Here is a 140,650-nt window from a genome sequence, read left to right as displayed (position 1 = left end):
CTGTCTTAATAAGCTTAGGCAACCCCATGGTATTAAAGGCTTGTAGGCAATGATCAATTACGTTTTTTGAAGCCTCCCCTGTATGCAGGGAAGCAAAGAGAAATCCTGAACAGGTATCAATGCAAACATGTATATATCTTAGTTTTCCAAATTCTGCATAATGGGTTATATCCATTTGCCAAATATGATTAGGCATAAGGCCTCTAGGATTGACTCCTAGATGTGGCACTGGGGATAATGTAATACATTTAGGACATTGTTTTACAATCATTCTTGCTTGCTCCTTAGTGATTTTATGTCGGAGCCTTAGGGTGTGGCTAGAGAGGTGAAACCTTTCATGATCACGTTGGGCCAGAGCCACAGGATTTGAAACTAAGGCTTCTCCTATTAGAGCCTTGTCAATGCGATCATTACCCTCGGCCAGAGGCCCAGGAAGACCAGAGTGAGACCGTATGTGGCCAATATAAAACGGATTTTTCCGGGCAAGAATGATGTTTTGCAATTCTGAAAATAAGGATCCTGATGGCGTATTGAAGTTAAACGTGCCACAGGTTTCTAATAAGGGTACTGATTGAGCAACATATAAACTGTCAGTAAAAATATTAAAAGCCTCATGTACAGACTGAAAGACCTTTAGCACTGCTGTTAATTCGGCTAGCTGAGCCGAGAGACCAGGAGTCTCTACAATAACCTGTTGATCATTAATAAGATATCCAGCTCGCCCTTTAGAGGAGCCATCAGTAAAAATCAATAGGGCATTATTTAAAGGCTGTAAAGAAGTCATCTTAGGAAATACCATATCATGTACATTTAAAAATTTTATTAACCTATCTTGAGGGTAGTGGTTGTCTATAATTCCACTAAACCCTATTTGTGCAAGCAACCAATCTGTACTATGCTGTTTCAGCCAAGTGTCTTGACTTACGCTGTAAGGCTGAACAATGATATCTGGCTCTTTTCCGAAATAAGTCAATGCCTGCCTTCTTCCAGTGATAATCATCTGAGCCACTGCTTCGTGATATGGCAAGATATTACGTTTGGGAGAAATCCTTGAATGTATCCACATTATAGGAAATTTTTGCCATAGCAGTCCCGTAGGCACATGAGTTGTATTAAAAATTAACAGGTGCAGCGGCAGGGAGTAATCTATATAGGTAACGAATTGCTCTTCAATAGACTTTTCCACTAGTTGTAAGGCCAGCAATCCTTCTGAGGTTAGGGATCTAGGGGAAGTGGGATCAGAACTCCCTTTAAGAATATCAAATAAAGGTTTTAACTCCCCTGTAGTAAGCTTTAAATAGGGGCGAAGCCAATTAATATCACCCAACAATTTTTGAAAATCATTTAAGGTCTTTAAGTTATCTCTACGAATAACGATCTTTTGGGGAAAAACAGCTTGATCAGTGAGTCTAAAACCCAAATAATTATAAGGATCCTGAGTTTGTACCTTTTCAGAAGCAATTTGCAATCCCTTATCAGCTAGGGCTTTTTGTAAACCTTTATAACACAAAAGCAATTCTTGGGGGTCCTTTCCCGCCATCAAGACATCGTCTGTGAAATGAACGATGTAAATATTTGGCCATTGTTGTCTAACAGGCTGAATTGCTTTCGCCACAAACCTTTGACATAATGTGGGACTATTAGCCATCCCCTGCGGAAGGACTGTCCATTGATATCTTTTCATGGGTTCCTTGAAATTTACAGAAGGAACACTAAAAGCAAACCTCTCACAATCCTTTGGATGCAAAGGGATGGTAAAGAAACAATCTTTCAAATCTATAACAATCTTATAATATCCCTTAGGAATGGCCACTGGGGAGGGGAGCCCTGGTTGTAAGGTTCCCATAAGTACCATGGTCTCATTAACTTTTCTTAAATCTTGTAACAGTCTCCATTTTCCAGATTTCTTTCTGATAATGAAAATGGGTGTATTCCAGGGAGAGTGAGACTCTACCAAATGTCCTGCTTCTAACTGCTCCTGCACTAGCAAAGAAGCGGCCTCTATTTTCTCTTTGGGTAAAGACCACTGATCTACCCACACCGGAATATCATTACGCCATTGAATTTTTTCCGCGTGGGATGCAGGCAAGATAGTGGTCGCTATTGAAAATACTTTAAACCTCTCATGTTAGAGTGGGGTTTAAGATCCTTAAAGGTCTCAATTCCCTGTCCTTTTTTTACTAGTTCACGAGCAGGCAGGTGTCCCTGCCTGAATGTCTGTCCAGTCACCATCTCCTTAGAACTGCACAGAACAACACCCATCTGTGACAACAGATCTCTTCCCCACAGGGTCACAGGCAAATTTGACATAACATACGGCTGAATCTTTCCTGATTTCCCTTCCTCATCTCTCCAGGTTAGCAATTTGGAACTACGTTTTGGGTTACTGGCGTACCCAATTCCTTGAAGATGAGTCAAGGAAGCAGTCAAGGGCCAGTTTGAGGGCCAGTCCTGCCCTCTAATAATTGTTACGTCGGCCCCGGTATCTATTAATCCTTCAAAGCCTTTTCCATCAAGAGTCAATTTAAGGTTAGGTCTCTGATTTGTGATGGATTTCACCCAATTTACGCCCGAGGAGTCAAAATTATTTTGTCCTTCCTCACTTTTAAGGAATCTATACAGTGACTGGCGTAAAGGGATCAAAGTAAGTTGAGCAATTTTTTGATTAGCAGGTATAGTTATAACACCACGAGAGCAAGCGGCTATGATTTTAAGTTCTCCCTCATAATCATTATTTATAACACCTGGAAAAATCTGCAGGCCTTCTACAATAGAACTGCTTCGTCCCAAGAGAAAGCCACAGGTTTCTGTGGGCAGTGGTCCAAAGACTCCGGTAGGCAGAGTTTGGACTCCCATTTCTGGGGTTAATACTGCGTGGACAGTGGAACAGAGGTCCAGTCTTGCATTTCCTGGGTTTGACCTGACAAGTTCAAGAACTGATCTTGTTGGCTGGGCAGCAGATTTATTGCCCCATAAGCTGTCCTCTTTGAGTAACTCGGGGCCTGGGGCTGACCCCTTTCCTCGTTTCCCGGCACCGGGCGGCTCAAAACCCTTGGTTTATGCTTACAATCTTTTGCCCAGTGGCGGCCCTTCCCACACTTGGGACAAATTCCTGGGGTACGGCCTGTTTGTCTACCCTTGGCGCCCTTGTTCTTAGGACAATTACTTCTAAAATGATCCAAACTTCCACAATTAAAGCATGCATTATTTTCTCGCTTCCTCGAGAACATTGCTTGCACGTGGGTTCCCTGCGAGAACTCGCAGGAAGGCCCGATGTCTGCGCAAAGACGGACATATCCCGCCAAATCTGTCTGTCCCTTATGCGGTTGAATTGCAGCTCGGCAAGCTGCGTTAGCATTCTCATAAGCCAGCTGCATAACAAAGGGACTACCTGTGTCTGGATTTCCAAGGATTCTACTAGCGGAAATCAACAGCCTGTCCACAAAGTCCTGATATGGTTCATCAGAACCCTGCCGAATGCTAGCTAAACTTCCACTAGCATCTCCTTTAACTGGCAACTTTCCCCAAGCACGGCGTGCGGCTGTCGCAACTTGCACGTACACTGCAACGGGAAAATCAATCTGATTTGTCTGTCCCTCATATGGACCCTCTCCTAAAAGCATGTTGGTATCCCAGTCTGGGTTACCAGCGTGAGCATTAGAAGCAGCAGTTTTCTTACTGGCGTCTCGCCATTCAGAATCCCAAAGCAAGAAATCTCCTCCTGACAGGGTAGCCTTGGACAGAGTCTTCCAATCTGAGGGGGTTAAGTTTGACTCCGCCACTGTGTCCAGTAATGCTTGAGTGAATGGGGCTGAAGGACCATATTGCACAACAGCTGCCTTTAACTCTTTTAACAACTTGAAATCCAAGATCTGGTAATGTCTGGTCCTAGCATCTTGCTGATCAACTGCCTCGACCACAGGAAAGGCCAGCATATTAGACGAATTCTGTCCTTTCCCACGAGTCTGACTAACAACTCTTTCTAGCGGCACCTGGTGAAGTACAGAAGAGTTACTCTTCTCCGCTTCTGAGATCTTTTTTAGTTCCCGAAGCTCATTAGTCAGCCTCTGAAGCTTAATTTCAAATTCTAACTCAATTAGCCGTGTGTCCCTATGCGTAGCACCTCCCGAAGTGGTGACTGTGGGTGGAGCGGGAGATTCGCAAGAGGACCAATTCTCATTAGGGTAATGGGCCATTCCTCTATCTGAGTGATTTTTGTTAAAATTCAGTCCATCATCAGAGTTTCCACAATTATCAATTTTTGAGTTAAGAAGATCTTTTCCTGAGGAGGCCTTCTCTGATAGGCACTCCTCCTGAGATACCACAAGCTCCGCCTGAGGGCAATTTAGCCCTGGGGAAGTTGCATTTTTCATAGCATCATTTACAAGCGCCCAGAGACCTAGGGTAAAATTATCTGTCTGAGCGATATTCAGGGCCTCACCAACTTTTTCCCAGGTTCCACAATCTATTGTTTCTTCTTCTTTGAACCATGGACAACAGCTATCTATCTTATCTAAAAAATTTCTTACTAATTGTACTTCAAGCCTTACTCCTTTTTCCTTAAGCAACTCCTGAAAACTAAACACAATTGCCTGATCCATGTTTTAGAACCCTTCTTTCTACCACCTAAGCAGTTTTCTAAAAAAAACTGCGGCACACCGCCTGTCTCCGTATCTAGTTCCGATTTACGAACTGCTGACCCCAAGTAGAACCAGTGTTGGGTTAGCACTGCTTCAAACTTGCTTCATATCCTACTGCATCCCCGCAACACTTTCAAAACTGAAATTTTTTTGGGCTAGCGCTAGCATGTGTACCTGTTCGTTGCTCCGATGCTCCTCCTCCGATACGAAGATTCTTTCCTTTCTTGTGGAGCTCCACACAGCAATCGTTTCTCTTAGCATCTCTCTGCCATTCTTCAGGTCCCAGTTCTGGCGCCAACTGTTGCGGCCCGCCCGCGGTCCACAACACGAACGGTTCAACTGAGAATGGCAGTTCCCTGCAAAGAGAGGTAACTAGATAGGGCGGAAGAAAAGAATGAAGCCAGGACAACAAGTTCTGATCGAGGCTCAATTTAATATTTCCAAACACTCAGTTTATAAAGGAAGGGGGAGGGAACCCAATTTCCCGCCAAGTAACTCAGGGTCCAGTAGCAGGACGAACACGTGTGTGCCTCCAGGCAGCAAGGTCAGGTTCCAGCAGTGGGCGTGGCAGGACGAATGAGCCGGTAGCTCCACCCTAGAGCAGGCAGGTTCCAAGCTGGGGGGAAGGGAGACCACATTAGACAAGAACACAGATGGGGATATGAAGCAGACATGGCTTGCATATGGGAATGAGGACTCTATTATAGACTGGAGTAGAGACCATGTATGCTAAACTTGGTGAGAAACTTGGTTATTTTTCTATGTGCTTCATACCTTACAGGTGGTCATATTTGCCCTTTGAGAGTGGGTCTCATCTAGCCAAGGTTGGCCTTGGACTCACAATGTATCCAAGGCTGGATTAAAAGTGTGTGCTACCATACCTTGCTTCTCTCCTACCAAGTCCATAATTCTGGCTGGCGAATATTTATTACTTAAGCTTTCCTATGGAAACTATTCTAGTAACCATTCTACTACATTCTGTTACACGCCGTATGTGTGTGTGTGTGTGTGTGAGTGTGTGTATGTGTGAGTGTGTGTGTATGTGTGTGTGAGTGTGTGTGTCTGTGTGTGTGAGTGTGTGTGTGTCTGTGTAAGTGTGTGAGTGTGTGTGTGCTTCTGGAGTAGATATAGTAAAGTTATCAGTCACAGACTATAGTGAGAATTTTGGTTTCTTTTAAAAGCACAGAACTATTATAAGGATAGAATTTTGTTGTAATCCCAGGTGTGGAATATGGGGCTGCTTCAGATTGTCTGCTGCAGCTATGATTTGCCTCGTGCTCTAACAGAGCTGCAGATATTTGCCAGCTGCAGATAGTTTCTGTGGTTATGGATGTCTGGAATTCTGGGAACGTCTCAGAGTGTATATAAACCCTAGGGCCCCGAGAGGTGGCATTGGTCATTGCTGGTCGTTTGGGTGGGGTTGTTTGCTGTTTGATAGTAGTCATGGTCAAAGAAGAAACAAAAAGAAAGAAACTAGATTCATGGCTCTCTTTCTCTCCTATCTAGTGTTAGGGAGTTGAAGGGGTAGAAAACGGGTGGAGAGGATGGAAGAAAGAGTAGCCACAAAGCACCCAAAGAGCGTTATAACAGACGGCAAGAGTCTATCCTGGCTATTTTAAGAGAAAGAGGTTTATTAAAACAGACTAGTTAGCAGTATCATTGTGAGGGCTGGATAAGGGTTCCAGGTTAGACCAATGTCTAGTAGCAACCAACTTCCTATTGAAAGGACTTAAGCTGACTCCTCTGCTGACCCCATGGACCACTACGCACTATGGAGAAGCCAACTAGATGTGGCCATCTTGGCCAATTCTGTGTATCAGAACCAAAGTCCCATGCAGACTGTTTCCTCATGTTGCTTACTTCTAGGCTGAAGTCTTGAGTAGACTGTATTAGCAGATTGATCATTTGCCTTTATGTTAGCTAAGATTAATTTTATTTTGTTAAAAATAAGATTCCACCAATGTCTTCCTTTTCATTGCTCTGTCCAAATCAATGGCTGCCAGGACAACCTGAAAGAGGAAAGCCGTGCCAGAGGGTTCAGTACATGGTCGCTGGGCCCTCATGCATGGGAACAGAACATCATGGTGGAAGAAGGCTATTCATATCATGATGGAGAGAAAGCAGAAGGCCAGACAGGAACCAAAGCCTGGATATAGCCTTGAGAAGCACTCCACAGTTATCTACTTTGTCCACTGAGGTTCTGCCTCCTTAAGAATTTCACAACTCCTAAAATAGAGTCATTTAAACGCATGAGCAGACACATCATAGCAAACCATAAGAACCAGGAAGGTGGCCCTTTCAGTGTGGAAGTGACAAGAAATGGAGTTGTTTGCTCAGAAGAGATTTCTATCTAACATTTTGACGTGCTGTCATACCAACTTTTAAAAATGTGGACCAGTTTCCATTGCTGCTTACACTGTGTGATTTCCTCTCTCTACATCTTCTCCTATGATAAACAAAACTTCAAGTATTCTGATAATGCAATAGGGGGAAAAGACATTTTGGTTTATTAGACTCCTTTTCCCCCCAAAATGAAGTAAGTTAAAATTATTACAATTAACAAGGCCTGGTGGTGATACAGGCCTGAAACATTAGTTGTTCCAGAGGCTGAGGAAGGAAAATCACAAGTTAAGACAAGCTCTATAGAAAGAGTGCAAGGTCAATCTGGACTAGTTAGTGAAAGCCTAACCAAAAGATAAAATAAAATAAAGTGCTGGGGGTTAGAGTAGGTTAGGGAGAGATGGCTTAGTGGCTTAAAACTTATTCTGTTCCTACAGAAGATCCAAGTTCATCTCTCAGCACCTGTGTACACTGTGGGTATCTGCACTCATGTGTACATAGCCTCATACAGACTTATACACATACACATTCCTAAAATGAACTATAGAAAAATGTGGTTGACACTCTGGAAATCAGTCTGGCGGTTCCTTAGAAAATTGGACATAGTACTACTGGAGGATCCAGCAATACCTCTCCTGGGCATATATCCAGAAGATGTCCCAACCGGTAAGAAGGACACATGCTCCACTATGTTCATAGCAGCCTTATTTATAATAGCCAGAAGCTGGAAAGAACCCAGATGCCCCTCAACAGAGGAATGGATACAGAAAATGTGGTACATTTACACAATGGAGTACTACTCAGCTATTAAAAAGAATGAATTTATGAAATTCATAGCCAAATGGATGGACCTGGAGGGCATCATCCTGAGTGAGGTAACACAATCACAAAGGAACTCACACAATATGTACTCACTGATAAGTGGATATTAGCCCAAAACTTAGGATACCCAAGATATAAGATACAGTTTGCTAAACACATGAAACTCAAGAAGAATGAAGACTGAAGTGTGGACACTATGCCCCTCCTTAGAATTGGGAACAGAACACCCATGGAAGGAGTTACAGAGACAAAGTTTGGAGCTGTGACGAAAGGATGGACCATCTAGAGACTGCCATATCCAGAGATCCATCCCATGATCAGCATCCAAACGCTGACACCATTGCATTCACTAGCAAGATTTTGCTGAAAGGACCCAGATATAGCTGTCTCTTGTGAGACTATGCCGGGGCCTGGCAAGCACAGTAGTGGATGCTCACAGTCAGCTAGTGAATGGATCACAGGGCCCCCAATGGAGGAGCTGGAGAAAGTACCCAAGGAGCTGAAGGGATCCACAACCCTATGGGTGGAACAACATTATGAACTAACCAGTACCCCGGAGCTCTTGACTCTAGCTGCATATGTATCGAAAGATGGCCTAGTCGGCCATCACTGGAAAGAGAGGCCCATTGGACATGCAAACTTTATATGCCCCAGTACAGGGGAACGCCAGGGCCAAAAAATTGGGAATGGGTGGGTAGGGAAGTAGGGGGGAGGGTATGGGGGACTTTTGGGATAGCATTGGAAATGTAATTGAGGAAAAGATGTAATAAAAAATATTAAAAAAAAGAAAAGAAAAGAAAAATGTGGTTGAAAGAACTGGGGATGGCCCTCCGTGGATGGAGTGCTGGCCTAGCCTAACCTGCACAACGTCTTGGCTTGATTCCTCCCATCGCTATGACAAATGGAAGGATCACCGGAGATTAGTGTTCTTTCGCTCTATCTGCTTTTGTCTTTTTATCTTTCTTGGGTTACCTTTCTTATCCTTAATATTTGAATCTATGTATCCGAAAAAAAAATTTTTGCCTGCTGTGTATGGTAAAAATCATTTCTTCACAGTGTCCCTGTTATCTTCATGTATATATATATATAGTTTCATATACATTTATCAAAACTCATGCAATTTATTTTTTAAATATATTTTTCTTTGACAGTGTTATATACACATTTATAACGCATTTTGATTATAATCACACATCCTGATTCCCTCCTCTTATCCCCCTGCCTCAGGAACCCTTCTTTCCAATGCATCCCTTCCTACTTTCAGTATATTGTGGAGTAACCCACTGAGTGTAATTTAGGTTGCTTGCATAGACGTGAGTATGGGGTTAGTGACTGGATCGTGAGGATAGAAGCTATTAACAATCAATAGCTAGCCCCTCAGCTTTGGATGAACCCTCGTGTGTGTCCCTTCCCCATCCATTCTGGAATGTGGAAGGGCTCCAACTTGGGTGGGGCCTTCTGCAGGTAACCACAGCTGCTACAAGTTCATGAGAAAATGTGGAATCTTTCGTATCGCTCAAGAAAACTTTTCATGCCTTCTATTATAACATAAGCACTTTCCAAAATGTATTTAGAGCCTGATTACTCGTTCTTAACCTTTGACCCATCTGTTATTTTCTTCGTGAATTTTATGAGACAGGCAGGACAGAAATATGGACAAATTGTGGGGACCTGAGGGAGAGAGAGGAGCCATTCAGCCTAGAGTCTGACTAAAGCCTCTTGCTAGCCAACAAGCAAGAATTCCAGATCAATCCAGAACATTTGTGTATATGTGTGTATGTATATGTGTATATATATGTATGTATATAATGTATATAAATTTAACATTTCTTTTAGATACAGGTATTGTATGTTAAAATAACAATGACATAGGCCTAGTTGTATTAACATATGAACTTGGGTAGAGGCCTTATTCTTCTTCCCAGATGTGCCTGGGAATCTCAAACAAAATATCTTTTGTGTATAGCAAAGACACTAACTTCTTGAATCTTTGGTTTTCAAACTTTTACCTCATTTGTAGTCCTGTCATATACCCTTTGGGAACCACTCAGAAATAAGACAGAAACTGCAAACCCCACCAAAATCCTGTGTATGACTATTGGAAAAACACTGAGAAGCCCAAACCCTCTCTTGAGTTGGTCTTACTTTGTGAGCCCCATCTCTGAGAAGGCCACACACATGCTCTTCAGAGGTTTGTTGTTGTTGTTTTTTTTTTTCTTTTTTCTCCTAAACCTTCTGTGTATGCCTATATTAAAACACCTTTAGTAAGATCTGTGACTGTGCTCCATAAACAGTCTAGACCTCAGATTCACCTTAGCACTAAAACCACAAATCACGGTTTGGTCAGAATTGACGTCTCTAATCTCTAGGATATTTCCCAGGCTTCAGGCGGGGGAACATCACACACTCTTTAGGACAGTGCATCTCAAGTTTCCTAATGCTAGAACCCTTCAATACAGTTCCTCAACCTTTGACACCCTCCCCCCCGCAACCATAGAATTATTTTTGTTGCTACTTTATGACTGTAACTTTGCTACTGTTGTGAATGGTAATAAAATGTGTTCTCCAATGGTCTTAGGCAACCCGGGTGAAAGGGTATTTTGACCCCCACCAGGGTCGTGACCCACAGGTTGAGTTCCACTGCCTTTAGGAGGTCCTAGAATAATTGCACCATCTGCAAACTAAGGTGTCTTTGCCACCTGCTTTCTATCCATTCTGTTCTGTAAATCAGTCGCATCTCCCTTCTCAGCAAACAAGCCCCTGGGGCCAGACAACAGAAGTGTTTCAACCACATCCCTGTCACAGCCCTGACCATAAGTCATTGTGCAAATTCACCTGTTGGAGTCTTTGACGTTGTCATATGGAGGAACGACACTTCTGGAGAGTCATCCTGGCACACCTTAGAGAGCTGTGACAAACGATGGTAGAGAGAAGAATACCCAAAGCAAATCAGCAGAGTTAATTTTACACACAAGCAAGGAAGCCCATGGTTTATTTATATTGTTAGAGTTCACAGAGCAGTCAGACATTACATTTAGAAGGGAAAGAAAAGGGGGCCCCGGAAGTAAACCTTATTGAGCATAAGCTATACAATAAATGTGCTTTTAAACTAGTTATTTAGTTGGCGTAGAAATAACGCTTACAGTATAAAGTTTCATATAGAAATGTCATTGTACCTTGCTTATACCCCTCACTATGCCCCCAACTCTTCTCCTACCTCTCTCTTGCTCCTTATTCCACCCAAATTGTTCTCCTAGCTGGTAATATGGTATGACTCTGAGACATGCAAAAGAAATTAGGTAACAATAAATTACACTATGTTATTAACTTGTAAGGGGTTACATTTTAGGTGAGGAAACAAAACCTTCCCAAGAGAAAGACAAGGAAGGATGTGTCTGCCACATGTGACATGGACATAGGAGAGGTGGACCCAGATCAAGGGAGTATGAGAACTTGGAGGAAGCGTCCATTGTGATCATAACAGTATAGGAGAAATTGATGCTAGTATAGAATAGTATACTATTCTATGTAGGACACTATAGAATAATGTAGTAAAAATGTGGCTGACAACAGGTTTGGTTGCTGGGAAAAGACACATATGTAAGGTATAGTGAATTGTATATATAGTGAAATATATATCACCACTACGCACTTCGCTTTAGTCTGATTAGAGGTCAGGAATAAGAAGTATATAGGGGTTCATGAAATTTTGGTTCATGGAAACTTAAAATGAGATCGGAAAGTATTAATTACTTATTCATTTTTGAAGCAATGCTAATCCACCCACATTAGTTTATACACATGTGGGATTCTTGTAATTCCATCCAAATGGAGTAGTGAATTGTACTATATGTCAAGCTGTCTCTGCAGAGCACCTCCACTTTAGTTGGTCAACCCACCACTGTCACATTCCTTGGCTAACTCAGAGCCGCATCAGCATCAGTGCTGGAATCCCTGCAGAACTCTGCCCCTCTTTTCAGAGGTTCCCTGCCATTATCTTTCCATGGTGAGTAGTTCTTGTAGGCCCACTCTTCTCAATACTCCTTGTCCTCTCTCACTCTTCCTGACTAGCATAACCTAGGCTATGACACTTTTCCAGGTCATCCTTTTATGCCCTCAACAGTTATAGGGTCAATGACAGGCATAATGGTTGGGACTAACTGTCATCCTCCAGGGTTGTTACTTTCAGCAAGGAACAAAGGGTATATTACAAGTGCCCAAAGGATCCCACAGGAGGAAGATGGAGGAATGTATATACCCAGGTTTCTAGGCCCTGTCACAGGGAGAGATCTTTGAAAGGAGAGGAGCCTAGTCATCTTTGTCTTGCAGCTCTGCCTCCTGCAGCAGCTTGTAGAAGGTTCCTGAAGAGCTCTCCTGATACAGCGCTTCCTTGGACCCCATCAGTCAGCCTCAAGCTGGGACTGTAACAACGGTGCCAAAAGGAAGAGACTCCATAGATTCCCAACATGCATAAGGCATTGATCATCACATGCCAGCAGAAGAAGGTGGTGACAAACATGATGTCACTGATGTCACCATCCTCCCACAGGAAGCCAGAGACTGGTCTAAAGAGAATGAAGGCTGCCTGAATCAGCCACGAGCCCATCATCAGGAACAGGAAGGTCTCTATCATCTTGAGGTGAAACATCTCAGGAGCCCACAGCTCTGCCGTCAACACCAGCATCAGCAGGAACACCACCAAGATGAGGAGAGAGTGAACCTGCAGCTCCACCCCAGATGATTCTTTAACGTGAGACACCAGCAGCAGGAGCAGCGCGTAGAAGCTCAGCACGGTAGCCCCTCTTTCTAGGAGCACGCACCTCTGCCGTAGCACGTTCTTGCTCATGACGTCTGCACAACCATCGAGGGCGAGGAGGATGAACATGGTGAGGTGCTGCCACTCCTGAGGGTACATAAACCTTGGAGGCATCCCTTTGTTAATCAACACCATCCCACCATCAAGGCAGAAGACCACATAAAATGCTAAGAGGGAGCCAGTCACTATCTTCAGCCAGCCTCCATATGATATTTTCAGCTTGGCACATCTCTTTTTATTCTTAGGAGAGTAGGAAACATACTCAGGAGAGTCACTGACTATCACGGCCTTGGAGACCAGTGTTGCCTGATACAGTCCATAAAAGAAAATGTATAAGCCTGGGTAGAAATGGCCGCCAAACTTTCCATTCCCCATGAAGTTATAGATCTATTTGTATAAAAAGCAAAGAACAAAACGCAAGATTTCTCAGCCCTCCTCTCATGGGCCCATCAAGTTTGTGTGCGCAGAGATAATGCCTACCTATTTTTATCATCTCCTTCTGCCCACCTCTGTCTCCCACAGAACGGAAAGTTCCAGACAGGAGCCCTACACCTTGAGTGAGGGGTGCCTCTTCATTGCGTTCCCTTCTAGTCCATGGTGAATTGACTGCTGCCAAAGGAGGGGGCGTGAATATTTCTGAGAGTGCGCCTGTGGGATTGTGTGCTCTCATTAGCTCTGCCGGAGTCTCTGCTCAGCTCTGACTCTCGTGGCTTGGTTTATCTCGAGCCTGGTTAGTTCTTGGAGCGGGATAGAGGTGCCTGAACATGGAGAGCATCTGGGAAGGACTGGCTAACTCAGTCTGTGTGCATCCCTAAAGACTTCTCATTTATTAGCCCATATACTGAAGGCAAATATTTATAGTTCTTGTTTGACGTGGGCCTTGCTGTGTAGCCAAGACTAGCCTTTAACTCGTGGTCTCCCTGTCTTCATCTCTCCACCTCACACCACCACAGCCAGAAAAGAGTTGGCTTTGTGGTCACATAGGGAAAGCTTCTCCTGCGCTCCTACTTGGTATCTTCCTTCTTTTGCAACAGGAAGCTTGAGGGCCAGCAGCAAAGCTGCTCACCTGCCCTTCAATGTTGCTTAGCTAGAAAACAGATGAACTTACAAAGGCATGCTCCAAGATGAGTTTTGGAGCACTGTGACAGAATGTAAAATGCAGATGCAGATATCTTGAGACGTGTACATCTGGTCAACTCACCTGCTGCCATTCTAATTGAATTAGCACCTCAGCTTTATTCTCTCTTCAGTTATAATTGTTATGCCTCTAATACACACAGCCCTCGGCACTACATGTCAGCCAGCTGCATGTGTGAGATTTCAGCCAAGCCAAGAGTCTTCATACTTTTTGTTTTGCTCTTGAGATAGCCTCAGCCTGGACTCAAACTTTGGATCCCAATGCCTCTACCTCCTAAGTGCTAAGGCAGCAGGTATGCACCACCATGCATATGCATGTGTTTAGATGATAGATAGATAGATAGATAGATAGACAGATGTAGAGTAACCATGCTGTAAAGCAGATCATATAGATATATGTATGTGTGTGTATATATATATATATATATATATATATATATATATGTTACTGTAGTCAAAATAATTAACCTGTTCATCATCTCACATAGCCACATTTGTTCAAAGCTAGACACATTTACACTCAGCAAATTTCAAATGCATGATATAATATTATGTATGTGCTGTGTTGTCCATGCGCTGCTAAAACTTACCCATCCCTCATTTTCGAAAGTCCGAAACTTGACCAACATATCCCTGCTTCTGAACCCTTCCCATTGCCCCTGGTAACTGTCATTTGTTCTCTGCTCTGTAAATCCAATGTTTTAACAGATTCTCCCTGTAAGAGAGATAATGCAGTATTTGCCTTTGTCTCACCTATTTGACTTAACCCAGGCCATTGTGGCTTCATCTACAGTGTTAAAGATGACAGGCTCTCCTTTTTTAGGGCTGAATAAGGTAGCGTTCCATACAGCATCTCTATAAACGAAGCCTTAGCTGCCTAAGGTTTGACTCTATCCGCTCAGATCCAGGAGCACTAGAGCAGACTCCCATAGGGAAGGTGAATCTATTGTATCAGGGATTTCTTTATATCAAGATTTCTTCCCATAGGGAAGGTGAATCTATTGTATCAGGGATTTCTTTATATCAAGATTTCTTTTCTTTCTTAAGAAATGCATTTTTATTGTTTTAAATTGTATGTAGGTATGTGTGTCTTCTGAATGTATGTGCATGTGAGTGGAGGTGTCCACGGAACCCAGAGACATTGGGTCTCCTGGATGGTTGGGAGCCACCTGACATGGATGCTGGGAACCATGGGTGAGTCCTCTAGAAGGGACTGAGCCATCTCTCCAGCCCTTTACTTAAATGTGTTGTGCTGGGAGATGTTCCCACACGCTATGATGCATGTGTGAGACTCAGAGGCTAACTTGCAATCTCCTTCCACCACATCAGATAGGGATGACTGACCTCAGATAGGGTTGGCAGCAAGTGCCTTTAGCTAGTACACTGGTTTGCAACCAGCAGCTCTTGACGCCTTTGGCAAGCCTCCATCTCCAAACATCGACATCGCGGTTTCTAACAGTACCAAAATTACAGTTGGAAGTAGCAACAAAAAATAATTTTATGGATGGGGGTCACCACAGCGGGCATTAAAGGGTCACAGCACTGGGAAGGCCGAGAACCACTGAATTCTAGTAGATCATCTTACAGGCCCCCAGAATTTCTTTTCCTTCACATGCCTTCTGACTACATCTGGCAGTTACATGTATTTTCTCAATGGAGTTCCCTCCAATAGAATGTGAACGCATGTGATCATATCACTGACTGGTCTCACCATGAAGTCCTCCCTCACATTTCATGACACTTTCTTTTTGCTGTATATGGAGTGTCTCATCTTACTTAAATGTTAACTTAAGAGTTAAATGTTGAGCTCAGCAGCATGGTGCATACCCGTACTCCCAGCATCTGGGAGGCATAAGCAGTGGATCTCTATGAGTTCAAGGCCAGCCTGGTGAACAAAGTAAGTTCAAGCTAAACCAGGACTACATAGTCAAGCCCTGTCTATAATACTAATACGACTACTAACAACAGCAACAGCATTACTAGAGTTCTATGCTGTTGAGGATGGGAACACCCTCAGTGGGAATATTTTGGGCTATCAATGATGTGACGGTTAATCTTGATTGTCAATTAAATTGAACTGAGAGATGCCTGGGAAACCAGTGAAGTATATCTGTGGGTTTGTGTGTGGTAAGATTTCTAAGATAGTTTGTGTGTATGCATGTGTGCCTATGTGTGGGTACTCAAGTGTCATGACATACATGTGGAGGTCAGAGGACAATTTACTGGATTCAGTTCTCTCCTCCCACCATGTGGACCCCAGGGATTAAACTCAGATTGTCCGGCTTAGTACATATACTCTTATCTGCTGAGCTATCTCACCACAAATGTGATGACATTTCCAGTGACAATTAGGTCATGAGCACTCTCACTTAATCAATGATTTAGTTCACTGATAGATTTAAAATAGAGGTAGACTTGGGGCTGGAGAGATGGCTCAGCAGTTAAGAGCACTGGCTGCTCTACCAGAGGTCCTGAGTTCAATTCCCAGCAACCACACAGTGGCTCACAACCATCTGTAATGAGATCTGACACCCTCTTCTGGTGTGTCTGAAGACAGCTACAGTGTACTCATATGCATAAATAAATAAATAAATCTTTAAAAAGGAAAAAATAAGCTATAGATAGATGGTTGATAGGAGATAGAACTGGATAGGGTGGGGCCAAGTTGAAGGATGTGGGTCCCTGGGTCTGACCTTTCAGCGGCTGTCTGATCTCTGGTCCCTTACTGTTGTTCCCATTTCCTTCTTGAGGTAGAAAGTGAGCAGCTTTTTTCTACCACCATTCCCATGGAAACATACTCTGCCTTGCCTCTGTCTGGCCAAACTTAAGCAGAAACCTGGGAAAACGTGATCCACAGGAAGTATTTTCTGCTTTAAATGTTTTATCTCATGTTTGTCACAGCAGTGGGGCGTCTGGCAAACACACGGGAATGAAAGGTTTTGTTGGCATCGTTGCACAGTGGAAATTATCACTTTGCTAGAGCAGTTAGCTCACCGAGGCTAGTGCAAAACTGATGCACAATCTTCTAGAAAAATCTGACAAGTGCACAAGCAGAAATGTGATGGAAAGAAAAGCAGCTGCCGTCTTAGCCTTTTGTTGAAGGAATCCCGCTTTAGGAAGGTGGGGCTCTGAAATAAAAAAATAAACAAATGACTAGAAATTAAAAGATTGGGCTCCAATTTCTCCTAAATATCAAATTGCATCTTTTTTCTTATCGTTTTAAAGATTCTGTTTCTTTACCATAGAAGGGTAAGCGTTTTGGTACCTGTGTTCTCTAATGAGAAAGAGTGATTGTGTTTTGTTTTATTTTGTTTTATAACAGGATCTCACTGTTCTGGCTAACCTAGAATTCACTGGGTAGACCAGGCTGCCACCACCTTCCAACTCACACACATTTACCTGCCTTTTCTTCTGAGTGCTGGGGTTAAAGGTGTATACCGCTCGCCTAGCTAAGTCAGTATTAAGTATCTTTAAGAAAAACAATATGGGGGGTGGGAGTAGGGGTGGGGGTGGGAGGGACATCCTCTTGGAGACAGGGGAGAGGAGGAATGGGATGAAGAACTGTGGGAGGGGAGACCAGGAGGGGGATAACGACTGAACTATAAAAAAAATAAAAGTAATAAAAATTTTTAAAAAAGAAAAACACTATGGAGAGAGAATGAAACAGAGTGTTTATCACTACTTGCAAGTTTTCTTTTTTTAGCCAATGAAAAGATGGTTAGAAAACCTCATGATTGTAATAGCCAAAAAAAAGTGTGTATGTGTGTGTGTGTGTGTGTGTGTGCACCTCCAGACAGAAGTACAAGGCGTATGATGACAAAGCACCAGAGAGGAGAGTTCCCTGGTAGTCAGTCTTGTTGGTTGCTGCCTTTGCTCTGGGAAATCCTGAGCTGCCCCGGGTAAAAGTGGCCACCTCTGCAGCTCCACTGTTTCCCATGAGCAGACATGCTTCAGAGCATCCCAGCTCTACCCGGTTCCCACTGTAACACCAGGAATTGTAGTGTTTTCCTGTTAGCAACGGCACTTCTTGTGCCTCAGGGCTGTAGGTCTGGGGAGAGGGTAAATGTGAGCGAACATGTAGATAATCATCCATCTCTTGACCACCACTTTCATCTCTCAACTTCCTGGAACCTGGGGTGGGGTGTCAGCAGCTGGAGGAGGAGAACAAAACATTCAGCAGGGCACCAGAAGTTCAAGGTTGAGAGCGGCACGTCTGCAGGACAAGTAACCCCACAGAACGTTCCCTTGGTGAAACTTAGTTCTGCACGTTGGCTTCACATCAAGGCTGTGTGCTGTTCATTCAAACATGAGCATCCTGGTCTTAGGACTTTGAAGATAGGAATCGCTCATCCCAAACCAGACACTACCCACGGAACCCGAGCAGGAAGCCAGACATGGTGAATCATTAGCAGACTGGCCAGACACCACAGAAGTCCACGAGGTTCTCCACTCCAGTCAGACCTGCCTCCCTCATCTGAGATCCCCTGTATTTCTGAATACCCCGGGCATAGTCAGTGCCACTCGTCTGATTCCATTAGGTGATAAAATGGGGAGGGAGGTCCTCAGAATTCATTTCAAATGAGTTTATTAACTGCAATGACACACTCCTGTCCTCCCAGAGCCTAAAGAGTGTTTCACTAGCCTGAGTTATTAACGAGAGAAGACACAGGTTAGGGTCGTTGCCAGCAGCAGCCGGGCTATGGTGGCGCACACCTTTAATCACAGCACTCGGGAGGTAGAGGCAGGCAGATCTGAGAGTTTGAGGCCAGTCTGGAATACAGACATACAGAGTGAATTCAGGGACAGCCAGGACTACATAGAGAAACCCTATCTAAGGGGCGGGGTGGGGTGGGGTGGGGTGGGGTGGGGTGGGGTGGGGTAGGGGAGTGAGAATGGTTGCTAGAAGTGCATACAAAACCTGGGAGAGGTTGTGATGTTGCAATGTCATTTCAGAATCATCTTTTAGTCTGGCTGTCTTTGGTGGCTTGGGTTGCCATCATTAGCACCAACATCTCCATCAGTGTTTGGAAGTCATTTCATTTCATTGGGAAATTGTTGCACTGAGAAGAAAACTGGCTGTGTGACCAAGGTGTACTTAGGGACCCACAGGTGTTGGTTATCTTACTTACCATTCTAGAACCCTCTCCATCCTGCCTACTTCTGTACCTCAAGAGTCACTGTTTATGGGCAGCTGTGACAACCTTCACTCTATGTTTCTGCTTGGGTTTGCTAATGAAGACCAATGGGCAGAACTCTGATGAAATACAGTCTTTCCCTGGAGCCCCTCCTTACTGGTTCATGGTAGTCTGTCTGTCTCATGGACAGAAGGCTATAGCTCCAGCAGGAGGCCAGCTCCCATAGCTCAGGCTACCCACTTTCCTGACATCAGATAGATGTGGTTAATTGATGGACCACAATGGTGACCCTCATCACCATTGCTAACCCTTGAGTGCTTTGAGCATCCAGGCCAGCATGCCTTAAATGGTTCTCTACTTAACATATTTAATACTATTGCCTCATCGATGCATGGAATTCTGGACCAGTGGATGATAATACACATCAAGAGTGGCTTCAGGAGTGATCCTCAAGATGAAATTTCTAGAACAAGGTTCCTTGTCTTAGTCAGACTTACTAGTGCTGTGATGAAACACCATGACCAGTTTGGGGAGGAAAGGCTTTATTCAGTTTATGCTTCCACACCACAGCACCATCATCGAAGGAAATCAGGGCAGAACAAACAGGACAGGGACCTGGAGGCAGGAGTTGACACAGAAGCCACAGAGAAGTGCTACTTACTGGCTTGCTCCCCACAGCTTGCTCGGACTGTTTTATAGAACCCAGGATCACCAGCATAGGGATAGCACCACCCACAGTGGACTGGGCCCTCCCCCAGGAATCACTAATTGAGAAAATGCCCTACAGCCAGATCCTACAGAGGCATTTCCTCAATTAAGGCTCTCTCCTCTCTGATGACTCCAGCTTGTCTCAAGTTGCCATAAAACTAGCCACTATAATTCCTCCTGTATTGGAGAAATGCGAGTCTAATCTCCTTCTCAGGAAGAGTGAGACTTTTAACTTGGAGCACATAGTGACATCACAGTTCTTCCCAGAATGCAATGCTTGGTTGAATTGTAAACGAGAGGACTGGGGTGGGGAGAGGAAATGACTCTGGCAATTTGATGATACAGTAACAGAAGTGATGAGGGACTTCTCATCACCATTGTTGGATCGGCTTCTGGTGTTCAACAGTTGTGTTTTCCAATATGGGTAGACACTAGCTGCGACTATTTACATTAAAAGTAATTAACTAAAATCAAATAAAATGTGTGGGGGCGGGGGGTGAAATAGAACAAGGTGTAGTAATACTTATATACAAATGTGTCACGATGAAACCCATTACTTTGTATGCTAACCTAAAACAGATATTTAGAGCTGGTGAGATGACCCAGTGGATAAATCACTGGCTATACAAACATGATAGCTGGAGTTCAGTCCCTGGGATCCATGGAGAAAGGCAAGAAGTAACTCCTGAAAGCTTCCCTCTGACTTCCACATTCAAATAATTGAAAATTACATTAATTTAAATGTGAGGCAAATATATAAAATTCAGTTACTGTAGTGCCAATCAAATGTTCGTGTGAACATCATGTTATAGCACAGCCTAGACACGGAACATCTTTATGATGGCAGAGAGTTACACTGGAAAATGCAAACCAAGACAGTGCACAGGGCCAGGAGACAACAAGAAAGCCTTAAACATACAACTCAGAAGATGAGCAGAAGGTGAAAATAAGCGTATGCTGCTCTCAAAGGAATGGCTCACTCCTTGTAGGGCAGATAAGGTAAAGAACTATGGCATGCTATGTGGGGTGAACACAGCAGATTCAGGTACACGCTCCACTCTGCCAGTCTCTACTGGCAAGTCCAGGGTGCTCTGGTGGGAGGAGAAGAAGGATCCTGAGATGCTCAGAACTCCCTAATTCCTCCAGACCCTCTCTTTCTGATTGAGAACACTCCCCCGCCAGAGAGAGAAAGCCTTCCACCAGCTACATCCCAGCAGCTGCAGATGGGAGAGTGACTCACACAGGAATACAGCCCAGAAGCAGGAGCCTCTGACAACCCCCAGTGACAATGGGTTCCAGCAAGGCCCAGAAGACAATGGTCTGCAGTGGGATAGGAAATCAATACACCAAAGGAATGATAAGATCTCCTTGGCCAGTGTCGGCCAGTGTGGCCAGCGTCCATGTGAATGACTTCTATGGATGCTTGACCGTGTGTCCTGATGGGGCCACATTTATCAACATGAGGTTGATTTTCAGAAACTCTGGACTTAATATGCTTAGACATCTAAGAGGGGTGTAAGTCATCCATCGAGTGGGCTAGTTAAAAACTACCTGTCTATACTTAGCGAAAGCAGCACGTCAGCTGCCTGAGTAGTTCTTGTCAGAGAAGTTTTCTGCCGTTATGGGAATTGTTTTAATATCTACACTGTTCCAAACCTTATAGTGATTATTGAACAAGTAAACAGGGGCCAGTCCAACTAAGGGATTGAGTTTGACATTTCTTTTCATTGTAATGATACTTGATACTTGTGTCCAGCAGCTCTGTGCTGGATAGTGACACTGTTTAAGAGAATGGACTTATGTGAAATGGACCTATGTGCTCTGTCACCCCTCACCCCAATCCTAGGGACTTACGGAACTGTTTCTCCTGACTCCACTCCGGTTTCACCAGACAGGTTAGTTTTTGCTGTTGTTTTTATTTTAATTTATTATAAAGAACTTGGCAACAAAAAAATAATACCACATAGCAAAATAAACCAGACCAAAAGTATGTGCATTTCTATGAATTTCTGTACAGTTAGGATAGCTATCAAACTATCTAGAAGAAATTCCTTTTTAAAATTACTCTATAATTTTATAGTGTCTGTCTCTGTGTGACTCTGTGTGTCTCTGTGTGTCTGTCTCTGTGTGTGTCATGCTAACGAGCACATAGAGAGGTCAGAGGACAACTTGTGGGAGTTGGTTCTCTCCTTCCACCGCGTGAGTCCTGGGGCTCAAACTCAGATGGTCACACTCAGCAGCAAGCACCCTTACCCACTGAGGCATCTCACTGGTCCTACGGGAATATCTTTCAGTTTAAAAATAAATTGCAGTATCTCTTTTTTATGTTCTTTTTATACTGGTGTTATTTCTTCTTTTTTTGAAATATATATATATATTGCTTTTCATGATATCTGTACCTTGAGCAATATAAAAATCATCTGTGCTCATATTGGCTTTTACCTGATATATTTAAGTCTGGGAGAGTATGTTCTGCTCTTTGATAATGACTCTGTGTTATTCCCTTCTCTTTCTATTTTTATCCTTTTTTATTTTGTGCATAAATATGCTAATATTCATACTTTATGTGTTCCATTGTTTTAAGCATATGTCTCAATATTATATAGTTGGACCTAGAATTTTTTTGACCCTGTTCTAAACAACTGTGCTATGTTGACAGGAGAATTTAAGAAACTGAAAGTTATTATGATTACTGGAGCACGTGGATTTACTGATGAATTTTAAACCCCAGTTCTTCCTTTAAAAACTGTTCCACAAGGTATGACATCATAGTTCACAACTTTAATCTCAGCTCTGGCAAGACAGAGACAGGCCAACTCTGAGTTTGAGGCCAGCCTTATCTTATCCAATTTACATAACTATTCCAGGACAGCCAGAGTTACATAGTGAGATTCCTATCCCCCCCACACAAAAAAATCAAGAGAGAGAGAGAGAGAGCGCTAAGTTTAGACTAGTTACATGTATTGCATTTTAGGAGTTATTTATTGGATGTTCATTGATATTTTGCCTGAATGGATGTCTGTGGGAGGGTGCCAGATCCTCAGGAACTGGAATTAAAGACAGTTGTGAGCCACCATGTGGGTGCTGGGAATTGAACTTGGGTCCTCTGGAAGAGCAGTCAGTGCTCTTAACCACTGAGCCATCTCTCCAGCCTCATGTACTATATCTTTATGCTCACCATGTTCCCTCATCTGTGTAAAACTTTGTTGCTCAAGATTATATGACATGTCGTGTAGGTAGAGATATGCTTAATTTTTCAGAACACCCATCATTTATGTGATGATCTCTATTATTTTTTTCCTCAAATAGCTGCAGTTTTTAGGGACTTCAGAAATGGTTCAGCAGACATAAGCACTTGATATGCAAATATGAGTTCAAGTATCCAGCAGCCCTGTGATAAAGCAAGGACATCTGGAATTAGGGGAGGGATTTCTGGGACTGGCTTCAATGGCTTCAATGAGAGAACCTGTCTCAAGGAATAAGTTAGAGGGTTATAGAGCAGGACACCCAATATCCTCCTCCTCCTCTCCCCTCCAAATTTAAAAAGATTTTAAACAATGGAATTAAATAAAAAGTTATGCCTTACTGTCACCTAAATTGAAGTAACAGCATAAAGTATGGCCATTACTGGCTAGTGTTTCTTTCTGTCACTAAGACTGAAATTTTAGACACCCTAAGAAGCAATGGAGTGAGATGGTGAATTAGTGTACTCTGAGAGTCTGTCTACCTGTATGCTAGAATCTCACTTTTATCACAGAAACTCTGTAAGAAACAAAACAAAACAAAAGAAAATAAAACAAAAAAACAAAACACAAAACAAAACCAGCAAAACCCTTGGCAGATAGCAAGAGCTTCAGAAGTGGTGGCCTGGAGCATATTATCATAAGCCGAGGAGGTGAGCCATGACCATTTCACACAAACTCCCCAAGAAGGACAGCTTTGGGACTCCTTGAAAACTGATAGTGTCTCCGTGAAGACATGAGTACATCTTGTGTCCTTAGCATCCCCATCTTGAAGTCATTGAAGATGGAGCCTGTGACCTGGGGCCTGAGATTCAACCAGGGGCTAAATTGCATGGCCTTGTGCTTGCTACTTTTTTTCTTTTGTTTAGTTTAATTTTTACTTACTCACATTACATCCCAGTCACTCCCTCCCACAGTCCTTCCCCATCCTCCTCTCCCCTTCTCCTATGAGCAGGTTGGGAACCCCCCCCTCAGTATTCCCTCTACACACACTCTGGCACTTCAAGTCTCTTCGAGGCTAGGCGCTTCCTCTCCCTCTGAGGCCAGACAAAGCAGCCTAGCTAGAAGAACATATCCCACGTACAGGTCACAGCTTTCAGGATAGCCCCTGTCCCAGTTGTTCAGGACCCACGTGAAGGCCAAGCTGCACATCTGCTGCATATGTGCGGGGAGGCCTAGGTCCAGCCTGTGTATGCTGCTTGCAACTTTTGCCCTATTTTTACCTGTTTTGTCTGAGGTTGCTGAATTAGGAAGACCTGGCCTTAATGAAATATTCATTCTTGGATCCTTTCATGTCCCAAATTAACTTTAATGAGCAAACAAAGAAAGATCAAGAGGACCGCGGCTGGGACTTGGGGGACCTTTGAAGCAGAAGCCAGGCTGGGGTAGATGCCCTCTGGCGATTGGCCAGCGTTTGCTTTTGATGACAGCAAACCCTCAGATCTCATCCACCTGAGCTGCAAACAGGGGGCTGTGGTACCAGGAGACCAGGATCTCATCTTTTGCAATGCCTCTGTGTGCCGCACTCAGCAAACAGGGGTCAGACATCTGCTGCGAGCAAGAAACTTGATCTAATAGGACGTCAGAGGGGCACCACCTTTTAGGAAAACATCCAAGCTATGTGGCAGGTGAAATATGCATTAGAAGCACTGCCTCAGAAATCCAGAGAATGTTCTGTGAACAAGAGTGATACCTTCCCTGATTTCTTCTCTTTGCCTTTTGGTGTGTGTGTGTGTGTGTGTGTGTGTGTGTGTGTGTGTGTGTGTGTGTGAGCTATCCCTGGTCTTGCTTCTTGGCTCAGGTTGGCCGAAAGATCCTTATCTTCCTCCTTCCAAGTACTAAGAGTATGAATGTGTGCCATCACACCTGATTTTATGTGTAGTTTTAGAATATTTTTGGTGTAGTCATAAATATCTATGGTATAAGTATCTGTGATGTATCTACACAAGTACAGAGATATCATCTCTCCTAACCCACCATTCCCTTTCATTCCTTTGAGATAGGGTCTCTCCCTGGAGTTGGCTGACAGGTAACAAACCCCAGCTGGTCATGGTGGTGCACATATGTACTCAGAAGGTACTCCAGGTACTCAGAAAGCAGAGGCAGGAGGATTTCTGATTTGAAGCCAGCCCGGTCTAAAGAGAGAGTTTCAGGATAGTGGGGGCTACATAGAGAAACTCTGTCTTGAAGACAGACATACAGACAAACAGACAGTCAGTTAGATAGAGTAAAACAAAACTGACGCTTCTGAGCAGCAAAGGAGATAATCACCCGATAAGAGACTCCACACTGTCCAGAGAGGAGAGAACCCACTCCCTCAAGGAGCCCTCTGACCTCCACATGGACATAATCCACATATGCACAAATAAAGAAAATGTGGTAACAAGAAGCAAAATGACAACACTGGTAGGAAAAATGGATAGAACTGGAAATTACTATATTAAGTAAAATAAGTTGGACACAGGATGACAAACATTCTTTGACAGGTGAAGCTTCTATTTGCATTTATATATAAATGTATTAAATGTAATTTTATTTCAAACTAATCATATAAATTTAATTATTAATATAATAACTTATATTGCTATATAATATATACATGTGTGTGTGTTAAAAATGAACTTAACAGGCTCTACCGGGAATTGCCTCTCACCATTTTGATGGTAGCATTCTCCCTGGGAACTCTTTGAAAGCCGTAAGGTACATTTTCAGTTTCATGATGATTGGAAATGCTACTGCTGTTATATGAACATGGGCCAATGGGCCAGAGATACTGGACGTTCCATAATGCATGAGACAGTATCAGGCAATAGGAATATTTCAGGTACCACACAAGTTTTGAATGTCCTGTCAGGCAGTTGTCTAAATGAAAAGCAGAGGAAGAGATACAATGCTAAATAGCAATGGCAGTTGTTTGACTCAGACATTCACTAATCCACATGCACAAAATCTACAAGTTACAGGCAGTTGTAAGCTGCCCAACATGAGTGCTGAGAGTTGAACTCAGGTCCTTTGCAAAAGCAGCAAGCACTCTTAACCACGGAGCCATCTCTGGATACACACTGCCCAGTCCTTCTCATTTTAAATTTCATGCCCCACCCCGACCACTCCCCTGTACACAGCGCACACTGGGGGCAGTGCACTTGGATCCTTCTGTAGGAGCACGGTCCACAAAAGCACACGGCATCTTGATGGTGCTTTTGTAAACATCTTTGTCTTCCGTTTTCATGGTGCCCTAGTGACTAAGAAGAATTAGCACTCATTTTAAATAGATGGTGAGGGCTGGAAAGATGGCTCAGCAGTTAACTGACTGCTCTTCCAGAGGTCAAGAGTTCAATTCCCAGCAACCATCTGTAATGGGATCTGATGCCCTCTTCTGGTGTGTCTGAAGATTGCTACAGCTTACATGCATACAATAAATAAATAAATCTTTAAATAGATGGCAACCATCAAATTCAGGTCACCTGTGCTGCTTTCCAGGCTTACATAGTGAGAAACAATTGGGAATTAAATCTTGTGGTCCACCCACACTATCAGCGTGTTAGAGAAGGCACAGGGCAGCCTTAGACGAAAGATGGGGTACACACAGAAAGGAAGAATGAAAAGGTGCCCTAAATTTGTACTTGTACACTTGGAATTAGATATTAAATAGTAGGTTATTTTAGAGAGGAAAAATGTTTTTGTATTCTGATAGGTCATTCATAGGAAAGTATCCAGAATATAGAGAATGTCCATAAAGAATAGAAGTCACCCTTACAAGCGTCAATGTCCTTAAGTTGTAAGTACGAAACTTGTGCAGATGACCACATGACTTACAACCGGTCCAGTCCCTCTTTAGACACAGTGATAACCAGTTTACTCAACTGATTCATTTATAAGATTGTGGAAGATTTTAAGATGCATATAATTGAAGAATAAAACTGAAATTGGTCTCAGGAAGAGTTAGACAGTATACTAACAAAAGAATAAACTGACTTAAGCAGAACAAAATCTAAATGATCGTAAAAGTTTGGGACCTCGTGTAGATAATTGCAAAGCTCCTGCCCCTTCCCATCCTGCTTCCCTTACTGCTGGTTTCCAGTGTCCATTTCATATAATATAACAGGACAAGTAAGTGGGACAGAAGAAACAAATTAAACTAGAACCAGCATACCTTATTAAAGATGCCAGAGAAGGGCTATAGCACAGGGAAGCACAAGGACTGGAGAGATGGCTTGGCAGGAAGAGAACTTGCTGCTCTTTGAGATGACCAGGGTTGGGTCCCAGCACCCACATCAGGTGCCATGCAATTGTCTGTAATTCCAAGTCCAGGGAAGCTGGTGCCCTCTTCCAGCCTCCATGGGAGAGCACCTACCTACATGGATATGGTGTACAGACATATATTTAAGACACAAACATGTAAAATTAAACAAGTCTTTTAAAAATAGTGGCAAAGATGTCCAAATACACTTTTAGCAATGCTCACCTTGAAACAATTAAAAATTGAGGAGAGAAAAAAAAAGCGAGACCTTTATCCTTTGTCTGCCTCTCTTCTAGTCTTCTGAGCAATCTGGTGGCAGTTGAGTTGGTTTTATGATCCCTGAGAAGCATGGACCTGTACATTTGTATTCTCAGAGGACTGGCAGTAAGGTCAACTCTCAAAGTCACAGTACATCATTTTCTATGTTGATAAAAGTGGAATGCACTCAAGGCTTTGAAGTAACAGGAGCACGCGCGCGCACACACACACACCTTTCCCTTGTGTGAGAAATCACGTTAGCAGATTAGCTCCTGGTCGAAGTGATGTCAATAAGAAAGAGGAGGTCACTAACAGATTACAGGGTTCAACTGATACAGTTAGGCTGCCTCTAACAGTGCTTCATGTAGCTTGGACATCCTGTTCTTCATTTCCTTCATCTCTCCCAAGAGAGGAGGTGCAGAACTCCCTTTTAGGTAACCTGGGACTCAGTTGCTATGCATCGATTCTCTGTGACCCCCTGAGTACTGAAGGTCAATGATGGACATGGAGTAGGAACCTCAGCCCCCAGAAGAGCCCCCAGCTCTTCCCAGGCTTTCAATTACCCACAGACCCTGCCCTGAGAAGGAGAAGAGGCCCGTACAAATGTGAAACCTACCCTACCCAAACACCTCCATTCTCCCTAGAAAACCAGAACCTCTCTAAGTCCCATTCCAAGGACCTATGCTGATCAATCTAACCTGCCACCTCCCACTTCCTTCAAGAAAAGACACACTGGACCGAAAAAAATAAGATGGTGGGCAAATTTGTTTTTTAGTTGTAATCAAAAGAAAACCCCAATTTTAATATTTAAAATATTAAATACTACAGATAACTAGATATCAATCTTCTGGGTCAATTCTGGGGCAAACCAGGAGGGAATGGACCCACCTGTGGATATTTAGTGCAGGTGAAATATGCATTAGAAGCACTGCCTCAGATGATGACTCTGCCCAGGATGATGACTCTGAACTTCCCATCCTCCTGCCTCCACCTCCACACTTCTGGAATTATAGGTGTGCATCACTGTGCTGAATTGTGTGTGTGTGTGTTTGTGTGTGTGTGTGTGTGTGTGTGTGTGTGATGACAGGACAAAGGATAAAGGTCTCTTTTTTCTCCTCAATTTTTAATTGTTTCAAGGTGAGCATTGCTAAAAGTGTATTTGGACATCTTTGCCACTATTTTTAAAAGACTTGTTTAATTTTACATGTTTGTGTCTTAAATGTATGTCTGTACACCATATCCATGTAGGTAGGTGCTCTCCCATGGAGGCTGGAAGAGGGCACCAGTGCTAATGGGTAGGAGGTCCAGTCTTAGTGAATGGGAACATGATTCCTATATAAAAACTGGGTTTGGAAGCTTTGAAGCAAGGACCTGCCAGGACGAGAAAGAATAAACAAACCCACATGTTCACAAAAGACAAGGAAGCTGTTCTTGCCAAGTTCAAGGTAGAAAATGAAACAAGGGGCTTTGGATATAGCTCGGTTGGTGTTTTGCTTACCCAGCATGCAAGCCGCCCTGGGTTCCATCCCCAGCATCACACACACACACACACACACACACACACACACACACACACAATTCAGCACAGTGATGCACACCTATAATTCCAGAAGTGTGGAGGTGGGCAATGGTGGCACCTGTCTTTAATCCCAGCACTCAGACTGCAGAGGAAGATGGATCTCTGAGTCTGAGGCAGCCTGGTCTACATAGTGAGTTCCATGACAGCCAGGGCTACACAGAGAAACCCTGTCTTGAAACACAAAAATAAAAAGAGAACAAACAACAACACAAAGTTTCCAAGCCAGTGAAAATTTTATAGCCCAAATCATCCAAAGTGCGTTAACTCATAGATTTGTGTGAAACAAATGAAATATTTTCTATAGAGTGTTTAGCTTTGTGAAATGTTAAAACTGTTAATTATACACTTTATTGTGGAATTTCCCATTATTTCTTTACTAGTAAATATCAGACTCTCCCCCCCAAAAAACATACACATTAGAACACTTGGCCAGAACATACTGCTTCCAAACAATACTATAGTAGTTTTATTTCTAATATTTATGAAGAAAAGTGATATATTTGCTCACTAGATGGCTAATAACCAACATATCATTAGCCAATAAACAACAACATCTCATCAGTCAACAGACTTTCCCCCAGAGGTACCCACGTGGACTCCTCAGTGCAAGCACTGCCCGAGTGATCTCGGTGGAGACCATGTCTCTGAAAAGAATATTTTAATTTTGATACTTGTAAGTGAATTAGGGAATGCAGAGGGAATGCACACACTTTGAAAAGGAGAAAAATGGAAGACCTTCCCAAAATTACCCAGATGATACCAGAACTCTATCTAGTCTACCCGGGTCGGAAGGGGCACACGACCTTGAGGCCAGGCAAGCGCTCCCTTTCATGTCTTTTAATTACTTTTCTTCTTTCCCTAGAGCCAGCTTCCCTTATGATCTCACGGGAGGAAATCTCCTTCCCATAGGCTGTTTGGGCTGCCTGGAATCCACGTGGATCCTGAACCCACATCTTACCACATCTTCAGAGTTGCTGCCAGGGACCAGATGGCCTGGCATGAGATCTGAGACTCCGTACCCTTTGCTGATTGCAAACATTAGCCCCTTCTCCCTGAGGGGTCACTGAGGGTGAGGAGCTGGGAGACTTTTCCTCATCCACGCACTAATCAGCAACTCGTGAGGAAGTCAGGTGACAAGGACCCAGAGGGACTCATCACACAGGCCAGTGCCAAGGACATACAGGACTTACCTATTGGGCCATCTATGCCAGAGAGGAATTTGGGAACTCTTGAAATTTTTTGTCCTATTCTGCCAATGTGATCTCTTGCCCCTGCACCCTCCCTCAACAACCCTTTCCACCAGAAATCTCCTACACTTCCTTGCTTCCCTACCAGATGCCCATCTATCCAACTCTATTTCAAAGCAAATGTCAACTGCTTTCTAAGGTTTATCCTGACTCCTCCCTTCAGAAATAACCACACTTGTGTGTTCTGACTACACCACCACTATAAAATTTAAATAAAGACTTTTCAAATTTATTATGCACCTGAGTCAACCAGAGAACTTGGTCAAATGCAAGTTTAGGCGATTCTACCTACCCTTCTTGGGGTAGGGTCCCTGCCCCCAGTTCATTTTGATTGGTAAATAAAGTTGCCGGCAGCCAATGGTTGGACGGGAGACAGAGGCGGGACTTATAGGATTCCCAGGCAAGGAATGGAGGAGACAGAACCACCATGACCAGAAACGAGTAAGGATCAGGCCTGAGGATCTTAATCATGTATGAGCCAGGGAAGAACAGCCCCAGGTGCTCCTTGGTTGGTTCTAGGGCAACAAAGATGGAAAATAAATTTTAGTAAGTAATAACTCAGGAATATTGAAGGGGAGGTGTTAGCCAAGTGGAGCTTAAGAAATGACGCAGCCATTGAGCCACACACACACACACTCACACGCAGGAACCAGGAATATTGGGGTGGATATCAGGGAATGCGCGCCACCAACAATGCCTCCACGCATTGCCCTATTGGGAACTGTAACAGTAGGGATACCTGAAATAGCCCCACACTGCCTTGGAACATAGATCAGTGGATGGCCCCATGGAAGAACAGCTTGACAAATTGTCTCTTCTGCAAAAAGAGCTCACTTCTGTGGAACAGAATTTTTCTCCTGAATAAAGCATTTGTGCTTAGGCAGCACTAGGGGAAGTCAGGCAGACTGTCAACTTTTATTTATTTATTTATTTATTTATTAGGTATTTTCTTCATTTACATTTCCAATGATATCCCAAAAATCCCCCATACCCTCCCCCCAACTCCCCTACCCACCCTCTCCCACTTCTTGGCCCTGGCATTCCCCCTGTATTGGGGCATATAAAGTTGGCAAGACCAAGGGGCCTCTCTTTCCAGTGATATGGCTGACTAGGCCATCTTCTGCTACGAATGCAGCTAGAGACACGAGCTCTAGGGGGGGAGGGGGGAGGGTACTGGTTAGTTCATATTGTTGTTCCACCTATAGGACTGCAGACCCCTTCAGCTCTTGGGTACTTTCTCTAGCTCTTCCATTGGGGGCCCTGTGATCCATCCAATAGCTGACTGTGAGCATCTACTTCTGTGTTTGCTAGGCCCCGGCATTGTCTCACAAGAGACAGCTATATCAGGGTCCTTTCAGCAAATCTTGCTAGTGTATGCAATGGTGTCATCGTTTGGAGGCTGATGACACATGCTCCACTATGTTCATAGCAGCCTTATTTATAATAGCCAGAAGCTGGAAAGAACCCAGATGTCCCTCAACAGAGGAATGGATACAGAATATGTGGTACATTTACACAATGGAGTACTACTCAGCTATTAAAAAGAATGAATTTATGAAATTCCTAGGCAAATGGATGGACCTGGAGGGCATCATCCTGAGTGAGGTAACCAGTAACACAAAATCACAAAGGAACTCACACAATATGTACTCACTGATAAGTGGATATTAGCCCAGAAACTTAGAATACCCAAGATACAATTTGCAAAACACATGAAACTCAAGAAGAACGAAGACCAAAGTGTGGACACTTTGCCCCTTCTTAGAATTGGGAACAAAACACCCATGGAAGGAGTTACAGAGACAAAGTTTGGAGCTGAGACAAAAGGATGGACCATCTAGAGATTGGCGTCTTTTAAGTCTCTGTGTTTCAGGACTGCTGTTAGCAAGCCTCCCCACCTCCGTTACATTGGCGTGTATCTGCTCTGTCTTTATAACTTCCTTATGAGGCATTTTATAACACCTGGTAATTTACTTATTCGTCATTCATGACCTCCAGGCTTAGACTGGATTCTAAAGAGCCCAAGAAGAGAAACGCTACTAAAGGTTTCCCAGTAAATAAACAGGTATGAAACAGCGAGACAAAGGCAATGATATAGAAATATTTACAATTTGCACAGAGAAATGGGGGTGGAGGTTGGGAAGCAGAGCTTAAGCTGAGTCTTGAAGGACAAATGAGGAGGAAGCAGACCTTCCCAGATGCAGGATGAGTCCAGACAGAAATAAACAAGCCAACCTAGAGCTTCACATGGAAAGCTGGAAATGGACCAGGCCAAATCACCAGGTGCCTTGAAGGTTATTCAAGTGAGGGTCTTGCCTGGGAAGCCACAGCTAAGTTCAAAAGGCCACTGAGTTCAAATCAGGCACTGGTGTAATTAGCTTTACTTCCTCAAAGCTCACCTGGCTGCAGAGGAGGTAGGAATAAAAGGGGATTTGAATTGCGAGGTGATTCAATAAGACAGAGTTGTTGATGGGCAAACAAAGGAAATAAGTGAGGATAAAGTAGAGGAATTAACTAGGGAGCTATTTGGAAAGGAAAATATGTCTTGAGGCAGCTTTTGTATTTGGTTGACTATCCTGAAGGGTAACATGACCACGGAATTCTAAATAAGTGTTCACGAGAGAAAATATTTCACAGCAAACTCACACTAACCTTAAAAGGTTTCATGCATGCTAGGAAAGCATTGTGTGCACTGAGCAACAACAACAATGAGGAATCTCAAGGAACATACGTTGGGAGCTGATTCTTAGCAGAAAGCATCCATCATCTCTGCAGCCATCTCGGGCTATTTATTTGCAGGTGGAACCTTTCCACCCTAATGAGAGACTTGTTTTCCTAGCATGATGTTTTTTCGAGAAGCCCACCACAGGTGAACACACTCTGATAACATCTTGTTTTTCCCTATACATCCTGGACCTGTGGTTAAGTGTCTCCAGCTGCACTCCCTAGCGAGTGCATATATACCCATAGTTGCCTTCCAAGAAACGAGACACGAGACTTGATCCTTGAGCAGATAGCCTGTGTTGTCTCCATTCTTCGTGTCTCTTGCCCCTCAGTCCCCACTCTCTCATGCAGAGCCTGTTGACTGACCGGTGGACTGGGTCAAACATGTATTGTACACTTCCTCTGAGTTCTTTACGTTCTATGAGTTTAGAGATGTTATGATCAGAAATTTGTGTCTTTTAAAATTCATGTGTTGTGGGACTGGTGAGATGACTCATCAGTTAAGAGGATTGGCTGCTCTTCCAGAGGTCATGAGTTCAATTCCCAGCATAGTAGCTCACAACCATCTATAGGGGGATCTGATGCCCTCTTCAGGCAGGCAGATATATATGCATTGGAGCACTCATACATTAAATAAATAAATAACATTAAAAAAAATCATGTGTTGCAAGGTGAGCCTGTCAGCCACCTGTCACAGAAGAGAGGACTCGTGAGGTCCCACCCCTCCCTGGGAATTTATGTGGGGTTACAGATTGATGGTGGAGGAAGAGACGGTTTCTTTAGAATTATAGCTACTGTTAGGTGCCTATGCTTCTGTGGAGAAATTCACATGTGCTTATAAACAAACAATCCTAATGTAACTCATTGGATCACATACACAAAAACTCATGAAAGGAGAGATGAATCTTGCTGGGAACAGGGAGATTAACTCAAGTGAGAGGAGGCCAGAAGAATAATGGCATTAACATGATTAAAATCTTATATGCACGTATGAAGATGTTATAATGAAACCTGCTACTATTTATAATTAATCTGTGCTAATAAATAATTTTTTCAAAAAAATTCCATGTGTTAATATATGATGATGGTTTTAGGAAGTGAGGTGATTTGAAGATGATATGATTATATTAAGTCATTGATAATTAGAACAGTGGCAATCCAACAGGAGAATTAACATGAAGATCAATACAAAATTATAGTTTTTCACATCAGCAATGATTACCAAATAAAATAGATAATCTCTCTCTCTCTCTCTCTCTCTCTCTCTCTCTCTCTCTCTCTCATTCACACACACACATACACACAGAGTTTTCTGTGGAGCTGTTCTGGAACTCACTCTATAAATCATGCTGGCCTCTGGGGAGGTAATTAGGTCATAAGAGCAAAACCTTTACAAATGGTATAGGCACCCCAGTTAAAGAGGCCCCAGAGAGCAGGCTTGCTGCTTGGAAGATGTGTGAACACAGTGGAAAAGTGCTGTTTGAGGAAAGCATGCCTCCCCAGATACTGGATCTTCTAGTAGCTCCATTTCAAACATTGAACCTCTAGGAATTAAATATTTTCTATTTATAAGTCACATGGTCTAATGACTGGTATTATTCAAAGTAGTTTGCATCCTGAATAGACCAAGACAGGAAGAAAGTGACGAATGTAGCAAAAGGTCCAAGAACAGATGGGCAGAGAGACAGGGGCCCAGGTTATGGGATGTGAGAACAGCTGACATTGTGTTGTCATTGTGTTGGGGACATGCCGATTTCATCCTTTGTCAATGGGTAGCTGGTTATCAATGAACCAGAGCAGAAGACCAGAACGGAAACCATGACACCCACCCCACCCTAAGTTTGGGTTTCCTCCAAAACCATTTCCCTTCTGCAAGTGGAGGCAGTGGGATGGGTAGGAGTTATAAGTAAGCTTCAGGAGGCTCCTGCCATGCTCTAGAGCCGTAGGTGAATGGCCATTTGCCTTTGCCTCTGCCTTTGATCACATCTACCTTGGGATCCATGGGAGGGTTTGAAGGTCATCTGTTTCCTGGCCTGTCCTTATTCCTCTATGGACTTTATCATGCGACACTTCTCTCCAGGGCTGTGATATGCAACTCTCCTGTCCAATATCCACCACACCGTCCTTGGAGCAAAGGGAGATGGGCAAGGTTACGGCAAATGTATTACATCGGCTTTCTGAAGATACTGAGTTCTTGCATTTTAGTAGCCCAAGAGTTGAATAGCATTCATTGGCAGTTGGTACTCATCACCAAGAGGCATCACTTGAGAAACTTCATGTACCGCAAACAGTGGCAGCATCTCACTCTCTACATGTCCTTCTTCCTGAGTGGGTGTGCAGATGTGATCAGCCAGAACCTGCTGCCCAAGAGGTGTGTAGTTCTGGAGCAATGTGCCCAAGCGTTGAGCATGTATCTGTTTTTGCCCCTGATGGTGTCTCATATGCAGGACACAGAAGGAGTGGAGCTGCAGCTTCACATGCTGCTCATCCAGGCCATGTTCCTGCTGGCCCTAGTGGGGACTATAGAGCTGTGGGCTCCCAATGTGCTGCTGATCTGGATGCTGAAGGCCTTTCTGTATGTTGTCACCGGCTCCTGGCTGATGCAGATAGGCTTCATGCTGTACAAACCAATCTCTGGCTATAAATGGTTGGATGAGGACAAGAACGACATAGTGTTTGCCACCACTTTCTTCTGCTGGCATGTGGTCTCTGGAGCCTTCTTGATGATCTCGGCCTATGGTGTCTCCATTTTGTGGTATCATTATCTTGGTGCTGATGTGTGAACCTGGACGTGCTCAAGTGGTTTCCTATTGCCTGCATGATCCAAGGACATCTGGATGCCATGTCAGGAGAGGGGAGCTTGACAAGAGGATCAGATGTCCTTTAGAGGTGCCCCAGCTTGAGATGGCAGACTGTGGTGGGATGGGTTTACCTTCTCTCCCCTCTGCCTTCTTTTCATCTAACTTGCTGAAGGGTACAGAAGAAAAATAAATGAATGATATCACACAGCTATGACCTTCCCTCTCTTAGCCCCTGACAAGCCTCTCCAATCCCCACCTCCAGTCGCAGCACCTGCTTGGCCTGTACCGCTTTGTACCCTTCACTTCCCTCCCAGGAGAACACAGTGAACTGAGTCGATCCTGCCTTTGGGACTTTCTTTTACTTTATTGTATAGAATATTATCCTGAGATCACATTTAGCACATCGTAATTCAGCCATTATAATAACCATCTCCCCATCCTTTCTTGTCCTTGACTTCTATGATGCTTATTCTGAATCCAGGCTGTTTTGGTGGTGGTGGTAGTGGGTTTTTGTTTTTTTTTTTTCTATGTGAAGTTCAGGACTGTTCCTGGTTTGTTCCTCTGACCACTTTGTGATTTGTCTGACTGAACATCAGACCCTGGTGAACTGCACCTTCCTCTACAGGGTCTGGTAGAGCGCAGCAAGCCCCTGCAAACGGGTCAAGGCCTCAGGGGTCATGTTCTCCTCCTCAGTCTCTCAGCCCATTGTCTGGACTCATCTCAGTAAGTTTCCAAATAGTAGACTTGCCCAGCCCCAGACCTCTCAGGTTTCCATGGATAATAAAACCCAATGGCTTGCTTATTCTATATCACAGTGATTCTGCTGGGAAATGTTACTCAAAGGGTCAAAGCAACTAAATGCTGTCTATAGCTATTCTGTAATGCTATAGCTGGATGCCAGGTGAGTGAAATCCCAGGTGAGCTAAAGCATCAGGGAGCCTGGGTAGGAAGAACACTCCTCACCCCAGATGGAAAGTAAAGCAGCCAGGTGGGACCAAGTGGGCTTGGAGTAAGGCTTCCAAAGGGTCATTCTACTTATTATTGATGATTGATTGATTGATTGATTTAGTTTCTAGGAGAACTAGATATACCCTTTGCTTCTGACCCATCTTGCTAATTTTCTTGTTCAGAAGGCAAGGTGTGTTAGGAGTAAGTTATTATCTGGTGGTCAGGACCCTCATCCTCTGGTTTGGGGGTGGGTAGGTGGGGCGAGACTTGTGAGAAGTCTGAGCCATTGCTAAGAGGATAAGAGATTTCCAGGACCACTTAGATACAGTCAACCACTTCTTTGCATCTGCTCAGACATCTAGCTCGTGGCCAACAACCCACAGTGGCTTGTCCTGCATCAGTAGGATCATTAAGCCAAAATGTCCCTCTGGAATGGAGGAGAGGGGGCCTTGATATGGAAGGAAGGGATGCCTCTGGCTCCTTTACACCCCGTTTCCATGCCTCCAACTAGTCCTGCATCCCCTGGGCCACTAGAGTCTCCCAAGAGGGTTCTGTCCTTTCGTAACTGTCACAATCCCAGCCCCTAGTTTCTCCTCCATGCCATGGATGTCTTTTCAAGTTTTGATTCCATACTGGCTGATTTTGTGTCAACTTGACACAAGGTGGAGTTATCATAGAGAAAGGAGTCTCCCTTAAGGAAAGGCCTCCATGAGATCCAGCTGTGGGGCATTTTCTCAATTAGTGATCAAGGGGGAAAGGCCCCTTGTGAGTGTTACCATCTCTGGGCTAGTAGTCTTAGGTTCTATAAGAAAGCAAGCTGAGCAAGTCAGAGGAAGCAAGCCAATAAGGAATGTCCCTCCATGGCCTCTGCATCAGCTCCTGCTTCCTGACCTGCTTGAGTTCCAGTCCTGACTTTCTTTGGTGATGAACAGCAATCAAGTGTAAGCTGAATAAACCCTTTCCTTCCCAACTTGCTTCTTGGTCATGATGTTTGTGCAGGAATAGAAACCCTGACTAAGACAGATTCCATCTTTGAGCCCTGCACTTTCTCAGGTGTCTTGAAGTTGGGGTGCTAGGTTCAGAACCCACTTTCATTCCCCACACTTTCCTGTTGGTGTAGCACAACTCTTATTTCTACCCCACTCAGACATCACCTTTTTATATGAAGAGCTTATTTTGGAGCCAGACATGGTGGTACATCCTTGTAGTTCGAGCACTTGGGAGGCAGAGGCAAGATGATTCCATGACTGAGGGCAGCCTGGACCACACAGCATGGTGGGCCACACCTGTAATCCTAGCACTTGGGAAATCAAGCACAAGAGAATCCTTATCAAGAGCAACCCAGGCTACATCAAATCTAGACCCAAAGCAGCAACAACACAAACAACGTGAGCTATACAGTGAGCTATTTAAAGAGGGAGAGGATTGATGACAGTGTAGCTCAGTGGTAGAGCACGTGCTCAGCACATGCAAGGCCTGGGTTCAAAGTCTAGCACTGCACAAAAACATTTTGGATTTTATTTTCACTTACAATTAACCCTTTTCACTGCAATTGTAATTTGATCTCATCATCACATACACATGTACACCTACAACACCACACACACACACACACACACACACATCCTCTAATATCTCATGTGTTTACTTGTGTCTCAGAGCTGTTCTAAGATGATATCTTTAACTAAACAGAGGAAGACACCAAAACCAGCTTAGAGTGGTCCAACACTGAGCACTTTGAAGTTCAGATACAGATGAGCCCATCTCGTATAGCAGATTACTGCTTCCAGATTCTGCTGTGTCTCTTAACACATAACTTCTAAGCAAAGTCATATGTGTCAAAGCCACAAAGAATTTTAGTTGGAACCTAGTAGAGTAGTGAGATAAATAGGTAGGCTTGCTATTTGAATAACAGGGATTTTTCTTCCTTTTTAATTTTTTTATTATTTTTAATTATGTCTAACTGTGTGTGTGTGTGTGTGTGTGTGTGTGTGTGTGTGAGAGAGAGAGAGAGAGAGAGAGAGAGAGAGAGAGAGAGAGAGAGAGAGAGAGAGAGAGAGAGAGCATGAGGAGACCAGAGCCAGAGGCATCTCAGAACCCCTGGCGTTGTGAGCTACCTGATGAAGGTGCTGGGAACAGAACTTGGGTCCTCTGGAAGAACATCGCTCCAGTCCTGACAAGGCTCTTTCTGCCCTCAGTCGCTAAGAGCACTGGTGAATCCTAATCAGTGTTGAAAACAAAACTAAATTGTAGATTTCAAGAGAACGGTGTAATGTTTCTTATCTTCCACAAGAGGGCGCCGTCTTCATGTGCGCTAGAAAGACAATATGCTCTCTTGTTGCTATTGAACTACAAGGGAAGAGACAGGAGGAAGCCAGGGGAAACACGTAAGCAAATGTGAAAACATCCAGAAACGTGGTGTTGATCTGTCTCATGATAAATGTGTGAACACAAATAAGCCCAGAATCCAACTGATTAGAGGGGTTAATGAGCACACACACGCATGCGTGTGTGTGTGTGTGTGTGTGTGTGTGTGTGTGTTCGTATAACCTCTTGGTCATTTAGTCTCTGATAATTCCTTATAATTCGTGTGAAAAAAACCTGAGTTTTAAAGGGGTAAAACAATCCATCATGCTATGGATGCTGGAGGCAATCGTTCATTTCCTCTCTTAGCCCACATAGTAAGGGTTTGGCCAAGGATATTTATCCTAGACCAGAAACCACTGGCACAGCCTAGAGCATTCATGTTAAAGAAGAGATGCCATGGTTGATTCCAGTAGCAATTACTCATCAGTAGTGAGCTAGGATAGGAGCACAGTCTCGGGGCATGCTGGGAGAATATGCGATAGAAGAAAACTGGCTCTGATTTCTATGGAAAGGTGGAGCTAACTGCCAAAGACAAAATCAAGTAATTAGAGTTAGAAGCAGCTATGCAGTGTAGAAATGAGATCGATCCAACACCAGTATTATTTTAGTGGTAACTGCGCATGGAGTTTCTGAGTGGCAGGGGAGAATTGTATGGTCCCATAAAATTATTTTGGAGACGATAGCTCTATGATGGGAAGTATTTGTGACTGTTCTTTTTTTTTTTTTGAGGGGGGAGGAGGGGTTGGAAAGTTTCTGTAAGATGGAGTGCTCAGTTAATATATGCCGAATGGATAGACAGACAAGCAAAAGACGAACACGAGCCATCCTAGCAGAGGGCCAGAATCAGAACCCCCACCCCGTCTGCAGCCCTGACTCAGCCTTAATAAAAATAAATTTTCCCTTCTGCAAAAGGCTTTCGACATCTTTTCAAACATTTGTTATGAATTCTCTTCCTAATACTTACCGATGACTTACTGTCATTCCCAGGGTAAGTGTGCGCTGGGGTAAAGGAGCTGCCTAGAATTCTGGGAAATGATTGCACATCGGACCAGGGAAACATTGGAGCTGAGATACGAACTCAGCGTTATAACTTATAAACTACTATTTCCTATATCTCCCTGATGGCAGTAATTATCCAGTGTACTTGTAAATAACAGAGACTCCTGAATCTCACCCCAACCTTTAGAATCAAAATGACCAGGAGAAGCCATGGCAATGGCGAATGAGAACAGAGAATAGAGAGCAGGCAGGTGGGGCAGGGACCCTGAGCAGTAGTTATAGGAAGGTTCTTGCTGCACACCAAGATTGCCATTAGAGGGCTCTGGTTCCACATTCCCTGAGATCTTTTCTCTTAAGTAAGCATTTCTGCCGAGAGGCTAATTGTGGGGGTTAGAATTGAGCCACAGCAGGCCTTCTGGTGTCTTTAGAGTCAGATCTTCATGGAGAAAATGGATTATATCCATCCCCTAATTTCAACCCATTTTACATATGATTTTAGGGTTTTCTCTTCAGAAGGGAGGCTATTTCAATAGCCCTGACCGAGGGCTCTTTTGAGACCATTAAAGGAAAGCTACTGACTCCTGGTCGAAAGGAATCAAGTTCTATCTATCTCTGGCCCCAGGGAGAGTCCTAACATCCCAAGCTATAGGAAACGCAGGCTGTTGTCATGTGCCCCGCAGAGACCTCCCCTCAGGAAGACTGATTCCCCTTAAGCTGTGCTAAAACCACAGGAGAAATCAGTTCTCCTGTAACGGGGTAATGTACTCTTCTTCCCAGAGAGCCAGTGTCCAGTACAGTTGTGGGTTTGTTTGTGTCAGTGTCCAGTACAGTTGTGGGTTTGTTTGTGTCAGTGTCCAGTACAGTTGTGGGTTTGTTTGTGTTTTGTTTTGTTTTTGTTTTCTTCTTTCACTAATGAGACTAAGACCCCTGAGAGGGGAATCCCAGTTTCCTCGGTAACATGTGGTATCCCAGGGGAATCCTCAAAATTTCTAGAAACAGTAATTTATATTTTCAATTTTTTAAATTGTATATATCTTCCTGTGTCCCCAGCAATCTGTGGAAGCCAGATGTCCCTCCTCTGGAGTTTAGACAGAATCTTACTATGCAACCTCAGTTATCCTAGAGCTGTAGACCAGGTTGGCCTCCAACATCCAACAATGCCAGATCCCTGACATTCTTGCAATGTCTCTCAGGTATGATATTGAACAGTGCTCTTCTCGGGAGTTTGGGAGACATTCTTGGTTAAGTCATTGATGTATAAAGGCCTTATGGTCTTTCATCTTAATGTCCAATCCCTATCAGAATAAAACAGTGCTAGAAAAAAAAAGTAATTTTAAGGGACAGAGAAACAAAGAATTGATGATAAAAACTAAGTGTCTGATGAACTTTCAGAGATGGGAATTTAAGACATCAGAAATTTTATGGTTTAAGTCAGAGGTTCTCAACCCATGGGTCGTAACTCCTTTGGGGAGTCAAATGACCCTTTCATGAAAGTATCAGATATCCTGCATATATGGTGTTTACATTATGATCATAACAATATCAAATTTACAATTATGGACTAACAACAAAAATAATTTTATGGCTGGGGGGGTCACCATACCATGAGGAAGTATACTAAAAGGTCACAGCATCTGCAAAGTTGAGAACCACTGCTCTGTGGACTGAATAGACAGGAGACATATATTATGAAGGGTGCAGGCCAAGTTCCATGATGTGACTCCTCAGCTGACCATAGAAGGTCTTAGACAGACTTGGGAAGACGTTTCCAGTGCTAAAGAGAGAGTATTGGACCGAGTATAGGATGGGTCTGGTTTGTTCAGGGGGATCCCAGAGATGGAGTAAGAGAGACTTACCTTCCTACACATTTAGGTCTGTACCGGAGATGAGTCGGACGGAATGGAATCGGACGGAACACTGCAGAGGCCTCACCGTGTGTTCACATTCTGTTCCTAAGCAGTCCGTGTCAGGAGGGGCATGGCAACATGAGTAACGCGGGTGAGTCTCTGACAGTGTTGGAACCCGGGACCTTGATAGAGGAGATGCAGCTAACTGGCCCTGCTCTCGTTCTTCACAGCAGCTGAGACACCAGTGTTCAGGGACAGCGCCTGTGATTCTGATGTCAGATAGAAGACAAGCCATCTTTGATTAAGTTTCTATGTCTGTTATTCAAAGACAAACATTGCCTGGTATCAGTCATGAGGGAAAATGTCAAAGACCATTACTCAGTGTGCGTTTGTTTGTTTGTTTGTTTGTTTGTTTGTTTGTTTTAAGACAGGGTTTCTCTAGATAGCTCTAGGTGTCCTGAAGCTCACTCTGTAGCCCAGGATGGTCTCCAGCTTAGAGATCTTCCTGCCTCTGTCTCCAAAGTGCTGGGATTAAAGGAATGTTCCACCATGCCTAGTTTTTAAATTGTTGTTTGTTTGTTTGTTTGTTTGTTTGTTTGTTTATGGAGAGAGGATCTCGTGTAGTCTCAGCTGACCTCAAATTTGCTATGTAGATGAGGGTGGCCTTGAACTTCTGCTTCTCTTGCCTCTACTATCTAGGAGTTGGGATTACAGGCATACACCATCACACCTGGTTTATGCAGAGCTGGGGATTAAACCCAGGACTTCATGAGAAGCAGGCAAGACTGTCACAGCTGGGCTTCATCTTAGACTCTCAGTTTCCTTTGGTTTTCAAAATTGTCCTTCAGTGATATTAATTTTCCTCATCAGATGAGTAACGATACTAAGACAAGGGTTAACCTAGTCTAAGGGTTAACCTAGTCTGCATTATTTAGATTATTCTTTGGCTCCCTTTCATTATAACCCTTGGGCTATTGATAAAATGATTAGGTAGCTATTCAAGAAACCTTGACAGCTAAAGAGCATGCATGAGTCCTGGCATGGTGGCTCATACCCATAATTCTGAGCACTTAAGAAGCTGAGGCAGGAGAATTGTTATGAGTTTTATTTTCTATTGCTGTTATTATTATTAGTTTGTTTGTTTGTTTGTTTGTTTTTGAGTGAGGGTTTCTCTGTATAGCCCTGGCTGTCCTGCAGCTCACTCTGTGGACAAGACTGGCCTCGAACTCAGAGATTTGCCTACCTCTGCCTCCCACGTGATGGAATTAAAGGCATGAACCAGTACTGGCTGGCTGATTATTATTATTTAGGCTACATAGTAAATTCTAGGCCAGCCATGAGCTAGACGCAAGACTTTGTATCATCAATCAATCAATCTATAACTTAGACAGTGAATTGGAACAACCATAAGGGGTCATCTAGCCTCATGCTAGGACTTATGCCATTTAATGTGTATTTTGTTATTTTACAATTTTCATTTATTCTGTGTGCGGCACACATGTGCTGCTCAGAGGACAACTTGCAGGAGTGAGTTCTCTCCTTCCATTGACTCAGGTGATCAGGCTTGGTGGCAAGGGCCATTACCCACTGAGCCATCCCACCAGTGTGTATTTAGCAGTCGTATCTTGTGATTCATCTGAACAAAATATTCATCATACTTGAGCTGGAGAACAAATGACTCACGAGACCAAGAAAGCTGAAATGCTGGGCTCAGACCAGCTGAGTGAAATCCTATGGGAATACACATCAATTCCTTCTCTTGTTTCCTGCAAGGCAGCAGAGTTAGGACGGCAGAGGTAACAGTGTCATGTGAGACACACATATCCCAACAGACAACCCTGACTCAGGATACACTAATGTTACATGCTTGCAACATAGGCAGCTGTTCTCCCACATACCACCCCAGGGAAGCATTTCTGGTGCTTTTAGGCTAATGGGGCAGTTCTAGCCAAAGAGAGAGGAAGTAGGTAGAAAACAGGAGAGCAAGGGAGATGGAGATGAACAGAAGGCTGGGGGTGGAAAAGGGGTTCCGAAAGGCTGGAGGCCTGTCTAGCCTAAGGGGATTTAGATGAATCTTGTTAACAGTGCACAGGGCAGAATGACCACAAACAGAAGATAAAGGCAGTACACATTAAAGTAAAACAAGCAAAACCAAAAAACCCTTCTTGCTTTTTATCTCTTTGTAAATAGAATAGGCCGTTGTATAAGGTGGCAAGTTCCCCACACCTAGGAGAATGTAAGAAAGAGACAATGAAGAGAGGACCCTAGAGGAGGGATACAGGGTCAGATCTAAAGACCCGAGACTTAGCGTGTCACATCTGTCTATCCGCTTCATTTTCTCCATGAGATACAACCCCATGATGGGCTGTTTGTTTTCTTTCCTCCATATGCAGACATCATCTGTTCTACAAACCTCATCATTCTTTTGGAGGATGAAACATTTGCTGATTTTTTCAACACATTTCTTTCTCTCCCGGTAAGCATTCTCAGCCGGAATCCAAATGTCCCATTAGCGTGTGCGCCTAAGTGTCTGTTTTGTTAATTTCCTTTTCAAATTGGGAATGTTTTCTGTCTTTAAGTCTCTTTATTACATTTATTTTGTATGTGAAGGGAGGGGCATAGTGCACATGTGGAGGTCAAACTAAAACTTGTAAGAGTCAGTTCTCTCCGTCCACTCAATAAGACCCAAGGATCAAATTCAGGTCAGGCGGTTGGTGGGTAGCAACTTCACTGAATGAGCCACCTTAACTGCCCTGAAATTTGATTTGAGCAAATTAACAGGAACCAGAACCAACTCTCAAGTCTCCAGGAACTTCCCAATCAAATCATAAATGCAAAGCCTGCATTTCCCGTCCAGAGCCATACTGTGCCTCTGCCTCTGTTTTGGGTCTTGGGAGCTCTCTTAAGACAAGTTAATTATCCAATTCACTAGTACCATTTATGTAGTTCACAGTCATGTTCTAGAAACAGTAGAATGAAAACAAGGCTTTTCAGTCAGGGGTACAGGAAGATATAAAAGCTGTTTCTAATTAGAAATGGGTTTAGATGTTCATTTTCTCTCTTCTAAGTCCATGAGAAGGTGCATATTGCAATGCAGTAAATGTGTTCTACTGTCACGGGCCTTAGCGTTTACACGCAAGCAAGATGGCTCCCAAGACTACACAGGGTATAGCCAAATGAAAAGTCGATTTTGGAATTAAATCATCTTGATGTTCTTGTTCAGGGCAAGCTGCTAAAGTGGAAAGTATCACCTGAAATTGTAAAATTGGGGAGTTTCCCTTCCCCCATGGCTGCAGAATAACCTTGCTCTCTGCATGAAGGCTGCCTCCACTTTCGGGACTAGATGCTTTGCTATGGCTGAGATAAAACACCATGACCAAGGCAACTTGAGAAAGAAAAGGTTTATTTTGGCTTATGGTTCCAAAGGGATCCGAGTTCATGATGGTGGAGCAGAGGCAGCAGGTGGCAGGCATGACGGCTGGGGTGGAAGCTGAGGGCTCACATCTTGAACCACAAACACAGGGGGGGGAAACAGAGAGAGAGAGAAAGAGAGAGAGAGAGAGAGAGAGAGAGAGAGAGGAGAGGAGAGAAGAGAGGAAGGAAAGGAGGAGAGAGGAAAAGAGAGAAGGGGGAGAGGAGGAGGGGGAGGAGGAGAGGGAGGGAGGGAGGGGAGGGGGAGAGAGAGAGACAGAGAGAGAGAGAGAGAGAGAGAGAGAGAGAGAGAGAGAGAGAGAGAGAGAGAGAGAGAGAGAATGGATATAAGGGAGAGAGGTGGCTTTGAAACCTCAAAGCCCACATCCAATGACATATCCCTTCAACAAGACCCATCTAAACCTACCCAAACAGTGCCACCAATTGAAGATCAAGTATTCAAACACCTGGGTCTATGGAGGATGTCACCTTTATTTATTTATTTTTTAAGATTGTATTTTAATTACACCATTTCTCCCTTTCCTCTCGTCAAACTCTTCCACATACCTCTGCCCGCCCTCCTTCCAATTCACGACTTCTGTTTTTACTAATTGTTATTGCATATGTGTGTTTGTATATCACATATATTCCTAAATATAACCTGTTCGGTCCACAATGTTACTTGCATGTATATTTTCAGGGCTGACCATTTGGCACTGGACAACCATGGTGTGCTCAGGGATGTCTGCCTCTCTCATTCCCAGCATCACTCTGATGCCCGTAGTTCTCTGTGTGGGCTGAAGCATCATGAACTTTTCCCTGTCCAGTTTGGCATGACCCCTGTTGTCTTTATGCAGCTCACATTTAGGCAGTCATGTTGGTGAGGTTTTATAAATATGATGTCTAATGTTACAAGTAGATACATTCTCCCAGAAAAGTCTCTGATCCTCTGGCTCTTACCATCTTTCCCACCCCTCTTCCACAATGTTCCCTGAGCCTTGCACATGGGAGTGTTTAGTAGATGTATCAACTGGGATGGGACTCATGGAGGATATTCTAATCCAAATTACCACATTTTTCTTTACAGGTTTTTGGTCAAACACCATTTTATAATGTTGAGAAATCACAATGGAGCTTGTGGCCAGAAGTACCTTATGACTTGGTAAGATTCTTAAACAGCAAAGGGCTCGGGGAAGAAGAAAAGATGAGGGGAATTTTTCTGAAGAATTTAGAGACAGAGAGGAAGAAGATGACTGGAGGGTAGTCATGGAAGAAAGTGTAAGAAAGGGTAGAAGGGGTCCACAGTTTTACCCACCCCCAGGCAAGCAATTGCTGCTGAATTCTTCCTTTATAATCAGGTGAGCAGTTAGGAAACTTCTCGACTCTGTTATAGTTGTTGGGTAGTAGATGCTTGGACCACTCTGCTGAGAAGTCTCAAATCACACACCTAAGCAAGAAAGAATCTAAGAATTGGTTGGCAATAAGCTGGGGCCAATGCTAAGATCAGATCTGCACTACAGCTGCAGACTGAAGCTAGATGCCTCTCTTCTCAAAGCGTGACTTCCTCTTACCTTTGACCCCTTATTTCTTTTCCTTTTCCTTATAAATTCTTCTTTTCTTTGTTCCTTTTCCATTACATAGACATTAGATCTGCCGGTGGCTTTCTGTGCTATGCTAGCGGTATGAGTTACTGGAGCGATCCCACTGACCCTAGTTCCCAGCAAGAGTTTGTTTCTCTCTGAGTTTTAGAGACCTAAGAGAAGCCATCTTGTTGAAATAAATAATTAAATAAATCTTAACAGTGGGCAGTTTCAGGTTTCACTACCTGCCTTAATGGTTTACATTCTGGAATGAAAGACACACACACATACCCACCCCAGATTTATATATAAAAGATATTACTACAGCATCATACTTCAATTATTAAATTTGGCTTTTCTACTATAGCTCAAGCTTCACTTTTTCCCCCCCTCTGGTGGATTATCTCTCAGGATCTCCCCTTCCTCTAAATGGCGGTATGTGTATGTTTTTTTTCTCTATGGATTTGTCGTAGTTGAAAGAGGAACTTGCTATGTAACTCAGGCTGGGCTAGAACTCGTAATTCTCCTGCTAGGTGCTGACATTTGCAGTGTGCAGCGTTTCACTCGGCTTCCTTGTGTGGTTTTTACATGTACAGTTGACATGGGCTGGGGTCTTAGGAGAAATTATTTTGAAAAAGAAGCAAGTTAGTAGAGTTGGACCTGATGTCATCAAGCCAGAGTTCTGCTCCTGCTGCTGCCTCTTCCTCTTCTTTCTTTTCTTCTTCTCTTCATCTTTTTTCCTCCTTCTCTTCTTCTTGGTAAAACAAACAAACAAAACAGCTGTTTTCTTAAACAAATTCACTTCAAAATAAGGAAAACTTTCTGAGGACACATTGGTTATTTAGTTTAGTTGGTGGTGGTAGTGTGCGTGTGTGTGTTCCATTTCAAACTGAACAACTTTCGTCTTTGAGGACGTCTTTCAGCTCAAGTCTCCACTCTCCGTAGGGCACAACTTTTAATCAGTACACTTCTTCATCCAGCCAGATATGCAAATAGAGCCCACTTTGATGTCCCTTCCTGGGCTGCATTTCTTAAGGGTTCAGTTCCATCCTAAGGGTTCAGTTCCATTTATCTTTCTGTTATTTTGTGTGAACTCTAGATTGCCAAGTACAAAGGATTATTGACTTGGTTGGAAAAATACCGGTTACCGTTCTTCTGCAAAACAAACTTGTGCTTCTACTACATTCTCAGCCAGGAGCTCGTCAGTTTCCTTAAGTCCCCGGAAGGAGGTGAGCACAGATGTGAGAGTACGTGGAGAACGATGGGAAGCCATACTGTGTAATGACTCAATGCTGATCCGTTTTATGGTATGATACAGATACAGCCCGACAGCTGTTGTAATAAGAGGTGACATCACTGGCCTCCGTAGGAATCCGCCTTCATGTGCATATACCCACACACAGATACATGCACAGACACAATCGAAAATTATAAAAATTTATTTTAAAAAAATAATCCTTTTAGGGAAGAAAGTAAAAACTGGAGGATAGAGGGACAGGTTGGGAAATGTCACCTTCAGGTATGGCACAACTTTTACCATTATGGACTCAACAGCCTTGGCTACTTGCTCTAGACCTGCACAACACTGACCCTGTCAATAATCAATTATGGATGGAAGAAGGGCTTGTGAACTTGCTTGCTACTAAACTATTAAATATTTCAAGGTTATGCGAACAGGGGAGATTGTCTTTATTTGTGTGCCCACTGCTAAATTCACCAGGCTTCAATGGATAGCTCTAAATTTGTGGTTACAGAGATGGCCCTGGTTCGACTCAGGGGCTTACAAGACAACAAGTAGAAACTCAAGAAAGAGATCTACAGAGAAGGGAGGGGCAGGCAGGGGTGAGAGGGAAGTAAAAGCAGATGGAGGTGAGCGTGATCAGTGTGCAGCCTATCCGTGTATGAAGTTGTCAAAACGTAACTTTAATTGATAATAATGATAATCCTTTCAGATGCACATGATTGAAAGTGAATAGATGGAGCCTTTCTAGTGCCGCCATGTTTATGACATGATCCTGAGTATTGAGAGAGGCTCCAGGCAGCTAGCTTTTTACTGTTTCTTGGATACTGATCCCAGGAGCAGTTGTGAGGACAACTCTGGACCTGGAAGCAGAAATGGCGTCTGTGACCTTCAAGATGTGATGATGAGCTGAATGTTACCCTGGAGAAATGAACTTTCCTGGAGAACTCTCAAAAGCAGGCCCACTGGGATGTGATACAGGAAGTCTTTAGAATCCTGGATGTTATTGAAAAAAAATTACAGGAAAACCAGAATACCAAAGGTGACTGCAATAATTCAAGAGAAATTAAGACATCAAATGGAGAAGAGATTGTGAGCACAATATAGTCAATGGGGAGGAAAAATTCATGTGTGTTATAGACCCTCTCATGAATATAAAAAAGAAAAAACTCCTTAGAGAGTAAAACCATGGACAAGGAAGGCACACAGAGATGTGCTCAGTGTGCACTTGTTCCTAAGGGCTCACATCACAGTTGAGAGTAGACACAAACCATATGAGTGTCCTGAACATGAAGAGGAGCTAGCCATGTAAGGAGTGTGGAAATGTCCTCTGTTCTCCCCAGAAATTCCTGAAGCATGTGAAGAGACATACTGGAGAAAAATAAAAGACAAACTAGATGCAAACAATGTGGAAACCCCTTCAAGATACAGAGTTGTGTTCAAAGTCATCAAAGGAATCATGCTAGGGAGAAACCTCCTGTGCATGAGCCATGTAACACACAACAGAGTAGGAACATACACAGACATACTCACACACATACACACACACACACACACATATATATATATATATATATATATATATATATATATATATATACACATACATATTATATATGTGTGTATATAACATACACACTCGCACATATACATACACACATATATGTATGTATATATATTATATGTGTGTGTATAGCATATACACATGTGTGTGTGTGTGTGTGTGTGTATTGTCTTTGCCTGTGCAGGATCACTTTTCACTTTTCAGTCCTATAAGAAGTCGCAGTGAAAAAAAAAAAAACTTTACCTATGTAAGAAATGTGAGAAAGCCTTCACTAATCCTTTTCCCCTTTGGTCCTTTGAAAAGACTCATTGGAGAGAAATCCTGTGAGTGTGCACAATGTGAGGAAGCAGTTTCACTTGTTCCATTTCCTTCTGACACCAAGAAAAAGGCCATAGCAAAGAGAAAACCTATGAATACAAGCGATGTGGCAAAGCCTTCCCTGATTCCTATTTACTTCACTGCTATCAAAACATCCACAATAGAGGAAGCCCCTGCATTTGTAAGCAATGTGGCAAAGCCTTTGACAAGCACACTCAATCTTCTATCCATACCTGTGGTGGTTTGAATGAGATTAGCCTCCATAGGCCCAGGTATTCCCATGCTTGATCCCCAGTTGAACAGTTTGGAAGGATCAGGAGGTGTGGAGTGGATGTGGCCTTGGAGGAGCTGTGTCACTGAGTGTAAGCCCACAACAGGCTCTTGACTACTGCTCCAGTGCATGCTTTGTGCCACCAATGCTTCCCTTCGTGACAATGGTTATTAAACTGTAAGCAAGCTCCCAATTAAATACTTTCTTTTATAAGAGTTGTCTTGGGTCATGGTGTCTTCTCACAGCAATAGAACAGTGACTAGGACAGTGCCACAGAAGGATTCACACTGAATTCAAATACCCCATGTGTGTAAGCATTATGGTAACAAATCACAGTTCCTTTGGATACCATGGAAAGATTCATAGAGGAGAGAGCCTTCATTTATCACAGTTCCCTTAGATGCCACAAAAAGATTCACAATGGTGAAAAGCCTTATATATAAACAATGTAGGAAAACATTCATCGTTTCCAACTTTCTGCAGTGCCATAGTGACTTAGTGTTGGGAAACTCTGAGTGTTAAGTAATGTGGGAAAGTCTTCACTATCACTGTTCCTCTTCAAGTTCATGAAAGGTTTCATAGTGGAGAAAAACCTTAGGGTGGAAGACATGTGGGAAAGCCTCTGTTCTTTGGGTGAACTGTGAACGCATGAATACAGTGTATCGGAAATAAACCATATGGATGTAAATAGTATGTGAAAGCCTTCTCTTCTCCTGGTTCCCTTTGAAAATACGTAAAAAGACATAACGGAGGGAATGCCTAAATATACAATGTAAGTTGGACCCGTGATCACAACATATTTATAGCAAGCGTGATGATGCATAATGAAGGAAACTCATTAGTAGAGCATCTAGTCAACTCAGTTCTGAGACAAATAGGAAAGAGGACACTATGGTAAGAGATTGAGATGTAGCAGTCTATAGGCTCACATATACGTATATACATACATAAGCTCATATATACACACCGAGTCAGAACTGTGTCAATGTGAGAAGGAAGCATGTCCGTGGTTCTAACTTCATAGATGTGGAGAAAATCCTTCTGTAGTGGAATAGCATCAACATAAGCAATACAGAGAACATATTATGCAAAATATGTTTTTGTGTAGAATCTAAAAATAATATATCTTGCAATAAATGTTATAACAACTATTAATATGTTATCCACTTATTTGTAAGGTACATCTCTGGACTATGCAGTCTGATTTCATCCTTGAAAATAAATATTGAGGTCAGGCAGTTCCACAAGTGGAATTGAAATGTCAAACACGCTGAGAGACTTTATTTTATGCAGCTTATAAGTACTTGTGGTTAAAGGGTATTTGATTGGGTCTTGTGATAGGCACTTACCATATATATACATATTCTTTGTCGCTATAGATCAAATGATATTATAGTTAGCTTTATCATTTTCTACTATTGGATCATAGTCTCTTCATAGCATATACTTATAGATAACATATATATATGTATGTGTGTATATATATTATAGATATAGATATAGTCATACTTAAGATTTTGCTAACTCCAGGCGTGGTGGCGCATGCCTTTAATCCAGCACTTGGGAGGCAGAGGCAGGCAGATTTCTGAGTTTGAAGCCAGCCTGGTCTACAGAGTGAGTTCCAGGACAGGCAGGGCTACACAGAGAAACCCTGTCTCGAAAAAAAAAAAAAAGAGTTTGCTAACAGTTTCATATACTGTATGAATTCACATATTCTCTTAGTTGAGATTTCTATTGCTGCAATGAAACACCATGACCAAAATGCAAGTTAGGGAGGCAAGGGTTTATTCAGCTTACACTTCCACATTGCTGTTCATCACTCAGGGAAGTCAAGACAGGAAGTCATACAGGGCAGGAACCTGGAGGCAGGAGTTGATGCAGAGACCATGGATGGGTGCTGCTTCATGGCTTGTTCCCCATGGGTTGCTCAGCCTGCTTTTTCAAGACCACCAGCCTAGGGAAGGCACAACCCACAATATGCTGGACCCTTCTCCATTGATCATTAATTGAGGTAATGCCTTAGAGCTAGCTGGATCTCATGGAGACATCTCAACTGAGGCTCCTTCCTCCAGCTTGTGTTAGGTTGACACAAAACCAGTCAGTTCACATATGTTCACACATTACATCAAGTTTACAAGATTTTTAGAGAAAGAAAAGTGAATGTATAGAAAAATACTACATACAAATAGTAACTAAAAGAGAGTGGGAGTGGCTACAATAAATTCCTACAAAAGAGAATTTAAATAAAAAAGAAGAGACACACAAAGACATTCTATATCAACACAAACAAAGGCCAAAATATCAAGAAGGTATAATAACTACAAATTTTTACTTTTCTCTTGGAGACCATCCAAATATTTGAAGCAAAAATCTACAGAAGCAGAACATCTAAGCCCATACCACCCCAAATGCACCTGATCTCAGAGGCTATGAAACACTCAAGGAAGTAGTCTTGGTCCTTCCTAAACTTTTCCAAGTATTTAACAACAGGATTACTGCAAAATTCATTCTATGAGGAGAGCATTACCCGATACCGAAGGCAGACAAAGCTGCAGAACTCACACAATATGTATTTATTGATAAGTGGATATTAGCCCAAAACTTAGGATACCCAAGATATAAGATACAATTTGATAAACGCATGAAACTCAAGAAGAATGAAGACCAAAGTGTGGACACTGTGCACCTTCTTAGAATTGGGAACAAAACACCCAGGGAAGGAGTTACAGAGACAAAGTTCGTAGCTGTGATGAAAGGATGGACCATTTAGAGACTGCTGTATCCAGGGATCCGTCCCATAATCAGCTTCTAAACGCTGACACCATTGCATACACTAGCAAGATTTTGCTGAAAGGACCCAAATATAGCTGTCTCTTGTGAGATGATGCCGGGGCCTAGCAAACACAGGAGTGGATGTTCACAGTCAGCTATTGGATGTATCACAGGGCTCCCAATGGAGAAGCTAGAGAAAGTACCCAAGGAGCTAAAGGGATCTGCAACCCTATTGTTGGAACAACATAATGTACTAACCAGAACCCTGGAGCTCTTGTCTCTAGCTGCATATGTATCGAAAGATGGCCTAGTCGGCCATCAATGGAAAGAGAGGCCCATTGGACTTGCAAACTTTATATGCCCCAATATAGGGGAATGCCAGGGCCAAAAGAATGGGAATGGGTGGGTAGGGAAGTGGGGGGCGCTATGGGGGACTTTTGGGATAGTATTGGAAATGTAATTGAGGAAAATATGTAATAAAAATATTTAAAAAAATGCCCAATGACCTTTATCAATATTGACACAAAAATCTGCAATAAGATATTAGCCACCTAAATTTAGCAGCGTAGTAGAAGGATTATGCACTGTGAGCAAAGAGAAATTAATCATAGAAGGCAAGGATGGTTCAATAGCAGCATGAAAGATTCCTCACTCCTATCATTCCTATTCAGCATAGAAGTCTTTACCAGAGCAATTAAGAAAATAAAGAATATTTTTATTATTTATTTATTATTAAAGAAGAGAAAAAAACAACAAAAAAATTGTAGTAGTAGTTTGAATGAAAAAGACCCCCCATAAGCACATAGGGAGTGGCACTATTAGAAGGTGTGGCCTTGTTGGAGGAAGTGCATTTCATTGATTTTCTGCTTCATGCCTATCAGAGGTAGAACTCTCAGCTCCTTGTCCAGCACCATGTCTGCATCCACCATGATGACAATGGACTGAACCTCTGAACCTGTAAGCCAGCCCCAATTAAATGTTAGCCTTTATAAGAGAGTCCATGGTTCATGGTGTCTCTTCACAGCAATAAAACCCTAAGGCAATTTTGGTTTTAGAAAAATAGAAGACAGTAAAAGCCTCGAAGATATGGGCACAGGGGGAAAATTCCTGAACAGAACAGCAATGGCTTGTGCTGTAAGATCAAGAATCGACAAATGGGACCTCATAAAATTCCAAAGCTTCTGTAAGGCAAAAGATACTGTCAATAAGACAAAAAGGCCACCAAACAGATTGGGAAAGAATTTTTACCAATCCTAAATCTGATAGGGGACTAATATCCGGTATATACAAAGAGCTCAAGAAGCTGGACACCAGAAATTCAAATAACCCCATTAAAAATGGGGTACAGAGCTAAACAAAGAATTCTCAACTGAGGAATACTGAAGGGCTGAGAAGCACCTGAAAAACTGTTCAACATCCTTAATCATCAGGGAAATGCAAATCAAAACAACCCTGAGATTCCATCTCACACCAGTCAGAATGGCTAAGATTAAAAATTCAAGTGACAGCAGATGCTGGAGAGGATGTGGAGAAAGAGGAACACTACTCCATTGCTGGTGGGATTGCCAGCTTGTACGACCACTCTGGAAATCAGTCTGGTGGTTCCTCAGAAAACTGGACATAGTACTACCGAAAGATCCAGCAATACCTCTCCTGGGAATATACCCAGAAGGTGTTCCAACTGATAATAAGGACACATGCTCCACTATGTTGATAGTAGAAAGCAAAAGCTAAAATTATCACTGGTCACATGATATGATATCTTATATAAGGCAAAAGTACCCTAATGTTACACAAAATTCCCTGTTAGAACAAAGAAATGAATTCTGTAAAGTACTAGGATGTAAAGCCACAAAACATAAGTTGCATTTATATCCACTCACCATGAAAAATGAAAAAGGTGACAAAAGCAATCACATTATAAGAATATTAAAAATAATAAATGTTAAACATTTAGGAATTAACCTTTTTTGATAAATTCATTTTTATTAGATATTTTCTTCATTTACATTTCAAATGCTATCCCAAAAGTCCCCCATACCCTCCCGCCCCACTCCCCTACCCACCCACTCCAACTTCTTGGCCCTGGCGTTCCCCTGTACTGAGGCATATAAAGTTTGCAAGATCAATGGGCCTCTCTTCCCAATGATGGCGGACTAGGTCATCTTCTGATACATATGCAGCTAGAGACACGAGCTCCGGGGGGTACTAGTTAGTTCATATGGTTGTTCCACCTATAGGGTTGTAGACCCCTTTAGCTCCTTGGGTACTTTCTCTAGCTCCTCCATTGGGGGCTCTGTGTTCCATCCAATAGCTGACTGTGAGCATTAGGAATTAACTTAGCCAAAGAGGTGGAGCACTTGCACAATTAGAATTAGAAAACATTAAAGAAACAAATTAAGACATAAATAAGTAGAAACACCTCCCATGTTCATAGTCTGGAAAACAGTATTGCTAAGACATCAGTACTCCTTAAAAAACACAGATTCCTGACATTCCAGTCACAGAAATAGGGGAGTCAGTCCTAAAAATCATATGGTATCTCAATGGATCCTCAATAGCTATAGCAATTTTGAAATTGGAGGGAAAACATGGAGGTCTCACATATCCTAAATTTAAAAACTTAGTACAATGCTATAGCAATCAAAGCAGCACAGCACTGGCATAATGACAAATCTTAGGACATTTGAAAAACAATATAAAGCCCAGAGATAAATTGCAAGCACACAGTCAAATGCCTTTGAGAAGAGTGCCATGATTATCCTGTGTGGTGAAAGAACGCTCTCCCAGTAGGCAATGCTGAATGCTAGGAGAATGACTTAGTCGGTAAGATGTTTGCTTGCCTTACAAGTGGGAGGGCCTGAGTTTCATCACAGAAACCACGGAAACCAGCTGAGCACAGTGGCACGTGCTTGCAATCCTAGCACGCTGGGGAGGTGAAGGCAAGCAGATCTCTAGAGGACTCTGCTCAGTCAGTCTGTCCTACTAGGCAAGTCCCAGTCCAGCAGTAGATCCTGTCTCAAAAAGGAAAGGTAGATGACACCTGATGAGTGGCATTGAAGGTTGTCCTCTGGCCTTCACATGCACACACACACACACACACACACACACAGGGTTTACTACTGTAAAGAGACATCATGATGAAAGCAGCTCTTATAAAGGACAACATTTAACTGGGGCTGGCTTACACAGTTCAGTATCATCATAGGAAGCATGGCAGCATCCAGGCAGGCATGGTGCTGGAGAAGCTGAGAGTTCTTTTGTCTTCACCCAAAGGAGCAGACTATTTCCTGGCAGCTAGGAGGACAGTCTCAAAACCCAACCCCACAGTGACACACTTCCTCCAACAAGGCCACAACTCCCTGGGGCAAGCGTATTCAAACCACCACAGGGAGCAAATAAGAGGCTGGAACAAGTGAAAGTCTTCATGCATAAGAAGGAAGCTGGACCTCTATACAGCATGGTAGATAAGAACTAACAAAAAAAAAACAAAAATCAAAGACCTAAATATGATATCTAAAACTATAAAACCAGGTGTTGGTGATTTCTTGGCTATGGCAGCAGTGGCAGAGTTAACAACAGAAAATTTGACTTCACTTAAAAAAATCTTAAAATTTAAACTTCAAAAGACATTATCAACAGAGAAATAAAGGAACAACATATACCAGAAGAAAATATTTGAAAGCTGTATTGTTTGATAGAGGATTAAGATCCATAATATATAATATATGCTACCACATGAAGAAAAGATCATGCTATATGAAATAAGTAATTAGAAAAGAAAAAATGGATCTTGGCTCTGGGACTCCGCCGAACTTAGTCTGCACAGGTGAGAGTGAGGACCACAGAGGCAGACAGCTTCTGGGACAGGCAGGAGCCACAGAGACGCTGAGGCAGCACCCTTTTGGGGCCACAGACATCCGGCACCCTCCCAGCCGGGAGACAGTGGTCTGCCCTGCACGGGAGCCCTCTGCCTCAGGAGCAGGGAGCACCATCTTGGATCCAGAACTCCGCCGAACTTAGGAACTTAGTCTGCACAGGTGAGAGTGTGCACCACAGAAGCTGACAGCTTCTGTGACCTGCCAAAGCAACACAGCATCTGGGAAAGGTCCTGTTTTGGGCCTTCTTCTTCGGCCAGGAGGAGGTCCAAACACCAGATATCTGTACACCTTCCCTTTAAGAGGAAGCTTGTCAGCAGAGAGTGCTCTAACCACTGAAACTCAGAGGAGAGAGCCTGTCTCCCAGGTCTGCTGATAGACGGTAATCAGAATCACCAGAAGAACAATCTCTAAACAGAGACAACTATAACAACTCCAGAGATTACCAGATGGTGAGAAGTAAACGTAAGAATCTTACTAACAGAAACCAAGACCACTCACCATCATCAGAACCCAGCACTCCCACTTTGCCCAGTCAAGGGCACCCCAACACACCTGAAAAGCTAGACCTGGATTTAAAAGCATATCTCATGAAGATGGTAGAGGACATCAAGAAGGACTTTAATAACTCACTTAAAGAATTACAGGAGAACATGGCTAAAGAGTTACAAGTCCTTAAAGAAAAACAGGATAACACAATCAAACAGGTAGAAATCCTTAAAGAAAAACAGGAAAACACATCCAAACAGATGATGGAAATGAACAAAACCATACTAGACCTAAAAAGGGAAGTAGACACAATAAAGAAAACCCAAAATGAGGCAACACTGGAGATAGAAACCCTAGGAAAGAAATCTGGAACCATAGATGCGAGCATCAGCAACAGAATACAAGAGATGGAAGAGAGAATCTCAGGTGCAGAAGATTCCATAGAGAACATCGGCACAACAATCAAGGAAAATGGAAAATGCAAAAAGATCCTAACTCAAAACATCCAGGAAATACAGGACACAATGAGAAGATCAAACCTACGGATAATAGGAGTGGATGAGAATGAAGATTTTCAACTCAAAGGACCAGCAAACATCTTCAACAAAATTATAGAAGAAAACTTCCCAAATCTAAAGAAAGAGATGCCCATGAACATACAAGAAGCCTACAGAACTCCAAATAGACTGGACCAGAAAAGAAATACCTCCCGACACATAATAATCAGAACAACAAATGCTCTAAATAAAGATAGAATACTAAAAGCAGTAAGAGAAAAAGGCCAAGTAACATATAAAGGCAAGCCTATCAGAATTACACCAGATTTTTCACCAGAGACTATGAAAGCCAGAAGATCCTGGACGGATGTTATACAGACACTAAAAGAACACAAATTCCAGCCCAGGCTACTATACCCAGCCAAACTCTAAATTAACATAGATGGAGAAACCAAAGTATTCCACGACAAAACCAAATTCACACATTATCTCTCCAGGAATCCAGCCCTTCAAAGGATAATAACAAAAAAAAAAAAAAAAAAAAAAAAACAATACAAGGACGGGAACCACGCCCTAGAAACAACAAGAAGGTAATCCCTCAACAAACCTAAAAGAAGACAGCCACAAGAACAGAATGCCAACTTTAACAACAAAAATAACAGGAAACAACAATTACTTTTCCTTAATATCTCTTAATATCAATGGACTCAACTCCCCAATAAAAAGACATAGACTAACAAACTGGCTACACAAACAAGACCCAACATTTTGCTGCTTACAGGAAACTCATCTCAGAGAAAAAGATAGACACTACCTCAGAATGAAAGGCTGGAAAACAATTTTCCAAGCAAATGGTATGAAGAAACAAGCTGGAGTAGCCATTCTAATATCTGATAAGATTGACTTCCAACCCAAAGTCATCAAAAAAGACAGGGAGGGGCACTTCATACTCATCAAAGGTAAAATCCTCCAAGAGGAACTATCAATCCTGAATATCTATGCTCCAAATACAAAGGCAGCCTCATTCATTAAAGAAACTTTAGTAAATCTCAAAGCACACATTGCACCTCATACAATAATAGTGGGAGACTTCAACACACCACTTTCACCAATGGACAGATCATGGAAACAGAAACTAAACAGGGACACAGTGAAACTAACAGAAGTTATGAATCAAATGGATCTGGCAGATATCTACAGAACATTCTATCCTAAAACAAAAGGATATACCTTCTTCTCAGCACCTCATGGTACCTTCTCCAAAATTGACCACATAATTGGTCACAAAACAGGCCTCAACAGATACAAAAATATTGAAATTGTCCCATGCATCCTATCAGATCACCATGGACTAAGGCTGATCTTCAATAACAAAATAAATAATAGAAAGCCAACATTCACGTGGAAACTGAACAACACTCTTCTCAATGATACCTTGGTCAAGGAAGGAATAAAGAAAGAAATTAAGGACTTTTTAGAGTTCAATGAAAATGAAGCCACAACATACCCAAACTTATGGGACGCAATGAAAGCATTTCTAAGAGGAAAACTCATAGCTCTCAGTGCCTCCAAAAAGAAACTAGAGAGAGCACACATTAGCAGCTTGACAACACACCTAAAAGCACTAGAACAAAAGGAAGCAAATTCACCCAAGAGGAGTAGACGGCAGGAAATAATCAAACTCAGGGGCAAAATCAATCAAGTGGAAACAAGAAGAACTATTCAAAGAATCAACCAATCAAGGAGCTGGTTCTTTGAGAAAATCAACAAGATAGATAAACCCTTAGCCAGACTCACTAGAGGGCACAGGGAAAGCATCCTAATTAACAAAATCAGAAATGAAAAAGGAGACATAACAACAGATCCTGAAGTCATCCAAAACACCATCAGATCCTTCTACCAAAGGCTATACTCAACAAAACTGGAGAACCTGGGTGAAATGGAGAAGTTCCTAGACAGATACCAGGTACCAAAGTTGAATCAAGATCAGGTTAATGATCTAAACAGCCCTATATCCCCCAAAGAAATAGAAGCAGTCATTAATAGTCTCCCAACTAAAAAAAGCCCAGGACCAGATGGGTTTAGTGCAGAGTTCTATCAGACCTTCAAAGAAGATCTAATCCCAGTTCTTCACAAACTATTCCACAAAATAGAAACAGAAGGTACTCTACCCAACTCATTCTATGAAGCCACAATTACTCTGATACCTAAACCACAAAAAGACCCAACAAAGATAGAAAACTTCAGACCAATATCCCTTATGAATATTGATGCAAAAATCCTCAATAAAGTTCTTGCTAACCGAATCCAAGAACACATCAAAACAATCATCCATCCTGACCAAGTAGGTTTCATCCCAGGGATGCAGGGATGGTTCAATATACGGAAATCCATCAACGTAATCCAGTATATAAACAAACTCAAAGACAAAAACCACATGGTCATCTCGTTAGATGCGGAAAAAGCATTTGACAAGATCCAACACCCATTCATGATAAAAGTCTTAGAAAGATCAGGAATTCAAGGCCCATACCTAAACATGATAAAAGCAATCTACAGCAAACCAGTCGCCAACATCAAAGTAAATGGTGAGAAGCTTGAAGCAATCCCTCTAAAATCAGGGACTAGACAAGGCTGTCCACTTTCTCCATACCTATTCAACATTGTACTTGAAGTCCTAGCCAGAGCAATTCGACAACAAAAGGAGATCAAAGGGATACAAATTGGAAAAGATGAAGTCAAAATATCACTTTTTGCAGATGATATGATAGTATATATAAGTGACCCTAAAAATTCCACCAGAGAACTCCTAAACCTGATAAACAGCTTCGGTGAAGTAGCTGGATATAAAATTAACTCAAACAAATCAATGGCCTTTCTCTACACAAAGAATAAACAGGCTGAGAAAGAAATTAGGGAAACAACACCCTTCTCAATAGTCACAAATAATATAAAATATCTTGGCGTGACTCTAACTAAGGAAGTGAAAGATCTCTATAATAAAAACTTCAAGTCTCTGAAGAAAGAAATTATAGAAGATCTCAGAAGATGGAAAGATCTCCCATGCTCATGGATTGGCAGGATCAACATTGTAAAAATGGCTATCTTGCCAAAAGCAATCTACAGATTCAATGCAATCCCCATCAAAATTCCAACTCAATTCTTCAACGAATTAGAAAGTGCAATCTGCAAATTCATCTGGAATAACAAAAAACCTAGGATAGCAAAAACTCTTCTCAAGGATAAAAGAACCTCTGGTGGAATCACCATGCCGGACCTAAAGCTTTACTACAGAGCAATTGTGATAAAAACTGCGTGGTACTGGTATAGTGACAGACAAATAGACCAATAGAATAGAATTGAAGACCCAGATATGAACCCACACACCTACGGTCACTTGATCTTCGACAAGGGAGCTAAAACCATCCAGTGGAAGAAAGACAGCATTTTCAACAAATGGTGCTGGCACAACTGGTTGTTAACATGTAGAAGAATGCGAATATATCCATTCCTATCTCCTTGTACTAAGGTCAAGTCTAAGTGGATCAAGGAACTTCACATAAAACCAGAGACACTGAAACTTATAGAGGAGAAAGTGGGGAAAAGCCTTGAAGATATGGGCACAGGGGAAAAATTCTTGAATAGAACAGCAATGGCTTGTGCTGTAAGATTGAGAATTGACAAGTGGGACCTCATGAAACTGCAAAGCTTCTGCAAGGCAAAAGACACCGTCAATAAGTCAAAAAAACCACCAACAGATTGGGAAAGGATCTTTACCTATCCTAAATCAGATAAGGGACTAATATCCAATATATATAAAGAACTCAAGAAGGTGGACTCCAGAAAGTCAAATAACCCCATTAAAAAATGGGGCTCAGAACTGAACAAAGAATTCTCACCTGAGGAATACCGAATGGCAGAGAAGCACCTGAAAAAATGTTCAACATCCTTAATCATCAGGGAAATGCAAATCAAAACAACCCTGAGATTCCACCTCACGCCAGTCAGAATGGCTAAGATCAAAAATTCAGGTGACAGCAGATGCTGGCAAGGATGTGGAGAAAGAGGAATACTCCTCCATTGTTGGTGGGATTGCAAGCTTGTACAACCACTCTGGAAATCAGTCTGGCGGTTCCTCAGAAAATTGGACATAGTACTACCGGAGGATCCAGCAATACCTCTCCTGGGCATATATCCAGAAGATGTCCCAACCGGTAAGAAGGACACATGCTCCACTATGTTCATAGCAGCCCTATTTATAATAGCCAGAAGCTGGAAAGAACCCAGATGCCCCTCAACAGAGGAATGGATACAGAAATTATGGTACATTTACACAATGGAGTACTAGTCAGCTATTAAAAAGAATGAATTTATGAAATTCCTAGCCAAATGGATGGACCTGGAGGGTATCATCTTGAGTGAGGTAACACAATCACAAAGGAACTCATACAATATGTATTCACTGATAAGTGGATATTAGCCCAAAACTTAGGATACCCAAGATATAAGATACAATTTGCTAAACACATGAAACTCAAGAAGAATGAAGACCAAAGTGTGGACAATATGCCCCTTCTTAGAATTGGGAACAAAACACCCATGGAAGGAGTTACAGAGACAAAGTTTCGAGCTGTGATGAAAGGATGAACCATCTAGAGACTGCCATATCCAGGGATCCATTCCATAATCAGCTTCCAAACACTGACACCATTGCATACACTAGCAAGATTTTGCTGAAAGGACCCAAATATAGCTGTCTCTTGTGAGACTATGCCGGGGCCTAGCAAACACAGGAGTGAATGCTCACAGTCAGCTATTGGATGTATCACAGGGCTCCCAATGGAGAAGCTAGAGAAAGTATCCAAGGAGCTAAAGGGATCTGCAACCCTATAGTTGGAACAACATGATGAACTAACCAGTACCCCGGAGCTCTTGTCTCTAGCTGCATATGTATCGAAAGATGGCCTAGTAGGCCATCACTGGAAAGAGAGGCCCATTGGACTTGCAAACTTTATATGCCCCAATATAGGGGAATGCCAGTGCCAAAAGGATGGGAATGGGTGGGTATGGAAGTGGGGGGCGGTATGGGGGACTTTTGGGATAATATTGGAAATGTAATTGAGGAAAATATGTAATAAAAAATATTAAAAATTAAAAAAAAGAAAAGATAAAATGCTAGATACTCCATTTATATGAAGAGTTAAGAGTCAAAGATCACAATGACAGAAGTGTGTTAGTAACTGCCAGGAGCTGGAGGGACCTAGAAATGAGGAGTTATTATTTAATGGTTATAGTTTTGAATTTTACAAGAAGAAAAAACATTTAAGATGAGCAGTGGTTTTAGTCGCACATTACAAATGTATTTAATGTGACAGAGTGTACTCTCAAATAGTTAAAATAGTCATTTTTGTTACATGTATCATAATACAATCAAAATGAAATGTAATTCAGAACAAGCACATATCTGCTAAATGCCTGTTTCCCTCCAACCCCTTCCTACATACAATAATACCTCATGCTATACACCAACAGTTCTTGTCTCTGTGCAAACCCAGTACCCTTGTACCTGTTAGCAGCTTACAGACCAGTCTCCCTTTTCATCTTGGACTGCATCTCTTCTCCCAATCCTTGGTCACTCTATCCCAGCCTCACTGACTGCCTGCAGCTCATCCAGCTGGATATCTTCGCACTGCATTAGCTGTTCCTCAGCCTGGAGCACTCTCCCCAAGATAGCCACAGGTCTCTCCCCACCAACCTTCTCAAAAGCTCATGGAAATATCATCTCCAGCAAAGGCTATTCTAATGGAATCCTGTCCATCCCACTCACCTAGAATTCCCAGCATGCTTTGCTCTGCTCTACCACATTTTAGCAGTTCTTACTATCTTTATTCTTACTAAATAATGTACTCATCATATATATTTATAGTGCACCCTTTCATGGGAATCTAAACTCCTCCGGGGCAGGAATTTTTGTTTGATATCCCAACCATCTGGAATAGGGTCTGGCATTTAGTAGCCATGTGATCAATATTTGTTGAATGAAAGAACAAAATTTTTATTTAGGGTTGAATTGGAAACTTTTGACTCACTAGCCAAAGAAAGCTACATTCAGGGGCATCTGTGGCGCCAAATACTGTACCCAGCACCCTGCTATATACACAGATACCACAGATACCACTTCAATTACATTTTACAGAGAGAGGGGGGGGGAGAGAGAGAAAGAGAGAGAGAGAGGGGCAGGGATAGAAATAGGAAAGAGAGTCAAATGGATATTAAGGACAATGTCATTGTCAGGTGGGACTATAGTAGGGAGGGGGTATTTTGAGCTGCAGATTATATACATGTATGTAGCTCCTGCATATGCCCCTGACATATTACCAGATGGTCCAGTGACTAGTTTGAAAAACATCACAGTCAGTCCTCCTCACCACCCATTCATCTAACTGACTGACCTTGAATGAATGGGGCTCTGGTTGTGTGCAAGGCTAAGAGAAGGGCAAGTGAAGAATTTACACCCTCTCTCTTGTGCACTTTTCCTGGCAGCCAAGATGATGAGATGGAACAAGGCGGACCAGTGGCTTCTGCAGAAATGTATCGCTGGGGTGAGGGGGATGTGGCGGTTCTGTTCCTACCTCAAGGGCAGTGCAGGTGAGTCTCTGAAATTGTTCCCAAAATCTGAAAGCTCTCAGTATTTTAAAGGTGTCTAAATCCCAGATGGCAGTTATCTGTGTCTGGAAAATCTAGGCTATATTTCATGGTGCAGTTTGGGTGAAAACCTTGGGAAACTAGGATCCATGAGACTAGTTACAGCAAAAGCAATCCAAGTCCCTTTCATTCGTTTATATGACAGCACTTGCTAAGCATCTCTAAGTGCCAGCCACTGTGCTAGTCAGATGGAATGCAAAGATGCACCATAAGTTCCTGATTCTTAAAGTTTCCTCTATGGTAGGAGGCAGACATAGAGTCTATGGGGAGAGTGGGTTGCACTACTTCCTGATATATTGCTTCTGGTCACGTTGTCGGGGTGCCGGGAGGCTAGCAGCTGGCCCAGGGTGACACTCCAGCCCAGCACATTAGGTTTTGTCCAGGGACAGGTCCTAGTTTTAAGTATGAATCCCAGGGCCTCTTGAGGAGCAGTAAAGGAGAATTAGACAGACTACATCTTTCAGTTTACTATTTGGGTTGGCAGAGTTATTAAATAGGGAACGTGGTCTTGGCACCTTTGGGCTGTAGCCCATCTGCAGGCTGGTCAGAACTCAGGATCTAGGAAATATTCTTTTCCCCCCTCTCCTTCTTTTATTTGGCAATACACAATACCCCATTATTTATACTGTCATAATTTTCCCTAAAGCGACTTTATTTTTTTTTTTAAAGCAAAAGCAAAGAAAGACATAAAGGACCCTTTTCCCATTAAGCCCCTTCTCCCTATGCTTCCCACCCTCACACACTGGGGACTTTCTGGAGATGCAGTCCTAACTGGAAGTTGGCTAGCGATGGTTTTTGGTGCAGCAGAGCACATCTTGGGAGGAGCAGCTGCACCAAGATATCATCCAAAGGGGCGAGACGAACGTGCAGCTCTCCATCTCTCCTGTCCGACCTGTAGGTGAAGAATTGCTGGATTTCTGGATCCTTGCTGAGAAGATTCTGAGCATAGATGAGACAGACAAGTATTTGAAAGACTACTACCTCTCCCTCCTGCTCGTGCTCAAGGCCACCCACCTGCAGGAAGGCTCCAGAGTGGTGACTCTCTGCAACATGGACATCAGTAAGAACTGTAAAGCATGTGTGAGATGGAATTCTTGTGGGATGTGACCAACAACTCCATCCGGTAGCTGGTAACGCCCATCTTTTGCTTTCCACGATGTTACCTTCTCCATCAGCATGCTGTCAGAGTTGCTAGTGGAAATCATCGCCTATAAAACAGAGAGGGATTGAAGGACACCAGCCATGTTTAGGATGGGGCTTATGTTTTCCCGGGAGACGTTTGGCCAGTGCAGGTTGCCTGGAAGGGGAGAATAAGAAGTGGGATGAGATAGCTGGGGAATTACCATATCTTCTGAGTCTGCATAGCTTTGTTACGTTTTTATGTTAAATGAGAGTCTCTCGGGCAAACAGCTGATGGGCCCAAGGCAATACTTGTGACCTTTGCATGCAAAGAATGTCTTTAATTTTGAAAGAGTTCCACAGAAATTATTTGTGGTTTCACAGAGCTTAAAATAGTTTGGTCTATCTATCTGAGACAGTGTCTAAATTCTTTCTCTACACTACCGGGTTCATTCTTGTTAGTGTGATTGAAAAGTGAAGAGGCACTTTCAACCCAATACCACTGTGTTCCAGAAGATACGCGATTTGAGCTATTCTTCTCATTCCTAACAATAATTAGGAATTGATGACATCATCTGGGTGTGGGTGCATGTGCCTGTAATCTCAGCACTTCAGAGGTAGAGTTACAAGGTTTAGGAATTTAAGGGCATCTTGGCTACTTAGTAAGAGTAGCCCAGGTTATATGAGACCCTTTAAAAAACTAATGAGATTAAATCCAGGGCTAGCAATGGTTGGCTTTTATTTGAAGGATTTGACTCCTTGGAATTATCCATTACAAATGCTTTGGTTATTGTTTAGACTCAGAGTCCCATTCACTTATGTATAGTCTCATTTTTATCACATTTTCTTGTATCTTTTGCTTTTTGTTTACAATACATTCTAAAATGTGTCCAAGGAATTCCACAAAATGTGTTGTCTCTACGGGGGAAGAAAACAGGAATGAGAGAAAAGCAGCTAGTGTGTACTAAGTAGACATCAAAGACCTGCCACTGTGTTCCCTCTGCTCCTATCCCCAGGATTTCACCCAGAAGTAGCAACAGCTCTGCACAAAGACATCCAGAAAACCTCCCAACCCCATCTCACCATCATGGCCTTCACTACTACATCCTCACCCTTTATCTCTCTCTATTCTTTCAGAGTCCCTCTTGAACCTCTCCATCTGGCATCCCAACCAGTCTACCACCAGAAGGGAGATCCTAAGCCACATGCAGAAAGTGGCTTTGTTCAAAATACAGAGCTACTGGCTTCCCAACTTTTATACCCATGCCAAGATGACAATGGCCAATGAGGAAGCATGCCATGGTCTGATGCAGGAATATGAGACTCGCCTGTACAGTGTTTGCTGTGCACATGCAGGAGGGCTCCCTCTAAATATGAGCATCAAGAAATCCCGCCGCTCCCAAAAGAAGTACTCAAGCAAGAAGGCCAAGAAAAAGTTGTGGCATTTGAATAATCCTATCTTATGGCCTCTGGAAACAGACGCTAAACCAGAAGTTTCCACTAAGCCCCAAGAAGAACTGAGTCTTCCAGAAAGGGTAGTTTTACAAAAGACTTCTCTGGGAGAAGATTCTTCAAAGGAGACAATAATCCATTCCCTGTGCAAGGACTTGCAGAACGCCAAGAAACCCATCGTGAAGAAGAAATCCAAAATCCAACTCCACATGGAGGGCTTCCTTGAGACAACGTTCACTAATCACCTGAGATCTTCCACTCCCATTATTAACCATGCTGCCCCGCTGGTTGTCAAGAAGTCTCTCAAGCGAAGCCTCTCCTTTGGGTACACTCACTGGGCCCTGTGTGCTGATGCCTGTGCAGGGAGTCCCTTCCGGTTTCACCTGAAGAAGATGAATCTGAAGGTGGAGGTCCAACTCCTGGACCTTTGGCAGGACCTGCAGCATTTCATCAGTGTTCTCATGAATAATAGACAGAATGGGAATGCACTCTTTCGTCACATGCTTGGTAATCGAATCTGTGAGCTCTACCTGAACGAACAGATCGGGCCACCCTTACCACTCAAACCTCAGACCATTCAGGGCCTGAAGAAGCTTCTGCCATCTGGGGAGGTGAACCCCTGGATCCCCAAAGCCCAGAGGGAGATCTGCAAGGTAGGCCATGTCTCAGTGAGTTAGCATCTGGCAAATTAGGTCAAGACCAATCAAAAAATGGCATCTTATCAGCTGCACTCACTTTGTTAAAGGCCCTTACCACACAAACCTTCATACACTGAGGACCTGATTAGCATTCTCAGGTAAAATGCTTTGTGATTTCTTGAAACAATCAAACTCCAAGGTAGAATGAATAGATGTGTGGTCAATATCCACCTCCCATTCTGTATCGATCCTTCTTCACGTGCAACCTTTCCAAACCACAAAGCTCAGGGTATCTTACTGAAGGAAGTCTTAAGAACTTTGCACTAGACATTGGGAAGCAGAGTTCTCTCATTCTAAGTTCATTTCTTGCCTTAGGGGTTTTAATGCTGTGAACAGACACCTTGACCAAGGCAACATTATAAGGACAATATTTAATTGATGCTGGCTTACAGGTTCAGAGGTTCCGTCCATTATCATCAAAGTGGGAGCATGGCAGCATCCAGGCAGGAATGGTGTAGGCAGAGCTGAGAGTTCTACATCTTCATCTGAAGGCTGCTAATGGAAGACTGGCTTCCGGGCAGCTAGAATGAGGGTGTTAAAGCCCACATCCACAGTGTCACACCTACTCCAACAAGGCCACACCTCCAAATAGTACAATTTCCTGGATCAGGCATATTCAAACTGTGACATTTCTGTGGCTGTAATAAAATACCTAGACAGAAGTCAGCATAGGAGGGCAATGTTTATTTGGCTTACAGTTTTAGGTTGCAGTTCTTTATTTCAGGAAAGTCAAAGCAGGGACTCAAAGCCTCACATCCACAGTCAAGAGCGAAAGACCACGAATGTACCATGCTGCCTGCTTGCTTTGGGGAACTTTATTCACTTACAGTTAGCCCAGAGGATCCTATTTCCAGAACTTATTCTTTGACCAGACCCAGAGCTCACAAACAGAGCTACTCCTGATAGCCAGCTGCTTCTTTGTTCCCTGTCTCCATATTCCAAGGCTGAAATTACAGGTCGCCTGCCACATGTCCCTGGCATTTGTGTGGGCCTTTGAGATCCAGATGCTGGTCCTCTTGATTGCAGCAGCAAGCTCTGTAACCACTGAACCATTTCCCTATCCTTCTTGTCTTAGTTAGAGTTTCAATTGCTTTGAAGAGACACCATGACCAAGGCAATTCTTATAAAGGACAACATTTAGTTGGGGCTGGCTTACAGGTTCAGAGATTCAGTTCATTATCATCATGGCAGGAAATATGGCAGCATCCAGGCAGGCATGGTGCTGGAGGACCTGAGAGTTCTACATCTTGATCTGACTGCAGCCAGGAGAAAACTAGCTCTCAGGCAGCTAGGAGGACTGTCTTTCAAAGCCCACCCCTATGGTGATACACTTCCTCCAACAAGGCCACACCTCCTAATAGTGCCACTCCCTGAGACAAGGGTATTCAAATCACCACACTCCTTTATAGAGTTCACCAGACCATTTTCAAAACCCCATTGACACCTCATTGTAAAATAATGCCCACATCACTGAGCCAGTCATTGAACCCCCTCATAGAGAGTGCAAACCATCTCTTGCCATGCCTCCATCTCCCCGAGTCTTCTTTGGAAGAGAAATATTTCAGAGATTACTGATCATCCTCACCTTTCTCCCCTCCACGCCTTTGCCTAAACGCCTCCTACTGCCTGGAATGCCTTCTTCTCAGCTTTCCTCTGGCAAACTCCTACTTACCCTGGAAGGTGCAAACTTGAGTTTACCTTTTCTTTTCTCTTCTTTTATTTTCCTCTTTCTTTTTAGAATAGAATAGAGTTTATTCAGGGCATGGGGAGGGGAGTTGAGAGAGTAGTAGAGGCAGAGAAAAGCAGAGAGAGAGAGAGAGAGAGAGAGAGAGAGAGAGGAAAAGAAGAGAAGAGAAGAGAAGAGAAGAGAAGAGAAGAGAAGAGAAGAGAAGAGAAGAGAGAGAACGAGAAAGAGAAAGAGAAAGAGAAAGAGAAAGAGAAAGAGAAAGAGAAAGAGAAAGAGAAAGAGAAAGAGAAAGAGAAGAAGAGAAGAAGAGAAGAAGAGAAGAAGAGAAGTAGAGAAGTAGAGGCCAGCCATGAGCACGTGGAGAGAGATGGGGTAGGGGAATGGGGAGGGGGAGAAGGAGGAGAGAACAGAGCAAAAGCAAGAAAGCAAGAGAGCTAAATTTTCTAGTCTTTAGAAATTCCTCTTGGGTTTCCTTGAATCAATCAGACACAACAGTTTCCTTTTCTCTCTTCCCAGAGAACTCTGTCTTCATGTCTGATACACATATACCACATGTAGCAACTGCCGCTCACCCTACTGGGAGCTGAACTCCTTGGAACAAGTCTGGGGCCAGCCATTTATACAATGCCTGGCACATGGGAGGCACATAGGAAATATTTGTCAAGTAAAGAAAGAATGTGGGTAAACAAATTCAGCTTAGGTTTGGCTTGCCCTAATGTGTGACACACACTTAAAATCAGGAGAGATCTCCAATGTGAGGTGTGAGAGCAGAATTGCTTGGGTTTTAAAGCCATTTTGAGAATCGAAGACACAGCTTTGGGAAGACACAAGCGCTCTGAGTACTTTGCCCTTTCAACACAATATATTCCCATTTTCTTTTTGTTTGTTTGTTTGTTTTTTCATTTCTTTTTTTTATTATGTATTTTCCTCAATTACATTTCCAATGCTATCCCAAAAGTCCCCCATACCCTCCCCAACCCAACTTCCCTACCCACCCATTCCCATTTTTTTTTTTTTTTGGCCCTGGTGTTCCCCTGTACTGAGGCATATAAAGTTTGCGTGTCCAATATATTCCCATTTTCTGATGCTTACGGAGGGGCTATGAAAGCTGCTATGTTTTGTTTTGTTTTGTTTTGTTTTGTTTTGTTTTGTTTTGTTTTGTTTTGTTTTGTTTTGTTTTGTTTTGTTTTATAAAAAAGAAGGACTGCCTACTGGATGCTGTGGCTGATGTTTGCCACCTCACTAGCTCTCCCACTGTGAAAAACCTCTGCAGTCTGCCCTACTGTGTGGGATGGTCATAAACTGAAAGGAAGCAGCCAGCTGAGGGCCCCATCTTTTTTTTTTTTTTTTTTTGGTTTTTCGAGACAGGGTTTCTCTGTGTAGCCTTGGCTGTCCTGGAACTCACTTTGTAGACCAGGCTGGCCTCGAACTCAGAAATCCGCCTGCCTCTGCCTCCCGAGTGCTGGGTTTAAAGGCGTGCACCACCACGCCCGGCTGAGGGCCCCATCTTATAATGTTCCCTCTGTGCTTGGACTTCAGGTGCTCAGCCCCTGGTATGATGAATTCCTGATGGAAGAGGACTACTGGTTTCTCATTTTCACAGTAGGAGGGGCTTTGAGTTGTGGAGGATTCAGGAGGGGAGGGGAAATACTTCTGCTTTAGAGGCTTAGAGAAAATGAAATTAAGACTTCTTCCTGGAGACGGCAGGAGCTGGACACAATCCCTGGTGCTCTCAAACCTATAAACCTAAAGGGCTGGGGGATTGGCTCAGAGATTTAGAGCGCTTGCTGTACTTCCAGAGGGCTCCTAACTCTGGATGCAGTTGATTCCTGCATCCATTATTGTCTCTCCTCCTACTCCCCACTCCCCTAACTCACTTTGGATGGCCCATAACTGTGTGTAACTCAGCATCGAAGTTTCCGATGCCTTCCTCTGGCCTCTGCACCCACACATGCACATGTGCACACACACACTTATAAACACACAGAGGTGGGAGGGAGAGAAATACAGTATTTTTTTTTAAAAAATGTATAAACTAGGAGGGTATAATAGGGGACTTTCAGGATAGCATTTGAAATGTAAATGAAGAAAATATCTAATAAAAAATTGAAAAAAAATGTATGAAGCTCTCAAGGAAAAAGACTCAGTACATTGAGTAGAATTCTAATTCTAAGGAAGTTATATTCATGTAGAATTCTGAGAGAAAATGAGTTGGGTTGTGGGGGTGGGGCATGGCATTTAAAGGAGCGACAGCTCTAAAGACTATCAGGCAAGGGCTGTGTGACCAAGATAACATGGAAGATTGAGTGGCCACAAATCTCTTGCTTCCAGTTGATTCCTGCATCCATTATTGTCTCTCCTCCTACTCCCCACTCCCCCCAGACTCAAACGCGCGTTGTCAAAGCCAGGTGGCATAAAAGAGAAGCCGTCAGCAGAGAAGAACACACCCTCCTTTATAAAAGACTTCAGGAATCTCTGGTGCTAAGCCAGGCCCTGGCTAGCATGCAAGAAATAGATTCTATGCAGTGGCAAAAAGTGGCTACCGAGAACCTGCGGCAGGGCGGGTCTCTCCAGGTAGAACTGACTACTCCAGTGTTCCTACAAGGTAAGGGCAGTCACTTATTTTTCTTTAAATTGTGACATTTAGGGAGCTAGAAAATATCAAACTTGTTTTATCAGCAATTATTTCTTTTGAATCAGTACTGTACACTGCAAAGGGGACATCACTTGTTCTTCAAAAAAAATCATATAAAAAAAAAAAAGCTCCAAATAACTAATAACCAAGGCTCAATGTCACCTTCCAAGGTCACCCTGGAAATGACCATCAGGATATGAACCCAGGCAACTGACTGTTATCGCTACTGGCTCTGGAAGCCAGGGCACTGAGGTTGGAACTTCTGCCTACCAAAGTATCACACCAGTTAGCACTGGACACTCCGTGCCATGCATCTGATGTGCCCTGGAGTCAGGTCCAAGCAGCCATATCTAACTTTGCCTTGGGTTTCCTTACAGAGTCCCGCCATGTGGCCATACTGCATGATCTGGAAAGTTCCACATGAACTCTCCAGAAGCAGATAAACTTCTAAACCCAAGAACTCTACACCAGTGGGGCGAGATGCTGCTTTCTGCTCCTGCTATCTGGAACATACCACTTCCCTGGCTGTCATGGTCTTATTGCCGCACCACACTGTGACTGGGCAGCTACTCCCCAGTTCACCTCGTGTTATTAGAATTAATATATGGCTGCTTCTAGACAAAGGAAAGAAACCCCACTTCCAGTGATCAGGATTTGCACTTACCGGTGGTATCTTTGAGGCATGAGTCATTCCACAGTAGGCAGTAAGGGGAAAGAATCGAATCAAAAGCTACAAGCTTTGCACATACTCTACAGTAGAAATGGATGGTATGATAAGGGGGAAAAAGGGACTAAGAGGCTTAAAACAGTGAAGCCAGAAGCACTGAGGATGAGAGACAAAGGCACTTGCAGATGGGCCTGAGATGGCTAGTGACCTGATAACGGGTAGATGGGTAGTGATGGGAGATGGACTGGCTAGCTTCCAAGTGACCTTTTCTCATTGAGAGACCCATGCTAGGCACTGTTGCTTATTACACAGTCATGCTTCCAACACACTGTTGCTAGTGGATCTGATTTCAGTGGACTAAGCTGTAAGGGTAGACGCTAAGGAATCTGCTCCCATCTCAGGAAGAGACTCTGGACCATTCTATACACAAAGAGACTACCAAGAAAGCTGTGGCTACTTCTTGGTAGCTGTGAGAACAAAGAGAACTTAGAATGTTAACAACCTTTGGACTCACCAGCCAGTAACCAATGCTCAGTAGACAGCCAGGATCAATAGCCTCTAAGGAAGCCAGAGGTCTCAGTATAATCAATAGCCAGACACCTGCAAGGTCAGAGGTAATAATTGCTCTTGCTTCAAGTTTCTGATAAACCCAGAAAATGCTTTGTTAAGACTTTCCTTGTTTGGGGCTTTGGCTTTTTTGTGAGTTCATTTCAGAACTAGCTGATCATATACCAGGATGGTATAGGGCTTTTGAGAGGGATGGGACTTGACCAAATGACCAAGATGACCTTGGCAGATGGCCAAGGTCAATAGCTGAGAAAGCCAGAGTCAGTGATGGATAAGAAAGGCTTCAATCATCCATCCCTAACTGAATGTGAGGCTATAGACTATTTGTAACTAGCTCCCTGGCTGGGGCAGGGGCATGTACATGCTTAGAGTACATGGGCCTTCCACTGGCTCAAGCCATGATAGCCCAGAGAACTAAACAATCTTAATAGGAAGTGTATCACTCTTTGTTTGGTTTCTATTATTGTCCTACAAAAGCTTTGAACAGTTTCCACCACACTTGAGGACCCCTCCCCTGTGGGTCTGTGGGTCCGAATCTGCCCCCACCGCTGGGCATGGCATCTTACTGAGGTGGAACGCAGGGAGTTTGACTGTGCTTACCCCCACGCTGCCACTGGACAGGGTGCTGACCTGTAGGGAAGCATGCAGACACTGCTCAGGGGGTGGAAACACGCAGTTTGCAATGTGGGGATACCAGAGCTGGTTCAGGGGTCCGGGCTGGCAATGAAGCCAGGGCCATGGGGGCTCTCTGATTCTTGGATATCAAGGCAGGGATGGGAGTCAAGGAAGAGCAGAGAACAGAGTCCGGGTCTCACTAGCCTGGGGCAGAGGGGGAGGGGGTGTAGAGGAGGGAAGCTTCTGCTTATCCTATTGGTGATTGTCCTTAGCTTGGCAGAGGTAAACTGGGAGCCCGGAAAGGTCTTCTACAGGAGATTTAGCTGCAGCGCTGTAGGCGAATAACTTCTGCACATCCCCCAAGGTGGTGGTAGATGAAAGATATAGTCCATGGGTCTAAACTGTTTATTGACTGTTCGTGGCTGAAAAATGGATGCATTCCTAACCGTACCCACTTCTCAGGGTGGGCCTGAGCTTAAGTACCTTTTGCAGGGAGGGATGTCTGGGAAGTGAAGCTTATTGGCTTAGCCCTCAGGGCTTCTAGGTACCTCATTAGCTTGGAGAACTCTATTCTGCACAGTGGTCACTTTTCTTTACGTGAAGAGTGTGGCACGTTTTACAGACCAGGAATCTGGCAGGGAGCAGGGAGTCGCCTAAGTCTTAGGTGTGTGCTCACCAAGTCTCTGAGTCTTAACCTGCTCTACCTTACCAAGCATCCTGGTATGGTTTTACTGTCCAACACTCCCACATACTTGAGGACCCTCTCTCACTCTTAGAAGTTCCACTCACTCTTTTTCAATGATTTTTCTTCTTTTAATAATTCTTTTTTTTTATTTATTTATTATATGTAAAGTACACTGTAGCTGTCTTCAGACACTCCAGAAGAGGGCGCCAGATCTCGTTACGGATGGTTGTCAGCCACCATGTGGTTGCTGGGATTTGAACTCTGGACCTTCGGAAGAGCAGTCGGGTGCTCTTACCCACTGAGCCATCTCACCAGCCCCCTTTTAATAATTCTTTTTTTTTTTTTAAAGATTTATTTATTTATTATATGTAAGTACACTGTAGCTGTCTTCAGACACTCCAGAAGAGGGCGCCAGATCTCGTTACAGATGGTTGTGAGCCACCATGTGGTTGCTGGGATTTGAACTCTGGACCTTTGGAAGAGCAGTCGGGTGCTCTTACCCACTGAGCCATCTCACCAGCCCTTAATAATTCTTAATAATGTCTTATTCTAGCCAGGTGGTAGTGGTGCACATCTTCAATCCCAGCACTCAGGAAGCAGAGCAGGCAGACCTTTGTGCGTTTGAGGCCAGCCTGATCTTTGGAGCAAGTTCCAGGACAGCCAGGGATACACAGAGAAACCCTATCTCAAAAAGCCTTACTCTCTTTTCCTTTTCTTCTTCTCCTTCTCCTTCTCCTTCTCCTTCTCCTTCTCCTTCTCCTTCTCCTTCTCCTTCTCCTTCTCCTTCTCCTTCTCCTTCTCCTTCTCCTTCTCCTTCTCCTTCTCCTTCTCCTTCTCCTCCTCCTCCTCCTCCTTCTCCTTCTCCTTCTCCTTCTTCCTCTTCCTCTTCCTCCTCCTCCTCTTCTTCTTCTTCTTCCTCTTCCTCTTCCTCTTCCTCTTCCTCTCCTTCTCCTTCTCCTTCTCCTCCTCCTCCTTCTCCTCTTCCTTCCCCTCCTCCTCCCCCATTCCCCCTCCTCCTTCTCAGAGTCTGTGTCTTTAGCACTCATTGGCATGAAACAATGAGCCATTAAATCAGGTTGATCTTGGATGACTGTCCAGTACCAAGCATCTTAGGTCCTTAGACCATATAAAATGGAACCATTTCCTGTCACCCTACATCACCCTGGTTTATGAGCTGCTAGTCCTGAAACTAATTCACAAAAAGTCAAAGCCCCAAACAAAGAAGGTCCTAATATTATTTGCCACATATGTAAAAAAATTAAAGCAATAGCAGAATATTTGATATTCACTTGCATCTCCTGCTTTCAAGAGACAATTGTTTCAAAGGGATCAAAAACCATTCGGATGAGTAAGTTACTTCTTATATTGAATTAACAATAGTTCCTTCAATACCATATCTCTGTACTAGCAGAGAAGGGGAAACTTAACCCAGTCTAGAGTAGAGGGGAGTCTATGTTTCCTTGGTTCTCATTTAACTTAGAAAATGTGTGTTCTTCAAACATTTTTGTCTGTTTCAAATAATATTTCAAAGGCAATATCTTCAAAGAAAGTCCTGGATATTTGACCCTAGAATGGACAATTCAACTCTGTCTCTGTTTTTCCTTCCCAGATACAAGTAAAATGTCCTTTAAGGATCTCTCCTTTAAGAATCCAAAGTTGGCCATAGAAAAAATGAGTGAAGACTACAAAATATACTGTGAAAAGGTACCTCCAACAGGCAAGTATTTCAGGCTAGAGGTAAAGCAAGTGTGTTTTCTAAATCTAAGAGTTCCCAGGCCTAAGCCAAAAGAGAAACCCCACCTTGTTTGCAAGGAGATAATACTAATGCAAATAAAAGGTAATTCTAAATCATTGAATATGACAACAGTTAAGATAACTCATTTCTTCTTTATTATCTAATAGACATTTTAAATAATGTGGCTTCATCCTCTGCCAAGTTTCCTGGAATCAGAGGTTTTTGTTGTTGTTTCCTTTTGGAGTCAGGGATTCACAGAAGAATGTTAGGGTGGATTCTTGGAGTGAGGAAAGCATCCAGGCTGTCTCAGAAGAACTCTCCAGACACCAGGGGAAACTCAGAAGTTACAATGGCCTTTTAGAGTTGTCCCTCTAAAGGGAAGGTACCTGGGCTTTTGTACTGTCATCTTGACCCAGATGAAATGTGTTTGCCTCTAGGACACGGGGTGCAGATACAACTTTCTGTTGGGTCATTCAGTTTCCCTCGGCTCAGGTACCAGAGGGAGTAGTAAACTATCAGTAGTCCATACTGCTGGGACAATAAGTGCTTTGGTCCTAAAGGGAAGATGCAAGCAGCCCCCACTATGCCCACTTGCTTCTTATAGAGAGGAGTCCATAGCTTTGGTCCTAAAGGGAAGATGCAAGCAGCCCCCACTATGCCCACTTGCTTCTTATAGAGAGGAGTCCATAGCTTTGGTCCTAAAGGGAAGATGCAAGCAGCCCCCACTATGCCCACTTGCTTCTTATAGAGAGGAGTCCATAGCTTTGGTCCTAAAGGGAAGATGCAAGCAGCCCCCACTATGCCCACTTGCTTCTTATAGAGAGTCCATAGCTTTGGTCCTAAAGGGAAGATGCAAGCAGCCCCCACTATGCCCACTTGCTTCTTATAGAGAGTCCATAGCTTTGGTCTTAAAGGGAAGATGCAAGCAGCCCCCACTATGCCCACTTGCTTCTTATAGAGAGGAGTCCATAGCTTTGGTCCTAAAGGGAAGATGCAAGCAGGCCCCACTATGCCCACTTGCTTCTTATAGAGAGTCCATAGCTTTGGTCCTAAAGGGAAGATGCAAGCAGCCCCCACTATGCCCACTTGCTTCTTATAGAGAGGAGTCCATAGCTTTGGTCCTAAAGGGAAGATGCAAGCAGCCCCCACTATGCCCACTTGCTTCTTATAGAGAGGAGTCCATAGCTTTGGTCCTAAAGGGAAGATGCAAGCAGCCCCCACTATGCCCACTTGCTTCTTATAGAGAGTCCATAGCTTTGGTCCTAAAGGGAAGATGCAAGCAGCCCCCACTATGCCCACTTGCTTCTTATAGAGAGGAGTCCATAGCTTTGGTCCTAAAGGGAAGATGCAAGCAGGCCCCACTATGCCCACTTGCTTCTTATAGAGAGGAGTCCATAGCTTTGGTCCTAAAGGGAAGATGCAAGCAGCCCCCACTATGCCCACTTGCTTCTTATAGAGAGTCCATAGCTTTGGTCCTAAAGGGAAGATGCAAGCAGCCCCCACTATGCCCACTTGCTTCTTATAGAGAGGAGTCCATAGCTTTGGTCCTAAAGGGAAGATGCAAGCAGCCCCCACTATGCCCACTTGCTTCTTATAGAGAGTCCATAGCTTTGGTCCTAAAGGGAAGATGCAAGCAGCCCCCACTATGCCCACTTGCTTCTTATAGAGAGTCCATAGCTTTGGTCTTAAAGGGAAGATGCAAGCAGCCCCCACTATGCCCACTTGCTTCTTATAGAGAGGAGTCCATAGCTTTGGTCCTAAAGGGAAGATGCAAGCAGGCCCCACTATGCCCACTTGCTTCTTATAGAGAGTCCATAGCTTTGGTCCTAAAGGGAAGATGCAAGCAGCCCCCACTATGCCCACTTGCTTCTTATAGAGAGGAGTCCATAGCTTTGGTCCTAAAGGGAAGATGCAAGCAGCCCCCACTATGCCCACTTGCTTCTTATAGAGAGGAGTCCATAGCTTTGGTCCTAAAGGGAAGATGCAAGCAGCCCCCACTATGCCCACTTGCTTCTTATAGAGAGTCCATAGCTTTGGTCCTAAAGGGAAGATGCAAGCAGCCCCCACTATGCCCACTTGCTTCTTATAGAGAGGAGTCCATAGCTTTGGTCCTAAAGGGAAGATGCAAGCAGGCCCCACTATGCCCACTTGCTTCTTATAGAGAGTCCATAGCTTTGGTCCTAAAGGGAAGATGCAAGCAGCCCCCACTATGCCCACTTGCTTCTTATAGAGAGTCCATAGCTTTGGTCCTAAAGGGAAGATGCAAGCAGCCCCCACTATGCCCACTTGCTTCTTATAGAGAGGAGTCCATAGCTTTGGTCCTAAAGGGAAGATGCAAGCAGCCCCCACTATGCCCACTTGCTTCTTATAGAGAGTCCATAGCTTTGGTCCTAAAGGGAAGATGCAAGCAGCCCCCACTATGCCCACTTGCTTCTTATAGAGAGTCCATAGCTTTGGTCTTAAAGGGAAGATGCAAGCAGCCCCCACTATGCCCACTTGCTTCTTATAGAGAGGAGTCCATAGCTTTGGTCCTAAAGGGAAGATGCAAGCAGGCCCCACTATGCCCACTTGCTTCTTATAGAGAGTCCATAGCTTTGGTCCTAAAGGGAAGATGCAAGCATCCCCCACTATGCCCACTTGCTTCTTATAGAGAGTCCATAGCTTTGGTCCTAAAGGGAAGATGCAAGCAGCCCCCACTATGCCCACTTGCTTCTTATAGAGAGGAGTCCATAGCTTTGGTCCTAAAGGGAAGATGCAAGCAGCCCCCACTATGCCCACTTGCTTCTTATAGAGAGTCCATAGCTTTGGTCTTAAAGGGAAGATGCAAGCAGCCCCCACTATGCCCACTTGCTTCTTATAGAGAGGAGTCCATAGCTTTGGTCCTAAAGGGAAGATGCAAGCAGGCCCCACTATGCCCACTTGCTTCTTATAGAGAGTCCATAGCTTTGGTCCTAAAGGGAAGATGCAAGCAGCCCCCACTATGCCCACTTGCTTCTTATAGAGAGTCCATAGCTTTGGTCCTAAAGGGAAGATGCAAGCAGCCCCCACTATGCCCACTTGCTTCTTATAGAGAGTCCGTAGTATCTTGCAACAGCATCTCCAGGTTGGCATCTTGGAGAACTTACTCTAGGGAGGAAAGCACACCGCTGCACTGTATATGGAGAGGAAGATTTCTTTCCTCCCTCTGATCCCCATGCTGGGATCCCCTCCCACTCGGCCGGCACCTCTGCTGGTCTTGGGGAGTCTACCAGACAGGACAGAATGACCTAGACTCTCATCCCTGATGGATATGAGATCCACATTGTCATAAGTTCTCTGGTTATTGCTGCTTCCTTCATTTGACAATGTGTCCTGACATTGGGCTGAGGAGTACCAAAGAGCAGCAAGAACATTGTTCCTTTACCCTAATAACCCCGAGCTCTGGGATTGTTCTAGTTCTCTTCTTTTCTAGATTTATTCTTCCCTTCTCTGATAATAAAAGACCTCATTCCTACTGTCTTAAAATCATTTTTTATAACCCTGTCATGAGGGTAATCTGTCTTCACCACCATTCCTTTGTCTCACACATGCTTTCCTCCCTCTCCTGGTCTTCAGTGCTTGGCACCAGTACCTCTATGCGTGAACAACTCTTTACTTTTGCTAGAACTCCATGGCCACATTCAGAGTCATCCTTTAAGGGAAAATATTCTTCATCCTGCTCTCTTAAATCAACCTGAATCAGCAGGAATAAGGGACCCCAACTACGAGGTACTGAGTGGGAGGACAGGGACGAGGAATTTAAAAAGATGAGAAATAAAGACAAAAGCAATAGCTGGGACCCCAAGGCCTTGCATAAGCTGATGACTTATGCCAATCAAGTTTGTTTGCAGGGTTAAAAATATCTGACAACATTGGCAAAGAGAATACCCGATACCTCATATGCAATTGCCTGAGGACTGATAATCACAGTCCGTGGGGAAGAATTGGGTCCCTGGAAACCACAGCCTTGGCTCCTACAAGGCACTGCTTCCAGCCTAGGACCAGTCATTGTCTTTCATGAGGGCCTCTGAGAAAGTCTGAGGTCTGTCTGGCTCTCCACATGTAATAATTTATGTTACATGTAGTACCACTTCCTGCTACTGAGGCGCTAGCAACCACCCTCAACCTGGCTATCACTTTATGGGGATGTGATCCTCGTCCTTGCTAGGAACCTTGTCTATTCCCTGTATGGGTTCTCTCCTCATTTTGCTTGGACTTTCTTATACCACATGTGATGAGCCCTTAACATGGATGTGATGGTTTGTATATGCTTGTCCCAGGGAGTGGCACCATTTGGAGGTGTGGCCTTGTTGGAGTAGCTGTGTCACTGTGGGTGTGGGATTTAAGACCCTATTCCTAGATGCCTGGAATCCAGTATTCTGCTAGCAGCCTTCAGATGAAGATGTAGAATTCTTAGCTCCTCCTACACCATGCCTGCCTGGAGGCTGCCATGTTCCCACCTTGATAATAAAGGAATGAGCTTCTGAATCCGTATGTCAGCCCTTATGATGTTGTAAATGTTGTCCTTATAAGAGTTGCTTTGGTCATGGTGTCTGTTCACAGCAGTAAAACCCTAAGAAAATGGACATCCTCGGTTTTCTCAGGTTCTGACATCCCATGCAGGCCCACAGCTAGGGGGATTATCACTTCCATTCTACCTAAGCTTCTTGGTTTAGGTAGATTGTTGGTCCATGTCAGCTTGCTTTCCTTCCTTTAGTATGGACATTCCTTCTCAGCCCACTTGGACTCCTGACACTGGACCAGCCTTTTATGATGCTGTTCTCTTTCTGCTTCGGTTCCGAATTCTCCAGCTAAGTGGCTCTTCTCCCTATGGATTCACCATGGATTGGGCATGGATTGGATCTCCCTATGGTTTCACCATGGTTGGGCTTCCGAGCTCAATGCCAGGAAGCCTCCTATAGGGAAATCACAATCTGGGCAGGATCTAGTGCTCTGGATCACCATGGCTCATTCCTCCTTTTGGTACTAGCATTTATCTACCTAGTTCGGGATTATACTCCTAATGATTTTATAATTTAATTGTTAAGAATATGAACCCAGGGCTAGAGAGATGGCTGAGAGGTTAAGAGCACTTGCTGCTCTTGGAGAGGAGCTAGATTCCATCCCCAGCACCCATATGGCCTTTCACAACTGTAACTCTAGTTTCTGTGGATATGACACCCTCTTCTGTCTCCCATGGGCACTGCACACACGTGGTACACATATATACATTCAGGCAAAACATTCGTATGCAAAAATAAAAAAATCAATAAATCATTTTTAAAAATAATACAAAACCATAACTTAAGTTTTTAGAGTTTCTTTAAGAGTTTTCTGGTATTGGTGATTATTTTAGGATATAGTATTTGTTCTGATTTTATCTAGGTAACTCTGACTGGCCGTTCATACTCTCACAGCACTCCTTAGACCGAAGAAGTGATAGGGTTAGCCTGTTGATTTCCAAACAATTCCATTACAAGTAAACATTTTAGGGGCTGGAGGAATGACTTTTGTATAGAGCTGTCTGTCCAGTAGACCCACTGAACTGGACCTCATCCAGGACTCCATCGAAATCCTGCTTCTGATAAGTACCCTATTTAATGAGGGCCCGTGATTACATTCTGAGTATCCAGACAACAGTGCTGACTGGATATCACCCTTCTACATGTGGAAAGTTTCCTTTCCAGCTGTCATGATAAAATGTCTGACAGAAGTCACTCGTAAGGGGAAAGGGTTTATTTGGCTTTTGGTCCAGGCAGAACCAAAGAAGGAACTTGAGGAAAGAGTCACATCCACAGCCAAAGAGTAAGGAATCTTCCTCTTTGTTTTACTTAGTGAGAAGTTTCTTAGTAAGAAACTCCAGTTTCTTAAGCTTCTCTCAGTTACAAAATTGCCAGTTACCTTAAGAAAAATATACTGTCGGAAATTTTTCTGTTTTTCAAGTCCTGAACTTTTCTTTATGCTCACTGTGGCTTAAACACTGAAAATTATTGTTCTTCCCATGTTTAACATCTATTTCTTATCTCCATGTTTTAAGTGAATTCTTATAGGCTTATTTGTGACTTTAAAATGTGTTTGTCTTAATGCAATATTGTTTCAGTGTTTAGCCTTAGGAAAGATTGCTGCTTATACAGTTTGGTGGGTTTTTTGGTTGTTGTTGTTGTTGTTGTTATTGTTGTTGTTGTTGTTTTCTTTCCGAGACAGGGTTTCTCTGTGCAGTCCTGGCTGTCCTGGAACTCACTCTGTAGACCAGGCTGGCCTCAAACTCAGAAATCCACCTGCCTCTGCCTCCCAAGTGCTGGGATTACAGGCATGTGCCACCACTGCCCGGCTCTGGGTTTGTTTGTTTTCTCTCTCTCTCTCTCTCTCTCTCTCTCTCTCTCTCTCTCTCTCTCTCTCTCTCTCTCTCTCTCTCTCTCTTTTATATCAAATCTTCTGCAGCTTGCATTTCATTTTTCAATCAATTCAGTTGCATTTATTTAGAACCAATGAACATATCTATTGTTTTTTAATAATTTTTGTATGCTGCCTATCAGTGAAATATTTTCAAATCACACAAAAATACCCTGCAATGAGCACAGCCTATTCATGGTGCATCTTAAACCATTGACTATATAACTATGTCATGTCCTGTTTTTGAACAGTGAGATGACTCTGTGTCTGCCCTTGTTGATCTTATAGTCAGTGGTTTTCTTCTATAAAATGAGAGAGTCTTAGGTAGCCAAGGTTAGCCTCAAACTCACTTTATAACCAACAATGATGTTAAACTTCAGATCTCCTGCTTCCACTTTGGAAAATATAGAATTACAGGCAAGGACATCACATTGTGCAAGGGACTGAACCCAGGGTTTCATGAATGCTAGGTAAGCACTCTGCCAACTAAACAACATCCCAAACCCTCCAAGAGTTGGGTTTTTTCTTTAAGATTTATTTTTTTATTATATATGAGCACACTGTAGCTGTCTTCAGACACACCAGAAGAGGGCATCAGATCCCATTACAGATGGTTGTGAGCCACCATGTGGTTGCTGGGATTTGAACTCAGGACCTCTAGAAGAGCAGTCAGTGCTCTTAACCACTGAGCCATCTCACCAGCCCCCTCAAAGAGTTTTGGGAGGCTGAGAAACATGGAATCTGTTATCTTTCAAAAACATTTTAAGTGCAATTTCTTCGAATAATTGCTCTAAAGTCCATCATAGAGCAAGGCACCGGTTCTGAGTTGTGCATGGATTGCCAGAATACCATTGCCATGGAAACCACATCCTTAGAAAGAAAATTGTCTTAGTTAATGCAAGAAGTCGAGTGGAGCCACTTTAAGATGAGGTCATTAGTCTTAAGTTCAATGACTATAAAGTAAAATCTTCAAGTGGCAATTAGGAGTGCTTCCAAGAAAATAGCCAAAGTGTCAACAAAGACAGGACACCATATGCATTGTGGCTGGATGAAAGACTTAGATTGGAAGGTAGGTTGCATCTCATCTTCAGTAAGATACAGTGACTGTGCCTTACTGTACCTTACTGTACTTCAGTACAAAATACAGTGGACTTGGTCTCAGTAGTCTCTCGGGAAGATGGGCTCTAGGCATAACGGCCAACATCTCCAAGGAAGGTGGCCTCTGGCCAGTGTCTCTAAGAAAGGTGAGCTCTAGGCCTGATGGCCAATGTGCATTACTAATACACCTGGACCTGATGTCAGTGTCCAGGTGTCCAATGGCCTGACACAGTAGTTGTAAGTGATGCCTGACAAATGTCCCTTCTCATTATCTTTTATAAACTATTGTTACCTAACTTTGTGGTCTTTCTCAGCTTTTACAGTGGAAATTATCAAGCAACCAAAATACTCATACTCACAAAGAAAAACATCCTTTGTCAAAAAATCTGTCATAAGGAAGCCTTCTATGAGACCAAGGTAAGATGGCAGATCTGGCTACATAAGTGTCTCTAGGCATAGGCTTCATTTCTGTGTGGATGTTCCCACATCTTTTTCTATAGATCATACGCATAGGAACAAGACACTCTATGTGTTAAGTTGTTTATTTTATAAAGTACTGTATAACATTTATTACAAAATAACTTCTTCAAACTTAAACTATAACAGACAATATATAACTTCCGTCTATGTGGGGACTTTAGGTCCCACACTGCTATGGGAGCCTCTGGTTTCTCACTTTATGTCTCGCCACTTTCTAAACAGTCCATCACTGCTGAGAAGAGATTCTGTGGCATTTTCCACATAGGCACAAATGCCACTTAGACATAAAAGGTTCTCCAAGTGTTACATCTGTTGTAATTTCCTGCTCTGAAACTGTATCCCCAGAGAGCATGGTTAATACTACAGGCGACTTTTTAGTGCTTTATCCCTTAAGTATGCTTCCTCCTTTCTTGGCTATAACTTGGACCAATTTATTCATTTTACTCCATTTCTGTATAATTGCTAGCTACATGAAAAGTTCACCTCTAGATTATGAAAGCATTGTACTGTATAAAAAAGAGCCAAATATCCAGAAAAAATATATTTTGTATATTTTTTAAAAATGCCCACAGGAATGCTTCTGTTACTGTAGCATCATCAGAGGTTGGAAATCATTTGTCCATTCGAAACACTCTGAATAAGTCTTCCTCCCCTTGAATAATGGAAAGCATTTCCTGATAGGCACTCAGCTCTTCCTCTTTAGGTTCTAGTCTGTACGAGTCACTATTCTCTACTCAGACTACAGAAATATTTCCAACTGAGTTGAACAGGAATAATAAAAAGTCTTTTCTAAATTGTGTAAGTCCTACAGCCCATGACTTAAGATCACAGCTAACATCAGAGATAGGGCATGTGCAGTTCTTCTAAGCATATCTCTAGTTCTCACTCAGTGTAGTTATTATTGGTCACATGCTATGTCTTGGCCATCTAATGATGTTGATGATAATGGTATAATACAATATGCATCATAGTAATAAGGCAGTTCTTGTCTTTTTCTATTTGTTCTTTGCTTTTGTTTTGTTTTTAAGACAGGGTCTCATTATGTAGCCCTGGCTGTCCTGCCTCTGCCTCTCAAGTACTGGGATTAAAGATTTGCACCACCACATCCAACGGTTCCTGACCTCAATCTAAGACATAAACTCAGGACAATACAAAGTTGACTTTTAAGTATTATGATTAAGTTTTTTCTGATTCCTATGGGCATATAGTAGGAAGAGATAAAAAATTAAGTGTGAATTAAGGAAAGTTAGACTCCAGGAAGAGTCCTAAACTGTATGTAAAGGCTCCATTTCATAGAAAAGAGACCAGGAGTGGAATCCCAGATAGAACAAGCACGGACTCAGCCAATTTTCAAAGAATGGGGCCTTGAGAGATGGCTCAGTAGTTGAGAGAAGTTGTTGCTTTTTGCAGAGGACCTGAGTTCAGTTCCTAGCATCTGTATAATGCTGAAAACCTCCAGGTTCAAGGCTCCATTTTATTCTGGTCTTTGCACAACCAGACATGCACGCGTTAGACAGACAAGCAGGGTCTCATTATGTAGTCCTGGCTGTCCTGGCAGACAAAGAGCTCATACATTTAAACTACAATGCATACACCTTTTTAAATACTTTTTAAATTTTTCTTGGTAATAAGCACATAAAATATGTTCAATAGGAAAAGCATGGGATGCAACAGGAAGCCACCCAGCTTCTGTTCTGAATTGCTATTTGGACAGTGTAGAAGTTCATTGTGTTATATAGTCTCTGGGTCTGGTTTATTTCAATATAGTTTTTTTTTTAATTTGCTTCCTTTTATTATAAGTTTTAAAAGAAACTTAAGAGAATGAAAAACATTTAAGTAAAAGCAGAGGGTGTACCATGTGAACACACTGTGAGGAGCAATCCTCTCTAGAGTCACCCCCAGTAAGTCAGTTAAAGAAAATCAAAAGCAAATAAAACAGCAAGAGCTTATGAGAAGTGAAGCATGAGGGTGGGCTCCGCTCCAGCGTGGCTGTGATGGTCACACAAGGCAAAACCAGGCGAGCGCGGGTTGCATAAGGGGCGGGCAGCAGCGAGAAGCTGGTTGTGAGGCGATTCCGACTGTTGCTTATCAAAACCACCCAAGAAACCACTCAGCAAATAGAGAAGATTACGTTTAAACGGCTGAAGGAATCTGTGACAGCAATCATTAGTCAACTAGAAAAAGTTGAGACAAGTGATACAAAACAAAAACCCCCCAAAATAAAAACCAAATTCAGATCTGGGGTAGAAATGCCTAATGACCAGATGAAAGAAAGCATGCTAGACAGAATCAGCAGGATTAACCTGAAAGAAGAGCCAGGGAATTAGAAGATGCGGAACAGACATTGTCCGGTCTGGAGGCTAGGACCTACTCAGGAGGAGGAGTCAACTCCCAATAGTTATCCTTTAGCCTCCATATGTGTAACATGAAACATACAGCATGGACAGAAAGACAAAAACACACAAACATACAAACATGCAAAAATAAATAAAAATTTAGTTTGTTTAAAAATCAAGATTGAAAAAAAAACTGTAAAGACATTGAGATTGTTAGGAAATACAAGGATCCAATTCAACAACTTAATGCAATAATCTTCTAGAAGTACAGGTTAGAGTGAGGACCACAGAGGCAGACAGCTTCTGGGACAGGCGGGAGCCACAGAGCCGCTGAGGCAGCACCCTTTTGGGGCCACAGACATCCGGCACCCTCCTAGCTGGAAGACAGTGGTCTCCCCTGCACAGGAGCCCTCTGCCTCAGGAGCAGGGAGCACATCTTGGATCCAGGACTCCACTGAACTTAGGAACTTAGTCTGCACAGCTGAGAGTGTGCACCACAGAAGCCTACAGCTTCTGTGACCTGCCAAAGCAACACAGCATCTGGGAAAAGTCCTGTTTTCCGCCTTCTTCTTCGGCCAGGAGGAGGTCCAAACGCCAGATATCTGTACACCTTCCCTTTAAGAGAAAAGCTTGTCAGCAGGGAGTGCTCTAACCACTGAAACTCAGAGGAGAGAGCCTGTCTCCCAGGTCTGCTGACAGAGGATACTCAGAATCACCAGAAGAACAACCTCTGAACAGAGACAACTATAACAACTCCAGAGATTACCAGATGGCGAGAGGTAAAGGTAAGAATCTTACTAACAGAAACCAAGACCACTCACCATCATCAGGACCCAGCACTCCCACTTCGCCCAGTCCAGGGCACCCCAACACACCTGAAAAACTAGACCTGGATTTAAAAGCATATCTCATGATGATGGTAGAGGACATCAAGAAGGACTTTAAAGAACTACAGGAGAACATGGCTAAAGAGTTACAAGTCCTTAAAGAAAAACAGGAAAACACAACCAAACTGGTAGAAGTCCTTAAAGAGAAACAGGAAAACACATCCAATCAGATGATGGAAATGAACAAAACCATACTAGACCTAAAAAGGGAAGTAGACACAATAAAGAAAACCCAAAATGAGGCAACACTGGAGATAGAAACCCTAGGAAAGAAATCTGGAACCATAGATGCAAGCATCAGCAACAGAATACAAGAGATGGAAGAGAGAATCTCAGGTGCAGAAGATTCCATACAGAACATCGGCACAACAATCAAGGAAAATGGAAAATGCAAAAAGATCCTAACTCAAAACATCCAGGAAATACAGGACACAATGAGAAGACCAAACCTACGGATAATAGGAGTGGATGAGAATGAAGATTTTCAACTCAAAGGACCAGCAAACATCTTCAACAAAATTATAGAAGAAAACTTCCCAAATCTAAAGAAAGAGATGCCCATGAACATACAAGAAGCCTACAGAACTCCAAATAGGCTGGACCAGAAAAGAAATACCTCCCGACACATAATAATCAGAACAACAAATGCACTAAATAAAGATAGAATACTAAAAGCAGTAAGAGAAAAAGGCCAAGTAACATATAAAGGCAAGCCTATCAGAATTACACCAGATTTTTCACCAGAGACTATGAAAGCCAGATGATCCTGGACAGATGTTATACAGACACTAAAAGAACACAAATTCCAGCCCAGGCTACTATACCCAGCCAAACTCTCAATTAACATAGATGGAGAAACCAAAGTATTCCACGACAAAACCAAATTCACACATTATCTCTCCACGAATCCAGCCCTTCAAAGGATAATAACAGAAAAAAACCAATACAAGGACAGGAACCACGCCCTAGAAACAACAAGAAGGTAATCCCTCAACAAACCTAAAAGAAGACAGCCACAAGAACAGAATGCCAACTTTAACAACAAAAATAACAGGAAACAACAATTACTTTTCCTTAATATCTCTTAATATCAATGGACTCAACTCCCCGATAAAAAGACATAGACTAACAAACTGGCTACACAAACAAGACCCAACATTTTGCTGCTTACAAGAAACTCATCTCAGAGAAAAAGATAGACACTACCTCAGAATGAAAGGCTGGAAAACAATTTTCCAAGCAAATGGTATGAAGAAACAAGCTGGAGTAGCCATTCTAATATCAGATAAGATTGACTTCCAACCCAAAGTCATCAAAAAAGACAGGGAGGGGCACTTCATACTCATCAAAGGTAAAATCCTCCAAGAGGAACTATCAATCCTGAATATCTATGCTCCAAATACAAAGGCAGCCTCATTCATTAAAGAAACTTTAGTAAATCTCAAAGCACACATTGCACCTCATACAATAATAGTGGGAGACTTCAACACACCACTTTCACCAATGGACAGATCATGGAAACAGAAACTAAACAGGGACACAGTGAAACTAACAGAAGTTATGGATCAAATGGATCTGGCAGATATCTACAGAACATTTTACCCTAAAACAAAAGGATACACCTTCTTCTCAGTACCTCATGGTACCTTCTCCAAAATTGACCATGTAATTGGGCACAAAACAGGACTCAACAGATACAAAAACATTGAAATTGTCCCATGCATCCTATCAGATCACCATGGACTAAGGCTGATCTTCAATAACAAAATAAATAATAGAAAGCCAACATTCACGTGGAAACTGAACAACACTCTTCTCAATGATACCTTGTCAAGGAAGGAATAAAGAAAGAAATCAAGGACTTTTTAGAGTTCAATGAAAATGAAGCCACAACATACCCAAACTTATGGGACGCAATGAAAGCATTTCTAAGAGGAAAACTCATAGCTCTGAGTGCCTCCAAAAAGAAACTAGAAAGAGCACACATTAGGAGCTTGACAACACACCTAAAAGCACTAGAACAAAAGGAAGCAAATTCACCCAAGAGGAGTAGACGGCAAGAAATAACCAAACTCAGGGGCGAAATCAATCAAGTGGAAACAAGAAGAACTATTCAAAGAATCAACCAATCAAGGAGCTGGTTCTTTGAGAAAATCAACAAGATAGATAAACCCTTAGCCAGACTAACTAGAGGGCACAGGGAAAGTATTCTAATTAACAAAATCAGAAATGAAAAAGGAGACATAACAACAGATCCTGAAGACATCCAAAACACCATCAGATCCTTCTACCAAAGGCTATACTCAACAAAACTGGAGAACCTGGATGAAATGGAGAAGTTCCTAGACAGATACCAGGTACCAAAGTTGAACCAAGATCAGGTTAATGATCTAAACAACCCTATATCCCCCAAAGAAATAGAAGCAGTCATTAATAGTCTCCCAACCAAAAAAAGCCCAGGACCAGATGGGTTTAGTGCAGAGTTCTATCAGACCTTCAAAGAAGATCTAATCCCAGTTCTTCACAAACTATTCCACAAAATAGAAACAGAAGGTACTCTACCCAACTCATTCTATGAAGCCACAATTACTCTGATACCTAAACCACAAAAAGACCCAACAAAGATAGAAAACTTCAGACCAATATCCCTTATGAATATTGATGCAAAAATCCTCAATAAAGTTCTTGCTAACCGAATCCAAGAACACATCAAAACAATCATCCATCCTGACCAAGTAGGTTTCATCCCAGGGATGCAGGGATGGTTCAATATACGGAAATCCATCAACGTAATCCAGTATATAAACAAACTCAAAGACAAAAACCACATGGTCATCTCCTTAGATGCGGAAAAAGCATTTGACAAGATCCAACACCCATTCATGATAAAAGTCTTGGAAAGATCAGGAATTCAAGGCCCATACCTAAACATGATAAAAGCAATCTACAGCAAACCAGTAGCCAACATCAAAGTAAATGGTGAGAAGCTTGAAGCAATCCCTCTAAAATCAGGGACTAGACAAGGCTGTCCACTTTCTCCATACCTATTCAACATTGTACTTGAAGTCCTAGCCAGAGCAATTCGACAACAAAAGGAGATCAAAGGGATACAAATTGGAAAAGATGAAGTCAAAATATCACTTTTTGCAGATGATATGATAGTATATATAAGTGACCCTAAAAATTCCACCAGAGAACTCCTAAACCTGATAAACAGCTTCGGTGAAGTAGCTGGATATAAAATTAACTCAAACAAATCAATGGCCTTTCTCTACACAAAGAATAAACAGGCTGAGAAAGAAATTAGGGAAACAACACCCTTCTCAATAGTCACAAATAATATAAAATATCTTGGCGTGACTCTAACTAAGAAAGTGAAAGATCTGTATAATAAGAACTTCAAGTCTCTGAAGAAAGAAATTCTAGAAGATCTCAGAAGATGGAAAGATCTTCCATGCTCATGGATTGGCAGGATCAACATTTTAAAAATGGCTATCTTGCCAAAAGCAATCTACAGATTCAATGCAATCCCCATCAAAATTCCAACTCAATTCTTCAACGAATTAGAAAGTGCAATCTGCAAATTCATCTGGAATAACAAAAAACCTAGGATAGCAAAAACTCTTCTCAAGGATAAAAGAACCTCTGGTGGAATCACCATGCCAGACCTAAAGCTTTACTACAGAGCAATTGTGATAAAAACTGCATGGTACTGGTATAGTGACAGACAAATAGACCAATGGAATAGAATTGAAGACCCAGAAATGAACCCACACACCTACGGTCACTTGATCTTCGACAAGGGAGCTAAAACCCTCCAGTGGAAGAAAGACAGCATTTTCAACAAATGGTGCTGGCACAACTGGTTGTTATCATGTAGAAGAATGTGAATCGATCCATTCCTATCTCCTTGTACTAAGGTCAAGTCTAAGTGGATCAAGGAACTTCACATAAAACCAGAGACACTGAAACTTATAGAGGAGAAAGTGGGGAAAAGCCTTGAAGATATGGGCACAGGGGAAAAATTCTTGAATAGAACAGCAATGGCTTGTGCTGTAAGATCGAGAATTGACAAGTGGGACCTCATGAAACTGCAAAGCTTCTGCAAGGCAAAAGACACCATCAATAAGACAAAAAAACCACCAACAGATTGGGAAAGGATCTTTACCTATCCTAAATCAGATAAGGGTCTAATATCCAATATATATAAAGAACTCAAGAAGGTGGACTCCAGAAAGTCAAATAACCCCATTAAAAAATGGGGCTCAGAATTGAACAAAGAATTCTCACCTGAAGAATACCAAATGGCAGAGAAGCACCTGAAAAATGTTCAACATCCTTAATCATCAGGGAAATGCAAATCAAAACAACCCTGAGATTCCACCTCACACCAGTCAGAATGGCTAAGATCAAAAATTCAGGTGACAGCAGATGCTGGCGGGGATGTGGAGAAAGAGGAACACTCCTCCATTGTTGGTGGGATTGCAAGCTTGTACAACCACTCTGGAAATCAGTCTGGCGGTTCCTCAGAAAATTGGACATAGTACTACCGGAGGATCCAGCAATACCTCTTTTGGGCATATATCCAGAAGATGTCCCAACCGGTAAGAAGGACACATGCTCCACTATGTTCATAGCAGCCCTATTTATAATAGCCAGAAGCTGGAAAGAACCCAGATGTCCCTCAACAGAGGAATGGATACAGAAATTATGGTACATTTACACAATGGAGTACTACTCAGCTATTAAAAAGAATGAATTTATGAAATTCCTAGCCAAATGGATGGACCTGGAGGGCATCATCTTGAGTGAAGTAACACAATCACAAAGGAACTCACACAATATGTATTCACTGATAAGTGGATATTAGCCCAAAACTTAGGATACCCAAGATATAAGATACAATTTGCTAAACGCATGAAACTCAAGAAGAATGAAGACCAAAATGTGGACACTGTGCCCCTTCTTAGAATTGGGAACAAAACAACCAGGGAAGGAGTTATAGAGACAAAGTTAGGAGCTGTGATGAAAGGATGGACCATCTAGAGACTGCCATATCCAGGGATCCATCCCATAATCAGCTTCTAAACGCTGACACCATTGCATACACTAGCAAGATTTTGCTGAAAGGACCCAAAGATAGCTGTCTCTTGTGAGACTATGCAGGGGCCTAGCAAACACAGGAGTGGATGCTCACAGTCAGCTATTGGATGTATCACAGGGCTCCCAATGGAGAAGCTAGAGAAAGTACCCAAGGAGCTAAAGGGATCTGCAACCCTATAGTTGGAACAACATGATGAACTAACCAGTACCCCGGAGCTCTTGTCTCTAGCTGCATATGTATCGAAAGATGGCCTAGTCGGCCATCACTGGAAAGAGAGGCCCATTGGACTTGCAAACTTTATATGCCCCAATATAGGGGAATGCCAGGGCCAAAAGAATGGGAATGGGAGGGTAGGGAAGTGGGGGGCGGTATGGGGGACTTTTGGGATAGCATTGGAAATGTAATTGAGGAAAATATGTAATAAAAAAAAACAGTGAAAAAAAATAATAATCTTCTAGAAATGCCCAGATTTCTAAAAGCTGATTTGAAGACAATCTGAAAGGGTTGGTAAATCTATAGAAACCACAACAAAAACAGAAAAACATAGTGATTAAAAACTTGGTGTCCTTCAAGCAACATCGAGAAGTAGTAATTTGCAGGCAAAATGGTGCGCATCTTTAATCCCAGCATTTAGAGGCAGAGGCAGGCAGATCTCTGAGAGTTCATAAGGTAATTCCCAGTACAGCCAGAGCTACACATTTAGACCCAGTCTCAAACAAAAAAAAGGTAGAGCTTTAATAATTTAATTTTTTTCATATGCCATATCATGGGTAGTATCACTGGAGAATTCTGGGAGATATTTAAAGGAAAAATAGTACCAACATTATAATTGCTCTTTGAGGAAATAGAAGAAACTCTTACTTATCCTATGAGGCCAATATCATCCTGATTCCCAAAGCAGAGGCATCATGAAAATCACAGACTACTACTCCCCTTTGAATCTAGACACACAAGTCTCTCACAAATAGGAAACTAAATCCAGTAATAACAACAACAACAAAAATATCATGTAGCATCAGCAGCTGGCATTTATCTAGGGAACACAAGATTCAGTTAACATCTAAAAGTTGAAATAATATCCTGTATTCGTTGGGCTTCCCTAGAATAAGAGAGTTGATAGAATGAGTACATATTAAAAGGAGATTTTTTGAGATTGCCTCATACAATATAACTGATGTAGTCCATCAGTGGCCATCGCACATTGGAGAGGTTGGGAATCTAGTAGTTGCTCAGTTCATGAGGCTATGTGTCTCAGGAGTTGCAGTCTGGTGTTGAAGCCCTGAGGATTCCTGGAGAGTCACTCACGGGTCCTCAGTTGAAAACCTGAAGAAGCTAATTCTAACATCAATGAAGAAGTGCAGCAGCAACTGCATAGATGAACTTGCTGGTGAGAGTGAAGGCAAGTAGGCAAATACTAGTTTTTTTTTTTCTTTCATTTCCCTTTTACTTGGCCTGATTCTGAAAAAAACAACTTATATTTAGGATGGGCCTTTCCATTTCAAATAATCTGATCAAGAAAAGTGGCATACCTTTTAGTCAATTTCAGTTCCAATTAACTCGGAGACCAAGATCAACCACCACATAGTCCATATTAAATAAATGAGGTAGAAATCCCACATGATTATCTCATTTGAGATCTCTAAACCATGATTTTAAACATTATGATTTAAGAAGAAGAGAAAAACAACTTTCAAAATGAGAGTAGAAAAAAAAGCTATGACATTCTGATAAAGGATGTCTATCAAAAACCTACATAAAGGCATACGTCTGTAAAGGAGATGGGGAAATTGGTCAGAAGAAGGCTACCTGCAGGCAGCTTTGAATAATAGCTCTGACTGTGACATAAGAGGTTACATGAGCAGTTAAAATTGGAAAGGGGAGTAACTAGAGATACAGTTGCAGCCTGCCAAGGAAGATGAAACCCCGGAGGGAGCACAACCTACCCAAGAAAGACTGTGAGAGAAAAGGGAAGGGGATCGTGGGCGAAACATTAGCTTTAACTCCATTCAAGGGGCAGCCAGGTGTGCTGCCTTTAATCCCAGCACTAGGGAGGCAGAGGTAGGCGGGTCTCACAGGTCCAGAAACTACACTGTAACCCTCGTTCCGTTTCATTCCCTACTCGGAACAGTCTCCAAGGTCTCTATCCTTTCCCCTCTAGCAAATACAACGCTCTGTTTTCCAGGAACTTAACAGAAGTCCTCCTAAATAATGCACACCTGGAGTACTTCAAAGAGTTCCTCAAAGACCGGAAGGCTGAAAACCCGTTGCAGTTCCTGATAGCCGTACAGAAGATCATGATGGAGACCAATGAAAAGACTTATAAGACATCTTTGGAAAATATAACCAAGACTTATCTCCACGGAAAGGTCCCTGCCGGTGTGCCTCTCTTTCTCTTGATTCTCCCTTTGGTTTCTTGGGAGGAGAAGTAGCCTGGGAAGTAGCCTGACTCCATCAAAACCGCTAGAGAGAACTGAATAGGGGAATGGCCACATGGGGGCAATATTGAGGCACCCAGGATGAATGCAGAGAACAATTTTAAGCCCAAAGTCAGAACACTGATGGAAACCACAAGTGAGATACATTAATATACATGCTCATTAATGTCCTTTATTGTTGGGAATCTAACTTTAACTCCAGTAAGGTAGGAATAAGTAGCTGCACTTTCTAAACAAAGGAAGTACAACGCATTGAAGTTAGCTATAACTTATTCCATTGAATGCAAATTCCAATTATTTGACCATCAAAATGACTAGCCTGGGACTAGCTATAAGCAAACAGGTGGTGTTCTCCATCCCCAGAAGAGGAGTTGAACTGGGGAACACCCTGTCTGACAACCGTTCATAAATGCTGTCTTGTTTTCCTGTCTAAGGTGGTGGTAAACTTGGCCTGTGGAAATACATTTTAGCTGGAGATTGCAAGTAAAGTTTAGCTCATGGCTCTAGAAAAAGGAGGTGAGAGCACAATGCCCTTCTAAAGCTGTAGAGCTGAGCTTCTTGTCTGAAATAGGGGAACAGGCAGAGTTTATGTAGGCAGAAAGGGGCTCATTTATTTAGTGTTTATTTTACTTGTTTGTTTGCTTGGTTTGGTTTTGTTTATCCAAGGCAAGTGCAGAAATACAAAAAACAAAAAAGAAAAAAAAAGAAAAAGTTCAAAAGTAACAAGTCTCTCTTGTTCATTTATTTGTTTGTTTTGAAACAGGGTCTTACCACATACTGCAGACTGGCCGGAAACCCATCTATGTAGCCCAGACTGGCCTTAAACTCTCAAACTTCCAGCATCTGCCTGCCATGTCCTAGGATGTACAGAAATGTCCCAGCTCAGCATGCAAGTTTGTAGGTCCAATTCGAATGCATTAATAATAAACTCAGATTGACCAATATTGCATTGATATCACATTAATGCAATTATAAGAAGTTATTAAGCACTTCCCCTTGATGTGCCTTAAACAAGAGGGAGCCCAGATTTGAATTTCTACTTTTCCAGTGTCTTCTGCCAGGAGCTAAGTCCCACAGCTAGCTCCACAGGTTCATTGACTAATATAGTCTAAACTATAATTCTTATGTCTATGTTAACATTGAACTTTTGTATAGATAAGCCCAGTCAATATTTTATCTTCTGTCCTTGCAACTACAATATGTCATTCATTCTTTTTTACAATCTTTAGTTAATGGTTTTATGGCCTAAAGGAATGTATTCCTAAATTGTAAATCTTTTTGCCTGTTTTCCATCTAGTGCAATTAACTTGTGATATGTGAAGACTGGCAGAATTCTAATAGCAGTTTTCATATCATAGAGGACTTTAATTGCAGCCCTATTATAAAGGGCTCAATAGTTATTAGTATAAATTTAGGAATTCTTACAGAATCACTAGGAATTAAGAAATCATCTATTTGTCTATATAGCATCACTACAAGACAGTGCATCTTCTTTGATTTGCAGAAAATCTGCCCAGTAGGGCGGGCTAACACCCAGGGATTGCTATATTAATTTAATAATGTCAGGGAGGACATATCAATAGCAAGAATCAATCCTGAGATTAGTGTCTTAGTGTCTTGCCTCCAGAGTTATCCACCACCACCTATGCAAAATGGTGGACATTTCAGGAGACTCTCCTGCTAGTCATAGCCTCTCCTAAATGGCTCCTGACAGTCTTTCATTCTCCATGGAATGAGTCTGAATCTGCGCCTGCCTGAATGCTGTATTGTGAACCTGTCCCTTTGTTTGTGTGTTCCTGTGTATGTCCATGGCAGAGGGTTCTGGTTTCTTTTTGAACAGCACAGAAAGCACAATATGAAGAAGGAATGGGGCACTTTACAGAAATCCTTAACAGAGTCTTATAAGGGATGAAGCCACTGATTCCAGATGATTCCAGCTGACCCAGATATCAATCAAACCAATGCTATCAAGCAATATCCATACATTGCTCCAACATTTTTTTTTTGTGGACATTCATTTTATAAAGCTGGTTTGGTCCTATCTGCTGTCCTCAGCAAATGATTATCATAACATACATGCACACATACATTCACCTTGGGACATAATTTAAGATTTGCATCAGTTGTAAAGATTAATTACAGAGAAATCTAAGGCAAGGAAGGTCAGTTGTTACATTGTTCTCTTAAAGGCAGGTTAAGTAGACTGCAGTAGTAGTCCTAAGCCTAAAGTGACCTTGGGGTACATTTTGAACTCTGACGATGAGGCCTACCCAAAGTTCCTGTCTTTTAGAATGCAAGAGGTATCTTTTTTTTTTTTTTTTGGTTTTTTGAGACAGGGTTTCTCTGTATAGCCCTGGCTGTCCTGGAGCTCACTTTGTAGACCAGGCTGGCCTCGAACTCAGAAATCCGCCTGCCTCTGCCTCCCAAGTGCTGGGATTAAAGGCGTGCGCCACCACGCCCAGCTTAAGAGGTATCTTTATCATTATGCATCAGCACATATAAGAAATACTTGTTTGCTGAATTTTAAGATGAGTTCTATGCATCATTCTGGAGGGTCTCAGAGAGAAAGGAGTGCCCAGATACTCCGGAGCGTATGCTCAAGCTCATTAACAGGCCTACTGACTCTGGACACAAGGAGCATCGTGGTGCACTCCACAGTGACTGTCGCATCTTGGGCTCTCCTTCTGTACCTAAAGAGTTCCCTTTGTTCCTTTCCCCCAAGCCTCTCTCTACACTGGAAAACTTCATCCCAGCTACAGAAATGAATTCAAATTTTATTTTAACTTTATTTTCTTTCAAGCTTTCATATTTGAAATGAGACTAAGATAGATAGTGTTTTGTCTACAAAAATAAGTTTCCCATAACATATGAAATAATCTTTGGAGACTTGCAAATTGTAGAAGGCTCAGTAAGGCCAGAATAATACCAGAGAGTCATGAGCTTCTCTCATTAAACCACCAAACTATGGACAGAAATGACTCTCCTTTCCTCCTCCTCCCTCCCTCCTTCCCTCCTTCCCTCATCTCTCCCTCCTTCCCCCCTCTTTTCCTCCCTCTCCTCTCCCTCCCTCCTTCGCCCTCTCTCCCTCCCTTTTCCCTCCGTCCCTCCTTTTCTCTCTCCCTCCCTTCTCCCTCCCTCCCTCCTTCCCTCTCTCCTTCCCTCCCTCCCTCTTCTCTTCCTCCCTCCCTCCCTCTCTCCATCCCTCCCTCCCTTCCTCCCTTTCTCTCATTCTTTAGAGGAAATACTGCAGTGTGATGCTCCCTTTATCAAAGAAATTGCTAATGTGCGTCATATCACCACCACCACGTTGCTGATGCTCCAGGGCTACGTCATGAAATCTGTGGAAGAAAAATGGTGAGCATGCTCAGAGAAGGTGGGGTTCCCTCTGGAGTTGCTTCCTAGCTTGGAAAAGCCACGTTAAGCAAAGGTCTCCCAGACCTCATAGTGTACTGCTAGAGCTGTCCTACAAAAGAAACGCCAAACTTACTTTGAAATCTCCTGCCTGCCTGTGTTTGCAACACACACATACACACACTCACTTACACATATACACACACTCAAACATACACACATATATAAAATATACACAGGCACATATACATAAATGCATATATACAACACACATACAGAGAGAGAGGGAGAATGAGGAAGAATACAGCGTTGAGAAGGACAGATAGGCTGACTTTATATAAAATTGAGATAGTAAGAGGAGAGCTTTTGAGTATCCCATCATTCCCACTGTAACTCCTGCAGGAGCTGACATGGAAAAGGCCTTGTTATGTTTCATGCACCGTGGTTTTATCTTCTTTAATATTCTCTGTCGCCTTTCTGGTAGGTTTAAGGAATACCAAGACTTGTTTCCACCACGTTCTATGGAGTTTGAATTTGTCGAAACACAGGCTGTCCCTAGGAAGCCCTCAAAGTCAACAACACACCTACATGACTCTCAGGTCAGTGAGAAGGAAGAGGGGAGGACATTACAGGCAGGAAAGCCATTGTCCAGGCACTATCAGCTGTACAAAAGATTGTCCCTGTTAGGCCACTTGATATATTACTGAAAGAAAGGATTACTCTTTGCGGTGTGAGTTGTGTTTTAAGCCCCATTTTACAAAAGGATAATCTGAGGCTCAGAGAAACGTACTGGGAAGTCCCTTCCTGATCTGCCTCTCTCTGGCCCCAACTAAGCGAAAGGCACAAGATCTCTGGAGATGACACTGTCAGAGTATCTGTGGCTTGTGCTTATTTTAAGGATGTGAAATTGACCGTCATGTGGTTTTTGCTAATCTTTCTGCACAAAGATTAGGTTGATAAGCCCGGGCCACACATCCAATCACTGACAACATAAGCCTCACCTTGCAGTATGACAAAGGGTGGGCCTGGAACATGTGTTCCACAGACCAGAAAATACCAGAAAGACAATGCCAGCAGCTGGCAGTGAGTACGCCTGTTTCTCCTCCCAAACCCAATTGCCCCTCTTATCTTTACGGGAGAAGAGACAGGAGCGGTGCACAGGGGAGTCTTTTCACGCGGTTTGAAAAAGCAAAGATACTCCTTTAAAGAACCTCATATTCAGTGTGAGTCATTTAGGTAGAAAAGATTGAGCCCAATTCTACCAGATTCCAAAGATCAGGTTAAAATATATCTGAAGATAAGATTTAAGCCCAATACAGTGTACATGAAAAATGTGCTGGGTTTTTCTCTCTCCACTCTCTGTTTACGAGCCAAATCTGCCTGGTGGGATGCTTGCAAGAGTGTGTTTGTTGAATCATCGAGCTTTGTAGTAATTGTAGCTTTCCCCGGTCAGATAAAAGGAAACCAGAATGTTGTTACTGCCTGCTGTGAGTTACACACTTTGTTACACACATCCAAAAGCCCCTAAACCCCAACCCTGAAGGCTGTTGTTTGTGTCTTACACAGAGACACAAGTAAATTGACCCAAATTACACCTCTATGAGGAAGGTAGGGTCTACCTGAAAAGTTTCCAGCTCTCAAATCCACTGCGCTTAGTCCTTCACCGATGTCTCTCTAAAGCCGTGTTTACACAGGCCTTCCCCCTCCAAGAACGGAGTAATCTTAGCAAAAAGAGAGGTTTTGGCTCGACTTATCAAAATTTTTGATATGAGCCCAGTTCCTATTAAAGGAATGTAGAAACAGAATGTGTTTGCTTGTACAAAGGAGGAAGCCCAAGTGGGGGGATGGGTACTTTAAAGTTTTCATAATGATGAGAAATGGGTTCACACCTTTCTTTATTTCTTTAACACTTTAAGATCTGCTGAGCCATCATTTCCTCCTGGTAAGCAGCAACTTGTCCTCTGTTGCTTCCCTTTTTTGAATGCTGACCTTCCCAGCTCCTGGAAGGGTGTGTGGTAGAAGGAGTTTGAGCACAGGCTCCGTGATTGGAGCCAGACTCCTCTACTTGTCAATTCCTTAGTCTGAGGCAGACTGGCTTGGGTTCCCTCACCCTCAAAATGGGAGCTCAAAAGCATCCCTTTATAGAAGTGAGGATTTCCAATGTAACAAAGATCAGGTTTGTGGCACACACAGAGAAGGTTCTTTGTGAACGGTAGCCGTGCTAAGGGGCACCCTCTTCCTTCTGCAGAAAAAGGGATGGATAAAAATGATCGCCTTCATCAAGAGTTTTTGCAACTACCGCAGATTCATAACTGATGCGAACAATCGCCAAGAGCTGGCGGAGTTCATCTACTTGGAAATGTTCAACAACAAAGAGAGTGAGTCACTTCCTGGGCGTGCTGGGCAGAGAGTGAGTCACTTCCTGGGCGTGCTGGGCAGAGAGTGAGTCACTTCCTGGACGTGCTGGGCAGAGAGTGAGTCACTTCATGGACGTGCTGGGCAGTCCACGTGAGAACTCTAGCTACTTGCTTTGTGCCAGGCCAGCATCCGCCACAGTGAGCCTGGATGACCAGACTTTCCAAGGCCTGCCTGGATAGAGCTGCTTCCCAAAGAGCCAGCAAGTGTGGGGAATAGCAAGGGCACTCTGGCGCCTCACATTTTAAATATATGATATTTTTATTAATTATTTAAAAAATGTTTACATGTTGTCTTAGTCAGGGTTTCTATTCCTGCACAAACACCATGACCAAGAAGCAAGTTGGGGAGGAAAGGGTTTATTTGGCTTACACTTCCACGCTGCTGTTCATCACCAAGGAAGTCAGGACTGGAACTCAAGCAGGTCAGGAAGCAGGAGCTGATGCAGAGGCCATGGAGGGATGTTCTTTATTGGCTTGCTTCCCCTGGCTTGCTCAGCCTGCTCTCTTATAGAACCAAGACTACCAGCCCAGAGTTGGTCCCACCCACAAGGGGCCTTTCCCCTTGATCACTAATTGAGAAAATGCCTTACAGTTGGATCTCATGGAGGCATTTCCTCAACTGAAGCTCCTTTCTCTGTGATAACTCCAGCTGTGGCAAGTTGACACAAAACTAGCCAGTACACATGTGTACAATATATTTTGATCACTAGCTTCTTGTTAATTCCTCTCAGATACACTCTCTGCCTCTCTACCCCATTCCAACGTCATGTGTTTGTTTTGTGTTTTTACAACTCATCATATCCAATGCCTGCTGCTCATATATTTATGGGTATGAGACCATTCACTATGGCATGGTCATCTTACCAAAGAGGATTCACTTTTTGTGAAATGGTTTCTTTACGTTGTTTACTGTGGTCTCTAAAAATATCTTTAATATTTTCTTGCTATATCATATATATAATAATCAGTACATGCTAAATTACAAGAACATGTAGGATATAAAGTCTTTGAAGCCTACATTCTGAACATATATGCATACACACATATCTGTGTCTCTCTATATATCTATATAAAATCTCCACATTTTTCATTTATAATTTACCATTTTCCTTACTATTTTAGATTGAACATCCTTTTCTGTCAGTGCACATCCACCTGCCAAGTTTTCGACTGGCATAAAGTGTCCACTGTATAGACTTATTCAACTGCTTCATTAATTCATTCATGGCCATTACCGAGAATGCTTTAGGGTATGCACTTCAGCAGGTGCTGAGACTTCAGTGGTAAAAATAAAAACTACGCTCTACCCTTATGATCTAGAGTTTTCCTACAGAAACTGTAAGCCACAGATAACAGATGGTGTCTACCACTTGTACTTGAATGAATGACCCGTGCCTCCATTTCTTCATCCATAGAATGGGAATAATAACTCGTCTTACCTCACTGGGTTGTTGTGAAGCTAAGAGGGGTGACAGCTTGAGCATCTTTGAACTATGCTTTAGCAATGCTTCATGACAGAATAGTTTTTAACCAGTCCATTGTTATTACTATGTATGTGTGATGAGTGTGATTTCAATAATGCTTGCCAATAGACCCTAGTTAGCACTGGCAATGGGCAGGAATGAAATTTTCCCCCAGAATGGTCTGAAGTTGAGTTTTCAGGAGTGAACAAATTAAGCAGGTGCAGTGGGAGAGAAAAGAGTGTGCATGGACCCCTAAACCAAGAGAGTGGGCGGTGCAATCTAGGAATTTCAAACAGGATGCTTGGACTAGAGACAAGCCAGGAAAGTTCCTGAGGTGACGAGGAAGAAACGGGCAATGACAGCTCATGTCTCTCTGGACTTGAGTTATTCTAACATTCACTCCAATGTACTAAGTTTCTATGAGAAAAAAAAAATGCCCTCATGTTGTTGTTGTTCAATTTGGAGTCTCCAGAACTAGTGCACTAATTTACACTTCTACTGAGGCTATTAATCAGGGTCTGATTCTCCACAATCTCACCAACAGAGACCACGATGTATTCTAAAATCTCTAACCGTAACTATCCTTAAAGTGCCCTACCGTATGCTATCTGCCTGTGGCACGGTGGCCTGGTGCTGCTCAGAGTTCCCAATGAAAGACCCCCGGAGGGCAGACACTCACTCAAGCCTCGGGACAGCCGCGCACCCAAGAAGACACTGAGACCGAACTTAAGATGTAGAGAGTAAGATTTAATACAGCAACGACAAGAAAGCACATAAAAAGCACATAAACCAGAGCTCTGGGGTCGAAACTCATACACTCAGCATGGTGTAGAGGAGAATCGACGCCCGGCCCAAATTTTTCACAGACTTTTATAGGAAAAAGCCAGGGGAAAAGTACAAGTTTTACGTCACCAAGGGGTCGTGTCCTATATTTTGGCAATGTACCCGATCTATTGGAACATTCTGGGGTAGTACCAGGAGGCCCCTATCTCAAAAATGTTCTTGGAACAGTCCTCAGTTAGGAGGGGTAGGACTAGGTTTGTTCCAGGAGACCCTTATCTAAAAAATGTTCTTGGAACAGTTTTCATTTGGGAGGGGGTCGGACTCTGGGGTGAAGAGTTCAGGAATGTACTCTGGGGTGAGAAGTTCAGGATTGTTCCGGGAACAATCTCCAGATGGGAGGGGTAGGACTCTGAGGTGAAGAGTTCAGGTGGTCAGTAATTTTCCTCTTTCATTCCCTACTCCTTCTAGTGAGTAATTCTAATCTTAGAATTTCAGAAGTCTATATTTTTATGCGGAGAATACTGCATCTACTCTATTTTAACATGGGAACAAAAACAGAATAAGAAGCATTAGTAAACAGAACTAGGCAGGGGCCCTTTTAGCGAGGCTTGAGGGTCTGGGCATGATGTAGGTGCACGTAGATCAGATCTCTGGCTGGAACTGGTGAGATGTCCTTGGGGTACCCAGCTCGTTCACTGTAGCCAGTTGTGACCAGACTTCTTTTTGCACCACCTGCAAGCCTTTTAACTTAACATACAGATCATTATTATAACAACATAGGTTTAAACACATCATTTAAGACAGTGATGGGCATAGGAGTCTCATAAAGGATCTTAAAAAGAGTAAAACTGAATCAAGAGGGAGTATTTCTGGTACATTTAAATAGGGCATAGGGAAGGAACACCAAGTCTGTGCCAGTCTCCACGATTAATTTTGTCAAGGTCTGTCTTAGAGTTTTAAACTAATTTTTTTATCTGTCCTGAGCTCTGAGGTCTGTACACACAATGTAATTTTTATTTGACCTCTAAATACTTGGCCACACCCTGACTTACCTGGGCAATAAAGGCAGGGCCATTATCTGACACTATTGCTTTTGGCACTCTGAACCTTGGAAAAATTTTCTTTAATAATTTTCTTGATGACTATGTGAGCAGTTTCATTTATCCATTTTGAGAACGTTTTTTCTCAGTAAAGTCTATTTTTCAGTTGATGTCAGGTCTGTCTTTTCAAGGGAGGACTAGTTTTCTTCTTTCAGTTTAGTCTTCAGACTGCCAGGATTATTGCTCTTTGGGATGCCTGTTTGGCGGTTAGATCTGCCATCTGATTTCTTTTGTTCACAGCATCTTAGGTCTTTTTTTTTTGCAGATGTCAACAGCTTTCTTTGTCTGTATATTGTTCCATACAGTGGCAAAAGCATACCTGCTGTCAGTGTAGACTTTTTTTTTTTTTTTTGTCATTTATAGAGCTTGTATCAAAGCCACAAATTCAGCTTTCTGGGCTGAAGTCCCTTCTGGAAGACCACTCGCCCAAATTACCTGTTTTCCATCTGCCACTGCCGCTCCTGCTTTCCTTTTTTTCCTCTACCACAAAGCTGCTACCATCTGTGTACCAGGCAGGCACACCCGGCCAAGGCTGATCAGTTAGATCTCTCCTCGTTCCAGTTTCTTCAGCCAGGACATCAGCACATTGATGTACAGGAGTGGAGTCATCCGCCAAGGAGCAGCAAACTCTGGCAGTGGGTATAGTCACATGCTGACCCAGGGTAAGCTTGTCAGCGTCTTTAACAAGCAGGGCCACTGCAGCAATGGCTTTCAGGCAGGAGGGCCAACTGCTGGCGACTGGGTCAAGCTTTTTAGATAGGTAGGCCACTGGCCGCTTCCAGGGCCCCAGAGTCTGAGTCAAAAACCCCGCGGGCTACTCCAGCCCGCTCATAATTAGGACTGGTTGCCGGTGAGGGCTCTGGCAGGGGCCTGCCTTTTTTTACCATGATTGTTACCTCTTGAGCTGCCTGCTTTGCTGCTGCATCAGCCATCTGGTTCCCTCGGGCCACAGGATCCTGTTCTTTTTGGTGGCCCGGACAATGGATAATAGCCACTTTCTTTGGCATATGTATAGCTTTTAGGAGGGCCAGAATTTCTTCTTTGTTTTTAATGTCTCTTCCTGCCGAGGTAAGTAGCCCCCTCTGTTGGTAGATGGCCCCATGGATATGGGCTGTAGCATAGCGGCTGTCAGTGTAAATGTTGATCGCCTTACCTTCAGCCAACCGCAGGGCTTGAGTTAGTGCCAGGAGTTCAGCCTTCTGAGCCGAAGTTCCTTCTGCCAGAATGTCAGAGCAGTGATGAGTAGGTGAAGACTCAGCAGGTTAGCAGGGGAAGCGAAGGCCACTTGTTCTGTCAACAAAAAGCTCTGATAATGTGTCCATCAGTTAGAGGAACGGTTGGATGATGTTTTTTAGAGCGTTAGTCAGCCATCGGTCTTTTTTAGGGTCCCAATTTCTGAGTAAGAACCTCTTTGGCAATACCTTTGTTCTCAGTCACATCTGGGAGTCTCAAAGTTGGGGACAACATTAGGGCAGTCTCAATAGCATCTAAGGCCATCCAAGGTTGTTCTTTATTTTTTATACGAAGGGCTGTTTATCTTTTTAATTTAGCAAAACCTGGAATCCACAGTCTGCAAAGGCCCGCAGTGTCCAGGAACCTTTTAAACTTGCTTTGCATTGGTCAGTGGAGGAATATGAAACACAGTCTCTTTTTAGCTGCTTCAACAGGTAGGCCACCGGTCTCTTTTAAGGACTCAGCTTCTGTGTTAGCACCCCTTCTGCTTTCTCTTTATTTTTAGCCACGAACAGGTGAAGGGTTTGGTCATGAGGGGGGCTCCTCTTTTTTTTTTTTTTTTAGGACAGTCTCTCACCCAGTGATCTTTAGCCAAAAGCTTTCTTTTGTTGCCAGGTACTAAGTTTTCTAGTTTCCCTGACTTTTGTGGCCAGCATTTCATTTCTCTTATTTTTTTTTTTTTTAAATTTTCTGGCTCCCTATTTTTTACAGATCATAAGTGCTAGCATTATTAGCATGTGCCACTTTGCTAGGTTCTAGTCTTTGTCATTTATCTCTCTTTGCTCCTGTTTCCTAACTGTAATAGAGATCTCATATAATCTCTCTCTCTATATATATATATATCTTTTTGTTCTTCTTATATATTTTTTTCTCATAGCTTGCCTCTACCCTGGTTTATTTTTCTGTCTTACAGCACATCTCTGATTCTGACTCTGGTCTCTGTCTTTGTCAGCCTCATTTTACTGGTTCCTCTTTTAAATATCTCTCATTTAGAGTATTTCTCTTATTTCAGACCTAATTTTCTTCATCTTTATTTTTACCTCTTTTCACTGTTAACCTATCTTTTCTGAGTCTGCTGAAGCTTTGCTCTCAGCTCTTCTTTGCAGACCTCTATCTTTCTCTTAACTTTTGTAACTTTTTATTACCTCGGTCAGATTGTTGGGGCACTTTCTAGTCCCACAGAGACGAGACCCTCATCAGAGCCTGGCAGTTAGACTCGCAGGTGCTCCTTACCTTGGATGTCTCCCTCACCGGAGCTTAGAACAGACTCACTGCCAGCAGCTCAGGGCGGTGCCTGAGAAGAGAAAACACATGGGGCAGAGAAGGGAGTGCAGCTCTCACGTCTGGCTGCACCAGACCACTGATATTTCAAAATGAACACAATTTTTTCTGTTAACAAGAGACAGGATACAGGGGACAGGGGAATGAGAAGCAACCAGGGAACCTTGTGGCGGCCTCAGATCAGACGTGGCGACCCGCTGAATTTAAGCATATTAGTCAGCGGAGGAAAAGAAACTAACCAGGATTCTCTCAGTAACGGCGAGTGAACAGGGAAGAGTCAAGCGCCGAATTCCCGCCGCGCGCCGCGGCGGGGAAACGTGGCGTAAACTCTTGGGAGTGGCAAACAAACACTGGCAGGGAGGGGGGAAGGTGGCAGAGGCAGCAATTTAACCATTTAACTACTTGATAGACACCCGGTGCTCGCTGCACTGTCTTTCCGCATGGCTTGGAGGCGGCGGCAGGAGGGAGCGAACAGCCAGGCAGGCACAAGGGAGTGCGGGTTGACTCTGGGGGGAGCCAAAGGAGGGGCGGCGGCCGCAGTCGGCCCCCTCCCCAGCTGTGGCAGGCTTTATGGCCACTCCAGGGCGCCAGGCGGGACCGGCAGGCCGCCGCACTCGCCACCAGCATCTCACAACTCGCTCGCGGGGCACAGACAGCCCCTATTGCCGCTGCCTGCAGAACCCAGAACCTCAGCGCCACTGCTGCCATCTAAGCCCTAACTGCGCCGCCAAAGCCGGAAATTTTTAGCCCAGCTCTGCATTTCAGAGCTCTTTTGAGCAGCCTGGGGCTCCCCAGCCGAGTGCGGACCGTGCGCTGCCCTTGTCCGCCGGTGGCAGCTGGTCTCGCGGCCGTCGCCCCGCGATGGCCCCCCACAGCAAGGCCGGCCGGCGCTGCCCGCCCGCTGCGAGCCGCCGGTACCGCCTCGCCGAGAGCGCGGTGGGCAGGACCGGCCTGGTGTTTTTTTTTTTTTTTTCTTTTTTAAAACCATTGCTGACAAATTCTGTCCTGACGTCAGTCTAAGTCTACAGTCGACAAAGGGTTAACACACACACACAATCTGTCACGTGGCAAAAACCGCAAACAAGCACACTACGCCTGGACTTATACAACCAGCCAAACGCTATTTTCTGACGGGGTCGGATTTTACATTGACTCCCTTTCCTGACGGGGGTGGGACTCCACATTCACTCCCGCCCTGGCAGAAAGAACACTGTCCTGACGGGGGCGAGATTTTATATTCACTCCCGCTCTGGCAGATTGTCCTATTTCTAGAATAACAGCAGACACAACAAGAGCGGACACAAGACTGAGACAAAAAAAAACCAAAAACAGCGGCGACTTCCCATCGCCCACAGGCAACTTACAGAATCAGATGGCCTTCCAAAGGCCGACAGATTGAGACCTACCTGGTCTCCAGAGGGGTCCACCAAGCGTCCTTGGTCCTCCCCTTGTCTTCCTGGGGCGTCCCCCAGGGCAAGCGGACGGTGGACACCTGGACACGTCTACCCTTATCCATCCCGCACTCCTACCCGGAGCACGGTCTCAGGTACTCGTACCGAGCACTGAGCATCGCGCAAAACCGAAACTGCGATCGCACCAGATACAGAACGGCCTACCTGGCCTCCAGATTGAGACCTACCTGGTCTCCAGAAACAGAACACAGACACCAGACCAAGACAGAACAGAAAATCCTACCTCTGAGTGAGTCCAGGACTTCTGGGTGGTTGCGCTGATTCCCGGCCAATGCACCAAATGAAAGACCCCCGGAGGGCAGACACTCACTCAAGCCTCGGGACAGCCGCGCACCCAAGAAGACACTGAGACCGAACTTAAGATGTAGAGAGTAAGATTTAATACAGCAACGACAAGAAAGCACATAAAAAGCACATAAACCAGAGCTCTGGGGTCGAAACTCATACACTCAGCATGGTGTAGAGGAGAATCGACGCCCGGCCCAAATTTTTCACAGACTTTTATAGGAAAAAGCCAGGGGAAAAGTACAAGTTTTACGTCACCAAGGGGTCGTGTCCTATATTTTGGCAATGTACCCGATCTATTGGAACATTCTGGGGTAGTACCAGGAGGCCCCTATCTCAAAAATGTTCTTGGAACAGTCCTCAGTTAGGAGGGGTAGGACTAGGTTTGTTCCAGGAGACCCTTATCTAAAAAATGTTCTTGGAACAGTTTTCATTTGGGAGGGGGTCGGACTCTGGGGTGAAGAGTTCAGGAATGTACTCTGGGGTGAGAAGTTCAGGAGTGTTCCGGGAACAATCTCCAGATGGGAGGGGTAGGACTCTGAGGTGAAGAGTTCAGGTGGTCAGTAATTTTCCTCTTTCACCACCAGGCTGTTGGTATGAACAACCCTCTAATATGTCTAACCCCCATCCATCCATCTCAGTGCCCCACCCCCGGGGGGGTTTGAGAACTTCCATTTTCTAGATTAGCTTTCTATTCTCCTTCCCTTTGGTTTCAGATTTCCTCCTAGATGATAAACCTTGATTCCTCCCCGATAAACCTTGAGTGACTGTTGATCAGCACCACAGTCCCATCTGAAAAGCTGAGTCTTCGTGGGCAGTTTTTATGGTCTCTGCAAGAAGCCTTATGGATTACCATGGCTCCAGACATGATTGTCTCTATTTGGCAGGTGCCATGAGAACATCCTTCGACATTCAATCGCTCTTGTAATTAATTAGTTGTTTAACTATCTCTTGATTGAATATCATCACACACCTGAGCAGGGGCCTTCTTCAGCAGTTATGCATATCTGAGTGAGAGGCTGCAGTGCACATAGGTTGTGGCACTTTCACTGGGTACAAAACATGAGTGCACTGAAGGTGGTGAAGCCCAAGGTCAAGGTTTAGGACCTGAAAGAAACTTCATCAAACCAGACTGTAATTCCTTGTTGTTTCTCTGTTAGATTTCTCTACATCTCCCGCCACATCTGCACGTCATACCCCAGTAAATCTTAGTGCCCGGAACGCAGAACAGGAAAATGGAGACATGGTCCTTGTAAAACGCCGGATATTTGGCCACAGAATTATCACTATCAACTTTGCCGTTAACGATATGTATTTCTTTTCTGAAATGGAGAGGTAAGTTCCCATCTTTCTTCCCTCTTGTGGCCTTCACACTTAAAACTTGCCAGCAGGAGGTGGGGAGGCCTCCCAAGCATGAGGACCTAAGGTCCTCAGGGGATGGGGTGGGAGGAAACTGCACATCTTGGATTCTAGCACCGAGAAAACAGAGACCAGAGCGTTCCTGGGGCTTGCTAGCTAAGCACCCTCACCCAAGGGGAGCTCCAGGCTCAGTGAGACACTGCATCAAAAAATAAGGCAGAAGCTGACTGAGGAAGTCACCAGACATTGATCTCTGACCTACACACACACACACACACACCTCCTAGCAAAAGTTGGCTTGACATATCAGAGCCACAGTGATTGACATGTGAGAAGCATAGTGACTTAGCTCTGCCAGAGAGGATGATGCTGGAAATCTCCTGGGAAGCTCTCATCCTATCAGTTTCCCTCCTGCTTTGGGTCTTCAGTGCCCTGGAGAGCCCCAGGCTATTGCCAGTAAATGGATTTTTTTTCTCTATTTACAAATAGAAGTTGTCTCATGGACCAATAGTTCTTCACTTAAAACCAGACTGTCATAAGAGATGTGGGGGGAGGGGGAAGCGAATATTTAGATTAAGTATTTTTAGTCAGATGTGCTAATTATACATAGTCATTTACCTGCCAAACCTCAACTGTAAAGTCAACATACCAATAGAAAGTTTATACATTTTTCTTGTATAAACTTTAAGTTATGCACCAAATACTGTCAACCATCTCTAATTTCATTTTTTTTTAAGTGAAACAAGGGCTAGAGAGATGGCTTGGCCTTTAAAGGCTAGGCTTACAACCAAAAACTGTAAAACTCACTCCGAAGCAACTTAAGATTTCTGGATTTTATTTGTTTATCCGTGTATGTATTTTGCAGGGGCAGATATGTATTTTGTAGGGATGGATTCCACCCAGGGCCACACCCATGCGAAGCCAAAGCTAAAGAAATGAGTTATGTTCCTAGCCAAACCCTGTATTTCATACTCACACTTTCAATGATTTAAATTTCCTTTGCTGAACCTAATTGAGCAGGTTTGGTTTTGTTCTGTTTTGCTTTGTTTTTAAGCTATAATACTTGTCTTTGTTATAAGATTTCAAAGAGTCTCCTCTCCCTCTCCCTATCTCTCCTTTCTCCCTCCTTTCCTCTCTCCCTCTCCCTTCCCCCCTCTCCTCTGTCTCTTAGGTAGGTCTGACTATGTAGTCTGTGCTGATCTCAAGATTCTCCAGCTTCCCCAGCCCCATACTCTAATTACAGCTGTATACCACGATGCCCTGCTCTAGTTTATTTACATGGAAACAATAACTACTTTTCTTTTTAGAGTTTGGATTCTGCTCCATTGTATGAATGAGATAAAACTTAGAGTAAAAAAAATATTTGGAAAAAGAACTAGTAACTCCTGGAAAACCTCTCCACTGGCAAAAGTATCAGAGTGAACTAAAGATAGTGTTGTGATTATAAAAAGATAAAGAGGTATAAGATTATGTTCTATGGGGGTGTGGTGAGGTGTGGGGGAAGGGGGTGCCTCGGCAGGCCCATTCTAAGGTGTCCCTTCCCCCTGAGGGACCAGCCACAGGACAGTATAGTATAGAATAGAGTTTATTCAGGGCATGAGGAGGGGAGTTAAGAGGGTAGTAGAGGGAGAGAGTAGAGAAGTAGAGGCCGGCCATGACCACATAGAGAGAGGGGAGAAGGGAATGGGGAGAGAGGGGGAGCAAGAAGGCAAGAGGCAAGAGAAAGGAGGAGGGGGCAAGCAGCCCCTTTTATAGTGGGCCAGTCCTACCTGGCTGTTGCCAGGTAACTGTGGGGGTGGAGTCCAGGCAGAATACCAACAGATAGGCCACCAGTCTGTGTTCACCATGCCAGGGACACTAGTTAATATAATTTTCAGAAATACAGAATGTCCAGGATGCAGAATGTCAGGAGAGTTTGACCCATTGTACTCCATGGAGGGACTTAGCTCAGTCCTCAACATGTTCACTGATCACCTTGTAGTGCCAAGGAAATGTTAGTGATCCCCAAAAACACAGACAGGAGCTGATCATATGTAACTCACAGCAGGGTCTTTAGTCTATTCAAGCTAGCTCAGGCCCCTCCAAATGCACCACCATCAAGCAGGATGGGGAACCCTGAATATCTATCGGAACATGGCTTTATAATAAGCAGCAAGCTGGGGTAAGTGTGCAAGCATCCAATTGGAAAGCTACTGTGGCCTTTAACATAACTGGCTGCTGCTGGGAGTTATATCATAAACTTAATTTTTGCTCCCCTCTGCATTGGTGGTTGTTTGGCAGGGGTGGGCTTGTAACCTGGGGGTGCAAGTTTGTTGGAGGAATAACATGGAAACACTGGTTTTGTTGAAGGTGTAACATGGAGACACTGATCTTGTTGGGGATTAGCCTAGAGACTGGAGTTGGGGCTCAGGTTTTGTTGGGGAACAACTTGGAAACTAGGCATTTCTTTGTACTGGGGCATATAAAGTTTGCAATACCAAGAGGTCTCTCTTCCCAGTGATGGCCAACTAGGCCATCTTCTGCTACATATTCAGCTAGAGACATGAGCTCTGGGGGTACTGGTTAGTTCATATTGTTGTTCCACCCATAGGGTTGCCGACCCCTTTAGCTCCTTGGGTGCTTTCTCTAGCTTCTCCATTGGGGGCCCTGTGTTCCATCTTATAGATGACTGTGAGCATCCACTTCTGTATTTGCCAGGCACTGGCATAGCCTCATACGAGACAGCTATACCAGGGTCCCTTCATCAAAATCTTGCTGGCATATGCAATAGTGTCTGGGTTTGGTGCCAGCCTGTTAGTTTACCTGAGTTCAAACTTATGTCAGGTGCTCTAAGATGGAATTTGAACTTAAAAAATTTGGCCTCTCATCCTCTTTATCGAGCACAGTCTCTGTCCTTATAGGCGTGTATCTGCATCAACCCCAGACTGAGAATGCAGACAAGATACACATAAAAGGTGGGGAAGTCCCTTCTGATGACAGGTGCTAGGTAACATTGAGCACCAGAAATACAGTTAAGTGACTGTGAGTCCTCAGGCATTGGTGTCTCGTCCTGGAGCTGACCTGGGCCAGCCATATCAGAGATCCAAACAGGGTCTTGAGGGAGAGGGCCAGGGATGTAGAAGAAATAAAGAGATAATGAGAGGAAAGTCCAAAAGCTGGGCTCAGGAGGACTGAAAAGGCTGACCCAAGCCAGCAAGTCTATAAATGTCACAGCTCTTTTTATACCCCTCAAATGCAGAAGCACAAAGCAATTCAGCAAAGATCATCAGACAACAGAGTTGCCGAGAGCTCAGAATATCTCATTTCCCTTTAACAGGGTTGTCTTCGTCAGGGTTTCTATTCCTGCACAAACATCACGACCAAGAAGCAAGTTGGGGAGAAAGGGGTTTATTCAGCTTACACTGCTGTTCATCACCAAAGGAAGTCAGGACTGGAACTCAAGCAGATCAGAAAGCAGGAGCTGAAGCAGAAGCCATGGAGGGATGTTCTTTACTGGCTTGCTTCCTCTGGCTTGCTCAGCCTGCTCTCTTACAGAACCAAGACTACCAGCCCAGAGATGGCACCACCCACCAGGGGACCTCCCCACTTGATCACTAATTGAGAAAATGCCTTACAGCTGGATCTCATGGAGGCATTTCCCCAACTGAAGCTCTTTTCTCTGTGATAACTCCAGCCTGTATCAAGTTGACACAAAACTAGCCAGTACAAGGGTAAAAGCTGGGATGGCTAATAAACCATTTCACCTCTTAGTGTCTGGAACATTTGACTACATACATACCATGGAAATGTCAAGTGCCGGTTCCTGGACTCTGGCTTCTCATTCCTGAAGCTCTGGTGCCAGTTCATAGCCAGCCTTGTCTGGCAGGAATCTGGTTTCATGAGGGGTAAAAAGTCCACATCTCATTGTCAAGCTGTCCCCACACTTTCCAGTCCAAGCTAGTGCCCAATGTGGAGCCAAGAGACAGCCTGACCTTTGAAGGATGAATGGGGTTAATGAGATAGGGTTGTTCCCTTAGCAACCATTAAGGAAAATCATGGGAAGGAGAGAGAGAGAGAGAGAGAGAGAGAGAGAGAGAGAGAGAGAGAGAGAGAGAGAGAGAGAGGAGAGAGGAGAGAGAGGAGAAGAAAAGAAGAAGAAGAAGAAGAAGAAGAAGAAGAAGAAGAAGAAGAAGAAGAAGAAGAAGAGGAAGAGGAGGAGGAGGAGGAGGAGAAAGGGGAGAAAGGAGAGAAAGGAGAGAAAAACGGGAGAAAAGGGAGGATGAAAAAGAAGAAGAAGAGAAGAAGAAGAAGAAGGAAGAAGAAGGAAGAAGAAAGAAAAAAGAAGAAAGAAGAGGAGGAGGAGGAAGAAGAGGAGGAGGGAGAAGAGGAGGAGAGGAGAGGAGGGGGAAAGGGAGAGGGAGGGGGAAAGGGAGAGGGAGGGGAAAGGGAGAGGGAGGGGAAAGGGAGAGGGAGGGGAAAGGGAGAGGGAGGGGAAAGGGAGAGGGAGGGGAAAGGGAGAGGGAGGGAGAGGGGAGAGAGGGGAGAGAGGGGAGGAGGGAGAGGAGGAGAGGGAGAGGGAGGAATGGGAGAGGGAGGAGGGGGAGGGAGAGGAGAGGGGGAGGGAGAGGAGAGGGGGAAGGAGAGGAGAAGGGGAGGAGAGAGGGAGGAGAGGGAGAGGGGGAGGAAAGGGGGAGGGGGGAGGAGGGGGAGGAGGGGGAGGAGGGGGAGGAGGGGGAGGAGGGGAGAGGACACAACCAGAGCATAGTTCCTCTGCTGTGTCTCCTACCATCTCCCCCATCCTCTCTATTTTCTTGCTTTCCCTCTGCAAGCTATTCTTTGCAGAGCAGTGGTTCTTAACCAGTGGGTCGAAGCCTTCACAGGGGTCATATGTCAGATATCCTGCATATCAGATACTTACATTACATTATATTACATTACAGAAGCAAAATTACAGACATGAAATAGCAATAAAATGATTTTATGGTGTGGGGGGGTCACCCACACCATGAGGAACTGTACAAAAGGGTCGAATCGTTAGGAAGGCTGAGAACCACTGCTGTAGAGCAACCAGAGACACCAATAAAAAGCATGAAACCGATTGTTACTCTCCTGAGAATGCTCAGGTGTGTCCCCATTACCACTGAGGTTCAGTCTAAGCCATTGGTGCTCCACATGAGGAGAGTCCACCTGCATCTCAGTGCTGGCCCCCAGCCAGTGCAGAAGGGCAAATAGCAGGAGAGCCCTGCAGTTCTTGAATCCGTCATAGGTGAGACCTTTTGCAGAGCTAGGAGAAGACCATGGGATGGAAGAGTGGAGGTGGAGATTGTGGTGAAGAAGTGCACTAGACAGAGAACCTAGCGTGGGACCTGATGTGTGTCCTGTGCTCAGTTGTTGCTAGTGGGAGAGTTGAGACTGAGTGAATGAAGTCACAATCCAACTCAGAACTGACCCTGACCTTTTCTTGCTAGAAATAAGTTTGAGTTAGTCACCGTATCCAGCCCCTGCTTCTGTCTTCTCTCGTTGATTTCTTCCGTTTGCCTCTTTTGCAGATTTAATGACCTGGTGAGTTCAGCTCACATGTTACAGATCAACAGAACATACAATGAAAATGACATCATCCTGATGCGCTCTAAACTTAACATTATCGTGAAGCTTTACCTGGTTTCTGATCTTCCTCCAAAGCTGAAGGTGAGGAGTAATCCTTTCCCCCATAAAACCCTAAAATCGAATCACTGGGCACCTCATAAGCTCCGGGTCACAGAGTGAGCTTTGCTTAGCAAAACCACAGGAAACTCTGCCTTCTGGAGAGGTAGTATTTTAGGGGATGCTAGGGGTCACTAGAGGTCATTTTCCTTTCCTGTGGCCTCTAACAGTGACATGCTTCCACCCTACGGGTAGGTGAACATTTCCGAGTCTCAGAAGGACATCATCATCTCTGCCATCACAGAAGGCCACCTAGACCGGACCATCTTCCATGGGGCTATCATGTCCATCTTCCCTGTCATTATGTACTTCTGGAAAAGGTACTTACATCTTCTTACCCACTGACTACCCAGCCAAGCAGGTTTCTGCCTTCCTGTGTCCCATCATTTCCAATCCTGTGAGGAACTAACAGGCTGCTCTTACCCTACCTGCTCAACTCCATCATGATGCGCTGAGTCGAAAGGAGGACAGAAGAGTGAGACCAACCAAAACCAGAATGCTGCCTCCACACCTCTCCTCCTCTTATGCCTCCTGGGATCAGGACCATGAGGTTGTACCTAAGCTGGAACTTCCCCACTAAGCATGCAGCTCCTGCAGGCAAAGTCTGTCAAGGCAGAAACCATCTCTATCAGAGAACCTCATGGAAGGAGCAGGCTAGGGCAGCTTCCCTTCTATCCGATCTAAGCGCCACTGAGGCACGGTGCCCAGCTTTATTTCACCTCTCTCCCAAAAGTCAAGTGACAAATGTAACAACTAACTGAAAATGAAAACATGGCAGGAAGCTGATGGGGGCCAAAATTCGAAACCCAAATCTCCAAATTGCCTGCTGACCAAACACAACTGTGCTAGGAGCCATGTAGGAGAAGCTAAAATCTAGCAGGTGATCTTCCTGAGATGGTTTCACAATGGACCTAAGCTTTGGTGGATTTGCTTCTTTAGGCAAGGCTGGGGTGATTACATTTGAGGAAAGATTCTTGCTATTAATATTCTTTTCCTGTTATTATTAAATATATAACAATCACGAGGTACTGACCCACCCTTTTGAGCAGATTTCTGCAGACCCATGAAGATGTACTATCTTGTAGTGATGCTACAAAGACAAATAGATAATGATTCTATAGAATTCCTGATTTGATTCAAATAATTTTTAGGAAGAAAGATTTAAGAAATGGTCTTAGTTGCTTTGCCAGAAAGATGAAATAAAGTTAGAGTCAAGAGTAGAATGTGCCCACTCTTCAGAATAGTAAGTAAAGGCTGAACAATACGAAATACGATGAGCTTTCATAATCACACTAAAAAGGGAAATAGACTTGGGACAAATTTGTGTTCAAGGAGAACCATTTAGGTCCAAGGATAAAGACACAGGTGTGTACTATGATAAGGCAAGGCCATGTAAAAACTTTTGCTTTGAATGTATAATGAATATATTATAATGAAACACTGCTTTGAACTTAATGTCAACATCCTTCTGTAACTCCCATTCTAGGTAAAATTTTATCTCCGAGGTAATTTTCTAAGGAACTTTTTGTGCAAGACAGTATAAAAAGACCAGAGGAAAGAAAGTTGTTGATTGAATGGCTTGCTTGGAGAGCTTTGCCCTATCCATCCATCCATCCATCCATCCAAATGTGTATGTCTGACTGCCTATATGTTTGTGTGTAGGTATATGTTTATATGTAAGCATGCATAAATATTCATGGAGTTGATTATCACAGATGGTCTGGCCTGGCCAGAACGTGGGTGTATGAATGTTTGAATGTGCATATGTCTGTGCAGATTTGCCTGTTTGAGCATCTTAATTCTTTTTTTGTTTGGTTGGTTTTTTTTGTTTGTTTGTTTGTTTTTTCAAGACAGGGTTTCTCTGTATAGCTCTGGCTGTCCTGGAACTCACACTGTAGACCGGGCTGGCCTCGAACTCAGAAATCCGCCTGCCTCTGCCTCCCGAGTGCTGGGATTAAAGGCGAGCACCACCATGCCCGGCGAGCATCTTAATTCTTTTCCTTTTCTTCCTCTCTGGTTCACAAAAAGTTAACCAGCTTAGCCAGAGAGGCTTCTGGGTGACTCACCAGAGGCAGGAGCGCTACCACCTTTTTACTTAATTCCCTGCTGCTAAACTGTATACGCGTTAATCGCCAAATATTAGTGCTTTTTTTTTTTTTTTTTTTTTTTTTTTGAGACAGGGTTTCTCTGTGTAGCCCTGGCTGTCCTGGAACTCACTTTGTAGACCAGGCTGGCCTCAAACTCAGAAACCTGCCTGCCTCTGCCTCTGCCTCCTGAGTGCTGGGATTAAAGGTGTGCACCACCACGCCCAGCTAAATTAGCACTTATTAAAGCACAAGTTGTAGAGTTAAGTTCCCCCAATGCTTAATGAAGAACAGAACAGTAAAGAAGAGTTCAGTTTGTAGCACAGAACAGTAAGGAAGGGTTGTCTCCCTGGCACTTATTTAAGCATAAAGAGTTAAATAAAGCACAGAGTTAAAGAGAAAAGAAGCCAGCAGGTTTTAACCATAGAACAAGCAAGAAAATTATTAGGATTTTCTAGAAGTTATCAGCAAGTATTCAGTAGAGTTAGAGAGCTAGAGGGCCAGGGACCATTAGTCTTCAAAACTACATCTGGAGACCACGAGTCCTTAAAGCTACACCTGACGCTGTGTCTGGCTTCAACCCATTCCAGGTCAGGATGACTCCCAGCACAACTGGGGCCTCGGGCTCATAACCTGTCCTGCTGAGAGTTGTGCTCACAGTCTTGCCTGAGATGTTTCAGCTGATTGTCAGGCCTGGAGTTCCACAAGAGCCGCCTTCTGGGTTTCCCTAGTAGTTCGCTTGCTCAATGACAACCTAGTTGGCCAAAAATTTCCAGAAAAGCGTAATGGGGACGCTTATATCATAATGTGACTCGGGCTACTAGGTTTCCCCTTTTCTTTTAAAAAAAAAAAAAAATGGCCTTGGAGGCTGAAAAGATGGCTCACTAGGAAAGAGCATTTGTAGAAGGCCTGAAATGGATCCACATTAGGCAGCATACAACCAAACACCTACCACTTATAGTTCTAGCTAAAGGGGCTGTGACTCCTTCTGCTCCCTTTGTGAGCACTGTATCCATATGGTGCACATACAGGCAAACAGGCACGCACATGCGTGCGCGCGTGCGCTAAATGTCTCTTACACCCATAAACAATGCACCTTTGCATATTAGAGCAAAGTAATTGTAATAGAATAGTCTGGTCCTTGGGGAGCAAGGAGAGGGGAGCAGGCAAGAACCATACCCCTGCTTGCCTCAAGCTGAGGGAGCTCAAGTGCCGACAATTAAAGCTAATCTTACTAACTGAGGAGTCCTGGGAGGAAGGGGCCAAAGAGGAAGTGTCGAGTGTTTTGAGATCTTCTGGGAAGCAACATTTCTCAAGTAACAGTAAGTATGACAGTACGTATACAAGTGTGAGGAACCAGTTATCTTCCAGGGCAAAGCATGCTGGAATCAAGAAAGGGAGCAAGAGTCTCAGGAAGAGATACATGGAAGCCTAGCTAGATATGCTGGGTAACTTAGTAGGAGACTAGACAGAGGTTATACAGCCTGACATTCAAAGAGGCACAACTAACTCTACCCAGGCTGGGCATAGTGCTTCTTCAAAGACTCTGTTGACTGTGGTTCCAGAAGGGAGTCTCCCACATACTGTTCAGGTCAGTCCTCCACTGGAGCCAAGCCTGGACAAGGAGAATGTCCTTAGACAGGCAGCGCTTTCAATACAGTACAGCATACAATATGTGTGTGTCCTTCTGTTGGGCATCCCACAGTCTGGATGACTCGACCTACCATGTCTCTCCTTCTGTTGGACACCCTATAGTCTGGATGGCTGGTCCCACCCGAGCTGCCCTTATGTTCATCACGCCAACCCTTCTGTGTGACTGGAAGCCATTCTTCCCACAGGTTTTGTAACTGGAAGGCGACACGCTCTTATGTAGAGTACCTTGGGAAGAAGTTTGAAGATGGAAGAAATCCTCCCAAGTCTGTATACAAGTACCCACCATGGAGTGGAGGTAAGTCCACCCTGAGTCCACAGCCCCATTTCTCCAGCCAGAGATAATGTAGAGAGAACAGAGGTCTGAGGAGCTAACTCTAAGGCTTAACAAGCACAAGGGTGGTGGCTAGTGTAATGGTCATCACCTTAACTTGGTCCTCAGAGAAATAAGAGTACTAGTGCTAAGGTGTGGGATATTAGCAACAGGAGTGCTATTCAGAGAAAACCTAGCAGGGGCTTCTGGGATCCTGCAGGATCTGCTGAGCACCTGACAGCAGTAACCTCTTTGGCTGCTGTTCAGGAGGCTCCCATCCAACTATCACCATGAAAACCCTACCATTCAAGAAGTATGTATTTTATTGAGGTAAGTGAGAAAATAATTGAAAACTAGACACACAGTGATAAATGGACAAATTTTCATGTATACACATATATACATGAAAATGTAAGGGAAAATGTAGAAATTAAGATGAAAAGTAGTATATATCTTGGTGCTTTGGTTATTAATGAGATATAGTTATTATTAATCTATATTTATAGAATGTGTATTTATAAAACATGTGTGTATGTGTGTGTGTGTGTGTGTGTGTGTGTAGTGGTGGTGGTTTGAATGAGACTGGCCCCCCTAAGCTCATATTTTTGAGTGCTTGGTCTTTACTTGGTGGAATTGTTTGTTTGGGAAGAATTAGCAAGTGTGATCTTGTTGGAGGAGGTATGTCACTAGGGAGTGGGCTTTGAGGATTCAAAAGACTTGTAACATTCCCAATGTGCCCTCTGTCTCATGGTAGTGGATCAAGATGTGAGCTCTCAGATATTCCTTCACCTTGCTATCATAGGCCCTAACCCTCTGAACCCATAATCCCAATTAAACACTTTTCTAAGTTGCCTTGGTCATGGTGTTTTATCACAGCAACTGAAAAGTAACACACACATACATTCTACGTCATTAGCCCTCTCATCCATGGGTAGTATATTCTTGGCACGGGGTCATCATGCTGATTATATTTTTTTTCCAACTTGTGACACAAGTTAGAGTCATCAGGGAAGAAAAAAAGCCTCAATTGAGAAAATGATCTATTGAATTGCCTGTAATCAAGTCTGTGGAGAATTTTCTTGATTAATGATTGATTCCAAAGTGCTCACTACACCTGGCACTCCTAGGCAGGTGGTATATAAGAAGGCAGGCTAAGCAAGCCATGAGAAGCAAGCCAGGAATCACCATCCTTCTATGGCCTCTGCTTCAATTTTTGCCTCCATGTTCCTGCCCTGAATTCCTTTCAGGACTGACTGTAAGCTATGAACTGAAATAAACCCTTCCCAAGTTGCTTTTGGTCATGAAAATTTTGACACCCAGAAATTTAATGTTGGAGCTAAGCAATTTTGTGCTGGAAGAGAAAAGAAGACCAAGGGGAGGCCTGGTCTGCACTGAGATAAAGAGGGGAGTGGCCTCATGACCCAAAGCCACCCAACTAAGCTGGCAACTCATGAAAGGAAAAGGGCCAATGAGTTTTCTGCCCCTAAAAAGCCCTAACAAGGGAAAGCTTTTACAAATGTGACTTGAGGGTATGGCAGTGAGTGGCGGTCCAGTTCATTAGACTTCATCAGAAAGGAGTAAGGACTCTGTCAGGAACTGGACCAGGAGCCATTTGCATGATAGTTTAACTAAGAGTACAGCTTCATTCTATCCTTGTCCTGAGAATTTGAGTGAAGTTGGCTTTTAAAGACAGTGGACTGGTTTGTCTGGCAGAAGAGGTTTCAAGATGGGAGAACATTTAGTGTAATAGGAGTTAAACTCCAGCTAGTCCATATAAAAGACACACACTTCAGGTATTTTCCTTACAGGCTGTAAGCCTAGATCAGGCAGATTTAGAGCTATTCTAAGTCACCTCTCAGTCCCTTGTCATTTGCTGTTCCTGGCCATGTGTTCATGGTTCATCTCCTCTTACGGTGGGTCCTCCACTCTCTACTTCTTTTGTTCTTCTCTTTGGTCTCTCCTGAGACCTCTCACTCAATCCTTTAGTCCCAACTTTGACCAGTTAAATTGGGGAGCAAGGTTTACATAGCATCACTTGTTGTACAGCGTGGATCTGCTCCTTCAGGGTAACCAGATTTTAGGAGCCAGTATTCAGCATTTAAATACAAGCAGCACCAGACCAACCCCCTACAGTTCAGGCTGGTGCTTAGAAAGCAGCTGTAATTATTAAAGAGACCAGAGGGACCAAAGGAGAGCTGCACTGAGACAGTAGAAAAGGCATCCTGAGGACAGAACCTCACACATCAAAAGCTCTAACTTGTGAGGGTGCAGGTTTGTTTGAAAGGAGAGCAGAAGCCAATGCAACCATGGTCCAAGGGGAACAGACAGTGTCATCCAAATAGCAATAATTTTTGGAAGCATGGAAGACACAATGTTGAGAGGAACGTGTAGTCTTATTCCTCTATTTTGGAGAACAGCTACGGCCAGTCAAGGTGTTTCACAGTCAGAGTTCCTACAAAGAGGCATTGAGAGACTACTGTGTGGATGTGAAGGTGGGACTTAATTTGCAGTAGAGATTGTAGGATACCGGATGCCAGAACTGTGGGATATCCAGGAAATGCATAGGAGAGTACAGCTGGCCAAAGAGTGAGCTTATATGCCCTCCAGATGCAGAGCAGAAGTGATAGCCTTGCCTAAGCCCTTTGGAGCCCAGTCAAATTTATAACAATCCCTAGATGCCAAATATAGAATTGCAGGATTTTGTGTTTTCCCCACTGGATTTTGATCTAATCCCTCCTTACTATGCCCCAATTCTTCAGCTTTGCTTGGTTTTGTTTTTGTTTTTGTTTTACAAGGCAAGTTTCTGTCTGTAGCCCTGGTCCTGGCTATCTTGCAACTCACTGTGTAGGCCAAGCGAGCCTTGAACTCAGAGATCCTCTGGCCTCCCTAAAGGTGTGGTCACCATGCCCATCTGATAGAATGGAATATTTACCATGTGTTATTATATTTTGCAAAAATATACTTTGTTCTTTTTACTTTAGAGGAGTTTTTAAACTTTATTTACTTTATACAAATGAGTGTTTTTGCCCAAGGAAGAGAGGACAGGGTGTCAGAGCCTCTGGAACTTGAGTTACAAATGGTTGTGAGCTGCCATGTGGGTGCTAAGAACTGAACCAGGTCCTCTGCAAGAGTTAAGAGAGCTCTTAACTGGGAAGCCATATTTCTCACCCCTGTTGTTGTTGATGATGCTTTGTTTGTTTGTGTTTTTATAGAAACTCAACAGTTAAGACTTTGGACTTTTAAAGTTTGGAAATTTTAATGACTATGAGGACTTTTGACGTTGAGCCAGATGCGTTTATACCACAAGATGGTCATGCACCAGTGACAACAAGGGATAGGTTGTGGCTTAAGACTGATATTCTTGGGGTCAATGAGATGGTTCAGTTGGCAAATATGTCTGATGAGCTGAGTTTGATCCCTGGAATTCACATAGCAGAAGGAGAGAACTGACTTCTACAAGTGTGCTGTGGCATATACATACATAGATACATACCTTACATACCTACACTTGCATGCACATATGCACACACACACATACATTAATAAATAAAATGGTAACTTTTAAAAATGGAATGTTTGAGTGTTTGAGTGTCAGTTTGACAATGAGTGGAGCGTGATTATTAGTATAAGTTGTCAACTTGGTGGAATCTTGTATCACCTGAGAGTCAAGCCTCTCAGTGTGTGTGTGTGTGTGTGTGTGTGTGTGTGTGTGTATGTGGAGGATCGTCTTGATTATAGTAATTTAAGGGGAATGTCCAAGCACTGAAGTGGCACATTTCCTGACTGAGATCCTAGACAATATAAATGGAAACATGGAGTTGGGCAACAGCATTTACCTCACTCTGTTTTCTAATGGTGGATGCATCCTGACCAGCTGCTTCCGGTTCCTGCCACCTTAACTTCCCTGCCATGATAGACTCCTATTCTTTTTGTCTAAGCCCCTTCTCCCTTGAGTTGAGTTTGTTTATGTATTTTGTCAGAGCAAAAGGAAAAGCTACTAAGACACCTGTGACTAAATACCTGGCAACAAGCAACTTAAAAGAAAGGTTTGGCCACGGTGGTGGCGCACGCCTTTGATACCAGCACTTGCAAGGCTTAGGCAGGCAGATTTCTGAGTTCAAGGCCAGCCTGGTCTACAGAGTGAGTTCCAGGACAGTCAGAGCTATACAGAGAAATCATGGAGAGAGAAAGAGAGAGAGAGAGAGAGAGAGAGAGAGAGAGAGAGAGAGAGAGAGAGAGAGAGAGAGAGATTTGTTTTTACTAACACCTCAAGGAGGTTCAACCTTTCTTGGAGGGGAATGTCAGCAGAAGTGCAGGAAGCTAGTCACACATTCATGCTCAACAGGAAACTGAGGGAGATGAACACTAACTCTCAACTCACTTCCTCATTTGTATTCAGCCCAGGACCCTAGCCTGTGGGTCTCATGGACTAAGCATCTCTGGGAACACCTTCACAGAATTACCCAATCAAACTGACAGCAAAGATTAACTATGGGAGACAGTGGAGAGACTGAGATAGGAAATGAAAAATCAAAGTGACAGGCAGGCAGGGCAAGCAAAGAATTCTCCTCCTGAGACCACATGCCGTTCCCCAAGAGCTCCCCGCCTTTGCTGTATTTCCTAGAACAGGATTCCATAGAAATAAACCCCCAAAGTCTTATTTGATAGCAACATAAAGAAGAGAGGAGTGGGAGATTCTGAATTATGGGGTCAGAGCCCCAAGCCTGAAGAGTCACATGGGCTGAGGAACCCTGAGCTCTGCTTGCCATTGTCAACCCAAGACCACCGATCACAGATACAAAGGTTAGGCTGTCCATAATGTTCCATCACTGACATTCTATAACCTGGAGATGTGAAGCAGCAGCTTTCACCCTTACTTGAGAAAATTTTTTTGTTTGTTTTTTAGGGTGATATTACAGAATTTTAATGTGCTTTCTTCTTCCTTCCCAGGTGATCATACTGTCTTAAGGTTCAGCTTGCTCAGAGGTGTCGAATGGTTTCGACCTCAACACCCCCGGGATGCAGTGCCAAGTTCACTCCAACCATGTGAGTTGGAGATTCGCTGATTGCAAAAGTCCCCTGGCCAACTAGAGAGTGGCTCTGAGTCTTCATTAGCCCCATTCTCTTATTTATTATAAGGAGACTAAGCTCCTCCGATGAAATGAGTTGCTCAAGACTGTACAGATTGTGAGGAGTAGAGGTGTGTAAGACGTTCTCCTGGCTCCCCTCCAGGATCTGTGTGCAGTTCTCACCTGAACAATCATGTCTTGTTGAGTCCTTCGTAACCTCTTGAAGAAGATGCATAAGCCCCTCTGTCTCTGTTCGTTTAAGCATCATGCAAAAATCTTTTCCAAGAGACCACAAAATGCTTCTCCCTTTCAGAGAATCTACCTGCTGATTTGAACAGCATCTCCATCCTATGCTTCTTGCTTCCTGGAGGCTTGTCTCCCTTATTGAGAGCACAGGGTATGCTTTTTCTTCTCCTTCTCCTACCTCAAAGAGTTCACTTCACTCCCAAGCATCCAACCTGCCTTTGTTTCCACACAGCATCTCCCAATAGGTCTTGCATGCTTTCCCAATTCTTAGCTTCTATCTGGGGAAGAAGTTGGGCTGCTGCTTTTCTGCTTCTCTAAGGATGATTGTGGTTCTAGCGTTCCTGTTGTATGATCTTTACTTCCACGACTCTATGTGACTAACATTGTGTACAGCCTCTAAATGAAATGGAAGCTCAAATGAAAGCTCTTCTAAGAAAAAAAAATACGAATCACACAAACTAGGTCTTCGGGACACCCCTACAGCATCTTCTCTTGCCCAGCAACCTCTTCCCTGGCTTGTGAAAGCAGGCAACTTTGCAGCTAAAGTTTTCTTACTGCAAAAGCAGAAGCTAACGCAATGCACCCTTTGTATGCTAATAGTAAATCTCAAACCCAACAGAAACTGGTTGATTTAAACCATGTGTGTGGCCATTAACTATTTTATGAAAAATATGTATTTATACCTTTAAATTTAGATCCTTATAACTATAAAATAAGAAACGTTACTGAACTAGAGAGATGGCTCAGTGGTTAAGAGCCTGTACTGCTCTTGCATAGGACCCTAGTTCAATTCCTAGTACCCACACCAGGTAACTCACAACTGCTATAACCCCAGCTGCAGAGGATCTGACACCTCTCGTCTCTGAAGGCACCTATCCCCACATGGCACATGCACACCCCGACGTGCACAGTTAAGAATGAAAACATAGGCACGATAGTGCATGTATTTAATCCTAGCATTCGGGAAGCAAAGGCAGGCAGATCTCTGTGAGTTCAAAGCCAGCCTGGTGTATGTACATAATGAGTTCCAGACCATCCAGGGCTACATAGAGAGATTCTGTCTTTAAAGGAAGAGGAAGTAGAAGGAGAAGAATCTTTAAAATTTTAGATAAAAATATGTCTAATTTCACTCATTCCCAAACTTTTTTTTTTTACTTCCAAGAATATCAGTGTATTTTTTTAAGCAACTAAGAAGTCAGAGTATAAGAGCCTATGTTCATGTCACAATGCTATTACAACAAGGTGCTACTTGGTGTTCAGAAATGAAAAACACATTCAAACCGCATCCCATATGTGGTTATTTGAGTAAGAATGGCCCCCAGGACTCATAGATTTGCATGCCTAATCACCAGGGAGTGGAACTTTTTTTAAATTATTTTACTTATTTACATTCCAAATGTTGCTCCCCTTCCCTGCCCCATCTCCCAGAGTTCTCTAGCCCATCCCCCTCCCTCTTACCTCTGAGAGGTTGCTCCCACACACACCCACCTCCTTCACCCACCCACCCCCAAGCATCAAACTATATCATTCTTCTAGTTTTGGTTTTTCCATATGACACAACTCAGAAATGTAATATATAATCTGTTGAACAAAAATCTTTTCTCAGCCGGGCAGTGGTGGCGCACGCCTTTAATCCCAGCACTTGGGAGGCAGAGACAGGTGGATTTCTGAGTTCAGGGCCAGCCTGGTCTACAAAATGAGTTCCAGGACAGCCAGGGCTACAAGGAGAAACCCTGTCTCAAAAAACAAAAACCAAAAACAAAAACAAACAAACAAACAAACAAACCAAAGTCTAGAAATAAATGTGTATAAGAAGCCAAAGATTGATCTCATCAGCAGCTGATCCCTGGAAGAGCGCAGGGGGAGCAGAGCTTAGGGGTCTTTGTTTTGCCAGGATGTGGTGTGTGCTGTGCATTCTGAGTCCTTTGTATCTACCTTAACTTCTTTTTTTTATGTTTTTTTTTAATTAGATATTTTCTTTATTTACATTTCAAATGCTATCCCGAAAGTTCCCTATACCCTCCCCCCACCCTGCTCCCCTACCCACCCACTCCCACTTCTTGGCCCTGGCATTCCCCTGTACTGGGGCATATAAAATTTGCAAGACCAAGGGGCCTCTCTTCCCAATGATGGCCGACTAGGCCATCTTCTGCTATGTATGCAGCTAGAGACACGAGCTCTGGGGGTACTGGTTAGTTCATATTGTTGTTCCACCTATAGGGTTGCAGACCCCTTCAGCTCCTTGGGTACTTTCTCTAGCTCTTCCATTGGGGGCCCTGTGTTCCATCCTATAGATGATTGTGAGCATCCACTTCTGTATTTGCCAGGCACTGGCATAGCCTCACTCGAGACAGCTATACTAGCAACCTTACCTATCAAGTCGACTCGCCTCCTCTCTGTGCATTTGGGGTCTTCTACCCTGAAGTAGGTGCCAGCTAGAAATTCTTAGCCCAGAGATATTCTGTCTACATACATGATAGCTGACAGGATCAACTTCTTAGAATCAAGCTCCATGTTCTGACACTGCCCTGCAGGTAGCACCTGAAGACCCAGCAGTCGGGGGGAGGGGAGTATCTCTGTTGGGGTCCTGGCTCACCTCCATTTAGGAGAGGCATTTCAAAGTATTTTCATTTGATCCCTCTCACTTCCAGAGAAAATGGCAACATGCCAGCATTGTCTGTAATTTTAGTTCTTTTATGGAATGCCATCTCTCTGTGCATTTCTCTCTCTCTCTCTCTCTCTCTCTCTCTCTCTCTCTCTCTCTGATATATATGTACATCTTCAGGGATGTATGCACATGTGCACAGATGCACATGCACCTTTGTGGGTGTGCTTGTGGAGGCCAGAGGTCACTGGGTGCCTTCCTCAGTCACTTTCTACCTTACTTTTTTAAAAGCAACTTCTTCCACTGAACTTGGAGATGATCAGTCCGGCTAAAGCAGCTGATCAGTGAGTCTTAGGGATTATCCTGTCTCTGCATCCCAGCGCTGGGATTTCGGGCACCCACAGTCACACCTGGCTTTTGACATGGATGCTCAGAACTCAAACTCAGGGATCTTCACACCTACACAGCAAGGACTTTGCCAACTAAACCATCTCCCCAGCCTCATCCTTTTCCCTTTGCATCCCTTCTTTTAGACCAAAAATATCCTGCAACAAAAAAGAGAAGAAGTAATCAAGCCAAGGCCAAGGCCGAGATGGATGACCCTTTAACACCCTCCCAGTACTGACCCTTTTGGTCAGAAATGAAATGTCCTCGCACCATGTGGAAAGATCAAGAAGGAGAATGGGGCAGCCCAGACAGAGCAAGACCAGACCACAGCGGGTAAGATGTGGACAGAGTGTGAGAGACAGCCCTCCCTCCCGGTGCCCTCCATGAGACTGGAAGCATATGAGTTTGTGGATTAGGTTACCTGACCTGGGCTTAAGACATTACGTTACAGTCCCATAACCTTGTACAGATCCTGGCTCTGGGTTGTTGAGAAATCTCATGATGGATGGATGGAAGGATGGATGAATGGATGAATGGATGGATGGATGGATGGATGGATGGATGGATGGATGGATGGATGAATGGATGGATGGATGGATGGATGGAAGGATGGATGGATGGATGGATGGATGGATGGATGGATAGGCAGACGTGTCACTGGATACCACAGGAAGTGAGGTGTTAATACTCTCACTCCCATCCATTGTTTGAGTAAATCTTGACTGTGAGGCAGGTGAAGGAGCTGTTGGGCTGGACAGGCAAGTGACATTCTCATGGAGCACTTCCTGTTCTTTGTCACATTTTCATCCGATGGTAAACATCCCTGCAACCTTCCATGCATGGAAACAGTTGCTCTTCCCTGAGTTTTGAACAAAACTTGATAACTAATAGATTCCATAACATTTTTTTTTAACCAAAGTACCTAAGCAGCAGCCTTTGACTTAGAGTAACCAGACTCATTTTATGTCTATTGAAAAAAGTCAGGAGTAAAATGACAGGATTTTATGAATAGTCCCTCAACTGTTAGGAACTGAACAGCTCATCAATGTAGCTGCGAATTGCAAAATATAGAACTTACAAATCCCACTAGAGAACCCTTCCAAGTGGGCACAAATGTGTCCTGTATTGACAGTTTTTATCCTAGACTTTTCCAAAAGATGAAATAAGTTATGATGTTACAACAGTGCCTATGGCCCCCAGGGCTGAGGAAGTCTGGTGAGGCTGCAGTTGCAAAAGGTAGTGAAAGACGACAGTAGGCATCCTCAGAGGATGTCAGAGGTAGGCAAGACCCAGGTAGAGTGCTTCAAGGCCCCCCAGGACGGCCCATCTCAGGCACGTATTCAACACAAGGAAGGTTCAGGAGAAAGAAATGAAGCTTCCCTTGCCTCACAGGACTGAAGCTAAAAAACAAGACTTCAGTTTATAGCAAGAATACAGACAATGAAACAGAATTGTAATTCTTAAACACCAGGTAAGATCCCGGAGAGGAATAAAGAAGAGCCTAGTTACTAGGATTGAGGTCTTCGGAAAGAACTTAATCATAAAAGAGCAAGAGGCCAGCACTTGAGACCAGGGAGGATACGAGGATACCCATAGGTTACTGACGAGAATCTGGTGAAATGCCCACTTTGGGGCCCACTCTAAATGCTCTCTAGGTAGATTAAGACATGGCTGAACCTATTGGCAGCCAATGAGTCTCACTTAAGGAAAGAAAAGATGGTTTCATTCATTTGAGAGAGAGAGAAAGAGGGGGAAGGGGGAGGGGAGGGGGGAGGAGGAGGGAGAAAGGGAGAGAGAGAGAGAAATCTGATTGATCATTAACAGAGGGATAAACTCCTATAGCTTTGCCCCTTACAGGCATGTGCTGTATAATTTGTTGGGCAAAGGCCACATTTTATTTTAATTTGTACTCCCAGTACTCAACACAGTAACACCCATATATTTATAGTTCCCCCATAAATACATACCCAATACATGAGTAAATGAATTGGACACCCCACTGGGAATGTAGTAGAGAAAATAAACCATGAAGGTATGCTTTTAATTTCCCTGGCCTTAGACTTTCCTGACCTATGACCAGAAAATGAAATCAATAATCAATTACAGCCATGATGACCACAGCAAAGACTGTCTCTTTTGTGAATATCTTTTATGTTCCAATCATTCCTCGTGCTTTGAGAACTTTTAAATTTTTTTTTAATTTTTAGGGAGTTCATACAGCCCATTTAGATTAAGGAGTGACCAAAAGAGACAGAAGAAAGGCAAGAGAGGCAGAAGGATCGACTCTCGGAGAAGCCTTTGCGGGTGCACGCATCGCAGAGTGTCATGAGAAGTATGAGGACATCTGTCTCTCACGTCCACTGTTGCAGGATCCAGATGTTTCCTCAAGGAGAGGGATTGGCTTACATGTACAGGACCTTAGGGTACCAGATTTTACCCCTATACAATAATCGGGGCTACAGGTTGTTAGCAAGAATAAAGAATATCCCTATATAGTATCTTACATTCTCACTCATATGTTGAAGCTAACGTAGTTGAGCTCACATTAAAGGGCTAAGATATGGATTACCAGAAGCTGGGAGTCAGGGCAGCTCGAGATGGTTAGCAGAAGGTACAGGCATGTAGCTGGTTAGAAAGAAGTTCAAAATTCTATAACACAGTAAAATGACTGTGGTTGATAACAGTACACCACTAAATAGTAGAAAGGATTTTGGATGTTCACAACAAAGAAGTAGTAAATATCTAAGGTCATGGACATGACAATGACCTAATATGGATTGTACATATTACATATGTGAGTTGGAATATCATACTGTGGAACGCAAATACATATAATTATAAGCAATTTAGAGGGGAAACGGGGCTAAATATGTAGTTCAGTGACAGAGGACTTGCTTAGTATACACAAGGCCCTGTATTCAACATCTAGTAATGTCCTCATTTAAAAAAAACACAGAACATCTAGTGAGGATTCCACAACCCCTGAGTGGGCCCTGGTAGGACCTGGGAGACCTGGTGAGAGACACTTCCATACTGCCCTAAAGCATGAGTGCCATGTCTGCTGGCATACCACATGACACAAAGCAGAGGATCCCAGCAAACTAGTGGAATCTCTGAACGGGCCCGGAACTGGGCAGTGGCTGCTTCCCCGGTCTTTACATTTACAGACGTCCTCTCGGGTGCTGGCAGCCTGAAACCTCTCTGTTGTGGGTTGCTGTTTGTATTTTCTGCTCCCTCAAAAGGAGTGCCCGTACTCAGGTGAGGTCAGAGGACATCTTAATTGGTCAGTTAAGGCTAGAGCCTGTGATTGGGCAGTGGAAGGGAAAGGTGGAGCTGAAAGTTTTAGAGAGGGAAAGGGGGAGGGAGAAAGAGACAGAGGATGGAAGATGGAAGAAGGAGAAGACGATGGCGGTGACCTCACACGGTCTGGAGAAGCCGTAAGTAGCTAGGGATTACATAGTTGAGCAATAGAATAATGTAGGGTACGTTTGCCCAATCTAGGTGTGCAGCTTGTATTTATATCAATTGAATTTTGTGTTCTTTGAGCGTTCATTTGGGGGTTGGAGATTTACCGTTATAAGTCTGGCTGGTATATTACAAGTTTCTCGTGTTATCATTTTACGGGGCTAAGATGATCTGAGTGAGCAGTAGCTGACTTTCTGTCGCCTGGGAAGTGTGAGCTGCTTGGCAGCAAGCTGGCATGGGGTTGGTGAGACTGCCAGTGCCAGTGCCTAGCCAGATTTAGCGTGGATTGTTTTTTTAAAAAGAAAAAAACAAACAAACAAACAAAAAAACAAACTATACGCTACGCTTTCCCTATAGAAACAAGTTAGTTGGCTACTCCAGAGCTCCTGTCAATTCCCCATTGGTCTGAATGTATAATGTATAAAAAAAAAAAAAAAAAAACGCTTGCTGCTGAGCAACACAGTAGATCGATCAATGCTGGTCTGCAGTCTGTTTCCGGGGTTGTTGGCCCCGCCTCCCTCACCCTTTCCTGGATCCCCATTCACATGGTGGTTAATCCTGTCTACCTGACTGGATTCAGAGGAACCTTAGAGAGTGCTACGTCATCTAATTCTGTGTCTGTGTGATGGCTTTCCCAGCCACCAGGAGATCCCCAGGGTTCTGACCTAATGAGTGGGTCAATCCGTTGATGGCATAACTTGGTGCCATTACTAGGAGGTGGTGAAAGGTGGGGCTAGATGAGGGAATAGGTGATTTGGAGGTATATCTTCCCCTGATCCTGTCTTCTACTCCATCTCTCTGCTTCCTTCTGACGTGATTTGAGGATGCTTCTCCCAGCACACACCGTCACCATCATGAAACCCTGCCCAAGGTGGGCCAGGCATGGGCTCCGTAAGCCTGTGAGCCAGGATAATAATAAAAAAAAAATACCCTTTAACATATACATGTTAATGTCCTTGGATATTTTTTACCACTGTGACAAAACATAGAAACCTAGAAAAATGTGAATTTCAGATAAGCAATGAATAATTTTTAGCATAAGCACTGTATGAAAAAAATTAGCCATACTGAAAGAATTGCTTGGTTTTGCTTGATATTCAGATTTAATTTAGTGACCTATAATAGATCTCTCAGCCCTCCAAAAATAGCACGGGCCTGAGAGTTTGGATCCCCAACACTGGAGCTGAAACTGGAGTAGGATGCTCAGCAAGAAAGGCTCTGCTTCCGTGGTGGGAATTTCCCTTCTCTGAGCCTGTCCCCTGGGGCACCCTTCTGGATTTCCCAAGGGAGAGCTACAAGTGCTGAGTGCCTGCAGGTAAAAAGAGGCTACGAGGAAAGAGAGGAGGGGTCACCTGTGCTTAAGAAAGTTCTGTGGTGAGGGGTGGTACGTGTAGAACTAGGTAGCTGTGTTGGGGCTTAGTCTAAATGGGCATTTGATGGCCTCCCAAGTCCATCCTGAGTCCACTGTGATTCTGCCTATAGCTATGACCTGTCCAAAAATTTAGAAACCCACTCATATGCTGAGGACTAAAATCCTACATGGGGAAGTGAGGAGGAAGGACAGAGGCAACAGGAAGTATGGGAAAGAGAGAGATGATGCTCTTAGTTTAAGATAACCCCAGGCTGCTAAGGAAGGCCCGTTTGCAAAGGCCCAAGAAAGAGCTGCAATACTAACAGTATTTGTACTGTCTCAAATTTTTAACATTTCACAGTTTTAAATCTTGCTCTCCATGAACATGGGATAATTTGCTATTTTGATTTCATAGTTTCCCTCATATACTTCTTACTCGTGTATTTTAATATTTATAATGAAGCCGTTCATTTGGGGGAGATGTTAACATACTACAGCCAGATTGTTACAGAACATGTGGGAAGCCGTCCATCAGACCAAGCAAATGAGTGCAGAGGGGAAGAAAAAGGCATTCTGGGAAACGTGGGGCTAGCCATCTGGTTCTGTGTTTGGAGGACCATGTTCTGTGTTAAATGCTTCGTGCCTTGCCACATGGCTATGGGATTCCCCTATAACTGCCACTGGGTTAGCGGCAGTCATCTTACCGAGGACCAGTTAGCTAACATAAAAAGCAAGGATAGCATTATGCCACTGCACAGGGTGGCCATTACTGTGGGCCAGGCAGCTGCACACAAACCCAATGGCTGCTGGAAAGAGAACGAAGAAATTTGAGTTACAACTTGCAAAAGATACATAGGCATCTGTCTCCCTTCCTCACATTTTCTAATCTGCCTGAGCAAGCTTAGTCTATCATTTTGTGTGACTGCAGGACAGAAGTGGAAGGGAAAACAGACAATACCAATCATTTCACAATCAGTAGCACACAAAGGGATGCTTCCAATCCCCCGGAGGAGTGAGAGACAACCTGCCATTGGAATGGCTGGTGATAGAGACTCTCCTGCCTAGGAGTGAAGGTTCACGATATTCCTAAACAGGAGTTGTCCCTCTCTCTCCAGAAACTGAGATTGAGACTGGGACTCTGCCATTGCTGAGCCATTAATCTGTCTGTCTATATGGTGAGATTCTGCGTCATGATAGGGTGCCGTTCCTCTGATAGGGAATGAGCCTAAGAGAATTAGTAATAGCACAGTTACTAGAGCAGGGGTTTTCAACCTGTGGAGGTCAAATGACCCTTTCACAGAGGTCGAGTATCAGATACCCTGCATAACTGATACTTATATTACAATTCATAACAGTAGCAAGATTACAGTTATAAAGTAGTCACAAAATAATTTTAATGTATCTTGGCATGACTCTAACTAAGGAAGTGAAAGATCTGTATGATAAGAACTTCAAGTCTCTGAAGAAAGAAATTAAAGAAGATCTCAGAAGATGGAAAGATCTCCCATGCTCATGGATTGGCAGAATCAACATTGTAAAAATGGCTATCTTGCCAAAAGCAATCTACAGATTCAATGCAATCCCCATCAAAATTCCAAATCAATTCTTCAACGAATTAGAAAGAGCAATCTGCAAATTCACCTGGAATAACAAAAAACCTAGGATAGCAAAAACTCTTCTCAAGGATAAAAGAACCTCTGGTGGAATCACCATGCCTGACCTAAAGCTTTACTACAGAGCAATTGTGATAAAAACTGCATGGTACTGGTATAGTGACAGACAAGTAGACCAATGGAATAGAATTGAAGACCCAGAAATGAACCCACACACCTATGGTCACTTGATCTTCGACAAGGGAGCTAAAACCCTCCAGTGGAAGAAAGACAGCATTTTCAACAAATGGTGCTGGCACAACTGGTTGTTATCATGTAGAAGAATGTGAATCTATCCATTCCTATCTCCTTGTACTAAGGTCAAATCTAAGTGGATCAAGGAACTTCACATAAAACCAGAGACACTGAAACTTATAGAGGAGAAAGTGGGGAAAAGCCTCGAAGATATGGGTACAGGGGAAAAATTCCTGAATAGAACAGCAATGGCTTTGAAAGACCCCTGGAGGGCAGACCCTCACTCAAGCCTCGGGACAGCCGCGTACCCAAGAAGACACTGAGACCGAACTTAAGATGTAGAGAGTAAGATTTAATAAAGCAACAACAAGAAAGCACATAAAAAGCACATAAACCAGAGCTCTGGGGTCGAAACTCATACACCAGGCATGGTGTAGAGGAGAATCGACCATGACCCAAATTTTTCACAGGCTTATATAGGAAAAAGCCAAGGGGGGAGCAGGGTAGGAAAAGTACAGGTTTGCGTAACTAAGGGGTTTTGCCAAGGGTTTTTCCAAGGGGCTTTCCAAGGGGCTTTACATAACCAAGGGGTCGTGTCCTATATTTTGGCAATGTACCCGATCTATTGGAACATTCTGGGGTTGTTCCAGGAGGCCCTTATCTCAAAAATGTTCTTGGAACAGTCCTCAGTTGGGAGGGGGTCGGACTCTGAGTTGAAGAGTTCAGGAATGTACTCTGGGGTGAAGAGTTCAGGAGTGTTCTGGGAACAATCTCCAGATGGGAGGTGTAGGACTCTGAGTTGAAGAGTTCAGGTGGCCAGTAATTTTCCTCCTTCAGCTTGTGCTGTAAGATCAAGGATTGACAAATGGAACCTCATGAAACTGCAAAGCTTCTGCAAGGCAAAAGACACCGTCGATAAGACAAAAAGGCCACCAACAGATTGGGAAAGGATCTTTACCTATCTTAAATCAGATAGGGGACTAATATCCAATATATATAAAGAACTCAAGAGGGTGGACTCCAGAAAATCAAATAACCCCATTAAAAATGGGGCTCAGAGCTAAACAAAGAATTCTTACCTGAGGAATACCGAATGACTGAGAAGCACCTGAAAAAAATGTTCAACATCCCTAGTCATCAGAGAAATGCAAATCAAAACAACCCTGAGATTCCATCTCACACCAGTCAGAATGACTAAGATCAAAAATTCAGGTGACAGCAGATGCTGGCGAGGATGTGGAGAAAGAGGAACACTCCTCCATTGTTGGTGGGATTGCAAGCTTGTACAACCACTCTGGAAATCAGTCTGGCGGTTCCTCAGAAAATTGGACATAGTACTACCGGAGGATCCCACAATACCTCTCCTGGGCATATATCCAGAAGATGTCCCAACCGGTAAGAAGGACACATGCTCCACTATGTTCATAGCAGCCTTATTTATAATAGCCAGAAGCTGGAAAGAACCCAGATGCCCCTCAACAGAGGAATGGATACAGAGATAGTGGTACATTTACACAATGGAGTACTACTCAGCTATTAAAAAGAAAGAATTTATGAAATTCCTAGGCAAATGGTTGGACCTGGAGGGCATCATCCTGAGTGAGGTAACACAATCACAAAAGAATTCAAATGATATGTACTCACTGATAAGTGGATATTAGCCCAGAAACTTAGTATAGCGAGATATAAGATAAAATTTGCAAAACACATGAAACTGAAGAAGAACGAAGACCAAAGTGTGGACACTTTGCTCCTTCTTAGAATTGGAAACAATCACCCATGGAAGGATTACAGAGACAAAGTTTGGAGCTGAGACAAAAGGATGGACCATCTAGAGACTGTCATATCCAGGGATCCATCCCATAATTAGCCTCCAAACAATGACAGCATTGCATACACTAGCAAGCATTTGCTGCAAGGACCCTGATATAGCTGTCTCTTGTGAGACTAGGCCGGGGCCTAGCAAACACATAAGTGGATGCTCATAGTCAGCTATTGGATGGATCACAGGGCCCCCAATGTAGGAGCTAGAGAAAATATCTAAGGAGCTAAAGAGACCTGCAACCCTGTAGGTGCAACATTATGAACTAACCAGTACCCCGGAGCTCTTGACTCTAGCTGCATATGTATCAAAAGATGGCCTAGTCGGCCATCACTGGAAAGAGAGGCCCATTGGACACGCAAACTTTATATGCCCCAGTACAGGGGAACGCCAGGGCCAAAAAAATGGGAATGGGTGGGTAGGGAAGTGGGGGACTTTTGGGATAGCATTGGAAATGTAATTGAGAAAAATATGTAATAAAAAATATTTTTAAAAAATCAACAAAAAAATAAAATAATTTTAATGTTTGGGGTTCACCACACCATGAGGAACTGTATTTAAAGTCCACAGCATTAGGAAGATCGAGAACCACTATACTAGGGCTTTAGACAACACCTACACAGTCCCTTCCAGATCCAAGGAAATATCCCCTTATGGACTGAATTAGCTTAAGCCTGGGAAAGGCATGGCTAAATCAAGAGGACTGAGCAGGAAATACAGTCCAGTGAACAGCACTGAGGAAGCCCACAGCATTGCTTGGAAATTAGGTATGCAGTGAGCCGTTCATATTCGGGACTTTCAAGGACACAGTATAACTCACTTTTACAACTGGAATCATAAAAAGTAAAAATAAGCTGACACTCGTCTGTCCTCTCCAGGGATGTGACCACACCCATACAATGCAAGCAACTTTACCTAAACTCACTGGGTTATTAAAAATATACACACGAGAATAGGAGAGAGGTAGGTACATCTGGAAGAAAGATCGGGAATAAAGGGGAGGGGCGTGGATGGGAGATGGACATGATTAAATATGTTATGTACGTGCATGGAAATGTTAAAAGTGAATTAGAAAAATTTTTGAGAGAATAGTATGTCCCTTTTCTCTGCCTTCTTAGCCCAGTTGTTGAATAAGCAGGGCTGTTTGCTGGACTGAGGGAGAGAAAATGTTTCAGGGCAGAGGGCACAGTGTCACAAAGTCTGATTAAAAAAAAAATGGACATAGGGCCACAAGCCTCTTCCGGTCAGAAAAGCACCGGGGTAACTAGGGCGCAGGGTCGGCTGACACTCGCCAGCTACCCACAACACCTGCCACAGGATCTTAAGACTTCTGGTGAGTGGAACACAGCTTCTGCTCCAATCCAATTGCGCGCGGGACCTGAGACTGCATTAGTTAGGGAAGCAGATACCGGCCTGAGTAGGGCCACAGGCCTCATCCGGCCGGATCAGCACCGGGGTAGCTAGAGCACAGGGTTGGCAGACACCCGCCAGCTACCCACGACCCCCGCCACAGGATTTTGAGACTGCTGGTGAGTGGAACACAGCTTCTGCTCCAGTCCAATCACGCGGGACCTGAGACTGCTTTGGTTGGGGAGGCAGAAATCCGGCCTACGTAGGGCCACAAGCCTCTTCCGGTCAGAAAAGCACCGGGGTAGCTAGGGCGCAGGGTCGGCTGACACTCGCCAGCTACCCACAACACCCGCCACAGGATCTTAAGACTTCTGGAGAGTGGAACACAGCTTCTGCTCCAATCCAATTGTGCGCGGGACCTGAGACTGCATTAGTTAGGGAAGCAGAAAACCGGCCTGAGTAGGACCACAGGCCTCTTCCGGCTGGACCAGCACCGGGGTACCGCCAGCTACCCACGACCCCCGCCACAGGATTTTGAGACTGCTGGTGAGTGGAACACAGCTTCTGCTCCAATCTTTAAACAGTGACAACGACAACAACTAACCCCAGAGATTACCAGATGGCGAAAGGTAAACGTAATAATCTTACTAACAGAAACCAAGACCACTCACCATCATCAGAACCCAGCACTCCCACTTCGCCCAGTCCAGGGCACCCCAACACACCGGAAAAGCTAGACAGGGATCTAAAAGCATATCTCATGATGATGGTAGAGGACTTCAAGAAGGACTTTAATAACACACTTAAAGAAATACAAAGGAACACTGGTAAACAGGTAGAAGACAGTAAAGAGGAAGCACAAAAATCCCTTAAAGAATTGCAGGAGAACACTGCTAAAGAGTTACAAATCCTTAAAGAAAAATAGGATAACATAATCAAACAGGTAGAAGTCCTTAATGAAAAACAGGAAAACACATCCAAACAGATGATGGAAATGAACAAAACCATACTAGACCTAAAAAGGGAGGTAGACACAATAAAGAAAACCCAAAATGAGGCAACACTGGAGATAGAAACCCTAGGAAAGAAATCTGGAACCATAGATACCAGCATCAGCAACAGAATACAAGAGATGGAAGAGAGAATCTCAGGTGCAGAAGATTCCATAGAGAACATCGGCACAACAATCAAGGAAAATGTAAAATGCAAAAAGATCCTAACTCAAAACATCCAAGAAATACAGGACACAATGAGAAGACCAAACCTACGGATAATAGGAGTGGATGAGAATGAAGATTTTCAACTCAAAGGACCAGCAAACATCTTCAACAAAATTATAGAAGAAAACTTCCCAAATCTAAAGAAAGAGATGCCCATGAACATACAAGAAGCCTACAGAACTCCAAATAGACTGGACCAGAAAAGAAATACCTCCCAACACATAATAATCAGAACAACAAATGCTCTAAATAAAGATAGAATACTAAAAGCAGTAAGAGAAAAAGGCCAAGTAACATATAAAGGCAAGCCTAGCAGAATTACACCAGATTTTTCACCAGAGACTATGAAAGCCAGAAGATCCTGGACGGATGTTATACAGACACTAAAAGAACACAAATTCCAGCCCAGGCTACTATACCCAGCCAAACTCTCAATTAACATAGATGGAGAAACCAAAGTATTCCACGACAAAACCAAATTCACACATTATCTCTCCAGGAATCCAGCCCTTCAAAGGATAATAACAGAAAAAAACCAATACAAGGACAGGAACCACGCCCTAGAAACAACAAGAAGGTAATCCCTCAACAAACCTAAAAGAAGACAGCCACAAGAACAGAATGGCAACTTTAACAACAAAAATAACAGGAAACAACAATTACTTTTCCTTAATATCTCTTAATATCAATGGACTCAACTCCCCAATAAAAAGACATAGACTAACAAACTGGCTACACAAACAAGACCCAACATTTTGCTGCTTACAGGAAACTCATCTCAGAGAAAAAGATAGACACTACCTCAGAATGAAAGGCTGGAAAACAATTTTCCAAGCAAATGGCATGAAGAAACAAGCTGGAGTAGCCATTCTAATATCTGATAAGATTGACTTCCAACCCAAAGTCATTAAAAAAGACAGGGAGGGACACTTCATACTCATCAAAGGTAAAATCCTCCAAGAGGAACTATCAATCCTGAATATCTATGCTCCAAATACAAAGGCAGCCACATTCATTAAAGAAACTTTAGTAAATCTCAAAGCACACATTGCACCTCATACAATAATAGTGGGAGACTTCAACACACCACTTTCACCAATGGACAGATCATGGAAACAGAAACTAAACAGGGACACAGAGAAACTAAGAGAAATTATGAATCAAATGGATCTGGCAGATATCTACAGAACATTCTATCCTAAAACAAAAGGATATACCTTCTTCTCAGCACCTCATGGTACCTTCTCCAAAATTGACCACATAATTGGTCACCAAACAGGCCTCAACAGATACAAAAATATTGAAATTGTCCCATGCATCCTATCAGATCACCATGGCCTAAGGCTGATCTTCAATAACAAAATAAATAATAGAAAGCCAACCTTCACATGGAAACTGAACAACACTCTTCTCAATGATACCTTGGTCAAGGAAGGAATAAAGAAAGAAATTAAGGACTTTTTAGAGTTCAATGAAAATGAAGCCACAACATACCCAAACTTATGGGACGCAATGAAAGCATTTCTAAGAGGAAAACTCATAGCTCTGAGTGCCTCCAAAAGGAAACTAGAGAGAGCACACTTTAGCAGCTTGACAACATACCTAAAAGCACTAGAACAAAAGGAAGCA

General features: G+C 43.4%; 2 protein-coding genes and 1 pseudogene across 2 annotated transcripts; 2 read left to right on the top strand and 1 right to left on the bottom strand.

Moving 5' to 3' along the window:
* Positions 1-12,068: 12,068 nt before the first annotated feature.
* Positions 12,069-12,993, bottom strand: LOC110287606 (transmembrane epididymal protein 1A-like; annotated as a pseudogene).
* Positions 12,994-34,600: 21,607 nt separating this feature from the next.
* LOC110286723 (transmembrane epididymal protein 1A-like) lies at positions 34,601-35,671 on the top strand. Its single transcript, XM_021153674.3, has one exon. The coding sequence runs from the start codon at positions 34,889-34,891 to the stop codon at positions 35,669-35,671; it is 783 nt and encodes a 260-aa protein (XP_021009333.1). The 5' UTR covers positions 34,601-34,888.
* Positions 35,672-41,988: 6,317 nt separating this feature from the next.
* Rgsl1 (regulator of G protein signaling like 1) lies at positions 41,989-130,444 on the top strand. The gene is made up of 22 exons (XM_029475678.1): positions 41,989-42,001; positions 44,244-44,326; positions 46,349-46,423; positions 47,941-48,070; positions 64,414-64,518; positions 65,474-65,635; positions 66,832-67,799; positions 71,071-71,133; positions 71,914-72,136; positions 76,310-76,417; positions 84,259-84,361; positions 94,934-95,127; positions 98,423-98,540; positions 99,022-99,136; positions 100,786-100,915; positions 109,732-109,906; positions 115,459-115,597; positions 115,808-115,932; positions 119,535-119,644; positions 124,610-124,705; positions 128,113-128,299; positions 130,174-130,444. The coding sequence occupies exons 1-21, from the start codon at positions 41,989-41,991 to the stop codon at positions 128,202-128,204; spliced, it is 3,327 nt and encodes a 1,108-aa protein (XP_029331538.1). The 3' UTR covers positions 128,205-128,299; positions 130,174-130,444.
* The last annotated feature ends 10,206 nt before the right edge of the window (positions 130,445-140,650 follow it).

Source organism: Mus caroli, unplaced genomic scaffold (genome assembly GCF_978045245.1).
Source record: "Mus caroli unplaced genomic scaffold, Mus_caroli_1 scaffold_1, whole genome shotgun sequence".
In the NCBI taxonomy this organism is placed as follows: Eukaryota; Metazoa; Chordata; class Mammalia; order Rodentia; family Muridae; genus Mus; species Mus caroli.
Note: the sequence above shows the minus strand (reverse complement) of the source record. Positions and strands in the feature narration are given on the sequence as shown.

Coding starts and splice junctions, on each gene's coding strand:
- LOC110286723 (XM_021153674.3), top strand. CDS start 34,889: ATGGGAGGGTTTGAAGGTCATCTGTTTCCTGGCCTGTCCTTATTCCTC.
- Rgsl1 (XM_029475678.1), top strand. Junction 76,418..84,258: donor TGAAAAGGTACCTCCAACAG/GCAAGTATTTCA, acceptor GGTCTTTCTCAG/CTTTTACAGTGGAAATTATC. Junction 109,907..115,458: donor TTCTTTTCTGAAATGGAGAG/GTAAGTTCCCAT, acceptor CCTCTTTTGCAG/ATTTAATGACCTGGTGAGTT.